Source organism: Mus caroli, unplaced genomic scaffold (genome assembly GCF_978045245.1).
Source record: "Mus caroli unplaced genomic scaffold, Mus_caroli_1 scaffold_20, whole genome shotgun sequence".
Lineage (NCBI taxonomy): Eukaryota > Metazoa > Chordata > Mammalia > Rodentia > Muridae > Mus > Mus caroli.
In genome coordinates, this window is record NW_028227275.1 from 37,793,802 (window position 1) to 37,911,301 (window position 117,500).

The 117,500-nt window shown below is 40.5% G+C and overlaps 1 protein-coding gene and 1 non-coding gene across 5 annotated transcripts; both read left to right on the top strand.

Moving 5' to 3' along the window:
• The first annotated feature begins 9,502 nt into the window (after positions 1-9,502).
• Positions 9,503-76,825, top strand: Smc5 (structural maintenance of chromosomes 5). Of its 4 annotated transcripts, none has more exons than XM_021151740.3 (25): positions 9,503-9,744; positions 14,728-14,869; positions 17,847-17,899; positions 19,477-19,639; positions 21,792-21,926; positions 23,498-23,638; positions 25,544-25,705; positions 28,480-28,551; positions 38,634-38,889; positions 39,861-40,015; positions 43,662-43,775; positions 46,678-46,772; positions 49,544-49,676; positions 51,234-51,407; positions 51,501-51,670; positions 54,347-54,470; positions 54,893-55,015; positions 65,077-65,202; positions 68,416-68,460; positions 68,878-68,976; positions 69,453-69,557; positions 69,753-69,872; positions 73,220-73,399; positions 73,476-73,571; positions 74,805-76,825. In XM_021151740.3, exons 1-25 carry the CDS (start codon positions 9,560-9,562, stop codon positions 74,943-74,945), a joined length of 3,309 nt encoding a protein of 1,102 aa, XP_021007399.1. In that variant the 5' UTR covers positions 9,503-9,559; the 3' UTR covers positions 74,946-76,825. The 4 variants fall into 4 exon arrangements, with proteins under 4 accessions (XP_021007399.1, XP_021007400.1, XP_021007402.1 ...); XM_021151741.2 differs by having other exon boundaries at positions 68,878-68,973; XM_021151743.2 differs by lacking the exon at positions 68,416-68,460.
• Positions 63,672-63,773, top strand: LOC115030021 (U6 spliceosomal RNA). The gene has a single exon (XR_003835614.1). It is a non-coding gene; the product is annotated as a U6 spliceosomal RNA (small nuclear RNA).
• Positions 76,826-117,500: the final 40,675 nt, after the last annotated feature.

Sequence of the window (117,500 nt, forward strand, 5' to 3'; positions counted from 1 at the left end):
TATAATATAAATAAAATATAAATAAATATAACAATAATGGTAATCCTATGTACTAGTTTAGTTAATTGTAAAAATAAGCTCTGTTTAGCCTCCTGTGTGTTGGGATAATCTTTTTGTACATTGTGTGAAGGTTGTCTTTATATTATTCAATTGTTGGTTGTTATACTGGCAGGGAGCTGAGTATTAGCTGGATTTTGGTACTGTTATTCTTATGGCTCATTGCCTGCCTCAGTATTTTATAAACATCTCTCTCTCTCTCTCTCTCTCTCTCTCTCATTGGCTTAATAGTGAGTTGACTACTGATATCTAGATAGGAAAAGGAAGGTTGGATTTCCAGGCTGAGAGCGGGTCTCTGGGAGAAGAAGCAGACACAAGAAGATTCACTAGCAGGACACAGAGGTGGTTAGATACACCTGGACAGAGAAGTGTAGAACTAGCTCAATGGTGTATCATGAACTACAATAGTTGGGTTAATTAAGTTAGACACGCCAGCTGGGAGGTAGTCTAAGCTAAGGTCTAAGCAATAATAAAAATAAGTCTCTGTGTCATTATTTGCACTGCTAGTGTGTCCAGAAAGTCGATGTTTTTTATGTCCAATAAGAAGGCACATAAATCCAAGCTTAGAACACTAGATTCAAGCATTAGGCCAAAAGACTTAGCTGAAAGGTAGAGGAAACATTTTCCTAGCAGCCACAAGCTGCTCTGTGGCTGTAGCATGCTACTCAGGCGGGAGGTGAGGCCCCCTTAAGACTGAACAGGGTAGCCGGTGCAGGAGCTTCAGTGCATGGCCACCACAATTTACTGTGGCTGTGGGTGAGTGGGGCTCCTGAGGCTTTGCAAGTCCCGGAGCAGTGGAATGAACCATCCTTCCCTGTGAGTCGAGCATCTGAGATCCAGTCAAGCTAGCATGTAGTTTGTGGCCTGGAGTGCCCAGGAGCAGTGCTCCAGGCAGAGGTTGGGGGTGGGGGCTGCCCTGCGGGCCCCAGGAACACGGGAGACAGGACAAACACTTCCTGGCATTTACCTGGCTCAAGTCTGGGCACTCACAGCGTGTGAAGTCTGCAGTTTCTTGGTCCAGCCACTGTGAAAAGCCTGTAGCGAATGCCTGGAGGTATGGCCAGGCTGCCCCTTCCTATCAGGTCGGTCTCTCCTGCTGACAGCTTGAATCTTTAGGACTTGACCCTTGTGGTAGAGAACAGCTAGCTGCAGGCACACAGGAAGCCTGAGTCAGACTGAGAAGACCTCTGAACTGGTACAATATGCCTGAAAATGTGGTTAGGTACTGAAGAAAGAAAAGAAACTGGGTATAGACAGTCATAGAACTTTTTAGTTTGAAACTAATAAAGTGTGTCAAAGACCAGATTGGACACCCAGGTAGACTGAGGGGGTACAGAGTTGGACCGAAAGCTCCTGGCAATTGGGCTCACTTTTGCTCTTCTGAGGCCAGAGCTGATGGCTTCTGGCAATTGACTCCTACTGACAGTAGCAGGGGATTAGGAAAAAAGAAAACTTAATGACTTGAGATCTTTACTCTTTAACTCAGGAGCCTGCTCACCAGTGGGTGAAAGGCTCAGAGCTCCTTGATTCTTCGTAAACTGCAGACAAAGAAAAAGAAAGAGAGAAAGTCAGGCACACACACACTGGGTGAAGCAGAAAGGGGATCCATCGAGCTAAATTTTTTATTTCAGCTTTATATAGATTCTCAGACAAACGTTCTCTGTATCAGAAAAATTACCTCATACAGGAATTTTAAATTAATAGTTCATGTCATAGGTTGGTAATGTTTACAACAGAATTATTTTCAGTCTTTCTATTAAACATTTCCTGACTAAACATTCCATATCTATTTTTTAGCTCATTATAAGTTTAAAGCAATAGTTCTTATGTCATAAAGTAGCAGTGTTTTTTCAAGAGACAGGTCAACTGTCTTGTGTCTTATTATTTTGAAGTCTTAAATTGACAAAGTAATCAATCATATTTTATGTTTTGACATCTATTAAAAATGCCCATTCCTAGTTTATGACCTAGTTACTGAGATTAGTGACTTCATTCCCAACCTAGAAGGAATATTTCCCTTGAACATAAATTTGCTCCATACCTATTTTTCTTCTTAGTGCAATTAGCTCATGACACATGTAAATTTGGAGAACATGCTTTTCAGCTTTTTTTTTATTTTGCAATGGACTTAAAATTACTTGGATCAACTCAGAAGTTCTATGAATTATTAGGAATTGTGAAATTATCCATTTGTTTAAACAATATTATTAAATGAAAGTACATCTTCATATTGAGTTTGAAGAAAATCTGCCCAACAGAATGGATAAATGCCCAGGAAAGTATAGGCAATGAGGCTTTTTTTTTTCCACACCATGACAGGTAAATGAGGAATATAACATGGAAAGGCATAGCAGCAGGCAAGAGGCAATTCTGGGACAAAGTCCTAGGGTCCTTGCCTCTTCATAGCATACCCATCACAGTCATGCAAAACGGTGGGCCATCTCCAGAAAGCTGACTTGCTTGCCACAGCCTTTCCTGAATGGCTCCTACCAAAAGTGAGATTTCCAAAGGAAGAATAGAGTTAGAGAGATTAAAAAGAAAACATTTTCTGTGTTAAAAGATTGAGAAGAAAGTATCTGCCGGGCAATAACGCCTTTAATCCCATCACCCAGGAGGCAGAGGCAGGCGGATTTCTGAGTTTGAAGCCAGCCTGGTCTACAGAGTGAGTTCCAGGACAGCCAGGGCTACACAGAGAAACCCTGTCTCGAAAAACCAATATATATATATATATATATATATCTTCTGTGTTTAAAAAATGGAGAACACAATGGTAGAGGGCACTTGGACCATGTGCAACTTCATTTCGATTATCAGCATAGAAATAATTATATTTTCAGTAATGATTGTAATTTTATATATCCTCTTTAAGGAAGACCAGAATAAAGCAGACTTAGATAAGGAGGGCAAATCCATGCTAAGTTATGAGCAATAGAACAAAAGTTAGACAATCCTTTGAATCAAAATACTCTTCAGATGAAGCCATTCTAGAGCCTGTAGTGTCACTGTGTTCAAGACTGCAAAATGGCACTTCAGGCCTATTAGAAAACTCACAGTGATTTTTCCAGCGATAGCATGAGAATTTGTTCCAGATGAGACGATCCACAGGGGTTTGTAGAATTTGGATGGCAGCCCATAAAGGTGCTAGCCTTGTAAAGAGATTTAAAGAAGCAGCAATGTCCTGCAGCTTGCATTCACCCTATGTAGACAAAAACTTAATAACTGAGAAACACAAAAACCATATAATTCCAAAAGATTGGAAAGACTTAATGTCCGCCATCTTAGAAGCTGGCTCTCAGCTACAATGGCTAACATGATGGAAAGATGAGGCTTCGGTTATGGAGCAACGAAATGGGACTGGAGGCATTAATGTTGTCAAGGATTAGTTGCTAGGCAAAGGTCAATATTCTGAATATAAGCCGGGCGTGGTGGCGCACGCCTTTAATCCCAGCACTCGGGAGGCAGAGGCAGGCGGATTTCCGAGTTCGAGGCCAGCCTGGTCTACAAAGTGAGTTCCAGGACAGCCAGGGCTACACAGAGAAACCCTGTCTCGAAAAAACAAACAAACAAAAAAAAACAAAAAAAAATATTCTGAATATATACCATGTTTGATGATGCCATCTCCTAACAACGTTGTACAATAGCTTTAAAGGCCAGTGACAAGGATGAACAACCAGGAAAACCATCTGAATCATTTATAAAGATAACCCAGGACCCTGATGAATCTTTCACTGCCTTTTTACAAAGATTAACTTCATAATTGAATAATCAAATCCTAGGACGAGGAGAAATGAAGTTGGTACTCACCTCGAAGCTTTCTCCCTACTGGCTTAGCTTGCACAGTGCCAGAAAGTGCTATGCGTGATGCCAGAGGCACAAGGTAATCAGCCCTCTTACAGAACTCTGAACCCTGGGAGCCACAGGAACAACTGGCCTAGCAAGGCACGCCCAATGGGGCAATGGTGCCGTAAATATCATAGGAGTAACAAGCTATCTTCTGATCGACTTTAAAGACTGCTCCACCATATAGAATCCAAATCTGGAACCGTTATCAGGCTCAACAACCTGTGGCTGGACAGGTGGAGGCCTCTTTGGGAGAGAATGTACTAATATTCTATACCTAATATTAAAATGAACATAATGTTAAACAAATCTCCAATGACTTATTATACCCAAAAATTAGTACATCAACCCTCATACAAAGAAGCTTCCTTCTCAGTAGACGGCAATCAACTCAGAGACTCACAACTGGCCAAGGTACAATAACTGAGAACCTATGGCATGATTTCTATATGGAGCATCTATCTATATCATAAACACTCCTTCCCAAGGATCAGGGCCTTTTTTTTCTCCCAACCTGAAAAAAAAAATCATGATCAAAATTTTGTATTTATAACTCTGTGTATCTTCTCTCTCTCTCTCTCTCTCTCTCTCTCTCTCTCTCTCTCTCTCTCTGTGTGTGTGTGTGTGTGTGTGTGTGTGTGTGTGTGTCTCTTTCTCTCTCTCTTTGGTTTTTCTAGACAGGGTTTCTCTGTGTAGTCCTGGCTGTCCTGGAACTCACTCTGTAGACCACACTGGCCTCGAACTCAGAAATCCACCTGCCTCTGTCTCCCAAGTGCCATGATTAAAGTCACGTGCCACCCCTGCCTCCTTTTTAAAAAACAAAACAAAACAAAAAACAAAAACAAAAACAAAAAACCCAAAACTTTTTTTATTAAATCTTTGTGAATTTCACTTCATGTATCCCAATCTCACTCATCTTCCTATTCCTTCATATCCACCTCCACCCTTGCAGCCTTCCACCCAAAAGTCCTGCAGTAGAAGCTATAGTGTGTCACAGTGTGTCACATAGTATATACCCTTTTGTCTATACATCTTTACTTGTAAATGTCCATTGCAACGAGTCACTGGTCTGGTTGGAAGCCTCAGGCTTCTGAGATACTATCAATACCGGAAACTCACCAGGACTCCTCTCAGGTATATAGTTGTTGCCCTGTGTTATGGAGAGCTCGAAGCTCTGGTTCTGCAGGACTGGGCCTTTCCTGCACTCCAGCAGTTCAGAGATGGAGTAGATGCTGGGTCAACTCAAAGCTCTGGATCTGGACCTGGAAAATAGCTCAGTTGGTAAAGCCTGCCAGTGCTTTCATGCCTGCCCTCCAGGACAAGCTCTACAGCACTGCCCTAGTTAGCTCACCTGTAAGGTGCAAGGCCAGCTCATCTGACCCATGCCACCAGGGCCTGCTCTACTGTGCTGCCTAGGGGAGGTACAGGGCCAGCTCTCCTGAGAGCTGAAGCTGTCAGGGGTAGGGTGTGTGGGGCCTGGCCTCCAATTCTCATGACCTTGGGGCCAAACCTCCAGCCTTCTCTGTCGGTAGGGAGGAGTGGGGTGAGAGCATCTCTCCTTTGTCCACACCACCTCAGAGAAGACCAAGGACAGGCCAGCTGAACCTCACTCATGCCCTTGGGTGGGCTCATCTGCTCCCATACTCCAGGGTCAGCTCTACTGTGATTCCCAGGAAAGGACATGGCCAGCTCAGCAAAGTGCCTTAGGTAGCAGTTCAGACCGCGGACATCTGTATGGCTTTTGATGGTAACACAGTCCCAGACATCCCCCCTCCCCCACCAGCAACATGAGCTTAATGTCTTGTGGCCTCAGGTAGTAGTACAGGCCACTCAGATCAGCATGTCCCCAATCGCCAGCATGACCCTCAGGCATCCATATGGTCTCTGGTGGCAGCCCAGACCACAAACATCCACTTAGCATTTGGTGCTAACTCAGGCGACAGACATTGACACAGACCCCAACCACGGCAGAACCATGGATACAGAATCCATCAGCAGTGTCTTCTTCTCTCCCATGGCGCCACTGTGTATTCCATCTTCTCCATCTCTTCATCACACATCCACCCATCATAGTGGTGCCCATGGTGGGCACTTGGGTGTCTTTCTTCTGGCTGCCCCAGGCCAGCAGGACAGGGGCAGGTGCTTCTCAAAGTAGTTCTTATCAATGGAATGAAAGAGTCTTGATACAGCAAGACAAACGTGTATACTTTCATGTGTGAGTGAAAAGTTTAAAGCACATTAAGAAGCACATGTTACTAAGTCTACCGGAGCATCTTTGGTTCACGATAATTTTCAATCACACAGAGTCTAACCAAAGATAACTATATAAATCAATAACAGTATTCAATGAAATTCTAATTACCTAACATGATTTTATGAAAATGGCATGAAAAGTAATATATCAAGTGATGATCAAATACAGTATAGACAATACAATGTCTGTGTATATTGTATTATTTTTATCTTTGAGAAACAGAAGGAACTCACCATACATGTACAAGAAGACAGATATTAAAACTAAGGCTAGAGAGATGGCTCAGCAGTTAAGTCCACTGACTGTTCTTCTAGAGGTCCTGTGTTCAATTCCCAGCAACCACATGGTGGCTCACAACCATCTGTAATGGGATCTGATGCCCTCTTCTGGTATGTCTGAAGACAGTGATAGTGTACTTACATACATAAAATAAATCTTTTTTTTTAACTACACTAAAATCTTAAGAATTAATTTAAATAAAGAAATTACAAGTTTTTCCCTTTACAATTGTTTTCCTGTGTGCTCCCCAAGTTCCTGTGCTTCATGGGAATTGTTTTTATGGTTGGATTTCTTTTTATTGTATGTATGGTGTTGTGTGAGTGAAAGCACACGTGTAAGGGTCAGAGGGCAACCTCTAGTAGTTGGTTCTCTCTTTCTACTGTGGGACCCCAGATTGCAGCAGACACATTTATGTGCTTCATCATCTTGCTGGTCTAACCTTATCCTTCTTTCAGGATGGTATCTGTTAGCTCTCAGGCAGTTCCTATATCTAGAAGAGCTCAACTTGGACTATAGAAGGCTTCCTGGCATTTAGATAAAAAGCCAGCATTCCTCTGTAACTCGTGAAATGCTTTTCTATCCCCCAAGGGAATCATTTCCCATGCCACTGGCAGAAGGAACCTACGGCTGCACTGACCTGCACATCACAGTCCATGCTGGCCTCCAGGCCCCACCATCCCCACTCACTGATGCTCATTATGCTTTCCCAACCCCCACACTAACATCTTGGCCCCTCTCACCTCCTACTCAGTCTCTTTAAAACCCTCATTTTCCCTGACCTGCTTTCCTGGAGAGATGGTCTTGGCAGCTTGGAGTAAGTGTTTCCCTTCCAAGCACTGAGCGGCCATTTCGGTAGTTTCTTTACTGTGCTTTCTGATACAGTGGCAACCATGACGAGCCAGTTAAAACCCACAGTATGACTGTCTTTCTGCAGTCATCCAAATTTGGGGATTTGTTCCCAACTTTTAAGTTTAGAAACATAACTTTAACAGCATTTTAAAAGTCTCATCCTGGCATGAAATGGTAATGCTGGTCCCCTTAACTCTTAACTTTAATGGTGAAGCTCTTAAGTCCCACCATTGCTGGTTATATTCTTATTTGTCCATAGAATAAATTCCCTCATAACTAATTACTTGTTCAGAATCTGACTCTCCTCTCCTCCCTCCTTCTCCTTGATAGGATTTGTGATCTTCCTGGTCAAGTATCCTGAGTGTTGAGACTGCAGCCATATACCACCATGCCTGGCAACCTTTAAGTTCTTGAAGCCAAGAATATACCAGCTATGTGTAGAAGTACTAGCAGCACAGTATCCTAAGCACTGGGTCTTTTTGTTTCTTCCTGTTACTTGAACATTTTACAAGGTATTCCTTAATTTTTACACACACACACACACGCACACACACACACACACACACACAGAGGCACACACACACAGAGGCACACACACACATCAAGTACCCATCACAAGTTTATATGCTTTCTACAATGATTAGGTTTTCTTTCATTTTAGCTTTTACTGAGCAGATTCCATTTGTATGAGAGAAAGAAGCAGGGGCCTGCAAAAAGGAGTGTTGGTCTAGTGGTCAAAAGAGGACTCTACTGCACAGGATTTCTACTGCAGGACTCTAACTGGCCTAAAGAGGACTCTAACTGGCCTCCCCAGGTCTCTATTTGACGCCTTTCAGTCAGTTTTCCACACAGCAAGCAGAATGACTGAAAAGCTTTAATTAGATCACAGGCCTCTCCTACTTAAAACTATCTAACGGTTTCTCTTTATTTCCCCATTACCCTAGTCTCTGGCCGGTTATTACTGGTTGGGTGAATGTTGTCTATGGGCTTCAGGGGCATCATCTTTGAAAGGGCTAATGAGATGAACATGGGCACAGGGAGGTAGAGCCATTCCTAAAGAAGCAGGGAATTGAAAAACCCTGAAAGGACCCCTATGGAAGATTTAAAGGAAGGATTGAAGAAAGTGAAGGGGATGGTAACCCCATAGGTAGACCAACAATATCAACTAACCTGAACCCCTAGGAGCTCCCAGAGAATAAGCCACCAACCAAAGAACATACATGGGCTGGTCCGAGGCCACCAGCACATATGTAGCAGAGAGCCGCCTTGTCTGGCCTCAGTGGGAGAGGATGTGCCTAATCCTGCAGAGACTGGATGCCCCAGGGAGGGGGGATACCAAGGGAGAGGCACCCTCTTAGAGTCAAAGAGGAGGAGGGATGGGGGCGGGGGGAGAACTCGGGGGGGGGCAACATTTGGGTTGTAAATAAGTGAAATGCTTAATTAATTAAAAGAAAGAAAGGAAAGAAAAGAAAAGAAAAAAGAAACCCTGAAGGGAGAGGCCATCTGGTGGCTGCACTGGAACTGGTGGCTGCACTAAGGAAGCAGAAGTAGTAAAAGTTTAAGACCAGCCTGGGCTCTCTAGTGAGTAGTAGTCCATCTAGAGCTATATAAAGAGTCTGTCTCAAATAAATAAATAAATGTGTGTGCTGGGAGCTAGCGTGATGGCCTAGTGGTTAAGAGAACGGACTGCTCTTTTAGAGGACCTGGGTTCCACTGTCTGTAACTCCAAGATCTGACACCCTCACACAGACATACATACATGCAGGCAAAACATCAATGCACATAAAATAAAAATAAATAAATTATACAATAAAAGGACTAGGAAGTGTGAGTGGGCAAGTAATTAATACACTCTTCACAATCATGAGAGCATCAGATGGGTGTTACTGCCATGCTTCCAACAACAGGCACAGAGTCAACAGGCATCTTTTATTTTCTTTGGAGTTTATTTGAGCACCAGGGTTTATTTTCTTTGGAGTTTATTTGAGCACCAGGGAAGGAAACTGCAATGTAGAACATTTGGGATTCTGGGAGGGACAGTTGCAAAAGAGCAACACACACAGACACACACACACACACACACACACATCGCACCTCTGAGGCCACCGGGGAGCGTTGGTCGGGGCGTGGCCTCGGGTTTGCTGGGCGGAACCGCGCAAGCGCATCGGGGCCGCGGGGCGGGGTCAGGCGGGGTCAGTTAGCGCGGGAGCCGGGCGCGGAGGCTCCTGGGCTGCGGCTCGCCGGGAACGGAAGCCGCTGCGGGACGCGGAGGAAGCCAGGATGGCGACTCCGAGCGGAAAGGCTGCTCCCCCCAACCCCCAGGTTTCCAAGCGGTCTCTCCCGAGAGATGCTTCCTCCGAGGTCCCGAGCAAGAGAAAGAACTCGAACCCGACGCCGACGCTGCCGCGGCCGTCCGGGACCTTCGTCGAGGGCTCAATCGTCCGCATCGCCATGGAGAACTTCTTGTGAGTGGCGGCAGGCCGCGCTGGGCGGGAGCTAGCGGCCCGCAGGCCCGGGGCGGTGGGCTGTGCCGGGCGGTGGGGAACCTGTGCCAGGCGAACCCTGAGGCATTCCCTGCCTAGGCCACGAAGACTGGCCGTGTTGGCTGTAGTAGGCGAGTGGCCTGATGTTTTTTTATACACCCAGTGGTTTTGGAAGGCGTCGGCTCTGGGCAGTAGATACGAAGGGGCCGGGTCTCTAGTTTATTAATCTGCGAATCTCGATCTACCAGGGACCTGTGCTCTTCGCAAAACTCCATAGGCAACAGTTACAGCGGAGTGGCAAATTTTAAAAAGTGTACACGATTTCCAGAGTGGGCAGATGACATGGTAATGGTTGTTGATTGGAGATTAGAGTGTACCAAAGAAATTAAAAATCGTGTTCCCAGTTTTTGTACCTCCTTGCAGATTCTTGACCCGTCCAATCCTCCTTTCTTCCTTGCCCCGACCCCAACTAGTTGAGTAGATTCTAAATGTTACCAGAAATATCATTACCTGTTTATCATCTTAGAGTTATCCTTTCGAGGTATTTTTCCTAAATGTAGGCTTGCATAATTTATAGACCCTTAATAACAATACCACTTTTTTTCAAGCAGTTGTGTATCAGGTGTTCGTTTGTTTTATTTACACATCGGCTGCGTTTCTACCTGTCTTTGTTGATGACATTAACTCATGGCTATTGTTTCTTGCCCCGGTCTGTATAGATTCTAATAGCAGAATTGCTAATTTGAATCCTGATCAGGAAAGGCTAGTATACTCAGCATGAGGTTATCTGCTGTAACTTATCTACCCAGGATTTCATGGGAGGCACAGACTGAAAAGGCTAAGTCCATCCACAACCATCAGAGCTTTGTGAAGAAGATACTAAAGTAGAAAAGGAGGGAAGATGATTACCCTGAAAGCAAGTTTGTAATGTTTAGTGACTGACCTTAGGTAGAATGTAAGAACATAGGTGAATAGAAGTTGGAAACGATTGTTCCAGCTTGTCTGTTACTATGCTAAAGAACTCCAGCATCATCCTGCAGGCAGGCAGTCGGGAACCTATGATTTTGAAAGGGTGCCAGATAGCAAGCAAGAATATTTAAAGTAAGAAAGCAAGAATGCAGAGCTGAAGGGTTATTTGATAAGATCTGCCTATAGATTGTGAGGCCTGAGAGTGGAGGAGTGTGCCCTAGTTCTTCCCAAGTCTGGCTCTGGCTAACCAATCTGGTGTTATTCAAGAAAGAGTAGTGGTGGGTGGAGTGGACAGAGAATAAATGATGAATGCAGTTGAGCGCCTCTGTCTTGAACTTTCATGTGGGATAGCTAAGAAAGATGTATGCATGGAGTTTCTAAAGGCCTGGACGAGCTCAGAAAGAAAAAAATAAGTCACAGGCTTGGGAGTCCTATGTATAGGTGGCCATTGATGTTACAGAAATCTTTGAAATTACAAGAAGGAAAATATAAATTGGAGGAATTAAAAAGTCTTTATTTTATTGAGGAGCTGAAGGGGTCTGCAACCCTATAGGTAGAACAACAATATGAACTAACCAGTAACCCCCGGAGCTCTTGTCTCTAGCTGCATATGTAGCAGAAGATAGCCTAGTCGGCCATCATTGGGAAAAGAGGCCCCTTGGTATTGCAAACTTTATATGCCTCAGTACAGGGGAACGCCAGGGCCAAGAAGTGGGAGTGAGTGGGTAGGAGATCAGGGCGGGGCGGGGAAGGGGAGGGTATAGGGGACTTTCAGGATAGCATTTGAAATGTTAATGAAGAAAATATCTAATAAAATATTGGGGAAAGAAAAGAGTTTATTGTAAGAATGAGAGAAGATGAGCTCAGAGATCTACCTGTACTGGAAGGTAAGATGAGACTCACGGGAGACTTGTCAGAGAAGCTTAGTTAAAATAATACTTAAAATACCTGCTCCACTGAACTCGTAATGAGACTGAAGCCTCCTACATTGAGCAATTGGAAAAATGTTTTCCTTTGATCAAGTAGTACAAAAGAAAACTTTTTAGACCAAGGAAGAAAAGCTTGGACCAAAACAGCAAAAAGAAAAAGTGGGTGGAGAGTGCAGAGTTGGGTATGGTTTGGTTTATTTTAATAATATAAGATTTTAGATTTGGGAGGTATATTCAGATTTTCTAGAGGAACAGAACTTAGAGAATACATCTATATCCATATACAGAAAGGCTTTTTATTAGAATGGCTTACAGGCTTTGGTTCAGCTTGTCCAACAAAGGCTGTCTACCATTGACAGTGGCTCTAAGAATCCAGTAGTTATTCTTACTTTGTCCATGACACTGGATGTCTCTGCTGGTCTTCAGAATCCCAGAGATAGGCTCTTGATGCCAATGAAGGAATGGACTTGTCACTGAGAGCAAGAGTGGAAGCCAGCAGGCAAAGAGAACAAGCTTCCCTCTGTGTCCTTTATAGAGGCTGCCAGCCGAAAGTGTGACCCAGAGTAAAGGTGGGTCTTCACACCTCAGAAGATCTGGATTAAAAGTGGGTCTTCCCACTTCAAGTGATTTTAGAAAAAATCCCTCACAGGTCTACCCAGCTGCTTGGGTTTTAATTAATTCTAGATGTATTTAGGTTGACAACCAAGTTGTCACAGAACGAGTCTGAGAGAAGTGAGTCCCAAGCAAGTAGGGGGACTAGCTAGGCTTAGCGAATTCAGATGGACTAGAGATAGGACAGGGGTTGCTGTGAGCAAATTAAGTCAGATAGGTTGAGAGTAGAGGGAGAGTTATAAGCGAAAGGAAGCACAGATTAGTCAGGAAACTAGAAGAAATATATAATAGAATTTAGAGTTCTGAGTAGACATAGAAAAAGGAGATAGGAAAAAGGTGAAACTAGGGCTGACTTACAAAGCCTTTTAAGGTGTGTGTGTGTGTACAGGTGTACGCACACATGCATGCACACACATACATAAAACCAGGAGTGGACATCATATGGCTTGGGGCTCCAGTTACAAGTGGTTGTTAGCTGTACTATGTTGGTGCTAGGAACCAAACTTGGAGCCTCTGGAAGAGGATAAAGCTCTCATCAGCGGACTCATCTCTCCAGCACCACTTCTCTTTTTAACAAGTGATACTAGATTTCCATGTGTATCCCTGTAGTTCTTTGTCACATGCATATTTTTGTTGCCACCTGGCTTTTTAAAGTTTTAAATGTTAAAGTTGGCATGCTTTGTTAAATTATTTATATATTTAGCATATTAGTAGCACTCTGGCATTTATACTTAGAGATTAGTTAGGTATACCTAAGCACTAGAAACCTAGAGAAGGGATATTTATGGATTCCAATTAAGGATTTTAAAAGGCAAGCTAGAGAAATGTCTAGGTTATAGCTTACTTCATATCTTGCCAAAGCTGCCTTGATAAGTAGTGAGAATTAAATACAGATTAAAAATAAGTAACAAAGACAGACATCTTGCTCCGTAAGTCCTTGTCCTTATGAGGCAGAGGTGGGTGGATCTCTGCATCTAAGGCCAGCGTGGTCTATAGAGTAAGTTTCCAGGATAGCCAGGGCTACACAGAAACCTTGTCTCAAAAAACATAAATACGTAAATAAAAAACTAAAATTAATCTTTAAAAATATGTAGAATTAAAAAATCACTTAAGAGCTCACAGAAGCAGCAGATTTAGAAGCAGATATATAAAACTTACAGGGCCTGAATATAAATTAAGTATTTAATTCATGTAACTATGGACTAACTGTGCAGGGAGGATGCCATTGTGTGTACAAGGATTACAGATCTCTCTGCTTATGTATCCTTGCCTTCTAGAGAAATGGGGATTATCAGAACATAGCCCTGTCGTGGATTCTTGTCAAAGCCCTTTTTGAAAAAAATTTTTAATTGATGATAAAATGAAGCTATTGATTTAATGATTATTTTGTCATTTGAATAATTGTTAGATTGCTTTAAATATTAAAATGTGAGAAGTAGCTACTGTTTTAATTCAAGAAAAATAGTAAATGTAAGACACTAGGAAAGAAGCCATGGCTTCTTGTACAAATTTGTTTTAAAATTGTTTTACAAAAGTAGAGGTACTAGCAAACACAGAAGTGGATGATCACAGTCAGCTATTGGATGGATCACACGGCCCCCAATGGAGGAGCTAGAGAAATTACCCAAGGAGCTAAAGGGAACTGCAACCCTATAGGTGGAACAACAATATGAACTAACCAGTACCCCGGAGCTCTTGTCTCTAGCTGCATATGTATCAAAAGATGGCCTAGTCGGCCATCACTGCAAAGAGAGGCCCATTGGACTTGCAAACTTTATATGCCCCAGTACAGGGGAACCCCAGGGCCAAAAAGGGGGAGTGGGTGGGTAGGGGATTGGGAGGTGGGCATGGGGGACTTTTGGGATAGCATTGAAAATGTAAACGAGGAAAATACCTAATAAAAAATAAATTAAAAAAAAAAAAGTAGAGGTAAAAATAAGTGCAATAGCTTTGACATAGTCTCCCAAAAGAGGCTAAATGGTTTCAAACTTGGGTTGTATGTTGCTTGACAGAATCTCTCACTATGTAGCCCTGACTGGCCCCAAACTCACAGGTTTATTTTAACCAGGTTTTTAAAGCCCTGCCTCCTGAATGCTAGAATTAAAGACGTGTGCCACCATGCTGAGCTCCTGTGCTCTTATTTTACATCTGCATTGTTACTTTTCTATTGATAAGAGTTTTCCCTCTAGAAGTTGATTGTTTCAAGTTTACAGGGTTAAGTATAGAGTTAGGTGATAAAGCACTTTCCTAGCATATAAAAGACCCTGGCGTGACTCTTCAGTCCCTCATGCCCCTAAATATATGAATAACGTTACATTCATAATGTTAGCTGGCTTTTAAATGAATTATAAAAGGGTTGTGGACACTGAGAATGCAAAGTAACAAAAAGATTCATTTTCAAAGAAAAGGGTTTTCTCTTACTTCTGTTTAATGATTTTGCTTCTTTACAATTCAGAACATATGATATCTGTGAAGTGTCTCCTGGGCCCCATCTGAATATGATTATTGGAGCCAATGGAACGGGGAAGTCAAGCATCGTGTGTGCCATTTGCCTTGGGCTCGCAGGCAAACCTGCTTTCATGGGACGTGCAGATAAGGTCAGTTAACACAGTTTCCTCTCTGGGTTTTGGAATTTCAAGACAGGGCTTCTCTTTGAAGCAGCTCTGACTGTGACTGTCCTGGAACTACATCTGTAGACCAGGCTGCTCTCAAGCTTAGAGATCTGCCTGCCTCTGCCTCCCGGATGCTGGGATTAAAGTTATGTACCACCATGCCTGGTTTATTTAAATTACATAATTTTTAAGAAAATTCAGAACCATTTGTTCCTAGAAACAAGTTAATTTCTATATTTTAGGTTCTTACGTATACCAAATGAGCTTTCTTTTGCCTAAAACTTCTAGACGGGCACTGATAGTCTCGGGAGAATGTTCTGGTTACCTCTAATATTGCTCTAAGACAAAGAGCTGATAGCAGCAATCACAGACAAAGAAAGCTTATTCGCTAAAAAAGAATTTTCAAATAATCCGATGCCTTAATACGGAAATCTGTCAGGATTGTTAGATACCTGGTTAGATAAAACTTTGTTGAATGGCTGTACATTAATAGTAAACAAAATGATGCAGTAAAAAGTACTGCCTTTTGTTGTGTGGGGGGTGGGTTGGTGTTTTTAAAGAGCCTGTGTGTCTGTGTGGGCTGGAAAAGGGTGTCCTATCCATAGCTGGAGCTAGAGTTAGAGTTGTGAGCCATGCACTCATTGTGGGTGCTGGGAACCAGATTTTGCTACTCTGCAGTAGTGCAAAGTATGAGGGCAAGTGAGATAGTTCACTGGGCAAAAGTGCTGGCTAGCAAGCAGGCAACTGAGTTCATCCCTGAAGCCCACTGGTGGGAGGAAACAGCTGATACACACACAGGACATGACATATGTTCTGTTGCAGATAAATATAATTTTAAAAGCTTAAATAAAAAGTATTTTGGTGAAGCTGAAAGTGAACTGCTGAGAGCACTGCAGAATTAGAGCTGTATATAAGCATTGTAATAGAATGCTACAGAATTGAGCCAGTACTCCCTAGAATTATAGATAAATATATTTAAGTCCATTTTTTAAAAGCAACCTATACCAGAGATATTTGTGGGCTAGAAAAGATACTTTGCTCTGTTGATAAGTTAGCCTTGTGACCTTTAACAGAAGTCTGGACCCTAAACTTTGATTTAGATGATTTAGTTGAAGTAGTTAATTTGCAAAGGCTAGCTTGGATTTTTCTCTATCCTTTGTCAAGTCACGAGTTCAGTTGGTCTCTTGGGTTGTAATCTCTAATTCTGTACAATTAGAATGGGTTGTGCTGTAGTAGTTTTTATCAGCCTTGCAGTTTTAATTTTAAAGAAACCACATTTCCTTTTGGACTGGTAGGAATCTTACGGGAGGCCCTGGAGTGCAGTGGTTCCTAAATACAGATTGGTGGCCTTCTGTAGCTACAGTTTAATATTTAAGTGAGATCTAAGGTCTCAACAAGAATACTTTATTTCTATTTAAATGTAAGTATAAATTTTTATTACAAGTACAATCTAAATCATCTGTATGGGTACTTTATAATAAATAACTGCTCCCCCCCCCATTTGTATAAAATATTTTAATTGTTGCAAGACAGTACACAGTCTGCTCCTTCAGAGATGTCATCTTTCTATAAGTAAACAATGTTAAGTGTCCTTGCCAGTCAAAGCCGAATAACCTATGCGTGTGTAACATGTCGTTGGAACCTAGAGTAGAGATTAAAGGTAGTATTCTCGGGTTATAAAAATACCCGTCCTCCCATTTTTTATCTGTAATTTTATCATTTATAAAATTGGTATATAGTTCAAGGTTGGCAACTGAATTTGGACAGTTGCTAGTTTATCTTAGCAGCATATAATAAATGGTAGTTTGTTTATAGTCATTCTCACAAATCATTAACATATTTAAAAGATTGTTGTGAGGTTGTTTTAGATTGTGTTTTTAAAGTGTGGGTGTGAGAGAGCGAGGAAGACCGTGCACCTATGGAGGCAACAGAGGCTGTCATTTTTCTTCACAGCTGACTTTAGATAATAGTGAGCCATCTAGCGTGGGCACTGGAGCCCGCGCACAGGTCCTCAAGAGCAGCAGCTGCTCTTTCCTCTCCAGCTCTTGGTCTTTGTTTATATATTATGTAATGTTTTGCTTGTCACTACATTCTGATTTAGCTTTTTTTCAATTTATCTCTCATAAACTATATAAACTTTATGATGCTGAACCTACCTTATTTTGTGTTGTTGCCACTTTTCCTTGTTTTTTAAAATGTTTTTATTTATTCTTTGATAATATCATATATTTGATCATATTCGTTTTTCCTTCTCCACTTTTGTTTTGTATTTTGAGACAGGATCTCATGTAGCACTGGCTGGCTAATACTAGTATGTTGTTGAGGGTAACCTTGAACTTCTAATGTTCCTGGCTCTTTCTACCAAGTGCTGAGGGGTTCTAGCATTTTAATATTTATTATTTATGAAGCTCAAACTTAAGATTCAATTTGATGTTTTTAATCCTTCACTCTGTTTTTTGTTCAAACTCATAGTTATCGATCTAGTTCAGATGTCTTATTTTACTATGTAAATTATTCTATTTTTGAAGGGTACTTGATGGCAAGTCTGTCTTAAAAACAGAATAGGCACTATTAGAGTGCTTGTTAATGTTTAGGCTATGCACCTCTGTCTGTAGCAGTAGTGGATTTGGTATAGAGCTTTGTAGTTGTAGTATGGAACTTGTTCTGAAAGAACATAGTATGAAGGCTTGGGAGCTGGATTACCCAAATCCAAATCCTTTCTCTTCCATTTTAGTGCCTTGTTAGCAGCTCTGTAAGAGTCTTAACTGCCTAGCACTGAAGTGACCCATAATCTAACTGCTGAGATTTCTGTAGTGCAAGAAGAGTTGAGGGACTTGGCCTGTACATTTATGTGGTTACTGAAAAAGTTTGATTTGGTGAACACTAATGACTCTTCCTAGTGCTCTGACTGTTTACCTGGAAATGCCGTTGACACAGCTCACTTACTCTTCTTACACTCTAGGTTGGGTTTTTCGTGAAGAGAGGATGTTCCAAAGGTTTGGTTGAAATTGAACTGTAAGTGTTAAACACTCCTTTTTATTATAATTTTTTCAGCTTGTATTTATGCTTTCTTGATGACTTTGGAAAAGAATATTAACGTAATACTGTGGCAAATAATACTTTTTAATGTGTCTCTTAAAAACAAATTTAAAAATTTATTTTGGGCCGGGCGTGTTGGCGCACACCTTTAATCCCAGCACTCGGGAGGCAGAGGCAGGTGGATTTCTGAGTTCGAGGCCAGCCTGGTCTACAAAGTGAGTTCCAGGACAGCCGGGGCTACACAGAGAAACCCTGTCTCGAAAAACCAAAAAAAAAAAAAATTATTTTGGAAAGTTCACAAGAAATTACAGTTTAATGAAGTAATAAAAGGATATGACTGATACACAAATATACACTAAGAAGCTGTAGTTATGGTACACTTCGTAATTCCAGCACTTAGGAGGTAGAGGCAGGAAAGTAAGGAGTTGGTGCTATTCGGAAGAATCAGGAATTCAAGATTTTCCACTGGATAACAAATTCAAGGTCATCCTGGACTACTTGTCTAAAACAAACATACACCAGAGAGAGGGAGAGAGAAATTGCATTCTGTAACATTTTTAAGTATCTGTTTCTTTTTGCCAATTTTGAAATACTTAGGCTAGAGTATAGCAAAGTAGTAGAGCTTATCTGATGGACTTAAGTCCTTGACCTTGATCACCTTGTGAAGAAGATGGGGGGACAAATGAGCAGTATGAAGCAGGTGCTTCTGAAAGCAAAAACTGAGTAAACACCCTCTTTCAGGTTCTGTATGTCTTAGGTAGGGTTTCCATTGCTGTGAAGAGACACCATGACCAAGGCAACTCGTATAAAGGACAACATTTAATTGGGCCTGGCTTACAGGTTCAGAGATTCATTGTCAAGGCAGGAAGCGTGGCAGCATCCAGGCAGACATGGTGCTGGAGGAGCTGTGCGATGTACATCTTGTTCCAAAGGCAAATAGGAGAAGATTGTTGTCTTGCAAGCAGCTAGAAGGAGGATCTTGAAGCCCACCTTCACAGTGACACGTTTCCTCCAACAATGACACACCTCAGAACAGTGTCACTTTCTATGGGCCAAGCATATTCAAACCATCACACTGTATTACTTACTGGTTCTGTAGAGGCATATATTAAAGTTCTCTCAGGATTCAGAATGACGTAGATGGTTAGCAATCCATGATTTATTCTTTTGGGCAGAGAGTTTTTGGTTGGGGAAATTTGTATTCCATGGAATTCAGTTTTCATTCAAACATTTTTCAAGTAGAGAAGTTTCAGTTGACTATTACATAAGCCTGTAATGTACTAATACATTTTGAATTACAAAGGATGTGATTGAAGAATAGTATAAAGATTAAAGGATAAATAAACTTGTGTTTTAGAATTGGCACAATGATTTAGGTAATGTTAACCAAATAGTAACTGACATGGCCAATTGTGGGATAACAAACAAAAAGCCAGTGTCTCCAAGGTGGGAAGGATTCAAAAATACCAGAAAGAATAAAAATTATAGTACTATTTCTTAGACTTTGGGTATAGAAAAAGTAACAGAAATGTTATTCTTTACTCTTTAATTAGGTTCAGGACTTCTGGAAATCTTATAATCACCCGTGAGATTGATGTGATAAAAAATCAGTCCTTTTGGTTCATCAACAAAAAACCTGTAACCCAGAAGATAGTAGAAGAACAGGTTGCAGCCTTAAACATCCAAGTGGGCAATCTGTGCCAGTTCTTGCCTCAGGTCTGAGAAAAAATATAAGTGAACATGGGGAATTTTTTTCATTTATTTATTTATTTATTTTACATCCCAATCCAAGGTTTCTCTCCCTCTCTTCCTAGTCCCACCCTGTCACCTTCGTTACCCTCTACCTTCCCTCCGTCTCTCTTAGAGAAGGGGAGACCTCCAAACATGGGAAAATTTTGTGTATAATGTTTTCGCTTTTTGCCGTAGAAAATATAAATACTACTCAAGAGATTTGTATCAAAACAGCACTCTTAATATTTGTAGCCCTTTGTAAAAGGAAGCATCCAGTCACTTAGGTTATTAATTTCAATTAATAGGTATGTAATTATTACTCTTTGCATTCAGCACAGCACTCAGATATTACTTATTATACATAAGTACACTGTAGCTGACTTCAGATGCACCAGAAGAGGGCATCAGATCTCATTATGGGTGGTTGTGAGCCACCATGTGGTTGTGGGATTTGAACTCAGGACCTTCGGAAGAGCAGTCAGTGCTCTTACCCACTGAGCCATCTCGCCAGCCCCCAGTACTCTATTTTTATGGGCACGGTGATACATATTTGTAATAGGAGTTCTTAGTAGGCCAGTCTGGGCTACATAGTTCCAGGCCCACTGGACCTCAGTCATCCATATATCGTGTTAGTGATTTTATTTAATAAGTTTAAGTTACAAGATGTTTTTTAAACGTATTTTTCATGTTTGTCTCTGTATGGTGTGCATTAGTAGTTGTGTACACGTGTGCACAGTCTTGGAGGCCAGAGGTTAGTTTGATGTCTTTCTCACTTCCTGTCAACCTTATTTACTGAACCGTTGCCTGGCTCTGGAGTTAGGTAGTTTGGCTCGAAGGTTCCCTGTCTCTGCCATACCTGGGACTGTAGGCAGGTTGCCATGCTGGCCTAGCTTTTGTATGGCTACTAGAGATCCAAACTTGTCCTCACACTTGGAAGCACACTTCTCCCCAGCCTGTAAGGAAGGAACTTTAAGTACAGAGGAATTTCAAACTCCCATTTGCATGAGTCAAAGTATTAAAAATATTTTTATTAATTCTTTGATAACATCATACAATGTATTTTGACCATATTTACTCTTTATTTCCTCCCCTTAACTCTTACAAGATATATCCACTTCTACCTCTCCTGTCTCTTTTTTTTTCCTTGTACTAACCTGTAGGCTCAGATATGTGTTGTCCATATACTCCTGGGTTTGGGCCATCCACTAGTTTATGTACCAGAAGCCATACCCTTAAAACTAATTCTCCTCTCTCAAAAGCTAGCAACTTATCTACTGTAGCTCCTCAATTAGGGGTCAGGGCTCATGAACCACTTCCAGTTAGAATGTTAAACTGACTTGATTGTTGTTCAAGTAGCTACAGCTGCCATGTATTCTTGACTGTGAGATCCTGAGAAGCCATAGTTAATGAACAACTTTTTGTAGTTGTTTTGTTTTTCAAGACAGGGTTTCTCTGTAGTTCTGACTGTCCTGGAACTCACTCTGTAGACCAGGCTGGCTTTAAACTCTCAAGAGATCTACCTACCTCTGCCTCCCAAGTTCTGGGATTAAAAGGGTCGCCCACCATGCATGCTTTAATTAATGAACAACTTTTAATCAGTGCATTTGTATGTTATATTGGTTAGAATAAACTTCTTTTAAATGTAGGTATACTTTCTAAAGTCTAGTGATATTTTTATTTGTTCATTAATAATAAAATAACCTGGTCTGAAGAGATGGCTCATTTGTTAAAAGCACTTCCAAAGGACCCAAATTTAATTCACAGCACCCACATATGGCAGTTTACAACTACCTGAACTCCGCTCCAGTGGATCTGATGATCTGATGCCTTCTTGACTCCTTAGGCATTGCACTCACATGCACAATCCAACACATAGGTACACACATACATAGGTAATATAAAACAAAAATGTTAAAGATTTTTTAAAAATATTCTAATAATCTACATTTAAAATTGCAGTTCAATATCTTTTATTTTAATGTTGCTTAGTGTCTACACTATAGCTTATTCTCCTTACAAATATAATGATTTGATTCATATCTCAAAAAAATCTTAAGTAAGACCATCTTGGCAAATTTAGTAAATTTTAATGGTACTTATGAATGATAGTTGCTAATACTTAATTTTGATGCTGTAGGACAAAGTTGGGGAATTTGCTAAACTCAGCAAAATTGAACTCCTTGAAGCTACTGAGAAGTCAGTTGGTCCTCCAGAGATGCACAGATACCACTGTGAACTCAAAAACTTCAGGGAGAAGGAGAAGCAGCTAGAGGTACTGAGAAACGGACAAGTCATTCCTGTTTTCATTTACTGAGTCTGTGTTTCAAAATGTGTAAGAATAACTGGGTGGTGGGACCCTTAGTCCCAGTGCTCGGGAGGCAGAGGTGGGTGGGTCTCTCTGGTCTTCAGAGTGAGTTCCAGCTCTGCCAGGGCTAAACATAGGAACCCTGTCTTGAGGGAAAAGAAAGAAAGACATACTACAAAATGGATAGTATGTCTGTGTTGAGTAAATTCATAATTGTGGTTGATTTTTTTTTTTTATCCAAGTTTGTATTTCTAACATCAACTGGTAACAGAAAGTGAGAATGCTTTTAATTATATGAAGTTTGAAAATTTGGACTATTTCAGTAAATACATATTACCAGTTGCGATTTTAAAGAATTCTCATACGAAGTTCTTTCCTTTGGTACCCATCAAATAATTTGTTATGTACCATGCACTGTGTAAGGTTTCGAGATTTATAGAAGATAAGGATGTGGTATTTGAAACACTCCTGTTAATGTCATTTGGTGTATTTTTTCTTAAGTCAAGTGAAGATAGACTTTATGCACAAACTATAGAATTTAGCTGAAGTGTTAATTTAAAAAAACAATTAAAACCTTTTAATAAATAGATACTTAGAAATGCTATATAGAAATGCTATATAACCTACCCAGCTTGGTACGTTTATATAATTAAAAAAAAACAAAACAGATAACCTTCTAAAGAGAAGTTAACTTATAGAAGTTTTAAGTATAACTATATTTGATAAGTATTCCATTATAATAAAACATTAATTTTGGTGTCTTAACTGAAAAGAATTGGTCTAGGAGTTTTGTGATAATTCAGTTCTGTGTCTGGCATTCCTTCAATTCTTTGGTCTTGATGAGAATCATCAATTTTGCATCAATGTAGTATTTACACCGGAAACACATTTCTAGATTCCCTTCTATCTGCTAAAGGAAACAAGCATGAATTTTTTTTTCTAGGCTGTTTAGTACACATTTGTGTTTGTTGATATGCAATAGATTGATTTTTAGCTTTCTGTCATCTTAGAATCCTTAAGTCCTGAGCACTTATGGCATATTAACCCTGATATTTCTTTGTATTTATGTGCCGTTTTTATAGATTTTATTAAGCTTTCATCTGGACAGATAGGGCAAAAATCTAAAATGCATCAAACTCCAAATCATGAGTCATATAGGTGTATACAAAGCTCTTCTGGAGTATTGCTTCACCTGGTTTTGTTGGTTTTGTGTTGTTATTAGACAGGGTCTTCTGTAACCCAGGGTGGCCTTTTACTATTGTGTGTAGCTAAGGATGCTCTTGCGTCTACCTCCTCAGCACTGAAGCTACAGATGTGATCACTAGTCTGATTATAAGCAGTGCTGAGAATCAAATCCAGAACTTCATGCCTAACTAGACAAGCATTCTCCCTAGCTTCACTTTTACATAGTTCTAAAGAACCCTGACAGAATTCTTTCTTGTGAAATTTTGCTTATCTTTTGTGTTTCATTGTTCAAAAATTTGACTTGCCGTGTTCTTATTTTCATTTAAACTAATTGTCAACAAATATTATTTTAGACGTCTTGCAAAGAGAAAACTGAATACCTAGAGAAGATGATTCAGAGAAATGAAAGGTACAAGCAAGATGTGGAAAGATTCTATGAACGAAAACGACATTTAGATTTAATTGAGATGCTTGAGGCCAAAAGACCATGGGTGGTAAGTGTTACTTATCTGAGGGAAAATAGGTGACGCTTCAGATGTCTTAGGAGGCTTTCTATTGCTGTGATACACACTGACCAAAAGGAACCTGGGGAGAAAGTGTTTTATTATCATTTTTTTTTCATTTGTAATCAGGGATGTCAGGGGAAGAACTCTAGACAGGAAGGAACCTGCAGGCAGGAGCTGAGTCAGAGGCCATGGAGGGATGCTGCTTGCTGCCTTGTTCCCATTTCCTCCTCAGCCTGCTTTCCTATATCCCCGGAACTTCCTGCCCCAAGGATGGCATCAACCACCGTGGGCTGGGCCCTACCATAGCAATCATAATTTTAAAATCTGTGGGCCAGTCTAAAGGAGGCATTTTCTCAATTGAGGGTCCTTTTCAGATGAAGCCAGCTTGTGTGAAGTTGACTGCTTCCCACCCACCCCCCAAAAACAAAAACAAGCAAAAAGAAATCATCAAAACAAAACTAATTATGACTGAGTACCTACAAAGTATGTCTAGGGACTCATTTTGTATTCAAATTAGATATTTCCTTTAAAATTTTATATTACATGTATGCATGTATTTTTCTTATTCTTTATTTGATATATGCTAATTATCACATAGCAAATAATTGATTGAGTTACCAACATCAGTTCTTCAGGCTTTAGTCCTTAGCAGTTCTTTACGTTTGCCCCTTAATGTTAATGATCTAAGGTATATGTTCACATTAAAAATTAAATTTGCAAAGCAAGGGTTGTCATTCAGTGCCACTGAAAATATTTGTGTGTGTGTCACTAGGAATTTAGTTGAGGTATGCCATATATAGCTGAAGTATCTTAGCTGTCTTCTCATACTTTATTTTCCTAGTTTTTGTCATTGTTGTTTAAAATATGATGCATATTTATTACCTCTGACCAGCTTGGGCTAAGTAGTGGAGTTGATTGAAAAATTACCCAATAGGTAGAAGCATTACTTTTTATGTTTATTTCATGGAAATACGTCTTAGTATGAAAATAATGTATGCCTCTATATTTATAGCATTCTTACTTCCTCCAACCAGGTTTTGCAATTTTATTAGTCTTAAACTTTGTCCTTTGTATACCTTTTTATTGTATTTTTCTATGTTTATTACTAGTTTTCATTCTATCTTTTGAAGTCTTTTGACCCCTTTTTGAAGAGATTGATTTCAGTCTTTTTAACTTTTTAAATTTAAAATTTGTAGGTCCCTTCCCCCCATGCATTATTCACTTTTTCAAGAGTTTCTGTTTTGAATTGGAGGGAAAGGCATGCCCGTAACTGTGGTTTTGAACTGCTCTGGGTGTGGGCTGAGTCTTCTGAGCAGAAAGCACTCTTTTTTTTTCTTCTTTTTATGTGCATGGTGTTTTGCCTGCATGTGTGTTTGTGTGAGCTGCCATATAGGTGCTGGGAATTGAATCCTGGCCCTGCTCATAACCACCGAGCCATCTCTCTAGCCCGAAGGGAATAGCCTTTCAACCCCCATTCACTCTTATTATTTCTATTTTAGAATTCCATTTTCTTGTTATTCAGCAAATACTCAGCTAATTCCTGTGGAGTGACATTTTTTTAAAATATGCATACTGCTCTGGGAGGCTGTTAACTCTTCTCCTCGTGTGCTTCCAGGGATGTAACTCATGTCAGAACATTGGGGGATAGCAGGCGCCTTTGCCTGCTAAGCCAGCTCTCTAGCCCGGAAATTGTTTGTATCAAGCTAGCAGCTACATATTTCTTTTCATTTTTCTTTGGCCCATTTTTTACCTTTCAAAATTGAAATTCTTCTGTTTGCCTATTCCTTAATGTTGTCTATTGGTAAATTAAAACCTCTGCTTACATTTTGACTTTAGGATACATTAACTTAAATACCTAATATATTAACTTCTGTTTCTTGAAATATTTGCAAGGAATATGAGAATGTACGTCAGGAATATGAAGGTGTGAAACAAATCCGTGACCGAGTGAAGGAAGAGGTCAGGAAACTTAAAGAAGGGCAGATTCCTATGACTCGGCGGATTGAGGAAATTGAACGGCAGCGCCGCACTTTGGAAGTTCGAATCAAAGAAAAGGTACTTTTGTTGTTCAGTTAGGGATTGTCTGCATTTTATTCAACGTAGAAAAATACTTCTTGTGTCTTTAAAAGTATTTTCTAGGTTTCATTTCTTTAAGAATTAATGAGGAGTTTCAAAAACTTGTTATGATTGGAGAACATTACCTTAAAGAAATTCCAGGGTGATTGTTGCTGGGCATACTGGTTCAGGTCTGTTTCTTAGCACTTGGGACATTGAGGCAAGAACATCACTGTGACTTTGAGGCCATCACAGGCTACAGAATGAGACATAGCTTCAAGAGAAAGTTTTAGCTACAAACTGATATATCATATTTCTTAGAAACACTGAGTTCTTTCTGTGAATGTAGTGTGTATCTCTTATAACTTTAAATTGCTTATGGAGGTGAATTTTAGTTTTCCAGGGATACTTAGGGATGAAAGGTGTCTTGCTGTGATTTAACAGCACGACCAAAAGCAACATGAGACAGAAAGGGCTTCACATGACAGACAGATGGCGTGCATTATTGAGGGAGGTCAGTGGAGATCAAGAGCTGAAGCAGAAACCCTGGAGGAGTTGTCTCAACAGCTCAGGACTGGAGGTGGCCCAGCGCCTGCCTCAGTGGGCTGGGTCTCCTCACATCAGTTATTAGTCAAGAGAATGCTCTATAGAATTTATAGAATTGTCTATAGGTAGTACAGGGAGAGGCAGTTCCTCAATTGAGATTCCTCTTCCCCAGTAACTTTATCTTGTGTCAAGTTGGACAAAGAAACTAGCCAGTACAAGAGGATATTTTGGAAATGATTAAATGTCTGCTTGTAGAATCTGGTAGTTTCTTCCTGGCTGGGGGTACTATATTTCAGTGGATACCTAAAACTGAAGATAATACCAAAACCTATGTAGTTTGAATATCCTTGTACAAAGTTATTTCATCCTTTAGTGTTTGAGAAATTTACACTGTTTGCATAGATTTTACCAGATGATCATTCATAGTGTGAAAATCCAAAATGTGAACCTTTTTGACCAAAAAGTTTTGAATTTTGAAATAGGGTAGATACCACATTGTCATATTTGGGTATTGTTCAACTTGTATTTATTTCCCTCCTGTGTGTACATACACATGTACTATATGGTCACATTTTCTTCTAAAGAAAGCACATTATATTTTTCTTTAGCATTTTTAAATTGCCAGCCTGACGGCTCTTTTTGCTTTGGGACCATTACTATCTAAATAAAGCTTATCTGAATAACAACTGCAGTCAGCCTGAGAACTGAAAACTGCTGAATGATAACCTTAGTTATGGACAGGCTACACCCAGTGTGATGTTAAGGACAGGACAGTTGGCAAGGACAGGACAGTGGGCAGTTTTTGAGACTTCATAAAGGTGCACAGCTTAAAAATGACACACAAAAACTACAAATAGGCTATTTCTGAAATTTAATTTCCTATTTAATATAAATAGGCTGTAATTGATTACAGTTAGACTTGATAATGCAAAACCATGCACAGGGGGATTACTGTAATGCGATATAAACAGATCCAGAATTTGAATGCTATTTTGGAGATTCAACTCAATGCAGTGAAGTCAAGTGTTGACATCTACTCAGGTACTTTTGATGTGCATTCAATAACTCATATAATTGATCATTCCAAATTTAAAAATGTTTGCATCTACAAGAGATTGTAGATTCTAGTTCTTTAACAGGTTTTCTCACTTTATGGCTAAGGATCATTAAGTCTCCAAGCTTCATATATATAATAGTTGGCAGTCATGTTAATGGTAATTGGTTATAATTAAGTTGTGGATTTATAGTTGCTTTGTGGCACCTGAAGTTACTGCTAAATTGCTTTAAAACTTGCTTTTCTATGGAGTAGAAAATAATGTCTACAATAAATTAAAGAATTATATATAAAATACTTGTTTTGCTTCTCTGTTCATAAAAGAAGCAGCTATTAAGGCAGTTTCAAGATAACCCTGAGCTCATGTTTCTATAGAAGTATGCATGGTCTAAGATATTTTAGAATTGTTTTCCTCAAGAGGTGCCTATGGCTTTTGAAGAGATACATTGTATTAGTCTTTGAGTGTATATCTTAAAATTATTAATCCTCTAAATCATGTAGCAAGAATAAATAATTATATTTACTATATTCTATTCCTCTTCCTTTCAGCAGAGACCTTTATAACCCTCTGGTTTTTCACCCCTAACATTCCAAAGAGGCCCTGTAATGTGTTATAGAGGCCATTGGCTCCAAATTAATATACATCTGTATTGCAAATGCATACCGTCACTTAATAGTTGCTTGGTCTTATTTTCTTCATATAATAAAACAGTATATCTAGTCTGTCTCATCAGATTGTCTTTTTAAATTTTTTATTAGTTATTTCTTTACATCTCAAATGCTATCCCCCTTCCTGGTTTCCTCTCCACAAACCCCCTATTCCATCGCCCCTACCTCCTGCTTCTATGAGGGTGCTCCCCCTCTCATTACCCCCCAAATTGTTTTCATTGTCAGACAACATATCAGGAAAACATACATGGAAACAAGTGTGTACACATGTATTACTCTACACTAAATACACTAAAAAGTGTGATTCTCTTAGTAATGATAGCAAGCAATACCTTTATAGATTTCCTATACCATGAGTAATTTTGGTGGTAATTGTGAACTTGATTTGAATTAAAATGTGGAAAAGTGTTGTTTTGGTTGATATAAACTATTTGGATGGATGGAACCATATAATTTGCTTACATGAGTTTTTAATTAACCTTTTCTTTCTGGTTCAATTTTGCAGTCAACTGATATTAAGGAAGCGTCTCAGAAATGCAAACAAAGGCAAGACTTGATTGAGCGGAAGGACAGACAGGTAAGACTCCTTCCCAAAAGTTGCTTACCTTAGTTTACCATGGCTTGTTTTCACAAGGGGACAGATGGTTATTGTAACTTTTTAGAAACTATCCCAAATCCTCCTCATTCTGTCACAAATTTTAGTTTCCCTCACAAAAACAAAAAACAAAAGAACTAAGTGTAGTAGCTGCACAAAAGAGAGATTTTTCTCAGTTACTCATGTGGCTACATTTCATAGATGGTATGGTTTTTATTTTAGTTTAAAATGCTGTGATTTTTATGTGTTTGTGTGTTTGTTTTTTAATCAGGACAGGATTTCTCTGAGTATCTCTGGCTGTCCTGGAACTTGCTCTGTAGACCAGCCTGGCCTCAAATGTACAGAGATCCACCTGCCTCTGCCTCTCACATGCTGGGATTAAGGGTGTGTGCCAACATGCCTGGCTTAAAATGTTGTAATTTTTAGTATTGTCCTTCAGTGAATACTTCTTAAAGGATCTTCCTTTGTTAGTCCCATAGATAGGAGGTTCTTTAGGGACAGGTGTGGTAGGGAGTGAAGCCAGGGTCCTTGCTGTGTTCCAGCTTCTCACGTGCAGAATTTGGGCAGTGGAACTAAGGTGGTGGCTGTTTCCCACGACATGCAGAATGCTAGTTATATTGCTGCAAGGTCACTAAGCATAGGCTTTATGACCAGAACTGCTCTTTAGTGTTAAAAGTTACATTTGCTTGTATGTTTATGTGCCACAGCACATGTGTGGAGGTCAGGAAAAACCTTAGGGAGTTGGCTGTTTCCTACCATATGGGTTGCTAAGCACGGTGTCTTTCACCACGGAGCCCTTGGCAGCTCTTGAATTCTGGCTTTCAGTCCAGTTTATTAGTCTCTTGTCTTAGGACTGAGGCACTGACATCATTAGACTCAGTTTTTATTGGAGGCCTGTCCCCCATTTTGTTCTGTGTGGCTGGTGTTTCCCTGGTACTCCTTTCCTTCCCACTGTTGTATTGGGGCACAGCATTGAGGGTGTGGCGTCTTTCTCTCTATAGTCTGAAGGAGGCCTTTAAATACTATCTCTGGAGCAGCTTAGTCGTAAATTCATTTAGCCTTATGTTGTTGTTTTGTTTGTTTTGCTGGACACTTGTCTCTTTCCTTAAAATATGACAGATAGATTGGGTTTGTGTAGTAGTGTGGGTTGACACGTGTCTTTCAGAATGAGAAATGCATTGTTCCAAGTCTCCATCTTTGTGGAAAATAAATAATGCTGTTTTTCTAGTTGACCTGCCCCAATGTATAGTTGGTGTTTCTTGCGACTGACAATATAATTTCTTTGATCTATATTTTTAGTGTTTTAATAATACGACCAGGAAAGGTTATTTGCTCTTACCTTGACCCGTCCAGCAGGTCCAGTTATTCGAGGGTCTCGAGGGGACCTCCTCCTAAGAACCAAATGGGGGGTAGAGAGAGACGAGGGCCTTGTGCGAATAATGACACGGAAACCGTTCTGGAATGCATCAAGGCCCCAAATGTATTAGTCAGGCCCGAGGTTTAAATGCACAAGCAAAAGGGGAAGTACAGATACTTATCAGTGGGAGGGGTAGGGCAATACAAGCAAAAGGAGAAGTACTTAGGGGGGAGAGGGCAATAGAAATTCTTTCTTTTGGCAGCTACACAGGGAAGCAGGAACTTGGTGGTATCAGGGTGTGGTCAGGACATTGGCAATGTCTTAGGGCTGGAATATCCCGTGGTTGTTCTTGGAATCCATGTGTCGGTGGCCCACTTTTGACCCCTTTTTCTTCTCGGGGGAAGAGGCCCAATTTAGAGATCAAGAGTTGTCTTAATCGCTCCCAACATTACCTGTTTTGTGTTTTAACTGACTTCTATATTTACATCAGTATCTGAATCTAGATTTGGGAAATTTTCTGTTATGGTTTTGTTGAAAAGTTTCTATGCTTTTTTTCCAAGACAGGGTTTCTTTGTGTAGCCCTCGCTGTCCTGGAACTCACTCTGTAGACCAGGCTGGCCTGGAACTCAGAAATCCACCTGCCTCTGCTTCCCAAGTGCTGGGATTAAAGGCGTGCACCACCACTACCCAGCGTTTCTGTGCTTTTGAGATTATTATTCTATGATCATGATTTGGTCTTTGGTCATAATACTCCATAGCTCTTGAATGCTCTGTTTCTACCTTCTGTTTTTAATTTCTGATTGTTCTGAGAATTGTAGTTGTCCGAATGTTCCAGTTTCTTCTACTCCATGTTTAGGTCATGATATTCTGTCCTTCCCTTGGGCAAGTATGTTGGTAAGGAGTTTTGTGGAGCTTTTTATTTGACTTAATAAATTTACTACTGCTATTGTTTCACATTTATTTATTTAGTGCATATGAATATGTACACGAGCGTGTGTGTGTGTGTGTGTGTGTGTGTGAGAGAGAGAGAGAGAGAGAGAGAGAGAGAGAGAGAGAGAGAGAGATGCCATGATGTATATAGAGGTCAGAGAACAACTTTGCAGGAATCAGTTCTGTCCTACCATGTGGAACTTGGGAATCAAATTCTATTCTTCATGATGTCTGGCATGCACTTTTACTTTCTGAGCTGTCTCACCTTTGAGGAAGATCTTAATGAGACTATTGGAAATGATTAGTGTTTTTCTTGAACTTAACTACGTACATAGTCCAAGATAACCGTGAACTTTGGATTCTCCTGTCTCTGGTGCTGGGATTATAGGTATTAGCTGCCACTCTGGATTTATGCAGTGTTTAGGATAGAACACAGGAATTCATGCATGGTAGGCAGTCATGCTGCTAGCAGAGCTACATCCCCAGCTTTCTTCATGTCTTCAGTTTTCACATTTGTCTTGTTCTATGTGAGACTCACCTTGAGTCCATCTTCCTTAGAATTCATGAGTTTCTTTGTTCTGTTTAATGATTTTCTTTAAAGTTGGAAAGTTTGGGACTATTCCTTTCTTCAGTAATATTTTTACTGCCTCACCTTCTGATAGATATGATTTTTTTATGTTTGCAAAATATAAATAGATACTTTAAATAAGTCTTAGTCTTTTCTATGTCCACTTATGGTCTTATTTGGATATTTTCCTGTTGACTATTTTTTCTTTTTTTCCTATGTCGCTGCCAAACTTTCTTACTACTTAGAGTATGAATTAACCAGTTTTGGTTTTTGGTCAAAAGTGCAGTTTAAATAAGAAAATGTGGCAAATCTAAAAATGACTTCTCTTCCTTTCATGAAAGCTTGATATTCTTACTCCTTGATGATTAGCGTCTGCTTGTTTCTAGTACTAAGACTTGAACCCAGGGCCTCTTCTTATTGCAGGCAAGTGTTCTACCCCTGAGCTATGTCTCCAGCCTCATTAACTGTATTTGTGATTGTTGACTAATAACTTTCCTTAGTTTGGGGGGGTTTTGTTTGTTTGTTTTTGTATTTATTTATTTATTTACTGTTTTTCTGAGACAGGGTTTCTCTGTAGCCCTGGCTGTCCTGGAACTCACTTTGTAGACCAGGCTGGCCTCGAACTCAGAAATCTGCCTGCCTCTGCCTCCCAAGTGCTGAGACTAAAGGCGTGCGCCACCACGCCTGGCTAGTTTTGGTTTTTTGAGGTTTTGTTGGTTTTTTTGCTTGTTGTTGAGACAGAATTTCTCTGTAGCCCTGGTTGTCCTGGAACTCACTCTGTAGGCCTGGCTCTCCTTAAACTCAGAGATCTGATTTCCTCTGCATCCTGAGTGCTGGGATTAAAGGTGGTGTCACCACTACCTAGCTTCCTTAGTCTTTAAGGAAGATTGGCTTGCAAGTCACTGTCAGGTTAGCTTTCTCACAACTGGGCATACTTGTTTAAACGCCTGGCACTGTTACTGTTACGCCTGCTAGGCTTTGGAGAGTGGGTATGTTTGGCTATCTCCCCAACACTGAGTCTGGCCAGGTTCTAACTCTTCACTGATTTCCAGACTTTTTCGTTTTTAATAAGTGTTGCCTGAATGTTAATAAACATCTGGACATTTCCACTGCAAATATACACATCTGTTCAGCTTTTGCTTCCTGTTTTTATAGACCTCAGGGTAAAGTAGATAAGAGCTCAGGTAGGTAGCCCAGGATATGTATAGCCCTGTTTATGTGAGCACTACCCTGGACTCCGAGAACTTCCAGAGAAGTAAATGAACAGCTCAGTTCTAGTTTCTCTTTTTAAGATTTTGCTTTGCTTATTGTTTGCTATAAATGTTGTTATAGTCCATCGTCAGGCAGCTGTGATATTCAATAATTTTGCTGATTGTTTTTGAGAAATATGTTCAGGAACAAAGTTGCTTTACACTGGTAACCTATGAGTTAGATTGGAGAAAGACAAGCCTTATGAATACTGTTTTCTAGGAAAGTGTCATACAGAACAGATGGATGACAATTCCCCAAAAATTGTTGGGCTGCTTGCTTTTACAGTCATTGTGGGTTATTATCACGAATATGGCCGAAGTGGGAAGACAAGCTGGATTTGGGAATTGGGCATGTTTAGAACTTTACAAAGATTATCACTTTTACCAAGATTTGGTCTGGATTTGGTTTGGCTAGTAAACATTTCTCTGTATGCTGCAAACATTAGATTAAAAAGTTACTTTTGGGCTTCTGTTCCTCCTCCTCCTCCTCCTCCTCTTTATCTATTTGTCTGTCTGTCTGTCTGTCTGTCTCTGTCTCTCTCCTCTCAACTCCCCTCCCCATGCCCTGAAAAACACTATTATATGCTATATGTGTGTGTGTGTGTGTGTATATATACATATGTGTGTGTGTGTGTGTGTGTGTGTGTGTGTGTGTGTGTATGTATATATATATATATATATATATATATATATATATATATATATATACACATTTAATTTTGACAGTTTCTATCGCCATTCATTGGTTTTATAGAGAAGGCTGTAGAGCTCCTGACTTCACTATTCCTGATGAAATCTAAATCTTTTCTACATCTACAGAAAAGTATTGCTGGGATTTTATTAAGAATTGTGTTAAACCTTGGGGGAGAATTGACCTTTTTACTGTTTTGAATTTTCCACTCTAGGAATACAGTATGTGTCCGTTTATTTAGATTTTTGGTTTCTTCTGTCAGCACTGCCTGTTTTCAACACACATCTCATATGTGTTTTGTTAGATTTAAACCTTTCTTTTTCTCCTCCTCATGCAGATTCTGTGTGTTTTTTAAAATGCTGTGTCACATGTAAATATAATTGGCCTTGAGTTCTCTTTTCTGATTTATTTGTGTTTAGTTTCCTTTTCTTGACTTATTCCACTGGTTAGTATTTCTAGCACTGTTGAGTAAAAGTAGTGAGTACAGACTGTCTCATTTATGACCTTAGGAAGCATTGGATTCCCACCATTAAGTATGTATGTTGTAGGCTTTTATAAGTAGAATGAATCTTATCAGATTTAAGAAGTTTCTCTACAGATAGCTTTGTTTCTGAAACTTTATATTTTGAATGAAGCTAAATTTTTGTATCTGTCTCTATTAGTATGTATGTATTATTCTCTTCTTTAGATTATTGATATTTATGTTACATTTATATTAGTTTTGAATAGCAAATCAACCTTACTTCCCTAACATGAACCCTACTTGATTGTGGTGTATAAATGTGCATTTATCTTTTTCACATGTGAACGAAATCTACTTGCTAATATTTTGTTAATGGGTTTTTCACTCTATGAGGGATTGTGTTCTTCTGTAGTTTTCTTTTTCATTTCGTCTGATTAGGGATTTGGATAATAACTAAAGTGAATTGGAAAGTGATTTTGAAAGGGATTATGTATGAGACTAGTCTTAATTCTTTAAACATTTTACATAATTCTGAAGTGAAACTATTTGGTCGTAAACTTTTATTTTTTACTCTTACTGTATACTTATGTGGGAGCAGGGGTGAACACTCCCATATCAAACATGTTTGTAGAAATCAAAGGATAATTTGTGGAAGTCAGTCCTTTCCTCCTACTACATAGATTCCAGGGATCAAATGAACTCAGGTTATCGCAGCTGGTGGTGGGTACCATTCCCAGCAGCACCATCTTGCAGGCTCCCTAGGAATTTATTTTAGAATTGTGAATTCGATTTCATAAACACAGCTTTCAGGTTGTTCAAATAGTCTATGTTTCATATTCTTTTAAGTTTTGGTAATTTGTGTTTAGAAAGCAAATCAGTTTGTTTTGTTCAAAATGTCAGTTTTTATGTAAGTATAATTCTTGTACCCTTCAGTACAGTATGTCTAGAGGCTGTAATAAAATCCATGTTATTTCATGGGAACGTTATATTGTATTTGTTCCAGTTTTTCCTCCAGTTCTTTCTTTAGTGTCCTTCCAGAAGTTTGTGAAGTTCACCCATTTCCCCCTCTCACTTAGTTTTATTGCTTTCCAGTTTCATTCTTCCTTTCTTTCTTTTTTCCTTCTGCTGCTTGATGTGGTTTCATTTTGCTCTTTTGCAAGGTTCTTGGGTTGGAGCCTACTGAGCTGGGTCAGTTTGTGAACACTGCTGTTCATTCTCCTTCATCACTGTTTGAGCTCTGCCTGCCCCACACATTTTCATATGTTGTCATTTTATTTTCATTCAGTTCAGTGTATACAGTTTATTTCGTTTTCCAGTTTCCTTAGGGTTAAAATTTATTTAATCTATTTGCCATTTAAGAAACTTACAATAGTTTCTTTGAGAATGTTAACTAATCTGTAACCACTCTTGTATATCTTTGTGTTTGTGCACTTGTGGGTGCTGACATACATGTGCCACAGTGTGTATGTAGAGGTGAGAAAACATTAGGAGTCAGCCCTCACCTTTTACCTTGTTCAAGACAAGGTGTCTTTTGTGGTTGGCCATTGTATATGCTAAACTGGCTAGCCCATGAACTTGAAGGTTCTCGTGTCTCTGCCTCAGTAGGAACACTGGGATTATAGAATGCAGGTTTTACATGGGTTCTGGGCTTCTGTCTTGGTTAGATTTCTGTTGTTGTGATAAAGACCATGACCAAAAACAAGTTGGGGAATAAAATGGTGGATTAGAGAAGAGAGTGATTCGGGTGCCAGAGTCATCAGTGTGTAAGTAGTGAGGGAGGACTTTTAGGGAACTAGTTAATTCACAACAGGATATGATGGGTAGCAAAGTCTGATCACATGGTATTAAAAGAATCTGAAACAGTGCATTAAAAGAGGAAGGACTCATTGCTATGAGGGGGCCTCTGCTGAAGGGCTCTAAACCTGAAATAAAGGTTTATGCCAGTCATTACTGGAGAGAGCTCAGTACAGAAATACCCACGTTTCGGCTAGAGTAACAAAGTACATTCAGAGAGATTAAGCAACACAAGAATGGGATCTAACAAAACCTGAAGAGGTGGGGTTATAAATGTACTGAAGTTCAGCATCAGCACCAGTCATGGTGGGGCTGATGTGGTTATTGATGCTATTGATAGTTTGCTGGATGACGAACGCAGACGTATTACAGTTGAGAAAACATAGCCAGGAACTGAGGCGTCATTGATGCATTTCCTTTTCTTATGGCCCAAGGTAAAGACCATCTTTTGGCAAACTTTTTTGCTAATCTACTGGATTTTCTTTGTTTTCTTCTCTTTTTCGTAATAGCACCATGCTGGAAGTACAAAATACATGTATGATCAGTTTATATGGACTTGGGCTTTTTCATGTGTTCAGTGGTAGCTTGTTCTTACACTCTGACATGCTCACTTATTCTCCTGATGGCTTAGATTTTGTTTGTTCATGGGAACATTGATTTCTTGTCTATTTTTTTTTTAATTCTCTCTCTCTCTCTCTCTCTCTCTCTCTCTCTCTCTCTCTTTATACGTAAAAACTCTTATTTTCTTTTATTTCTCTGTGTTTGATATAGAAGACAGGATTTGGCATATGTTTAATTTCTTGATAGTGCCAAATTTAAATTTTCAGAAAGAAATTTCTAACAATAAGGAATTAAAATGTGGTACTTCCATATGACAAAATATGATACCAGTGTAAAAGTTTTATTTTGAAGAATATATGGAAATGTCAGTGAAGCTTGAGTGGTCCCACTTAATACAAATGTTTTATAAATAAGATAGAAGTAGGCATTGAAGAAGTATAAAGCTTAAAGACATTCCTTTATAAATTATTTTTATTTGTTCTAAGTATGTATTTTCCATATTCCTTAACATTAATTTATTATAACTTTTATGATGGAGAAGAGGAGGAAATAAGTAAGACTCAGAAATAAAACCGGTTAGCAGCATATGCAATGTGCGTCCTTAATTTAACGCAGTGCAGCATTGTAGTTACAAAAGCAAGTTAGATGTACTATATATTTGTATGTAGTCTTTTTGTAGACTTATTTTTTAACGTGTATGGGTTTTGTTTTGTTTTGTTTTTTGCCTTTGTATGTCTGTACACCATGTATGTTCCTAATAGTCTCAGAAACTAGAAGCGTGCCCTGAATCCTCCTGAAACTGTTACAGATGCTTGTGAGCTGCCATGTGGGTGCTAGAAATCAAATCCAGGTCCTTCAGAAATGCTCTTAACCACTGAGTCATTCCTCCAGTACCCTATTTGTGTTGTCTTAAAGAAAATAGTGTTTTTGATAAATTATGATTTTGATTAAATTCTGTTGACAACAGGTGGCCAGCCAATATATTTTATTTTAAACATAATTTATTTGGATTAAAAGTCAAAAATTTAAATATAAAGATTCAGTGTTAACTTGAAGTGTTAGTAGAAAATCATTTTGTTGAAAGAAATTTGTTTGGGTTTAAATTTTGGTCCTATGTGTGGTATGTACTTACTGTAAATATTTTGCATCTGACTTTGCCTTACATGTTTTCATTCACCCAACATTTTAATAAGGACTAACCATATGTTAAGTGGCTGTTAAGTACTTTTGATATACTTGGGAACAAATAAAATTACTTGTGATTGACTGGGTTGTAATCTGCTAATGCAGCTCTTAAAGAGAGGAGTGAGTGCTCATGGAATGAGTGTGCATGTGTGTGCATGTGTGTGTGTGCGTGTGTGTGTGTGTGTGCGTGCGCGTGTGCATGTAAGGTTCTGATGTGTGTGAAGATTCTTAGACCCAGCCTCAGGTTTCTTTCTTCTTTTTTTTTTTTATTGACATTTTTATTTTATTTTATTTTTTATTAGATATTTTCTTTATTTACATTTCAAATGCTGTCCCAAAAGTCCCCTATTCCCTCCCCTTGCCCTGCTCCCCTACCCACCCACTCCCACTTCTTGACCCTGGTGTTCCCCTGTACTGGGGCATATAAAGTTTGCAATACCAAGGGGTCTCTCTTTCCAGTGATGGCCGACTAGGCCATCTTCTGCTATATATGCAGCTAGAGATACGAGCTCTGGGAGTACTGGTTAGTTCATATTGTTGTTCCACCTATAGGATTGCAGACCCCTTCAGCTCCTTGAGTACTTTCCCTAGCTCCTCCATTGGGGGCCCTGTGATCCATCCAATAGCTGACTGTGAGCGTCCACTTCTGTGTTTGCCAGGCACTGACATAGCCTCACAAGAGACAGCTACATCAGGGTCCTTTCTGTTGGGGGCCGGCCAGCAGTCCGCAACGTGAACAGTTCCACTGAGATGGTAGCTCTGAGCTGAAAAGAGAGGAAGCTAGACGGGGAGGAAGGAGAAACGAGGCCAAGACAATGTCATCCTGTTCAAAGCCCAATTTTACTAATTCTGACATCCAGTTATAAAGGGGGAGGGAACCCGATTTTCCGCCAAATAACTCGGGGTCTAGTAGCAGGGTGAACATGTGTGTGGCTCCAAGCAGCTAAGCAGCACGGTCCAGCAGTAGGCGTGGCAGGACGAATTAGCAAAAAGCTCCACCCCTGAGCAAACAGGTTCCAGGCTGGGGGTGGAGAGGCTACACTTTCATCAAAATCTTGCTGGCATATGCAATGGTGTCTGTGTTTGGTGGCTGATTATGGGATGGACCCCCAGGTGGCAGCCCCAGGTTTCTGTGTGCTAGATTAGTCAGCTCTTCCAGTGAGCGCCATGCCCTTGTCCTAGGCAATATAAACAATAGTTCTGCAAAACCCAAATAGACTGGAAGGAAACCGTCTCAGATGCTAACCTACTTTTTTGCTTTTCAGATTAAGGAACTTCAGCAGGCATTAACAGTCAAGCAGAATGAAGAGCTGGACCGGCAGAAGAGAATAAGTAACACTCGCAAGATGATAGAGGATCTGCAGAGTGAGCTCAAGACTGCGGAAAACTGTGAGAACCTTCAGCCTCAGATTGACACCATCACAAATGATCTGAGGCGTGTGCAGGAGGAGAAAGCCTTATGTGAAGGCGAGATCATTGATAAACAGAGAGAAAAGGAAATGCTGGAGAAGCAGAGACGGAGTAAGCTTCCTGGGGGCAAAGAATTGTTTATGAACTGGGGACTTGCTTATTTTCCCTGACTTTCACCCCCTCATACTGATTTGCCTTTGATCCATTTTAATCTGTTTATCTGAGTTCTGGTACAAACAGTTGAAAGGAGCTCAAGAAGAGACCCACTCTTAACTCCTAGCAGTATTAGTAATGCCGGCATCTGTTATTTTAATAGTTGTCAGTGTTGAGTAGACACACTAATACAGTATGGTGTCTCTGTTCTATTTTCAAATCTAAGGTTTTATTGAGGACCAGGATTGTATGTGCTTCCCTAGCAGTTAGACTTTTAAACTGGTTTACAGCCAGGTTCTTTAGAATTGAGTTACCACTTAAGAGGTTTAATTTGCCTTTCTTAGAAAATACCATTTGTTGTAGTGTATCTTTAAATTAAAAACAAGTTACTATTATCTATGTAGCTGGGCATACAATTAGTACTAGGCACACAGGGAGGTCAAACAATGCTTTGGAGTTGGTTTTGTCTTCTTAACCACTGAGGGATCTGAGGATGAGCCTGCGGTCAGGGCGCTGTGGAGTGAGCACTCTCATCCCACCTTCGCTTTATTTTTCTTAGATTTGTAGATAACTTGCTAAGAAGAGATATTGAAGATTAATTTCAGTGTTTTTGTGTTACTTAAGAACATTGTAAATTTAGTATCTCTCTTTATTGATTTTGTTATAGACTTAGTTTCATGTTAAAGGTAATTACTTTCTGAAGAAGAGGAAACCTGTCATGCCCCTCGCCACTGTCTTGTCTTATTTCCCGTGACCTGCTCTCAGTAGCTTCAGGCTACTTTTTATCTTAGGTGTTAAGTCATTTTAGAAAGACTTTGAAATAGTTGTCCTAAGTGGTATTTTTATAACCTTTTTATTTAAGATATTCTGTATTGTTTATAAGTTGATGTACTGTTTTCAGAGAAGTAATACTTTCTTTCTAATTATAGGTGTGAGTGATCATATTACACGGTTTGACAATCTTATGAATCAGAAGGAAGATAAGCTGAGACAGCGGTACCGGGATACGTATGATGCAGTCTTGTGGCTGAGAAGTAACAGAGACAGGTTTAAACAGAGAGTCTGTGAGCCCATAATGCTCACGGTGAGAAATGTTATTTATCTTTTGTAACATCTGTTAGTTTTATTATTAAAACTTACTGTAGATTTTTGTTCGTGTAAAAATTCTTCTTGCTAAGACCCTGGTTTTCTTTGTTGGGTTTGTAATCACTATGAGGCTGAATCCATACATAAGCTTTCTAAAGTGCCCTTGAGCCATAATGGTATATACACTGAATTTTTTCTAGAAAGCGGTTTAAAACTAGGGGACCAGAGAGATGGTTCAATCTATAAAATACTGCCATGAAAACACGAAAGCCTTAGTTTAGTTATCAAAACTTATATAAAAGGGAGGGGGAAAGCAGGTGGCATGGCATGCCTGCAGTCCTGATACTGAGGAGGCAGACAGGCTCTGTGGCCAGCCAGTAGAACTAAATTTACAGCTCCAGATTCAGTGAGAGAGCCTCTCTCAAAACCAGATATATTGGAGTGAGGTTAAAGGAAGCCCCTGACATCAACCTCTGATGTGTGTGTGTGTGTGTGTGTGTGTGTGTGTGTGTACTTGTTGTACACACACACACACACGGGTAGACATGCCCCATGAAAACATAGGAGGCTGGGGATTTTCTCACTAGAAGCATGTATAAAAACAGTCGTTTGGCTAGGTTTTAGGTTATAGTATTAGATTACAATTATCTATTTTAAAAGAGCACTCTGAGGATTTTGTGAATGAAGCAAGTAATTGATATCATAAAATAATTGATAGCTTTGATGACTGGGTCATCAGGAATAGTAAAGCTGTAGAAATATAATAAAGTTTGGTCATCGATTTAATGGGATAATTTCTATCAAATTCTATAAAGTTTGGCTTTATAAAGGGATGTAAGAATAAGAAAACACATTTTTTTAATAGTGATGTACTAGATTCATAAGATTAAAACTCCCCAAATAACCTAAGAATTGTTTTTACTACATATTTTTGTTTGATAATAGATTTTTGTAGAATTCATAATATAGTCTATTTTCTATATTCTTTACTTTATTAATAATAGCATAGATTTAACTATCTTAATATTAGTAAGATTAATATTTGTAATATGTTCTTTTCTTCCCAGTTACATGTGCCTATAATCTCAGTTGTTGAGAGGCTGAGACAGGAGGCTTGAGAGTTTGATGCTAGCCTCAGCTATATAACAAGTTACATTCTAGCCTGGGGACCATAGTAAAACTCTGCCCTCTAAAGCCAAACAGAAGCAACAGCAAAGAGAATATCTTTTCAAAATTGAGAAGAGATTTATAGTTAGTATATTCGCGTTGTTTTGATCTGATAAGGACTGAAAAAATCCTTGCTATAAGTTATAATGTAAATATAGTTATTTGCTCATTAAAAAAAAACAACCTCAGTAATAGTTCAGAACTGAATCAGGTTTGCCATCTGATTGTCTAACTAGCCCATCGCCAGGTCAGATCACTAGCTGGATTGTATTTCCATCTCGGTGTCTAAGACAAGATGTGCTCTACTTCTGTGGAGTGGCTTTTCCCCTAGCTTCCCTTTCTGTCCAGGTCTATATGTACACTTGCCTAACCCTTCAGTTCTACATGAAAATGAACCTCCTTGACAAGTTAAGAGCATGTACATTCAAAATGTCAGATAGCATCAGTATTCCCGTCCCATCATTTATTTCTAGCAACTCCAGTCGAGAACTGGAAATGTAGAAAAGAGTTACAGCTATTATTTTTATTACCATAGTAATATTTATAATCATAATTATACCTTATATTAACATAATTAATGTGTATAAAGAAGAAAATTTATAAAGATACTGGTAGGTAAGATAAATCAACTCTCATTCTCACAGTGGAATATAGTACAACCATTTAAATACTGTTGTGGAGTCTGGGGTGATAGTTTATTTGGTAAAGTGCTTGCAGAGAACTGAATTTAATCCCACAGAACCCATGTGAAAAAGCAGCCATGGTGTTGTGCTTATAGTCTTAGCATTAGGAAAATAGAGGCAATGGATCTGTGGGTTCTCTGCCATCCAGTCTAGTTTTCTTTGGGAGTACCAAGCCAACGGGAGATCTTGTTTCAAAAAATAAGATGGATGACATCTGAGGAGCAATAATTGTCCTCCGAGTTCCACTTACACACATATATGTGAACCTGCACATATACATACAAAAGCAATGCTATTAGGTTAGGGCTAATAATAAAGAATGAGTAAACTGGGCGTGGTGTCGCACGCCTTTAATCCCAGCACTCGGGAGGCAGAGGCAGGCGGATTACTGAGTTCGAGGCCAGCCTGGTCTACAAAGTGAGTTCCAGGACAGCCAGGGATACACAGAGAAACCCTGTCTCGAACTCCCTCGCCCTCCCCCAAAAAAGAATGAGTAATATATGACACTTAATAAACTATAAAACAGGTTGAATAGAGTATATAGAAATTTTTCACGTAAGAAGTTGTAAAACAGAAAGTGACATTAGCCAGATGATCTGAAGATCTGCGTGTCTACTGTACTTGCCAGTCCGTGTCTTACTACTTTGTGAAGGTGTAACTGTAAAATTCTCTGAAAAACGTGGACAAGTATTATTTCCACTAAACTCCAGAAAGAACAGAGCAGTAGTCTAAGAAACAGAACGCTAAAAGCCAGTATGTTACCTAAATTGTACTTGAGGACATGTATTCTACATGGAAAAAAGGTAAATTAGTCACTTAGAATGTAACAAATTGGGCAGTGACCAAAATAAATACCTTGTCGTTCATCCAACTCTCCTATAAAATCCAAGGGCAGTGTTCCTAGTGCCATTGTTAATGAGAACTGTATGATGGCTTGCTTTTCATTTTGCTTATTCATGATAATAAAAACAATATTCTTGAAACAGTTCTCCCCTTATCTATCTTCATCTCTCCCATATTACTATTGAGCCACTTGTGCAGTAATGTCTAATTAGTAAATATTTTTAAACATGTTATTAAAAATTGCATGTGGTGGTACTTGGCTATAACACCAGCACCTATGAGGTTGGTGTGGGAGCAGCACAAGCTACATAATGAATTGCAGGTACAGTTTCATAGCAGAAAACCCAAAACCCAAATACGCACATTATGTTGGAACAATGCAAGCCTTTGCCTTCCAAAGGCTCTGATAGCTGATTGCCATGGCAAGTTTTTTCTGAGTCTAAAGAAGGCTTTGTTAAGGTTTTGTACCTATCAGCCAAGTAATAGGAAGTTTATGTCAAAATCAAGAAGTCTGGGGAAGGATGAGAGCTGTTTGTATTTGTGGTAGCAGTCTCTTGTCTTTCAGTGACTTAACCAGGAGGGAGCAGAACTGTTTGTAAGGAAATAACAAAGCTCATTGCAGAGGGGACGGACGGGTCCGCATCCGAGTGGTGTTCTGAGTCCCAGTGAGATGCTTGGAAATTACTTAACAGTAACGTTATTCTAACTAAATAAATCCAAGCTATGTGTGTTTGCACTAATAACACATGCATTTCAGCCGGGCGTGGTGGCACACGTCTTTAATCCCAGAATTTGGGAGGCAGAGGCAGGCGGATTTCTGAGTTCCAGGCCAGCCTGGTCTACAGAGTGAGTTTCTGGACAGCCAGGGATACACAGAGAAACCCTGTCTCAAAAAAACAAAAAAAAGTGCATTTCAGGAAAACTAATTAACTAATTTCTTCTTTTTTGTAGATTAATATGAAAGATAATAAAAATGCAAAATATGTTGAAAATCATATTTCATCAAATGATTTAAGAGCCTTTGTGTTTGAAAGTCAAGAAGATATGGAGATTTTCCTCAGAGAGGCAAGTACTAACCAGTAATACACTCTGATTGACAAGGCGCCCTCTGCTTTTCTCCTTCATGGGGTTGCAGTTTCTCTTGTGATTTTTTGAAATAATATCACCTTCCGTATCATCAATACACTTACTCTTTTTTATATTTAAAAAAAACTGAGCTTTTAGAATATTAATCTGTCATTCACAAATGAAACTCTTCCATTTTACTGTCTCAGCATTGTTTTTTTTTTTTGCTCTGTGTGTGTGTGTGTGTGTGTGTGTGTGTGTAAAAGGCAGTGGTTTGGATTTGCTTTTGTTACTGGTTTTTGGTTGCTTTGGGTTTTTTTTTTTTTGAGACCAAGTTTCTTACCGGGAACTCACCAGTTAGCATAGACAGAGTCTAACAGGCCTGCGTGTCTCCACCTCCGCAGCGTTGGAATGACTAGTGTCCAGCCCTATCCTCCTCTCCTTTTATTCGTTCTTTAGGGATCAAACTCGGGTTCTTGTGCTTACTCAGCCCACCCTTTACCCCAGGCACTCTCTCCCCACAGTGTGTGCCTTACACATCCTTGGTTGAATGTTTGCTCTATGGCTCGTCTCTTTAGTTTCTGTTGCAAGAACAACATTTAATTGCGACTGGCATATACTTCAGAGGTTCAGTCCATTATTATTGCAGGAAGCACAGTAGCACCCAGGCAGATGAGGTAGCTGAGTGTTCCAAATCTCAACCAGCAGGTAGCACAGAGAGAGTGACATTGGAACTGGCTTGAGCATTTGAAAGCTCAAAGCCCACCTCCAGTGACACACTTCTCCAACAAGGCCATACCCTGTAATGCTAGCCCCTAAGCATTCAAATATATGGGCCTATAGGGGCCAGTTTTATTCAAACCACCGCATGGCCTTTAGCTACTCAAAATGGATTTCTAAAATTTACTTTGAATTGTTTATATATTAAGATTCAGTGAGAAGGTATTTTGATTTGATTTGTTTTGTTTTTGAAGTAGTTCTTGCTGTGAATTTAGGCAGGCCTTGAACTCCAAAGATCCTCTTACTTCAGCCTCTCCCTAAGTATTGGGACCACAGCACACACATCACTGAGCCCCTCCAGCTTTTGTTCTAGTCTATCTCAAAGCTAAGTTTGTGGGTAATTTTTTTCAAATTTTTGTTCTAAAAAAAATTATACAATATTTTAGTGATATTTTTATCATCCCCCAGTTCCTCCCAAATCCTCTCCATCCAACTTCCTGTTCTCTCAAACCAAACAAAGGGATGGGGCATACAGGGGTAAAGTAGAGAAGAAAAAAGTCACTAAGACCAAAGGAATAAGATAAAATAATGCCATAGACAAACAGAACACATAATGCTCACCACACACAACTGTGATTCCATTTTATGTTGGCCTGCTATTAAGCATGGGGCCTACTTTGGAGTGTGCTTTATACCATATCCAGTGATGCTCTATTGGAGAAAACGGATTTATCATTTCCTAGCAGTATCGATTTCAAATAGCTTCTTGGTTAGGGGTGGAAATTTATGTCCATTATCCCTATTGTACGCTGACATTTTGATTAGTTTGAGCCTGTACAAGGCCTCTGTGCTGACATAGTCTCTGAGTTCATATGTGCATCAGTCCTGTTGTGTCTGGAAGACACTGTTTCCTTGGAGTCATCCATCACTTCTGGCTCTTAAAAATCTTTCCATTCCTTTGCTGTGTACATCCTTGAGGCTGGGAGGGGTTTTTGATAAAGAAAAACTTTGGGGTAAGTGCTTCAACATCTGTCACTCTGCTCACATTGTCCTCTTGTGAGTTTCTTTGTTAATTACCATCTCCTGCAAGAAGCAGGATCTCTGATAAGGGCTGAGAGAACTCTGCTCTATTGGTGTCTTTCTCCATCCACATTAATTTTTGTAACAGAATCTCTTACTTAACATGTGGCTTACTGATTGGATAGGCTGGCTAGCTAGTAAGTTCTAGGGATTCTCCCGTGTCTATACTTAACCAGTGCTTTAGTTATAGATAGATATGTGCTGCTCTACGCAGCTTTTATGTGGATGTTAGGATTATAAACTCATGACGGCACTTTATATTGAGCCATCTCTCTAGCCTCTCCCATTCAGTGCCCCACCCCCAACCCCAAGGCTTCTATTGCTTTCTCATGGTTCACTGGAATTTTTCCATGCATTTATAGTTGAATGATCAGCAAAAAGTTGAAACAAGTATTCTAAAGCTTCTCCCTTGACAGCATCCTGCTGAGAGCTGCCCTTGCATTACATAGCCATTCTACTCTTCCCCCATGCCATCCTCTGATTGCTTTTCAAGCCACGGACTACATCTTTCTACCTACATTTTTCTTCTGTATCTCTCCTGCTAGTTAAGTCCCCTTAACTCTCAGGTCACAAGTCACATTAGCTCAGATCTTATTCAGTTCCTTTTATTGTCCAATTAATTTGAAAAGGATTGTTTAAAATTTTGCTTAGAGTTTTTAATCATTATTTGCAAATAGGTAAACCCCATACAAGATAATATAGTATTAATGAAAGCATAGCTCTGCCATCTATATATTTTTAAGCCAACTTCAGACATCCTATTTCAACTGAAAATGCAGTACATATTTTGAAAGAAAAGGATCTTGGTAGGTATAGGGTCACATGCCTGTAATTCCAACCCGTGACAGACTGAAGAGAAGATTGTATGTTTGAGGCTAACCTGGGGTACATAGCGAGTTCCTGTCTACAGACTGAATGGAATAGCAAAACCAAAGCAAAAAAACGCATAAAATAGAAAAGTTCATATTGACTTTAGGGTAGGTAAAAAATCTATTGTTTAAATTTCTGATCACCCTAGCAATTCCAGTAGCAATATGGTGATTTTTAAAAATTATTTCAGTTAAACACATAGTAATTAATCCTGTCTTTCTCCTGTGTTCAGGTTCGTGACAACAAGAAGTTAAGAGTAAATGCTGTTATTGCCCCCAAGATTTCATATGCAGACAAAGCCCCTTCAAGATCTCTGAATGACTTAAAGTAAGTTGAAAGTAGTATTGGAACTAATTTGAGTACTAAATAATCTTAAGTGACTTTTAATTCTCCTTCACATGTTTGTTATAAACGGTGTTGCCTGTCTTAAGAGTTCTGCTGAAGTATAAAACTGGAAAAGTTGAAGCTTAGGAATGTGTCAGGTAGCATGTTCATGTTTCATAAAGGTGATCTTTCAAATTGTGGAACAGTAATGGATTAGTTAAAGAGATCTTACTAAAGGTAAAAGGAAAAAGTTAGCCATTAGAAAAAGGAAGTAATGAATTGTTTTCTGCAGTCAAAATAATTTCTGTAAAGGGCTAAATGTAAAGAAATGCAGTTTTAGGCTGGAGAGATGGCTCAGTGGTTAAGACCACTGACTGCTCTTCAGAGATCTTGACCTGAGTTCGATTCCCAGCAACTACATAGTGGCTCACAACCATCTGTAATGAGATCTGATGCCCTCTTCGGGTGTGTCTGAACATAGCAACAGTGTACTCATATACATAAAATAAATAAATCTAAAAACAAAAAAGAAACACAGTTTTATACAATTATGTGTGTAAATATCTGGTCTTTGGATTTAACTAGTCATTCTTATATAAACATAATAAGAGGAACAACAAAAGATAGCTTGTACAAAAAAAAAAAAAAACCTTGTAATTATAAAAGACTTACGTTTAACAGCAAGGAAGAAAATAGTACCACTGATTTTTTTTTTTTTTTTAATGTAAAAATCCCTTTTCTTCTATCATTACTAAAATGTGTGTCTTTGTCACCTTTATTTCTTCCTTGTTTGTTTTGTTTTTTGAGGGGTGGTGCTGTTGTTTTGAGACGGGTTCCTACTGTATAGCTCTGTCTGTCCTGGAACTCAATATGTGAACTTCCACCTGCCTCTGCCTCCCCAGTGCTGAGATTAAAGGCGTGTTCTCCCACCGCCAGCTTTAGTTACTTTTCTATTGCTGTGAAGAGACACCATGACAAAGGCAACTTATAAAAGAAAGGGTTTAATTAAAGGCTTCCAGCCTTATTTATAATAGCCAGAAGCTGGAAAGAACCCAGATGCCCCTCAACAGAGTAATAGATACAACAAATGTGGTACATTTACACAATGGAGTACTACTCAGCTATTAAAAGGAATGAATTTATAAAATTCTAGGCAAATGGTTGGACCTGGAGGGCATCATCTTGAGTGAGGTAACACAATCACAAAAGAACTCAAATGATATGTACTCACTGATAAGTGGATATTAGCCCAGAAACTTAGTATACCCGAGATATAAGATACAATTTACAAAACACATGAAACTGAAGAAGAAGGAAGACCAAAGTGTGGACACTTTGCCCCTTCTTAGAATTGGGAACAATCACCCATGGAAGGAGTTACAAAGTTTGGAGTAGAGACGAAAGGATGGACCATCTAGAGACTGCCATATCCAGGGATCCATCCCATAATCAACCTCCAAACGACGACACCAATGCATACACTAGCAAGAGTTTGCTGAAAGGACCCTGATATAGCTGTCTCTTGTGAGACTAGGCCGGGGCCTAGCAAACACGGAAGTGGATGCTCACAGTCAGCTATTGGATGGATCACAGGGCCCCCAATGGAGGAGCTAGAGAAAGTATCCAAGGAGCTAAAGAGATCTGCAACCCTGTAGGTGCAACAACATTATGAACTAACCAGTACCTCGGAGCTCTTGACTCTACTAGCTACATATGTATCAAAAGATGGCCTAGTCGGCCATCACTGGAAAGAGAGGCCCATTGGACATGCAAACGTTATATGCCCCAGTACAGGGGAACGCCAGGGCCAAAAAGTGGGAATGGGTGGGTAGGGGAGTGTGGGGGAGGGTATGGGGGACTTTTGGGATAGCATTGGAAATGTAATTGAGGAAAATACGTAATAAAAAAAAAATAATAAGGGCTTCCTTTCACTTACAGAGGGTTATAGAGTCCATGGCTATCCTGGGGTGGGGCGGAGTATGACATCTAGCAGGGAGGCATGGACTAGAGCAGTACCTGAAAGCTTATATCTGATTCACTGAGCCTGGTGTGTGCTTTTTGTTTTGTTTTGTTTTGTTGTTTTGTTTTTCGAGACAGGGTTTCTCTGTGTAGCCCTGGCTGTCCCTGGAGCTCACTTTGTAGACCAGGTTGGCCTTGAACTCAGAAATCCGCCTGCCTCTGCCTTCTGAGTACTGGGATTAAAGGAGTGCGCCACCACGCCCAGCTGGTGTGGGCTTTTTGATGATAATTCTTCCATCAAGGCTATTCCTCCTATTCCTTCCCAAACAGTTCAACCAACTGGGGACCAAGTAGTCACACATGAGCCTATGGGAGCCATTCTTATTCAGATCACTGCACTATGTATTTTGCTTGTCAAGAATCAGGTTGTATGTCCATGAGTGCACATGTGTATACATGCAGAAAACAGCCTCAGGTGCCGTTTCTCAAACTTTCCATCCTCAGACTTTTGTATGTGTGTGTTGATGTTGTGGGGAAAAGGAAAAAGTCTCCTACTGGTCTGGAATTTCCCGAGTAAGGCAGAGTGTGTTGCTCGAGGGCCCAGTGATCTACGTCCATCTCCCCATTGGGATTATAAGCCAGTGCCACCTTACCTGCAGTGTGGGTTGTGGGGTTTGGACTCCACTCCACTGCACCTATGTTTTTGTTGTTCTTATAAGGCAAGCATTTCATCTGCTGAACCATCTCTTCAACCCAGTGTTCAGGTTTTTTAAATAATATTTTTAAAAGAAAAACCAAATCACTTTTCTTTTCAGACAGTATGGATTTTTTTCCTATCTTCGAGAGTTATTTGATGCACCTGATCCTGTGATGAGTTACCTTTGCTGCCAGTATCATATTCATGAAGTTCCTGTGGGAACTGAAAGGACCCGAGAAAAAATTGAACGGGTAAGAATGCAAACATATAGAAACTCTTTACATTTTGTCGTGATATGTCATAAAACTGTGACAAAAATATTTTATAACAGAAGTGAGACAAAGCTCTCTAGAACAAGTTAATAAATACTTTTGATTTTTAGAGGAATTGAGTAAAGCTAAAATCGTAATGCCTGGATGCTCTTAGGTGATTCTGCCTGGCATGATAAGTCTTGCATCCTAGATGACCTTTCAAGTGTACTTAGAAGACTAGACTGGGAGATAGGTCTGTTCTGGTAAGCTCCACCTTCTAAAGCTTTCAGTGAAGACTATCTCTATACCCAAATGACCACTTTTATTTTTAGCAGATACATCCTTAAGTTTTTTTGCAAGCAGGGACAGACCAAATCTCTCTTAGAACGAGCTATTTTGGGGGGAGGCGGGTGGCTTTGTTTTGTTTTTGTGAGACAGAGTGTCATATTCTTGAACTTACTAAGGAGATGAATCTGGTCTTGAATTCCTTTCTCTTCTTACTCAGCCTCGCAAATTCTGAGTATGGGTTACACTTGTGCAACACCCAGCTTGGGTTGGTTGGTTGGTTAGTTCTTGAAGCTCTTTCGGTTGGTTCTATTGTCTGTTGGCTTCCTTAACTTGAAATGTCCTTTGTGCTAGGAATGTCTTCCCTCACTATTTTGTGTCAGTTCAAATCCCAGTTAAAACTTGTTTTCATGAGAATTCTTTTTATTTCAAATTACTCAAGATTTAGGATGTCAGCTTATACCCTATTTATCCATTATGCTTAAAGAGTCTTATATCTTCATTTAGACTAGGAATTTCTCTGGTAAAACAAACCTTAACAGTGTTGATCATGAAGCTTCCGAGACCGGGGGTAGGGTGGGAATCACAACAACCTATTGATTGATAGTAGAAAAATCAGATGTAATGATATTATGGTGCTTAGAATGGTGGTGCACGCCTTTAATCCCAGCACTTGGGAGGCAGAGGCAGGTGGATTTCTGAGTTCGAGGCCAGCCTGGTCTACAAAGTGAGTTTCAGGACAGACAGCCAGAGCTACACAGAGAAATCCTGTCTCGAAAAACCAAAAAAAAAAAAAAAAAAAAAAAAAGAATGTGAAGAAAAATGATTAAAGAACAAAGGTCAAAATAAAAACTCTTTGAACTCTATGAAAAGTATTTTCATCTAGTATTGTAAACATGGAAAAGGAAGTCTGAGATTATGTTCCTTTAGCCAGTGCAGTGAAGGGGAGGAAAGCGGAAACCATTGGGCACTGGGCTCTTAGTGTCTCTTAGGAAAAACTACCAAGCTACAGCTCCTTGGGGGAGATGTCAGCAAAGGGAAAGCGCAGCCTTTTCACTGTTCAGTGAGCTTTCTCATCCCTCTGAAAGTTTGCCTTCCCAAACATTTACCTCCGGTGCATTAGCCACTCTTAGAGGTGTTGGATAGCTTGTATTAAGTCAGGGATATTGCTCTGCTAGAGTTCGCCTGGGTTTTGGTCTTAATTCTTTAGTCCTTTAAAGCATATATTATACTTTTTATTAGATGTTTATGAATTCCTGCTTTACGTTACAGGTAATACAAGAAACTCGATTAAAACAAATTTATACAGCAGAAGAAAAGTATGTGTTAAAGACTTCTGTATATTCAAATAAAGTTATTTCTAGTAATACATCCCTGAAAGTAGCCCAGTTCCTCACTGTTACTGTGGATCTAGAGCAAAGAAGACACTTGGAAGAACAGCTAAAGGTTGGTTCACTTGATTTAGTTATTAAAATATCAACTGGAGTTTTAAGACTTTAACTTTAAAAGGTTTGTTAACCATTTTTTAATACTTCTTAGGAAATGAATAGACAACTGGAAGCAGTGGACTCAGGATTGGCAGCCTTGCGTGATACGAACAGGCATCTTGAGCTCAAAGACAACGAGCTAAGGCTGAAGAAGAAGGAGCTTCTTGAAAGAAAAACCAGGAAAAGGCAGCTGGAACAGAAAATCAGCTCCAAGCTGGCAAGGTATCGTGTAGCTTGAGATGGGAGTTCAAAACACATGGCCCGAGTGTCTGCTAGCTCAGTCGTGGAATGGCAGCAGCAGGTTATAGTAATTTCTAAAGTTTTAATATCAGTTTTCAAATTGCAGTTGTGGTGCATAGGGCAAAAGTCAGACCAAAGTGTTCCCTCCAGTCCTTTGACCCACTCAATGCCAAAGTGTAAGTGTTTAGAATACAGTTAGAAATTATATTCGTGTAGGAAAATGACAGTTGTAGTTTCTTTCCTAAGGTCTGTGACCTCCAGACATGTGTAATTATCTAGGTTTGTAATACCAGGAGTGAAATACCTGCTATTGAGCAGGCCTTAAGTCCAGTTAAGACAACTATTGGTTGCCTCTAATATGAAAGTGCTACTATTCCACTCTTGAGGATTCTTTTTTGAGCTGGTAAACATGATGGCATAGACTGGGGACATTTCACAAGGCCCTATCCGTAAATAAAGAGCTCCAAGCAGTTGGTGGCTGTCTTAGTCAGGGTTTCTATTCCTGCACAAACATCATGACCAAGAAGCAAGTTGGGGAGGAAAGGGTTTATTCGGCTTACACTTCCATGCTGCTGTTCATCACCAAAGGAAATCAGGACTGGAACTCAGACAGGTCAGGGAGCAGGAGCTGATACAGAGGCCATGGAGGGATGTTCTTTACTGGCTTGCCTCCCCTGGCTTGCTCAGCCTACTCTTTTATAGAACCCAAGACTACCAGCCCAGGGATGGTCCCACCCACAAGGGACCTTTCCCCCTTGATCACTAATTGAGAAAATGCCTTACAGTTGGATCTCATGGAGGCATTTCCTCAACTGAAGCTCCTTTCTCTGTGATAACTCCAGCTGTGTCAAGTTGACACACAAAACCAGCCAGTACAGTGGCTGTTGAGAGAGGGTGAATCATTTTTCCCCGGGAAAGAGCTTCATCATAGGTTATCTAATCCCAAGTGGTAAGTCTTTGTTGTTGTTGTTGTTGTTTGTTTTTTTCAAGACAGGGTTTCTCTGTATAGCTTTGGCTGTCCTGGAACTCACTTTGTAGACCAGGCTGGCCTTGAACTCAGAAATCTGCCTGCCTCTGCCTCCCGAGTGCTGGGATTAAAGGTATGTGCCACCACGCCCGCCTCCAAGTGGTAAGCCTTAATACATACATGTACATATGAGAAACACTAAGCAGACTCACAGAGAGACAAAGGAATATAGAGATATCATGAATTTGAGGGTAGAGTAGGATAGAGTGGTTGGAGGCAGGAAAGGGAGGTATATGGAAATGATGTGAATACAGTATTACTACTGATTTTTCAAAAAATAAGATTAAAAAACTGGGAAAACCAGAAAAGATTTTTTTAAAAGACAATAAACTATATTACAGAAATTTTCTTTGTTTTTAATCTTTTTTAAAGCAAATAGCTTCTTTCCTGCATTTTCTTTTTCAATTTTTAATCTTGTTTATCACCTTCAGCCCTTTACTTTAATCCTATCTTCAATTATTGACAAACCATTTAAACTTTACTGTGTGACTTCTGTAATTCCCTTGTTGAAGCTTGTTTAAGACTTTCTTGTTAATGATTTTTGGGAGAAAATGAGTTTTTGTTTATTACCAGCCCATTACTTTATTTCTGCCTTTATTCACTTTGTAGTGATTCTGTGGTGATGCCCTGCAGCGATGGTTGGACCCTCCGTTCAGTTCATCCAGATGATGCTTGAAAAGTTAGGGTGGGAGGGTGGGTGGGTGGGTGGGTGGGCTAGCAGGTTCTTGCCAGGCTGCGCCTTGTGCTTCCTACGGCCGGCTTTCATAAGTATTCAGAATCTTGCTTTCCTCTCCAGCAACTCTTCCTCTCTGTCTCCTCGGAATCACCATGGATTAAACTTATCATACAACTTAATATCTATAGTTGTAGGTGATGACTTCACTTTTCAAACCTTTGTTTCTTAATCTTTAAATTTATCTTAATGATAATTGTCGGGGTGCAGGGTGTAGCTCATGTAGCAGGCTGGCCTCACACTTGCGTAGCTGAGTTACCTTAAACTTGGGATTTTCCTGCCTCTGCCTCCCAAGTGCTGGGTTGTGTACCTGCACTCCGGATCAGTGCTGCTGTGGGGATGGAATCCAAGTCTTTGTGCTTATCAAGCAAGCACTCCACCAGCTGAGCTCCATTCCTAGCCCTTGTGTTGATTTTTCTTCTGTTTCTTTTCCGTATGGGTCAGCTCTGCCTGCTTAAGGACTGTGTTTTATGAACAATGTCAGTATCAACCTATATTAATAAATAAATAATTTCTGGGCCAGGTATTATTCTATGTTGTGTGTTTTTTCTTCCAAGTTCAGACGGAGGAAATTTCTCATCTGCAGTGTACAGATGAGGAAGCTAAAGCTCCGGCTTTGCTTTTTGATGACTGACAATGGGGAATTCAGACTTCCTTTCTGACTCCATATTCTGCATCAGCACCATTGCTGACACTAAACTTTGCAGGTCATATAGCTCCACAGTATATTTTCATCCTGACTGATTGTATTAAAAGGTGCTTAATCTAGAAACTAGTATTTATACTTCTGATTACCATTATTATTATATAAACCAAAAACTTCGGGGGACCTAAGGCTTTGGACTCGGTCCTTTGTTTGGCTCTGATCTCTCCATCATTATATGTGTCTGTCATACAGTATAAAACTGATGGAACAGGATACTTGCAATCTGGAAGAGGAAGAACGAAAAGCAAGTACCAAAATAAAAGAAATAAATGTTCAGAAAGCAAAACTTGTTACTGAATTAACAGGCCTTGTAAAGGTAAGATGTTTTTCTTAATTTTTGACATTTTTTGAAAAACACTAAATACTAAAATTTAGTAATATTTGGAGGACTTTATGAGAAATCATCACTTTACAGTTTTTCTGGTTTGGTGATATAAGCAAGAGATTTTTATAATCAGCTTCAGCTTGTTTAGGTTTTAATGCTTACAGAGAATCTTAAAAGTTAACTTACTAGGCTAAATTACTTTCTTTCAAATGACCTAAATATTTAGGAAGTAACTTTTTAAAGTAGTTTTATATTAACTATTTGATGGAGATGTCAATCACAAGAAGATCTTATTTTTTCATGATTCATAATTTTGTTTTGAAAAAAAAGAACTGTGGCATTCTTCATGGTTGTAAAACTTAAGCAACTTAGAAAACATAAAAACCAAAATCTTATGGATTGTTTGTTTCTAGATATGCACTTCTTTCCATATTCAAAAAGTTGATTTGATTCTTCAAAATACTACAGTGATCTCTGAGAAGAACAAGTTAGAAGCAGATTACATGGCGTCATCTTCCCAGCTGCGCGTCACAGAAGTAAGACATTCTTCCCTTAGCTTTTTATTTTAGGGTCCAACCTTAAACTAGTTTAAAAGGATACATCGCATACTATTGTTTTCAGTGTCCAGTTGTTTTATACTATGTAATTTCAAACTTAGTGGCCATCAAGGTAGATCATTGAAGAAAAGCATTTGGCACAAAATGGCAATGACCAAAGTTTAATCTCTCAAACCTGGGAAAAGGTAGAAGGAGAAAGCTGACTTAGTGTGGCCACACCTATGCTCTTAGACACAGTAGTAATCGTTATTAATAAAATAAAACTTTGTATTTTGTAAATGAGGAAGCAATACTTGAAGGATATAAGAGTGGATAGATGAATAATCACTACAGTTTAACCTTAACTTTAGTATTTCATAGTAGATGATAAAATTGTGTGGAGAAAGAAGTATGAAATAATACACAAACTTAATTCTAAAGATGTAGTGTCAAGGTGATGGTGACAGTTATTTTTTATTTTTGTTTTTGTTGTTACTTAGTATTTTAATCTCTAAATTACTTTCTCAAGAATAGAAGAACACTTGGTATCCTAAACATCCATGGAAGACCTGTGCAGTAACAAAACTAAACTTGAGAAATCCCTATTGATGTCTTACAGTCCTGCTTTGATGGTAATCACATGCAGTTAGTATCAAACTGAACAGTTTATAAGAAATGTCCCAGTAGACGGCTCTTTCTTAACACACTGGCTTTTTTAAGTTCAAGGATTCTAGGCCATCTGTACTTCTTCTTTTTTTTTTTTTTTTTAAAGATTTATTTATTTATTATATGTAAGTACACTGTAGCTGTCTTCAGACACTCCAGAAGAGGGCGCCAGATCTCGTTACGGATGGTTATGAGCCATCATGTGGTTGCTGGGATTTGAACTCTGGACCTTTGGAAGAGCAGTCGAGTGCTCTTACCCACTGAGCCATCTCTCCAGCCCCCCATCTGTACTTGTGACCATCTTCTACAAAACCCTGGTTTCCCATGGACCCTTCATGGTTAGTAATTTAATAAAAAAGCACGGACCTCTGAACAACACCGACTTTTCATAAAGAGACACACAGAACACTCTCTGAGAGAATCCCAAACAGGCTCTGTGCTCTTTTCATGAGGAATTGTATATGTCACTCTCCTGATGTGCTTACCAGCCAAGGAGCTCCACCAAGCTGCAGGGCTTCTCCTGAGTGTCTAGTACATGAGCATGATTGCACCATTAGCTGTGAATTGCACTCAATAACCAGACCTCTTGTATAGCCCTGGCTGTCCTGGAACTCACTTTGTAGACCAGGGTAGCCTCAAACTCAGAAATCCGCCTGCCTCTGCCTCCCAAGTACTGGGATTAAAGGCGTGCGCCACCACCGCCCGGCAAAGATTTATTTATTTATTATATGTAAGTACACTGTAGCTGTCTTCAGACACACCAGAAGAGGGCGCCAGATCTAGCTACGGATGGTTGTGAGCCACCATGTGGTTGCTGGGAATTGAACTCAGGACCTTTGGAAGAGCAGTCAGTGCTCTTAACTGCTGAGACATCTCTCCAGCCCCCCAAGGAATTCTTGAATAATAAAAAAAAAATCTCTTGGTATTGATTTTCAAAGCTAATCTTCATTTCCACCTGAGAAGTCCAGAATACAATTTGGCAACATTAGTCTGTAGGAACTTCAAAACAAACTGCCAGCAGCGTTTCTTCTCTAAAGAGATGCTCAGCAGTCCAATATGAAAAGAGCTGAAACGGAGAGAGACTGTTAAAGAAATCCTACAAATAGTGGACTAGACAACGGTCTAGTAATGCTTTCATTGTCTAGACTTAAGAATCTCAAACTCCTTTGAAAAACAAAACTTACTGAAAAGAGTAAGAACTACATGATACATGTACTAACTGGCTATAAGTCTAATATATAGCTAAATTCTCTGAAAAGGAATGAAAGTTGCAAATAAAATGGCATATATTTGCTGATTGTCTTTTAGATATATTCAGTATTATTATATGAATTGATACTTTCAGACATGGAAATAAGGATTTTTTTTTAACTGTTACTTATTGTAAGGAGCCAATAGATAATCTTTCTCCCAAGAAGCTATAGGGAGGTATGAATATCATGTAAGGTACTTGTAAGAAGAGAGTGATGTACAAAGAAGAGGGGTGAAGAGCAGGGGCACTGCAACTCAGGAGTAGATGTTTGTTTACCAATACAAAACACAGAATGAAGACCAGGCAGATTTGTGACTTTAATCCCAGCACTTAGGAGGCTGAGGCTGGAGGATCATTTGAACTTAAGAGTTTGAGACCAGCATAGGCAGCATGGACCCCATCTCAAATAAATAGCAAAATAGCAATCAGATTATTAACTTAAATGTCTATAATTTCTTTACTACATTTTTTAAAGTAAATTCTAACATCTTTGAGTTAGAAGCATCGCTTTACAGAAAAAAAAATTATTCCAAAAAAAGATTGATTCTAAACAATTCTAAAGAATTTCAAAGAGAATCTTTGCCTGTTTTCAGTAATTAAGCTGTTAATATCTGTGATGTTCTTTTTGTAGACGTGAGGAAATAAATGATGTCATTAGGAGTTTTAGCCTAAAAGAAAACAGCTTCAGTATAAAATAAGGATGTGGATTAATACAAACCTTGAAGAGCTTGAGTTGGAAATGACCAAAATAACTTCATGATCTATTTTCTCTAACTGGGGCTGAGAGGGCAAGCCCAGCATGGTGGTTCATGGCTTTAATGCCCACCCTGGGGGGCTGGGGCAAGGGGTTAAGTTTGAGGACACCTATCCTTAAAGAGCAGCAAGTGCTCTTAACCAAAGAGACATTTCAAATCTAAGCATTTAGATCTGGGATTCCACAAATACTGGAAAGTGTGTAGCGTTCTTCTTCCACAAGAGGGCCTTCCAGGAAAAGGTTTTTCTTGTTCAATATTAGTCAAGCTATTTCTGTACCACTTTTAAGACAATTCAGCTTTCCAGAGAAAGAATTTTAGAGAAAAGGTGATAATTGTTTCTTTAAGATATATACTTAAGGAAATTTTTTTTCTGAACTACTAATTGAAGATGTTTTCTATATTTTGCCATTCTTTTGTGCCAAACAGATACATTATTCTCTATACTCAGTTAACTATTTAAGACCAGAAATCCTAACAAAGCCTTTTGATTAATCTTCTATAAATATATATTCCTTTTTTTCCCTGTGTTACACTAACAAGGATCAACAAGAATTGTGGCTTAAAGTGGTCAGGGGCTTCTTTCTTACTTAACTACCATGGCACTTACAGTGTCTGACTAGTTCCTCTCTCCCCGTATTTTTTGTTATTTTTGAATAAAAATTTAGAGAATTTCATGTATGAATGCACTGTATTTACATAGATTCTACTCCCTTTCCAACTTCTTTAGTATTCCCCAATTCCCTTTCAAGTTTATTGCTTCATTTTTTATAATTATATGTTATATACATAAATATATACACCCACACATACATATGCATATTTGTGTGTGGTCTGTGTGTACATAACACCTACTGAGTACATTTAGTGATGTACATATGTACATAAAATTAGGACTGACAGCTGGGCGTGGTGGTGCAGGCCTTTAATCCCACCACTCAGGAGGCAGAGGCAGGTGGATTTCTGAGTTCTAGGACAGCCAGGGCTATACAGAGAAACCCTGTCTCGAAAAACAAACAAAAAAAAAAAAATTAGGACTGACCACTTGAGATTGGAGAACTTATAAGATGGTTCTCACCCTTCAGCAGCCATTGCTTAGGTGCTTGCCTTCATCTGGGTGTGGAGCCTTGTTCATTTTTCCCATCCTCTTTGGCATGTAGAGTCAAATATATTTTTGAGATTTTGTGGCTATAGCATCCTTCTCACATCTCAGTACCTCAGAGTAGGCATCCCAGTCTTCTGGTTCCAAAAATATTTCCACTCCATCTTCTGAAGCTGAGGTCTAAGGGTTGTGTTATAGATGCGCTGGTTAGTCTGTGCAGCGTTCCTGATTCACTTACTCTACACTTTATCAAATCATAGGTCTGTGTAGAAGCCTCCAGCTTGCTGCATGAAGAACCTTTTTAATGGGGGATAACAGCTGCTCTAGAATACAGTTAGAAGTTACATTGGTTTAGAGAATGACAGTAGTACTTTCTCCTCTGGGGTCTGCAACATCTCCAGCTATAGGTAGTTGGCTAGGCTTACACTACCAATCAGATGGCTGTTGTTATCCCAACGATACAAAGTCTCATCACCACACCACTGGGGATACCTTGCCCAGCTGATCACTGTGTGCTTCACACAACTAGCAACTGGATAGATCTTTTGAGTACTTTTCTCCCTGGCAGCATGCACAGCTCTTTCCCATAATGTGAGAGCTGATCTTCAAAGAGGGTACTTTAAAAATTCCTCAAGTTCTGGGAGGCAAAGACAATGACAATCATCCATTGTTGTTTTGAGGGTCTCCTAGACACCCCTTTTCCAACAACTCAAGGGAGATTTCCTTGCCTGACACTGGATATTTATAGTAGTTAGATAGTCTGTTAAGGAACATTATCACTCAGTGTGACATAATTCCACATGAAGTACACACACAGGTTATATTTGCATTAAGTTTATAATACAATGTTTCCATATGGTTTGTTTTTTAAAAATGATTTTGTAAGACAGGCAGTGGTGGTGCACACCTTTAATTCCAGCAATCAGGAGGCAGAGGCAGGCGGATTTCTGAGTTTGATTTTGATTTCTGGTCCACAGAGCGAGTTTCAGGACAGCCAGAACTACACCGAGAGAAAAAAGTACTTTATGTATGTATTTGAATGCCTGGATATATGTATGTGTACTGTGTGTGCCTCTCAGCCATGCTGTGGGTGGTGGAAACAACCCAGGTTACTCTACAAGGGTAGCAAGTGCTCTTAACCAACGAGACATTTCCTGTCTAAGCGCTGAGCTCTGGGATGCCCCAGACGCCGCGCAGTGCACAGCCTTTGCCTTTCTAGGCTTGGTAGTTACTAGTAGAGTCTGTCCATTTACCTACAGGGTTATTTCTTTGGTTTGGGGGTTTTTTATGGCTGAATAGAATTTATTATCCGGAAGTTACAGAGACAGAGTTCAGAGTAGAGACTGAAGGCATGACCATTCAGAAGCTGCCCCACCTGGGGATCCATCCCATAAACAACCACTCCTGCAGATGCCAACAAGAGCCTGCTGACAGGAGCCTGATACAGCTGTCTCCTGAGAGGCTCTGCCAGTGCCTGACTAATACAGAAGTGGAAGCTCTCAGTCATCCATTGGACGGAGCACAGGGTCCCCAATGAAGGAGCTAGAGAAAGGACCCAAGGAGCTGAAGGGGTTTGTAGCCCCATAGGAGGAACAACAATATGAACTAACCAGTACCCCCAGAGCTCCCTGGGACTAAACTACTGTATTAGTTAAGGTTTTACTGCTGTGAACAGACACCATGACAAAGGAAATTCTTATAAAAACAACATTTAATTGGGGCTGGCTTACAGGTTCAGAGGTTCATTCCATTATCATCAAGGTGGGAGCATGGCAGTATCCAGCAGACATGACCAGGAGAAGCTGAGAGTTGTACATCTTCATCCAAAGGCTGCTAGTGGAAGACTGACTTCCAGGCAACTAGGGTGAGGATCTTAGGCCCACACTCACAGTGACACACCAGGTCATACCTATTCCAACAAGGCCACACCTCTAAATGTTGCCACTCCCTGGTCCAAGAATATACAAACCATCACAACCACAAGTCAAAGCATATGGTGGGGTGTTGCTCTAGCTGCATATGTAGCAGAGGATGGCCTAGTCCTTTATCAGTGAGAGGAGAGGCCTTTGGTCCTGGTGAAAGTTCTATGCCCCAGTATAGGGGAATGCCTGGGCCAGGAAGCAGGAGTGGGTGGGTTGGGGAGCAGGGGAAGCTGGGAGAGGATAGGGGATTTTCGGAGGAGAAACTAGGAAAAGGGATAACATTTGAAATGTAAATAAAATATCTAATTAAAAAAATTATGAGTATCTCAAAAATATTATGCATACACGGATGCTATCCTAGACTGCTTCCAATTCTTAGCTATTGTGAATGATCAGTCCTGAACATACTGAGCAATTATCTCTCTAATAGGATAGATAGCAAGTCCTTTGGATTTTTGCTCAGGAGTCGTATGGCTGGGTCATGTGTAGATGTGTTTGCAGAATTTTAGGTGTAGCTTCTCTATAACGAATTCCATAATGGCTACACCAGTTTGAGAATCGGTGGATGGGAGCTCCTGTTTCTCCACATTCTGATTGTCAGTTGTTTCCTTGATCTTAGCCTTCTAACTGGGCTAAAATAGAATCTCAAATAGTTTTCGTTTATCTAAATGCTAAGGATGTTGAACACATTTTAAATTTTTTGTTTTGAGAAATCTCTCTTCAGATCTATACCTAGTTTTTCAGTGGCTTGTTTTCTTTAATAGTTCTTTTTTAAATTTCTCTCAGGCTAGTAATTAGAAAAAGACTTATTTTTATTTCAGTTCAATACAGTATATAACCTTTTACTTTTTATACTTTTATCTCATTGATTGTTGTCAAACTAAATGACCCAAAGACCTTGTTAATAATAGAACTCTCCAAGTCCTTCAGAGATGTTAATCACATAGACTTGAGGTGTCACTAGGCCATCAACCCCTTACATATAAGTGTTTTTGGTTTGGGGTTTTTTGTCTTTATTTTGGTTTTTTAGGGAAATTAGTTTGTAGTTTTCTACAGCATGAGATAAACATAGTTTCATTATTAGAAACCTCATATAGCATTGAGCAAGTTTCTTGGCACCTCTCAGCCACATCTAAAAGATAACATAGCACATTTCCTAAACTTGCGTAAGTGTGGAGTAGAGTGGCTATGACGATACTTGGTCTAGAAGTGGCGTTACATAGATTAAATGCCCTCCTCATCATACATAAAACTTGAAAGACTGGCCTTTGTCCACCTTAGTAAGGCTAGATTTTTATAACCTTATAGACGCCTCTCCTCCAGTCATGTTATGTTACTTACTAACCAAGTGTGTCTTTGAGGCTTCAGTGCCTATATATTCATAGTCATCTATCTTTAAATTTTTCTTCATAACCGGTTCTTATTAGTTTTCTCCCATTAAAGCTGTGCAGCTGACGCAGCTTCTTCAGTCACTCTGACCTCTGTTCTATATTCTGTTTCCTGCTTACACACTCTGTCCACACTGCTCCCACTGAAAAGCATTTATTATAACAAATGTAACATGTGCTCTATAGGGCAAGCACAGTACCTTATGGTGGCAGCACTTGTGAGGTAGAAGCAGAAAGATGAGTCCAATACTAACTTTGGCTACATAGTAAGTTTGAAGGTGAGCCTGGACTATGGGAAACCCTTTCTCCAAGATGAGGGGTTCTCCCGCCACACCTTTGATATTTAAATTTAGTCTGTTTGTTTGAGTTTGAAAGTATGTTAGAGTTACAACATTGTTCCCTTTCCTCCCTCTAAATCCTCCCATTTGCTCCCTCCTTCAGATTCATGCATGGCCCCTTTTTTTCATCAGTTGTATGCATGTATCTATGTATTTTTACATACACACCCACATATATAAATCTGGGTGTGTGTGTGTGTTTCCAAATATAACCTCTTGAGTACATACATATGTTACTGTAAGGCCCCTGAAGCTGGGCCTCCGCTCAAGTTCCGGGATGAGCTGGCCAGCACCCCAGTGACCCGAGAGAAAACCACACCTGATGCAAACTGCAAGAGGTTTTATTATCAGCTAGCTGAGGACGAAGTCCCTCCACTGTGCAGGGCAGGGGAGTTCGACCCAGAGAGGTGACAGTAGGGGGCTTTTAACAGCTAGCTGAGGATTTGGGAGGAGTTGGGAAGAGTTGGGAGGAGTTGGAAGGAGAGTTCTTCTCTTCCGGGTGTCCTTGGTGAAATTTACAAGGCAGAAGTGGGGAGTGAGTTCTTTCTGAATTTTTAATCTCCATGTCCTCGGCACAGGAAGGCAGGCATCTCTCTCTGGTTGTAAAGTATAGAAACAAAAAGGCTTTTTGCTGGCTATAGAGAACAAAGAGCTTCTTTCTGGCTGTATTTTTAGAGGTCAGGGAAAACAAGCTTGGGGAACGTCCAGGGGCTTTACCTTCCAGGGAGAAATGCTCTAAGTCGGGGTCTCACATTACTTGTATGTATGGGGCTGACCATTTGATGCTGGAGAAGCAGTATTTGTTCTCTTCTCTGGGGAGGGCCACCTTTTCTGCTCCCAGCTTTACTCAGTTACCTGTGGGGTTTTTGTGGGACTGAGGCTCCATGGGCTTTAACTCACGTTTGGGCAATCAATGTTGGTGAGACTTTACAGGTGGAGCTTCTGGTATTACTAGGAGACACAATCTCACAGCAGAGTAGGTAGGGTTTCTTACAGGCAGGCATGAATATGCGAGTTATTATAATCTCTAAATGTGTAAACTTGAATGGTTTTTTAATTAGTTTTTTTAAAAATAATTTTATCTGGCCTAGTGGTGGTGACACACACCTGTAATTCCTAGCACTCAGGGCAGGGAAAGGGGAGCAGATCTTTGAGTTTGTGGATAGCCTGGTCTATAGAGCTAATTCTGGGACAGTTAAAGCTACACAAAGAAATCCTGTCTCAAAACATAAATAAGTGCTCGCTTGCACATATACTAAAATTGGAACGATACAGAGAAGATTAGCATGGCCCTTGCGCAAGGATGACACGCAAATTCGTGAAGCGTTCCATATTTTTTTGTATCAAAAGATGGCCTAGTAGGCCATCACTGGAAAGAGAGGCCCATTGGACTTGCCAACTTTATATGCCCCAGTACAGGGGAATGCCAGGGCCAAAGGGTGGGTGTGGGGGGGGGGGGACTGGGGGGGTGTATTGGGGACTTTTTGGATAGCATTGGAAATGTAATTGAGGAAATTACCTAATTAAAAAAAAAAACAGGGGCTGGTGAGATGGCTCAGTGGGTAAGAGCACCCAACTGCTCTTCCAAAGGTCCAGAGTTCAAGTCCCGGCAACCACATGGTGGCTCACAACCACCCGTAACGAGATCTGGCGCCCTCTTCTGGAGTGTCTGAAGACAGCTACAGTGTACTTACACATAATAAATAAATAAATCTTTAAAAAAAAAAAACATAAATAAGTGAGTGAGTGAGTGAGTGAATGAATGAATGACTTTGCCTTTTTAAAATATATGTATTTAGGGGCTTGGGTATATGCACATGGAACCCAAAGGATCCCCTAGATCTGGAGTTATAGGCAGTTGTGAGCCATCTCTCCATCCCTCTTTTCAGCCTGTTACTGTGTAGTGCTGTGGGAAATAAAAGATACAAGGACTAGGCATAGGGCTATGTGACTATAATCCCCTTACTTGGGAAGCAGGAGGATCGGGAGGTCAGGGTCACTCTTAGGGAGATAACAAGTTTGAAGCCAGCCTGGGCTACTACATAAGACCCTGCTTCTACAGTCCTACCTCCCCAAAATGGGGTAAGGTTGGGGATCAGGGAAAGGAGAGAAAACTTAGGTGGGGAACACTCATCCAAGGGTACTCAGTAGATAATGTCTGTTTCTGTTATGATGATGGTTGTGTGGGTCTTTCTCTATTCACCACTCAATACTTAATGCAGATTGGCATCTCATAGATCTTGCTAATTAACTGCTGGGGAAATAAATAAGTCCATGAATGAATGATAAATAGTTAAAACATATTTGAAAGTTATTAGGAGTACTTTTTAAATTTATATTCAGATATTTATTTTCTTATGTGAAGCCTGTGTATGATAATGTTTCATTAAAATTAAACATTTATAAAAGAGTAAACTTTAGAGTTCTTACATATTAGAGAAATACTGGCTCTGATATTTTAAAGTTTAGTTTAAATTTTTACCTTCATAATAAAAGGCTAATGTATTTTTATAGTAAGAAAGTCATAGTTCAGATGACATGATAATCATAATGAGTTCAGCAATTTATTGGATATGTGATTGTTTTATACAACAAGCCTCTGATTTAGTAGTAACATTTTAAAATATTACTTTTTTAATAGCAACAGTTCATTGAATTGGATGACAACAGACAGAGATTGTTACAGAAGTGCAAGGAACTTATGAAGAAAGCTAGGCAAGTATGCAACCTGAGTGCTGACCAGGCTGTTCCACAAGAATTCCAGACAGTAAGTATAAAAATAAGTAATGCTTCAGTTGACCTAAAACAGAATTTTAAGTTTAAGATGTCCTACTCTAGGCATAGACACAGGACATGAAAACACAAAGTAGCATTTAAAATACGCCGTTTCCCAATGATCAAATACTTAAAGTAACTTTGATTAACTTACTTTCTCTCAGATTTAGTCACCAATCTTTGCTTAGTTTTAAAGTATGAGCAATATCTTAAAATGACAATATAACATTCATTTTCACAATTAAAGTCTTTCCCTCTTAACCATCATAGAAAGGGATTGTTGGCGTGTAAAACATCCGTGAAAACTAGTAAGTAATTTGTGTCTGACAAACAGTAAGCAAGGATGATATTGAGAAAGACAAAGGCAAGAGGGTGGGGTTTTTTTGGGGGTAGAGGGTTGTTTTGTTTTGCTTTAGAAGTCTGTCTTTAGGGGTTTTCAGGTGCCGAATCTTCAGAGATGATACCTTCTGTCAGTTATATGCTGGTATGTCAGTGTCCAACTAAGCAATGCTCGTTCCTCTCTGTTCACACTCTGCCATTTATTCTGTCCCTTGTGTTCCTAGGCTTTATCTGACATTGAAACCTTTTCTGCATACCTACCCGAAGGAATATCAAATTAGCTACAAATGCATTTTTAAATAGTAGTATTGTGTACTTTTAAAAGTCTTAAATGTATCAACTTTCCTAGATGATGAAATGTCCACTAAGCATAGAAAAGGGATAGTATAGATTGTAGTTGTCATATCCTGGAAGGTTTTATTTTATACTACCACACACAGAATACTGCAGGGCTTGAGTTTGTTTGGGTACAGAGTAAGAATTTAACAGAAATTCATAAAACTAATTGAGAGTTTGTTTCTAAAGAAAATTGTAGAATGCATCTAAAATATGTTTTGCTTTAATAAGATATTGGCATGATATATATATATCTGCTATAAGTTATAGTTTGTTTGTGTGCTGGCCATAGTGGCAGTTGTCTCTAATACCAGCACGTGGGAGGTGGAGGTAGGATGATTCCCAGTTCAATGCCTACAGATAGAAGTGAACTGTTTCAACCCTGCCTCCCCAGAAAATACACTGTTTTTGAAAGAATGAAATCAGGAAATAGTATATTTATTAAAATACATTGATTGGCTGCTATGACCAATTATTAAGTAATACATATGTGCTTTCCTCACTGAAACTTGAACTCTGGCTTAGAGGACAGACCAAGCAACATGAAACAGATAATCAGGTCAGGCAGCAAGAGAGAATAAAGGAAGAATAAAGGTGATGGCTAACGTTGCAAGGATGGGCAGCTGCTTAGGGAATGTTTGTTTGAAATGTTACTCTTATAGATAAGTCCTGGGTGAAGAGAAGGATTCAGTCATGTGAGGTGGACCCAGGCAGAGAGGTAGCTCATACAGAGTTGCTGAGGTGCATATGTCTGTGCCATGTGTTAAAAGGAATCTTGGAAGGATTAAAATTATCTCCCAGCTTGGTGGTGGCAGCACATCCTTTAGTCTCAGAACTCGGGATGCAGGGGGAGATAGATTTCCAAGTTTGAGGCCAGTCTGGTCTACATAGTTTGTTCTAGGACAGCCAAGGTCATAACAGAGAAACAGTGTTTTAAAAAAAAAAAAAATTAAAGCCGGGAGTGGTGGCGCACGCCTTTAATCCCAGCACTCGGGAGGCAGGGGCAGGCGGATTTCTGAGTTCAAGGCCATCCTGGTCTACTAAGTGAGCTCCAGGACAGCCAGGGCTACACAGAGAAACCCTGTCTCGGAAAACCAAAAAAAAAAAAAAAAAGAAAGAAAGAAAAAAATTAAATGCCAAGCAAGGACGAAGGCATAGTTTGGATTAATATGACCTTATAGAATTGCATATGCCAACAAGATTTTGATGAAGGGACCCTGGTATAGCTGTCTCGTATGAGGCTATGCCAGTACCTGGCAAATACAGAAGTAGATGCTCACAGTCATCTATAAGATGGAACACGGGGCCCCCAGTGGAGAAGCTAGAGAAAGCACCCAAGGAGCTGAAGGGGTCTGCAACCCTATAGGTGGAACAACAATATGAACTAACCAGTACCCCCAGAGCTTGTGTCTCTAGCTGCATATGTAGCAGAGGATGGCCTAGTCGGCCATCATTGGGAAGAGAGGCCTCTTGGTCTTGCAAACTTTATATGCCCCAGTACAGGGGAATGCCAGGGCCAAGAAACGGGAGTGGGTGAATAGGGGAGCAGGACGGGGGGGAGGGGGGGTATAGGGAACTTTCGGGATAGCATTTGAAATTTGAAATGTATATACAGAAAATATCTAATTAAAAAAAAAGAATATAGGAAGAGTTTGGATCCCCACAGCCGCCTTTAATGTTCAGAGATTAGGTAGGCCTTCCACCACTACTCAGTAGTCCTTACCCTGGGCTCTCCTATCTTTAAAATAGAATCCATTGGAGGATCTTAAACACAAGACTATTGCTATTAAAATCACTTTGTAGACGAATACTCTCAGCTGCTCTATGGAGAATAACTAAGGGTCATTAGTTTTGACCAGGGAAGAGATTAATATAGTAGCACAAAGGGATGAGGGAGGAAGAAATTTTACTTCAGTGATAGACATGACAGGGGTAAGAGAAAACTCCTAAATTTTTGCCGGAACAAACTGTCAAGCTAATCATTAATGAGAAATTGGTTTGCTTACAGAGGTAGGGAAGGTGAATGAGGTAGAAATTATGTTTCAATATAATAAACTTAGTATGCCTGTTAGAATCCGGTGAAGATGCCAAGTAAGTGTTGAAACATAAGCTCACACCTCAGCATACACGTCAGGGATGTAGCACATGTACATTTAAATACCTAGAGGCTTTGGCAGAGATTCGACTGAGTTCCAAAGGGTTAAAAAAGATACAAATCAAGGTTATCCAGTAGATACATATAACTCATCAGAACCTTTTCCAGGCTCCCAATTCATTGCATACCTTTTACTATAAGGGCTCTACAGGTTATGCTAGGCACAAACGTGTACTGCATGCCTCTCCTTGTAGGAAAGTGTCTACCCTAGTGAGTCTCTGTGGCATAAGTTCAGAAGATAGTCTTGATGGAATTCTGTCTCAGTGGTTGAGTTGTAAGGATGCTTTTGTAGGTCTTCATAAGTACAGTATAAAGCTCTAACTTCTTGCTCTCTTTCAATGCCCCACATATTCTGGACCCATTCTACCAATTCAGCAAGTACCCACCATTCCAAATGGACACAGCTCCTCACCCCCCATGGTATGCAGTACTCATTCTTCTTTCCAAATTGTTATCTCCTTTTTGCGTTGCTTTTCCCTAGCCATTGCTTTCAGACCCAGAGATAAATCGTGGGCCTTTGAACTCTTTTAATTCTCATGTAGCATAAACTGACACTTCATTATTTTGTATTCCAAAGCCGATGTGATATGTACTGCTTATTTTAGATTCAACATCAATACATTGCCTTAAGGTACTATCCAACATGTATACATCTTTTCTTTTAAAGTGTAAGCTTTTTAAAGAGAAAATGCCCTCTTTATGATTCTTTCGTATTGCTATATGCTAGCATGCTATTGATCAGATAGTAGTAGATATGTAGCAGATTACTTTCTTTTAACTGTTCTAATAAAACTTCACTATTCCATTTTTAATGATGTATTTTTTCTTCTTCTTTAGGCTTTTCAAGATCTCCCAAACACATTGGATGAAATCGATGCATTATTAACTGAAGAAAGATCAAGAGCTTCATGCTTCACAGGACTGAACCCTTCGGTAGTACGCCTCTTCTCAGTTTCCATCCTACAGTTCTTATCCTGCTGTCTTCCTCAGTGCATACGTGCACACGCACATGCCTGTGTGCACCCCTGTGTGCCTGCACACACACACAAAGTTCTTTCCAGTACTTGCCTCCCACGCTGTACTGGAGCTCTGGGTAATAATAAGCTAGGCAGCAGGAACAATGCCTTAAATGCCAGATTCTGAATCTATTAGAATTCTAAATTGAGTCTTCCTAAGGAACACAGTGTTCCTTGCCTTTTCTTTAGAAAAAGAGTAGCTGAGTTAACTTGAAATGCAGCAGTGTGTGTTTTTTTCAAGGATTAAAAAGTAACATTTTCAGTATTCAGTAGTATAAATTAATTGTGTACAAATAAGCAACGCAGTGGCATTTTTAGCTAGTAGTTTAGTTGATGCAAATTTTTATATAATTTTATCCTTTGATAAATTTTTCTTAAAGAATTTTTTTCAACCAGGTGGTTGAGGAGTACTCAAAAAGAGAAGTAGAAATACAGCAGTTGACCGAAGAACTACAGGGGAAGAAAGTTGAACTAGATGAATACAGGGAAAACATTTCGCAGGTAATTTTTATCCTTATTTGTTTGCCATGAATGGGATGAGCGTACAAATTATACAAAATAAATTTTATTCTCCTGAGACAAAAAGTGGTTTTCTAACCAAATTAACTCTGCTATAGAATGTGGTGTGTGTGCCATCTTGTATCAGAGTGGGTAGTGCTGCTTTCAGTGTTGCTTTGTTTTGCCTCTTACTTGTAGGTGAAAGAAAGGTGGCTGAATCCCTTAAAGGAGCTTGTAGAAAAAATTAACGAGAAGTTCAGCAGCTTCTTCAGTTCCATGCAGTGTGCGGGTGAAGTCGATCTTCATACAGAAAATGAGGTAATTGCGTTTGGGATGTAGTTTATGACCAGCAATTTTAATTATGTGCAAGGAGTACATGTAAATTTGTTTCCTTTGGAATTATACATGAAATTTTTGTTTACTGAAAAATTATGAAAAGGAGGAAAGAGATCACCTATGGGTTTCTAACATTAGCTTTGCTTGGTTTGGGGTTGGGGGTGGTGTTTATAGAAGTGGCTAATGCCTTGCTATTTTTCAGCCAGTGTGAGGGAAGGTTATTCAGCTCTGTTGAATGAATACAGTGCTTTATAAATCTACCATTCTCAACTTAAGAGCCATAAACAAATTAGCAGATGGTTGAGTTTGTTTTTTGTGTTGGGTGGTGTTTTCTAATTTTTTGAACTTGCAGTATAGGCGAAGATGACATTGACCTCCCCTGACGATCTTGCTCCTACCTACCTCACTTCCACTGCCATGCTCAGTTTTCTTAGTTTCTTCTTTATCACAAATTTAGAAGAAAGTGGGTAATATGCTAATTCCTTGAACTACAGCTTTATGCATTGCTATTCTGAATAAAACAAATTTTTCATTAAGAAAAATTATATAAAGAAGGGCTGGAGGTACAATGAGTGATCGTGTATGCTTAGCTACATGGATCCCTGGCTTCAGTTCCCAGCACTATAGGCGAGGCGGGTGGATGAAGAAAGAAGTGACTGGATTTCCTGAATATAATTGGGAAAGTGGAATCAGGAGGGTAGGACTGTAAGTGACAAAAGGCTAGCCATCTTTTGATCTTAATTAAAAGTTTTTGTTGGTATACTGAGGTAATTTATTCTCATTTCCATGTGTCAAAATGTTTCCAAGGTGAAATATCTTTAAAATTTTAGATTTTAGCAAATGTTTGAGTTTTCATTCTTTTACATATAAAACAGAGTAGCACCACTTTGTCCTTCGAGGAGTTTTGCCTCACAAGGGCCTTCTGCTTCATGTGAAGTATACCTGTGAAATACCATTTTATTATAAGTCCTAGGTTTGAGGTTTTAGACCCTTCCGTAGCAGTTTACCACACAATCCATGCCTGATGTATGGATAAGACTTAAGTTCCGAGATGCTTCCTTTCCTAAATGTATCTTGTTTAATCTCTTCAGATCATCTTTTTGGTTTGGGGTTTGGGTTTGGTTTTTTGAAACAGGGTTTCTCTGTGTAACCCTGACCGTTGTAGAACTCACTTCGTAGACCAAGCTGGCTTCAAACTCATGAAAATCCACCTGCCTCTGCCTCCCAAGTGCTTCCCAAGGATTAAAGGTGTTCCTCACCACCACCTCACCTCCTGCTGTTTAATCTCTTACAAGTGTGCTATAAAGCAGGTATTTAAATATACCCTACTTTAAAAAAAAAAAACAAACTGAGACTTATGGTAATGTTACTGAATGTCACATTGCTGTCAAGAGGCAAAAAAAAAAAAAAAATCAGGCTCCTTATCTAATTCCAGACAGAGCCAAAACTCTTAGATAAGTTTGATTACTGGGAACATCATTCCTGCTCAAACAGGATGTTTATCAGTAGCTTGAGTCAGTGTGGGGCATAAATGTGGCCAAATAGACTAGGTGAGGCCTGTGTCACAGAAATCCCATCCATTATAATTATATCCTTTGCGTGGGGCTCTTCCTTCATCTTGTACTGTTGTTAATAGTCTGTTTTCAGTGCACTGCTATAGAAAAGCCTCTCTTCCCTTTCAGTGTGTTCTTCCAGACCTCTCTTTTCAACCTTGTCCAGTGTCTCCTCTCTGTTCTGGCCTCCCTGTGTCTCCTCAGTAGTGGGTCCAGAACTGGCTTCTTTAAGCAGAGCCTTCAGTGAGATGGGAGAACCAAGAGCAGCACAGTAGAGAGGACCAACCGTCAATGGCAATGAAGAGTCAGGGTTGAAAGTAGCTTAGAAATTAAAGCCATTATAAACTATTACAGTAGTGTAATTTGTTTACTTGACGGGTTTGAAAAGGAAGGTGAACAGATTAAAAGTATTTCTAAATTTTTAAGGCATTACCTGCGTCCTTTTGTATTTATGTGTGAAGTAATTTGTGGTTCCAAAAAGGAAGCTCTTGCTTTCTTATGTGTCCAGAACTGGACCACGGGGTCTCATTAGAATAGCAGAGACAGAGCAGAGTCCAAACTTGGCAGGACAAGCTTTGGGAAACTGTCCTGTGCTGTTTGAGAAAGTATTGTTGAAAATAAGACAGCTGGGGCTGGTGAGATGGCTCAGTGGGTAAGAGCACCCGACTGCTCTTCCAAAGGTCCAGAGTTCAAATCCCAGCAACCACATGGTGGCTCACAACCATCCGTAACGAGATCTGGCGCCCTCTTCTGGAGTGTCTGAAGACAGCTACAGTGTACTTACATATAATAAATAAATAAATCTTTAAAAAAAAAAAAAAATAAGACAGCTAAAACTGTAACCAAAGGTGGCAGCATACTTCCAGAAACAACTCAAGGAAGAGTATTGCCAGCAACAATAGTAGCTATGGGATATAATAAATCTAAAGGAAAGGGTGGAAAGACTCAGCGACTTAGTGTGAGAGGTGATACACAGTTCTTCCTTCAGTATATGGAGACACCACATCAGTTATAAATGGCATCACTTGGGGTGGTACCATTCTTATACAGAATGGAGACTGGAATAACTGTTGGAGGGGCATCCCATGAGCCAGCCCCTGCCCATCCCACTGACATTCTGTTTCATCCATAAGTATTTGCCACACCTTCTTTATAACTACTTGATGATACTCAAAATAATGAATAAATAAAATAGTTTTTGCAGCTCTTAGGCCTCTGCTATGAATATATGCTACATACATACAATTTCAAAGATTTAATGTGAAAAAAGAATTTAAGTATTCATAGATAACATTTTATATTGTGATGTTAAAATGACATTTTAAATGAATAAAATATACAATTGAAGCTAATTTTACCTGTTTTCTTTTTGTGTTTTAGAACTTTAACTGTTGAATTACCTGTTTCTTGTACTGTGTCTCCTTGATTAGCTACTTACCTTAGACCATTTAACTAGTTAACTTTAAACTAGCGTTCGATACTTCACTCTTAAGGTCAGTCTGCATCTGAGTGACCTGGAGTGGCTAAGAGAAGTAAATACATCTTAGAGCGATCTCAGAGTTGACAAAAGTTATATCACACCTAATACAATCTTTTTTTTTATTAAAGTTTACATTTGTGTGTGTGCACACCCATGTAGGCACTTGGGGACTATTAAATTTTTTAGGTAGTAATTGTTTACATTTGCTTTTATGATTGATATATTTGATATGTTTTCAAATATTGAGTGGAATTGCCAGAGACAGCACTCATTTTTCAACTTTTTATATTTTACAGGAAGATTATGATAAATATGGAATCCGGATTAGAGTGAAATTTCGCAGTAGTACGCAGCTGCATGAATTAACGCCTCATCATCAGAGCGGAGGTGAAAGGAGTGTTTCTACCATGCTGTACTTGATGGCACTTCAGGAGCTTAACAGATGTCCCTTCAGGGTAGTTGATGAAATTAATCAGGTACAGTGACTCCGTTGGGGCGAGGGGGCCACATCCCTAATAGGTACAAATGTAACAGTTGTTTTTATGGCTTTAGGGTATGGACCCAATTAATGAGCGGAGAGTATTTGAAATGGTTGTGAACACTGCCTGTAAAGAGAACACATCCCAGTACTTCTTCATCACACCGAAGGTGAGTGATGATACACTCACCGGAGTGTTTAGATGCCCCCTGGGTCGTAGTTTTGGAGAAGATCGGGGCTGAGATGTAAATGTGAGCAGGAAAACTCCTAAAAGTGAAGCTAAGGGATTATGGTAATGTTTACATTCATAGAGGGACAAGTTGAGTGACATACATAATTGGAAACGTCATCTGTCATCTAAGGAAGCGATGGAGGAAGCACATCAGACTCTTCCAGAGCTTAGACTTCGTGCTCACGTCTGACACTCACTGCCCTTCCACAATAATTCTCTTTTGCTAAGAGACTACTGGGAATGCAAGCCCCAGAACTCTCTAGCCTTCTCTGTCACGCCACAAACTGCTCCTGTCCTGAATGCCCACTGCTGCTACCCTGGCCCTAAGTACTGACAGATGAGCTTTTACAACAGCATAGGAATCTTCATAGAGAATTTTCCATAATCTAGAACTGTTGGAAAGGAAATGTCCCTTTTGTTAAATATAGTGCTGTGGTATGTTGTCGAGTAAATAGATTTAAATCTGCTTTTATTAGTAGTCACACTTTTTTCCCTTTTTCAACTAAATATTCATAACTAACTCATTGGAGAGTCCACCCTAAATGAAATGTACATCTTTTTCAACTTAATCATCTTTTATCAGATCTGTGGGCTAATCAGATCTGCCCCTATTCTATTTCTTTCTTTTTGGCTTTTTTTGGTTTTTTGGTTTTTGGGTTTAGGTTTGGGTTTTGGTTTTGGTTTTTCGAAACAGGGTTTCTCTGTGTAGCCCTGGCTGTCCTGGAACTCACTCTGTAGACCAGGTTGGCCTCGAACTCAGAAATCCGCCTGCCTCTGCCTCCCAAATGCTGGGATTACAGGTGTGCACCACCACTGCCCAGCCTTATTCTATTTCTTACCAAACTCCTTGGTTTAGAAACCAAACCTCCCTCACACGTTTCAAACTAGCAGTCTGTCACAGCACAGGTCTTAGCCATAGGAGTTTGAGAAGTGTTTTCAGTGCACACTTCCACAGTGTACCTAGGAAGTATATTGTCCTAGCTGACTTGTAAATAGAGAGGATTTCCAGGCAACTGGATATTTCAGGTCAGTAATTAGGCCAGGCTTCAGATATGCTTATTGGAGAGCTGTCAATCTGGCAAGTTGATGAATTGGAACATATGTAAGGCTGAAAACCTGTGTTTCTCGGTATATACTTGAATTATATGGCAATTTGTTTCAATCCATACAGCTTCTACAAAATCTTCCTTATTCTGAAAAGATGACAGTGTTGTTTGTCTACAATGGTCCTCATATGCTGGAGCCAAACCGATGGAATTTAAAGGCTTTTCAAAGGCGTCGGCGAAGGATAACCTTTACTCAACCTCAGTGAAGGAAAGAAAAGGAGGGGCCTTCAGAGGTTTTTTTCTTTAACTGTTTATACGTGTCTCTCAAGTGAATAAAAGTTAGCAGATTTATTGAAAGAGAAAGATTGGTTATTTTTGGAAACCTGCTTTTAAAAACAAATAGGTTGATGAAGTAGAGACCACAGAGACTGTGGAACATTTTCTAGTGAAAACGAAGTCTTCGCTTTTGGTGGACCTTGTCTCATTAGTCCTCTGTGAGCACGGGATTGTTGTGTGAAGCCTTGAGCTGCCCCTCAGGTGTGCTGGCACACATCTAGCCCAGCAGTTAGGAGTAGGAGGCAGGAAGGTTATGAGTTTTTGGGTGGTTTCATGTGTCATAACAGAAAAGGCTATTTCCTGTTGCAAATCGAAGGTATGGCAGAGTGGGATTTCAGTCCGAGTGTTTACTAACTACAACAGTGCTGGGTGCAGAACATTCTGACTGAGAGAATAAAGGCAGCTCACGATTAGAAATCCCACTTCTCTTCCAGTATTATATTTAGTTCTTACAAACTAGTATGGGAATGGCTGCTTAATAGATAGTGATTGACAGCAGATCTCTTCATTTCTTTGTGTTAAAAAAAAAATAAAGGTTCCCTTATTTTCATAGAAAATATGTTATAGGTAACATGTTATAGGTTATTTCAAAGAATTGGGAAAACATATGCATGAGGCTTCAAAATGACAGGAGGACTTTGAGAGGTCACAAGGTAAAGATGATACAGAATGTGTGGCTCAGACACTGGCAGGGTGAGATCAGATGACAGGAGTTAGCGTATACGTGTTATGGTAGGGCTTTGTGTTTGTTTGTTTGTTTGTTTGTTTGTTTAATTTAAACTTGAATGTATTTTACATCTTACATTTCTAAAAAGCATTTTTATAATTTTAGTAAAATTTTTCTTAAGATTTCATATGCGAGTTTTTACAATTTGTATTTGAAATTTCTCAGTGCTATATAAAGAGTGAAGGCAAAGAATTGATTGAAAAAAGAATCAAATCGTGTTTTTAGAATTTGTAGGTCCTTCCTTATACCCAGTATTTTAGAAAAATCTCATATGAATTGTTTTCTTCCACCTTGAAAATATTAATTGAAAACCACTTATTTTTCTCTGAGAATGCTAATTAACAATGCCAAACAAATTCTGTTCTTTGAAAAAACTAAATCTTGAAAGAAAATAGAAATGTCATTGAATAGTGGAATGAACCATATCTTTGATGATACTGACAAAATTATTTTTTTGCTAGCCTGAACAAAGTTTGGGCTTTGTATATTATTGTAATAGCCAATGAAATTTACATTCTTATTTGGTTAAAAAATAATGGAACATGAGTTTATGACCTCTCACTTAGACATTTTCTCTTTTAGAAGTTGTATTTCTTTTTAAAACTTGTAAAAGAACCCTCCCCTCTTAAACTAAGTATCATACAGGTGGTATAAAGATATTTTGATAACATTTTTATCAGCATGAACAAGTCAAAAAATTAAAAACTTGGTAGCATATTAGTGAAGGGTGTTACTAAATATTTGTGCTGTTGCTTGGGTTTCTGATATAATATCTTCACTGATGTGTGCTTGATGTAGGTACGAAAGAAAGATATACTTAAAACTCCCATCATCAGCAATTCCATTTCCGTTTACATATACCAAAAATAATTACATATCATGCTAACAAGCTTTCAGAGAGCAAAATTAATGTTCTGTTTTATATTGAACTTTGGGCTGGGAAGGATAAATTATGTATCATCATATTAAAAATAGTCAAACATAATATAATGTCATTTTCTGCAACTGTTGATTTTTTAAATTACATTCAAATTGTAAAAATTCCAGGTAAAAGCCTGATTTGATAAATAAAATATTTAAAACCTGACAGTTAAAAATATTTTTAATGACTAAATTTTTTACATTGATTTGCCTAAGGTCAGTCTCTGTTAGGAAGTTTTTCATGTTCAAAAAAAAGAAAAAAAAGGGGGGGTTGTTTTGGTTTTCTGTAAGATTTATTTATTTTATGTGAATAATTGTTTTGCCTATATGTATGTCTGTATACGTGGTACTTGCTAAGGCTGGAAGAGAGCATCAGATCTCCTAGGAGTGGAGTTAAAGTTAGTTTGAACTGGTATATGGGTGCTGGGTATAGAAATTGGGTCCTGTGGAAGAGCATCCAGTAGACTTAACCACTGAGCCATCTCTCCAGTTCCAAACAGAGATTTCTTGCTGCTTTCCAATAGCCTTGGACATAAGCCTATAGCACGTCAGGGGCATCACTTCATTCTGGTTTGTGTAAATGTAATTGACTAAAACTATGTTGTAAATGCTACTTTGTTCGTAATAAATACGTATTTTTCCATTGGTATAGGTTATTTAAGATGAGAGTATTTTAATACTTTAAATTTTCTTAAAACACATTTTTATTTTCAGGATTACAAAAAAAATCAATGTCTGTTCGAGTTTTTACTATTTATGATGCAGAGTTTAACAGCCTATTTCTGTTCCAAGGATAAAAACTTAGTCTTTTGTCCATTTGCAGCGGAATTAGAATCTAATAGCAGTAAACATGGGGAAAGCTTGAAAGCATCCACAGAAGCCGTGCTAGAAGGCAAGTGTAGCTGTTCTTGGTGACACTGACTCTTCTGAAACCATGCACAATCACCAAGTTATCTTACCATTTCTTACATTGACTTAGTACTCAAAACAACCTTTTAAACTATATCTTGAGTCAGAATGCTGTACCACTTGCATACAGATACGTTATTCAGCTGCTTGCACACTAGCAAGATGAGGACATAGCTAGTTCCCGGATTTTACACGAGAATCAGGCTGGTGAGGGGACCTAGCATCCGAGTTGGTACTTCATGAGTCGTTACTTTTTTCTTAGTTTGCATCTTTTGAGCTGTGAAGTACTATGTCTGAATTCAAAGCAAAATTAGCATAAAGGTTTTCCTGTTACTAGTGTTATTTGTTCACAGGATGCAGATAGTGATGGACTTTACATGATAGATCCAAGTATTTCATAGACCATATAAGTTTCATAAAATCTGAAGATGAGGTCTAAGGGCTTGCCTCTCTCTTACCCCCTTGCATCTCCCCATTACCTCCCCACCACCACCTCCCCATGGTCATGGCCAGTCTCTGCTTCTCCATTCTCTCCTTCTCTTTGTCTCTGCTACCCTCTTAATTCCCCTCCCCATGCCCTGAATAAACTCTTGTTCTATACTAAAAAAAAAAATCTGAAGATGAGTCTGACGAACCTAACTTGTTATACTAGTTTGCCTCATTACTTCATAGTCAGCCATATATTTAGGAAGGCACATTAGTATGCATATGTATACTTAGGAGGGTTGACTGTTGACAATTTGAGCTTCTTTTTATTCCCAGTGAAACAATTGAAGGTATGAATTCTTTTCATTTCTCCCCTCCTTCCTTTATTGTGGCAAATGACCATAATGTAAATTTTATCACTTTAAAGTACACAGTTCAGTGGCATGAAATGTATCTACAGTATTGTGCAATCATTTATGTACCAGCCATTCACTGTAATCCCAACATGACATATTGTATCTATTCAGACTGACTTTCCGTTTCCCTCTTTACCACAGCCAGCGGTAACCTCTTCCCTTTAATTTTCAGTGTAGCATGCAGAGTAGCTGATTTCATTTTGGTATTGTCATACATGTATATATGTCACTCTATTCTGTTCCTGTCCATTCTCTATTTGCTGTTCTTCTTCATCCCCCACTGCCCTTCCTTCTTTCCCAGTGCCATTTTCTGCTTTCAAGTCATGTATTCTTCATTCCCATTTTCCCCTGCCTCCTTTAAGGACTCATACACCCCTTCCTAATTTCAGGACACACACACACTCACACGTCCTCACATAAACATTTAAATCTGTGTTCAGCATGTGAGAGGAAACATGAAGTATTTGACTTTATTTTGCTTCATGGGTGGGCTTTAGGTTTCAAAAGCCCAGGCCATGCCCAGTGTCTCAGTTCTGGTCTGTCTTGTCTGTCTGTCTCTTTCCTCCTCCCACACCAACCCCCTGCCTTGCTGCCTGTGGACTAGGATGTAAAAATCTCAGCCACTATTCCAGCAGCAGTAAAAATTGCTTTGATTGGCTAAGCATCTCTCAATAGCCCCTGTTATATCTTTTTTATACTCACGAATAAGCTTGCCTCTCCCAAGTGCAGGAACTAGAGGTGTCATAAAATCCAGTACCCTTGGTCTCTTCTAATCTGGGTTTTATCAGACTGCCTATGCACATTTGTATCCTGCTTCCATTTTGCTTGATAAGTTGACTTTGATCATTTGTTTCTCAGTCTTTGGGTGTCTTTGCTGTGAGTTGTAAACAGTAGATAATTTTGTCTTGATAGTTTTGTTTTATTTTGTCTTTAATGCTTATTTCTATTTATGATCATGTGCTTATGTCAGGATGCACAAGCCCACAGAGGCCAGAAGGTATTGGATCCCCTGGACTGGGACTTGTGAGCTACCATGTGTGGGTCTGGCAACCAAACCTGTGTCCTCCACCAGAGCAAGCACTATGTGCTCTTAACCTCTAAGACATTTTTTTTTTAAGATTCATTTATTTATTATATGTAAGTACACTGTAGCTGTCTCCAGACACTCCAGAAGAGGGCATCAGGTTTCGTTACGGATGGTTGTGAGCCACCATGTGGTTGCTGGGATTTGAACTCGGGACCTTTGGAAGAGAGGTCGGCGCTCTTAACCACTGAGCCATCTCACCAACCCCCAAAATAGGAATACATCTTTTTGGTTTTTTGAGACAGGGTTTCTCTGTATAGTCCTGGCTGTCCTGGAACTCACTTTGTAGACCAGGCTGGCCTCGAACTCAGAAATCTGCCTGCCTCTGCCTCCCGGGTGCTGGGATTAAAGGTGTGCGCCACCACGCCTGGCCTAAGACATCTTTTTACCCCTAGGTCTTTTAATTCATTATGCTAATCTGTCTTTTTATTTATGAGTTGAGGTCGTTTTCATTGAATGTTACTTCTGAAAGGGATTTGATAATTTTTGTGGTCTTGTTGATTGTTTTCTGTTCTTTTCTTCCTGTCTTTGAAAGGAGTCTATTAAACATGATGATTTCTTCTCATTTCTTCTTTGGTTGTCTTTTTCCTCTCATGAAATGTATACATGATTATGGTTTTAAGATTGAAACTTTCTTCTTGCTCTGTGTTTGTTTTAACTTTAAGTATTTGTTTAAGTCGTGAATTATCTTAGTTTGTGTCAGTCTTGGAATATTACCTTTTTGCTGGGTATAGCAGCCTTGGTCTGAGTTTTATATGTTTGTGATACTTATTACCTATTTTTGTGTGTAGCTGTGTGCATGTTTGTATGTCAGGAGTTCCTGTGTGCAGGAGTTCACTTGTGTGTTTAGACAGCATGCATAGTGTATGCATCCAAGGCCAGAATTCAGCCTCAGATATTGTGCCTCAGGAATCATCCATCTTGTTTTTTGAGATAAGGTTTTGGTTTTGGTTTTAGTTTTTCAAGACAGGGTTTTTCTTTGTATCCCTTGCTATCCTGGAGTTTACTCTGTAGACCAGGCTGACGTTGAACTCACAGAGATCTGCCTTCAATGTTCTGGGATTAAAGACCCTGCAAGATGAGATTTCTTACTGGTACCTAGAGCTCACTGATTAGACTAGGCCTATTGTAGGCCTATTAAAGCCTGTTGGCCAGAGATAGACTTAGGAATCTGCTTATCTCTACCTCTCCTGAGATTATGAGCATGCTTTTCCATACCTGGCTTTTTACATAGGTGGTAAGAATTGAACTGGGGTCTTTATGACTGTTTGCCAAGCACTTTACCTACAGAGCTATCTTCCTAAGCTCTGCTTTGCAGTTTTGACATCTTGACCTCTACGTCATGAAGACTTTCATCTCTGATCACCTGTTCAGGGTTTGTCTTTGCTATTTTTCTACTATTCTGACAAAACACTGTGACCAAGGCAACTTATAAATAGAAACGTGTAATTGGGCTTCTAGCTTCCAGGCTTAGAGTGCGGGGCGACAGGAACATCTGAAAGACCACATCTATCTGCATACAGGAGGTAGAGAACATACCAGGAACCTCAAAACTCACCCAGGTGGCACGCCTTCCCCTGAAAGACCACACCTCCCAACCCTCCCCAAACGATTCTCAGCAAGGGACCAAGTAGCTAAATATATGAGCCTGTAGGATCCCGTGTCTTTGGCCATTTCCTGACCCTCCATAGGCTTGTGGCCATATCATAATGTAAAACGCATCCAGCCCAACCTCAAAATTCCTCCTAATTTTTTTTACAGACTCTACAGTGTTTAAAAATCAAAAATCTCTTGAAACTCAAGGCAGTCTCTCTTATCTGTAACCCCCCCTGTAAAAATCAAAAAGCAAGCCATATGCTCCCAACATACAGTGACACAGAATATATTACCATTCCAAAAGGGAAGAATCAAGATGTGGCGAAGAGACAAGATGGGAAGCACATCAGGGTGAGCTCCGTATCTTATGACTCCATGTCTGATGTCAAGGTTACATGCCTTCAGCCTTCCAGCTTTGCTGGCTGCAGCACACTCTTCTCTCCTGGGCTGCTTCCACTCCCTGTGTGTCTCTCCTGGGCAGATATCCCACACCTCTGACACTTGTAATATCCTGGAGTCTCCAAAGCAATCTAAGCTTCTCTCTGAGGGCCTATATATAGGGACCTCCACTGCCCTCCCCCAACCCACCCACGCACACACACATTTCTGGCCTCAGCCATTCTGCTTAACCTCAGAGTCCTTTGTGTCTCTTCTGTGACTCAGAAGTCAGAACCGTGTGGACAGTGCTGCCACATTCAGCTGCTTGCCTGAGATGGAGGCTGCTCCCTTTTAGGAGCAGGAAATTTCTTAGATTTTTTTCACAAGTTTAAAGTTTAGCTGACTGTGGTCTTGCCTCCATCTATTCCACTGCAGATCAAGCCTCTCCTCTCCTAGAGCACAAGCTTTGGTGCCAACATTAAATTTCCTGGTGTTGTTCTTCTCTTCAAACTATATTTTAATCCAGCGACACAGCTACTCTGCCAAGGGATCCGGCTGGAATGTGGACATGCCCCCAATATAAACCTTTAATCCCAAACAATGATGTCTTGAAGGGCAGACAAAGTGATGAATCAGGGAAAGATTTGATAGAATAAGTCAGAGATAGGATCTGCCCGACTCTCATGAGCACAGAGGAAAGAGAGGCTACTTAAGAACAGTGCCCGCAGGGAGAGGTGGGATTGAGTTCAGTTGAGTTTGGTGCGGTTCTGTTCAGTTTGTGAAGTTCAGAGGCAGTTTTTCCAGCAGAGCAGTTCTGTCAGAAGCTGAGAGAAGTCAATTTGAATCAATCAGCTTGGAGGAAAATTTGGACCAGAGCACGTCAGTTGAACTAGCTAGCCAGTGTTCAAAGAGAGCTAGAAAGAGTACGTTTATTAATAGTAATTCTTGCAAGCTGAAATGTTGTAAGCCTAAGTTAGCAGAGGGAGGCTAGAGGCTGAAGCCTTCAAGGTCATAGGGAGGCTAGAGGCTTCTAGGCCTAGGGATAGTTAAGATAGAAACGCTCTGGGTTCAGCCCAAGCCTTAGATTTGTACAACTTAGGTATGACTCTGATCTCATCCCATCATCTGAGGAGATAAAAACAACATTTACAATTTTATTTTTCTTTTTGCTACATATGCACTTTCTCACTGTAGATTTGCATAAGAATAATTACTAATGACCATGCCACAGAGTCAATATTAGACGGTCTTGAAATCTCTTCTGTCAAAGAAAGTAGGCTATTACTTTCCAGTTTAGCCTCGGACAAGTTATTAGTACAAGGGCAGAAGGCAGCCATATATGTGTGGCCAAAATATCACAATAACTCTAAGACCATCTGGAGCTACATAATGAGTTCTATCGCAGCCATAGTTATATTGCAAGAGCATGTATCAAAAGAAAATGTTCTCTCAAGACTGTTGACTTTACCATGGGTCACTTAATTCTTCTATGTACAGTGAGTGGTGTTTGAGGAATAAAAAGTTTTGTATGCCCAAGATTCCTTTGTTACCATCTAGCAGGTGCTATAAAGCCTATTGTGTGATCTCTCTTAAATCAACACTGTTGGAGCAGTGAGGACTAGCCCGAGGGGCCACTGGGGGTCTGCAAGCCTTCCTAGAGTACAGAATGTAGGTATTCACAGGGAACCTTGGGAAAAGAAGACATAGAACAGGGAGAGAGGCAGCTACATTGTGCTATAGGAAGTTGAAAGTGTTGATATGGTCAATAGTGGACATCAAACTAACCAAAGACTTCTTGATTTGGAGTATAGTACAATACTGGTCATGACTTCATTACATTCTGCATGACCAAGTGAAATAATTCAGAGGGAAGGTTCAGTCTGTCTTGTCTGTCTGTGTCTGTCTTATAATTCTGTGAATTAAACTTTGGGTCTAGCATGGTTCTGCTATTGAGCTACTCATCACAGCTTGCTTATTTATTTATTTAGTTAGTTAGTTAGTTAGTTAGTTTGATTTCACAGGTTTGACCAGACTGGCCTTGAGCTCACTCTATAGCCAAAACAGGCCTTTAATCTTCAATCTTCCTGCCGTATCCTTATAAATAACTAAGATTATAGGCCTTCAGGTACCACCAAGTGTGATAAAATGGTATGTAAGCGGGTATGAAGCAGGAGAAATCCTTAGACCTCTGTGTCTGACCACAGAACTCTTGAGCTTCAAGCTGTGAGAGCCACCCCCAATAATAGAGCATGGCGCTTGCAATTCTTAAACTTTGTTCGTGAAGAACGGGAGTAGACAGCCAATCTTTTAATACATATTTTGAATATCTCATTTCTTCATGAAAACCCATTGCTCAAATTCATCGTTTCTTATGAATCATTAGTTTAATTTAAGAAACAAAACAACAACAACAAAAAAAAAACAGTTCAACACTCTGACCCTTATGCTAACCGTGAAGATGTTAATCAGTAGATGGTAGCACTTGTGACAGTGCTATTGTAGTCTTAGTTTTGGGTTTTGAGCAGGTAAGTCTGAACCATCAATAGCGCCAACTGACTATCATAATTTACCCCAGCATGTCCTTTCCACTTACTCTAGAGAACAGCAAGTATAAGAGGCTGAAGGCACTAGTAAGAATGATTTAGGAAGGTAAAGTAGGGTATTGGGGCTCAGTGGTGTCGGATATAGTGCTGGAGAGATTTCTCCAGGGTTAAGAGTGGTTGCTCTTCTTGCAGACCTGGGTTCAGTTCTCAGAACATACACGGAGGCATACACCCTTCTGCAGTACCAGATCTAGGGGATCCATTGCTTCTGACCTCTTGCATGCATGTGGTGATCGCATCTCCATCCTCTCAGACACACACATATGCACATAAGGTAAATATTTTTAAATGTAGGATAAGGTTCAGAATTTCATTTTGTTTTGAATGTGTGGCTGTTTAGCTCATACCACCCAGGCTGACCTCGGACTTTAGTATGTAGCCAAGGTGGCCTTGAACTCCTAATTTTCCAAGTACAGGGAAATTGATTTCACAGAAGATTCAGGACCAGGATCTGTTGGGTGATGAGCAGAGTATGTGAGAAAGGCAGTGAAACAGGAGACTCAGTAGTAACACCAGGATGCTTACTGTATCAAGAATGGAAGTTGGGGGAAAGTATAAAGCCTATTTGTATATGAAGTAATCAATTTTGCTTTCTTTTGTGCCTAATGATAGGTCTTTTAACATCTCATTTAATTTTCATCGAGGCTTTACAGTGGGTTTTCTTTTTTCCAACCAAGAAGTCGACTTAGAAAGATTATATTGACTTACATGAAGTTGAAACTGGTAGTGAGACACTGAGGCAAGTGATGTCCTGGAAAGAGTACAGGGAATGAGGACTCAGGAAGGTGGCATGCTCACGGTGAAAGATATAGGTATTGTTAATGAGTGTAGTATCGATGCCTGTCTGTTGTGAGCAGCATGCATATCCCTGTCAACTGAGCAAAACCTCTTACAGGAATTTGTATTTACTGTGTATTTTCTCTCACATGTATTTCTAGATACGTGTGAAAATGCCAAATTTCATATTATATCAAACAGTATACATTGAGGACTAATTCAATGTGATGCATACATCCACTTAAGAGAACATAGTTACTAAGAAAAAAAAAGGATGCTCTTTATAACCTTATTTGATCAGGTGTTCACATGGCTAACGAAAGAAGGAAAGTGTAGATTTGTGTTTGTGTGTGTGTGTGTGCATGTTTTGTTTTATTTCTCTCTCTCTCTCTCTCTCTCTCTCTCTCTCTCACACACACACACACACACACACAAGGTTTTCTGTCTCCATAGAAACTTAGCAGTGGCTGTCTCTAGGAGAAGTTATCGGGTTTATTAAAAACTGGAGGAAAATTCAGATTATTTTATTTTTAATGTGTGTGAATGTATTGCCTGCATGTGTGTATGCACCATGTGCATGCCTGGTGCCTGCAGAGGTCAGAAGAGGGTATTTGATCCCCTGGAACTGGTAATGCAGGCAGTTGTTGACTGCCATGTGGGTGCTGAGAAGCAAACCAGGTCCTCTACAAAAGCCACACATTGCTCTTACCACTGAGTCACTTCCCCAGCCGTACTTTTTTTGTAGGCAAGGACATACTATGTTGCCTAGTCTGGGCTCTCCAAGTTCAAATATTTTTTTAGAGAAAGGCTTGAGTTTTAGAGTTGATTCTGTTGTTTAACTATGTATGTGACCCTGGGCTAGGACCTTTGTTCATGTAATGAGCCCTCTGTCACTAAGCTGCATATACCACTGCTGGAGTTTGAATCTAGAAAATACCTCAGAGGCCCATGAATAAAAGGTGTTGGTAGAGAATGGAACTCCTAGGAAGTAAGGCTGGTGGGAGGAAGTTAGGTCACTTGGGGCATACCATTTATGAGTGTATTAAGACTTTTAAAAAAGATTTTATTTATTTTATATATAGGATGAATACACTGTAGCTGTCTTCAGACACACCAGAGAGGGCAATGGATCCCATTACAGATGGTTATGAGCCACCATGTGGTGGCTGGGAATTGAACTCAGGACCTCTGAAAGAGCAGTCAGTGCTCTTAAGCACTTAGCCATCTCTCCAGCCCAACCCTTGACTCTATTTCTTTATGCTTAACAACATCCTTAAAGTAAACACTCTTGGGCTGGAGAGATGGGTGGAGGAGCTGTGGTGGAGAAAGAAGCATGGAACCCTCCAACCCGATTTTGATTTTAATTTCATGTGACCACATTACAAATAGAACGTGTAGAGTAGTGCATGCCTGCAAACCCAGCACTGTGGATGGAGGCTGAAGTAAGAGGATTGCAATTTGGAAGTCAGGCCAGACCGAATTACAGAGCAATACCTGGTCTCCAAAACAGGTGGAGGGGGAAAACATCCTGATAAAACCAACACTGTAGGACACAGTTTAATTCTGCCTGGCCTTTTAAAACGGCTTTTTGGCTATAAAGCATTTTAAATTTATTATAAAATTAATAGTCCATTGTAAGGTACATGTAGTTTAGTGACTTACTCATGAAGAGTAGACAGGAGCCGGGCGTGGTGGCGCACGCCTTTAATCCCAGCACTTGGGAGGCAGAGGCAGGCGGATTTCTGAGTTCGAGGCCAGCCTGGTCTACAAAGTGAGTTCCAGGACAGCCAAGGCTACACAGAGAAACCCTGTCTCGAAAAACCAAAAAAAAAAAAAGAGTAGACAGGAAGTACCTATATGTGTACATATTGTTCAGTAAGTATACTGTAATTTCCTGTTCAGCTATGGTTATCTCTATTACAAATACATTCTTCCTGGATAATATATCCCACTCTGAAGGGAAACAGGGAACAACACTTACTAATTTAAATGCCACAGCACTGACTTTGTGCTAAAACAAAACCAGTTACCTTGCATGTACAGTTCCCTAGTACCATTTATTTATTGCTAGTTACAGTATCATATCATCCATTGATTTCCAGTTACTGTCAGAAATGCTTACTATGGCTCATTGATTATGAGGACAAAGTTTTACCCAGAATGTACAGAAAGATATGAGCTACAGTTCATTTTCTGGCCATGTTAAGTTTATAATTGAAAATTTTATGGCATAAATGTAAAACAAAGTATTTTCTAACAGTGCCTTCACATAAGCTTTACGCCATGATCGCTTTTGTCCACAGCCCTGCCTTTTACATCCTTCCAAGAAGAGAAAAATAGGACAGAACATCTCTGTCTGTCTTTTCTTGATAATAACTGAAGACCAGCCTGAACGGTCATGATGTAGCCACCTCAGGTGGAGGCAAAACTGAGCACTGAGAGAACCCATGGTGACATAAAAGTCTCAAAGGCAGTGAAGGAAGAAAGAGGCCACCCTGAAGGACTCTTGGATGCAGAACTTGTGAGGAGGGGCAGGAGCTGAATCATGGGTCCTAGAGCAAGGTCCCTGGGGGGGAAGGGGGGGAAGCTATCCAGATTGACCTAGAACATTCATACCTGTAGTGTTCAACAGGAGGGGAAAGGAAAAATATTTGTATTCTGTTTGCTAACGTAGGGAATGTAAAGGAGACTTAAAGTATATGGGTGGAAGTGCAGTGGTTCCAGGCAAATGATACACTATTCTACACAAGAGACTTTTTAGCCCACAATTTTGGTATCTATGGGAAGACCTTTATAGAGATAACTGAGGGACAAAAGTATTTTACTTTAGGCTTTTTTTTTTTTTTAATCTTCGATAGATATGGTTAACATGGCTTGTCAGTATCTAGACTCATCTAGAAGGCAAACTTCTCACGAGGCCCACCTGTGAGAGATTATCTGGACTGAGTCAATTGAGATGGGAAGAGTTGTGTTTGGTTTTTGAGGCAGATGTCCTCTGTGTAGCCCTGGCTATACTGTCCTGGAACTCACTCTGCAGACCAGGCTGGCCTCAAACTCAGAGATCCTCCTGCCTCTGCCTCCTGAGTACTGGCATTAAAGGCATGCACTACCAAGCATTGCTCTTCCCAACTGAAAATATAGTGTGGCCAGCTGCCTCCTGCCCCTGCTACCATTCCTTCACTGTAATAGAGCACATGCCTATAAACTCTAAGCCACATAAACCCCTACGTTGCTCTTGTCAGGAAATATCACAGCCATGAGAAAAGGATTGAGTACATGATGGCAGGCTTATATTTGGCTCTTGGTTTAACAGGAACATAGTCCCATCATGATGGGAAAGGCATGGTACACCATCTATGGTAGGAGAATATTACACTGCAACATGTTACAGCTCAATCATGAAGCAGAGGCCTGGGTTGTAAGCAAGGCTGACTATAACTCAAGACTCGATAACATCAGGCAGTCACTTTGCACACATTTTGACAGCCTCCCAAAATAGCTCTACCAGTGGGCTACCAAAGTGTTCAAACATAGGAGCTTGTGTAGGACAAATCACATCCAAACTATAAAGCTCCACTCCTGCCCTTGAAGGCAAATGACACTCATAATAGTGCCCATAGTCTACCCTAAGACTCAAGATCTCTTAACTGTGAGCCCTTATAAAATAAAAAAGCAAACTTACTACCAATAAATAGATAATAGCACAATTTAATTCTTTGCCCTGTGGCCTGCATAATGCAGTCCACACCACTGAGAAGAATTTGTATTCCCTATCTGTTGGGTGGAAGGCTCAGTAGATAACCTGTTAAAAGCCCAGTTGGTCTATGGAATAATTTAGCTCTGAGGTTTCTTTGCTGTGTTTTAATATAGACTATCTATTTAGGTGGGAGAGTGGAGTGTTGGAAATCTCCTATTATTACCACATTTGGACCTATGTGGGCTTTAATGCCTTTTAGCATTTGTTTTATGAAATTAGAGGCTCCAGGATTCAGCACATACATATTTACACTGTTGTTCCCTCTTGGGGAATTTTTACTGTTATCAGTGTGTGGTGGCTTTTTAAAAACTCTCTTCTGACTTATTTAATTTGAAACTTACTCCTGCTTGGTAGTTGGTTTTCACCTTTGCCTCTCAGCTTTCCTTTCATAGGTGGAGATAGCAGACAGCAGGTTGTGTTATTCTAATCCAGTCAGTTGGTCTGCGTCTTTTAACTAGTGAGTTTACAGCCATTTGCATTCAAGGTAAAAATTGAGAAAGTTGTGCTAGTTATGCTTTTGCTGCTTACTTCTCTTGGTTGGTGGGTGGGTGGGTGGGTTGGTTGGTAGGTTGATTGATTGGTTGGTTGGTTGGTTGGTTGGTAGGTTGATAGGTTGGTTGGTTGATTGGTAGGTTGGTTAGTAGGTTAGTTGGTTGGTTGGTAGGTTGGTTGGTTGGTTGGTAGGTTGGTTGATTGGTAGGTTGGTTGGTTGGTTGGTTGGTAGGTTGGTTGGTTGGTAGGTTGGTTGGTTGGTAGGTTGGTTGGTTGGTAGGTTGGTTGGTTGGTTGGTTGGTATAGGTATGTAGTTCTTTTCTCCCTCTCCTGGCAGTATTGGGTATTTGCTGATTTGCTGCATTAGGTAGAGTTGCTTCCTTTCCTGATCTCTGTTGACATCTGCTACTTGATGGACTGCCTTCTGTCCTGCATTCTTGAGTGTGAAACTATCTTCTTATATGTATCGTAGTCCTCTAAGAATTGCTGTGGGGGTGGCGTGATGGCCTAGTGATAAAGAACCTTTGCTGCTCTTGCAGAAGACCCCATATTGTGCAGTTCCCAGAAGCCACAGAGGAGTTCATAACTACCTGTAACTCCAGTTGCAGGACATCAAAGTCTCCTGACCTTCCCCAGTTTGTGTGTGCACGTGGTGCATACATACATACATACATACATATATATATATATACATATATATATGTATGTATATATATATATACACATACACACCCAGGCACACACATACACAGACAATAAAATTAACTAGAACAGCATTTTCTACAGCTCTTGCTTAGTTGTTAAAGATTGATTTAATTTGTGTTTAGCTTGGAATATTTTTATTTTTTCCCATTTTAACAGATAATGTTACTGGGTAAGGCAGTTGTACTGCACACTTCAAAGCTTGAGCTGTATCATTTCTTTTTGTTTGTTTGTTTGGTTGGTTTGGTTTGGTTTTTGTTTTTCTGTTGGATTTTGAGACAGGGTTTCTCTGTGTAGCCCTGGCTGTCCTGGAACTCACTCTGTAGACCAGGCTGGCCTCGAACTCAGAAATCCACCTCCCTCTACCTCCCGAGTGCTGGGATTAAAGGTGTGCGCCACCACTAGGCGAGCTGTATCGTTTCTTATTTTTCTGGCTTTTAGACTTGGTGACAAAAGCTCTGATGTAATTCTGCTGTTTCTGTCTCTGTATGTTAGTTGGGATTTCCTTTACAATGTTTATTATTGTTATTGTTGTTGTTGTTTTGTATTTTTGATATATTGACCGTACATCACAGAGAGCTTCTTTATGGTCATGTCTCTTTGAAGATGGAAATGTTCCCTTTGTTTGAATGTTTGTTCTTTTCTTTAGGTCAGTAAATTCCTAGTTATAATTTCACTGAAAAACATGTTCAAGCCATTGGCTTTTATCTCAGGTTTCCTTCTACTGGAGTCTAAGGTTTGGTTATTTCAGTGTATCCTAAACTTTCTGGAAATTTGGTCATGCTCATTGATAGATATATTTCCTTGCAGATTTTTTCTCCAAAGAGTACTGACTTAAGTTCTTTTTCCATGTCTTGAATTAAATTCCTTACCTGTATGAGTCCTCTACATGACCTTGGAACCTTTTTAAAATAGGACTCTACACTTTGCAGTGATTGAGCTAGCTCGTCATCTTTGTTTCCGTTGTTGAGAGGCTGTTAGTATGTGGGTTTGTTGGGGTGATGGCTCCTGTTTCTTGTGAGGTTTTGTTGTTGTGTTCTGTTCACCTGTTGGGATGTGTTCTGATTTGCTCTCTATTGCTGTGAAATAATCACATAATCAAAAACATGTGCATAATCAAAAACAATTTGGAGAGGAAAGGGTTTATTTGGCTTACAAGCTCAGACCACAGTCAGTCATTGAGGGAAGTCAGAGAGGAACTGGTGGGCTGAGCCCTTCCGCATCAATCACTGACCAGGAGAATGCCACACAGACTTGCCTACGGCCAGTCTGATGGAAATAGAGTCTCAGCTGAGGTTTCCTCTTCCCAGATGACTAGCTTGTGTCAAGTTAACAAAAGAAAAACCAATTCGGAGTATGTGTCCTCTGGCTTGTAAGTTTGTATCTCCTTTTATACTGTTTTTGTTTATGTGACCATTCCAGGTGGGCTATCTTCACTTGAATTTATATGTTTAGTGGTAGGATTGACTGTGGTAATAATTATGATGGTTTGATAGACATCTCAGTGTCAGACGCAAGGAAAGATTACTCTGCTCCTGTCTCCTGTAAGGTTTTGAAAGAGGAGTGGTCAAGTACTGGTCGGGGAAAATGCACGTTTTAAATAATGGGGTAAAAGTGGGTCAGGTAGGAGTACAGGGAGCATATGGATCAGGGGTATGAAAAACAGGAGAGAGGAGGACGGGACAGCAGCTAGCAAATGATAACTTATAACTTAGCTTTTTGTATCTTAAAATACAAAAATGTACATTCTAAGGGAAAAATTAAAAATAACAAAATTAAATGATGTGTGTATCTTTAAAGATAAACATCTAAATGAGCAGTAAGCTGAAATTGATATATTCCATGGATGTGTTTTTAGTCAGAATTTCTTCCTGGTTTGCAGGAGAACTGACTCCCTAAGCTTGCTTCAGCTGTCTCTCTGGGCACTGCAACAAGCTTGGTGATACTCCTCTGGGTTGGGTTTTCCCTGTCCTGCTGCGTGGCGAGGCAGAACTCCTTGTCCTCCTCCCACAGTCTCCGCACTCTAAACATCTTGGAACCTAGAGTTTGCGTATGGATGTAATTCCCCAGTCTGCTCACAAAGCTCTTTCTCCTGCTTCGTGTGTGTGCAAGCCTCCCAACTTCGGTGTCCCTCACCCATGACAACCTCTTCACTGAGGGCCACCACTTTAGGTCAGCTTCTGCAGTGTTGCTGGCATAGTCAGACCTCATCTCAGGAGATCCTCGCTTTTAGTTGTAGAGTTGTGGTGATGTTTCTCTGCTCGGCTGGTAGCTGGAGTACCGCCTGAACCCCAGTATGCTTTACCAACCTTGCCTGCATACTGTTGTCCATGATCAAAGACTACAGGGGAGCTGGGATGCTCTTCTGCCTGGGTTTTCATTTCCCCCACACCACACTCATTCTCATCAGAGAACCCTAGTTAACACCTTTGTTGATTCTGTTTTCTACACATAATATTTAAGAAGGAATTCCGTGTACTGCTGGACATGACCTGAGGAAGAGGGAGCTTCACCTGGCTGTGGGCCAGGTGTCTTCTTCAAAGACAAAGGTGGCAGTGCAGGGCTGTGTGCACCAGGCCATGCAACCAATCCTGCTCCTGCTGATCTCAGGAGTACATCTCCCTGGGATTTGGACATGGCTTGGCCCCACACTTGGTTTTTCAAGTCCTGGTTTCCCTGTGTAGCCCTGGCCCTGGAACCACTCTGTAGACCAAGCTGGCCTCGAACTCAGATCCAACTGCCTCTGCCTCCAGAGTTGCTAGGACTGGGGGCGGGCACCACCACCATCATCATCTTGTTATTTCTAATATGGTCTTCTTTTCTGTAACGTCTTTTCTCTGACTGAATCTTAGTTGCTGTTGGTTGGTCAGGCTCTTCCATTGCTAGCACCTCCCTTGTTTCCATCCTATATTGTAAGGAGCCGCCTTCACATTTGCCATTACAAGATGGCGCTGATGGCACTGACACCCGTGTTCTAAGTAGTAAACAAGCAAGCTGCGCATGTGCCGGGGTAGCTTTCCACGCCATGTGCTCTGCCTTTCCCGTGACGACAACTCCGGCTGATGGGCTGCAGCCAATCAGGGAGTGACACGTCCGAGGCGGAGGACAGTCCTCCATAAAAGGGAGGGGGCTCCGCCATCTCTCTCTCTCTCTGGCTCCCTTCTCCACTGGCTCCTGATGGGGTAAGCAATAAAGCTTGTGCTGCAGAAGATTCCGGTTGCCCTGAGTGTGTTCTTACCAGGGGGACACACAAAAGCGGCGGGCAATACTATATTTTACTTCAGTTAAGTATTTTGTGACTGAAATGCTTCAGTAATTTTTCTTTCAAAATAACCTCTTTCTGCTCATACTTGATGGTTTCTTTCCTGATAAGTTTTGGTTGGTTGGTTGGTTGGCAGAGAGTTTGTTTTTGTTTGGGGTGGGGTTTTTCTTTTTTTAATATTCACTGGCTTAAAATTTTTCCATACTATATATTTTGATCATATTATTTCCTTTCCTCCAGTTACGCACGTATTCTTCCTACCCACCTAATTTTATGTTCTTCCTTTCAAAATACAAAAACAAAAATAAAAACAAGTACAAACAAAATGATAAAAATACCAAAACAAAAGGCATGGACTCCATTTCGTGTTGGCCAGCTCCAGAGCCTGGTGCCTGCCTTAGAGTATGAATATAGCCAGTTCTACTCCATTAAGGGAAACCCGATTAACCCGTATTAATTCTTGATTGAGGGTGGGAATTTATGTCTGTTTACTCTCCCTGCTTAGATTTTGTGTGGCTTGAATTTGTGCAGGTCTTGTGTATGACATCACAGCCATTGTACATCTGTCGAGTTATGTCAAGACGGTACTGTTTCCTTGGAGTTTTCTACCATGTCTGGCTCGTACAGTGCTTCCAATTCTTCTTCCTTATAGGACCTTGAAGGGAAAGGTTTGATAGAGACTCAGTACTCAGGGCTGGTGAGATGGCTCAACGGTCAAGAGCACTGAATGCTCTTAGGTCCTGAGTTCAAATCCCAGCAACCACATGGTGGCTCACAACCATCTGTATAGCTACAGTGTACTCATGTACATAAAATAAATATTAAAAAATAAAAATAAAAAGACTCAGTACTCCAGAGTTTCTCACTCTCTACACATTCTCTAGACGTAGATCTCTGTGTTAATTCCTGTCTGCTGCAAGACGCTTCTCTGATGAGGGTTGAGGTGTGCTCTGGTCTATGGGCATAGCAGTGTGTCATGTCAGCAGGAGTCATTATGTTTTGTTTCTGTAGCAGAGTAACAGTAGGAGTTTGTCCCCATGCCCATGACCTCTCAGGTCTCATATTCTTGACTGCTTAGCAGTGTTTGGCCTCATATCCCAAAGTGGACAAGGAGTGGGCCTGAACTCCAATTAGACAGTGGTGGACTATTCCTGTAATACTCCTGCCTCTGTTGTACCAGTGTGTTTTGCAAGCAAGTCGCTGTGTAGGTCACAGAGTTGTAGCTGGGGTTGATCACCTTTCCCCTCCAGTAGTGTGCAGGGCTCCTTCTGGCACCATGAACTCTAGTCTGGAAGAATGAGTCTTACAGCGGGGAACCGGCTTGATTCCTCCACACTGGATGACATATGTAAGTGCAGGATGTGGTCTAGTCTCTCCTTTCTCCCTTTATAATGCTATATTCTCTTTTCCCTCCCCAGTCTCTCATTCTGTTTTTTTACTTTATGGTTGAGTAGTTAGGGATTTTTGTATCTGAAATGCTTTGGGAGTTTTCTCTGAAAACACCCTTTTCTTCTTGGTAGTTTTCTTTCTAGTTCGCTTTTTTGGGAGAGATTGTTGTTTGTTTCTGTTGCAGTTGTTTGTCGTATGTTTTGTTTTGTTCTCTTTCACCCATTGTTTTGCTCCCATATATTTCCTCCTAATTGACCCTTGTTTGAGCAGAGTGCGATGGGGTCTGTCTAATTCTTGCCCTCTCTACCATGTTCACCCAAGAATGCTGTCAGCAATGCCTAGGCCTTGGGTGGGATGCTGCTTATGAAGAGGTTTGTCTGGTTCACTGACAGTTACTTAGGGAGGCAGGGTGGTCAGAAAGCAGGGCCAACTAGTAGTTTCAGTCTTATGAGACAGGGTGTCTTCTAACCCAAGTTGGCTTTATACTGCTATGTAGCTGGAGATGACCTTAAACTTCTGATCCTCTTGTGTCTGCCTCCCACATTGTGGGACGACAGGTGTGTACTGCCGTGCCTGGTTTATTCAGTGTGAGGAGCTGAACCCAGAACTTCATGCATGCTAGGCTAGCACTCTGCCAACTGAGCTGCATCCCCAGTGTCTGAGCTCCCTTCCTTAAAAGGTTTTATCTCAAAACCATGTCTTACTTATGTTGCCCAAAATGGCCTTGAACTGCTTGATATCCTAGATAGGCCTTGAGCTCTTATTTTCCCTGCCTTGACCTCCTTTGTCATAATTCCAGGTCTGTGCCACCTGTGCTGACGATATATTTTAAACACATGTGTAATCATCTCACACAGTTCATAACGTTTCCTTTCAGTATTATATGTATAACATAGTATTCTTTCTGACCTTTGTCATTCAGATATGGATAATTACATCTACCTCACAGAACTGTTCAGGACTATGTAAGGTTGTACCTCTAAACTGCAACTGCCACATGGTGATTATTTGTTTGCTAATATCTCTTTACTTCTAACTCAGAACAGTACAGTGGCCTTTACTGGCCAACAGCAGTGGCCAAAGAGCAAGTTGGTCAAATCTGACCGTTGGTACCACCTAAACACTTTTGCAGGGTCCAGTGACCTAGGTTCAGTCCTGAGGACCCAGGTGGTGTCATCTTCTGGCCACCACATGGCCTCTTGCTCATACCCACAAATAAATGTAATTGTTAAAGCATTTGCAGTTTCAAGATAGTAACATTAGAACAACAAGCCCAGCACCGGCCTATTGCTCATTCATGGCTTCTGTGTGGTGCCATGCCTGCACACCCTAAGAACAGTAATCTGCACTGACTTGCAAGGGAAGAAGGAATGTTTGTTGTTTATTTGTTGTTTGTTTGTTTGTTTGTTTTTTGAGACAGGGTTTCTCTGTGTAGCCCCTACTATCCTGAAACTCAATCTGTAGTCCAAGCTGGCCTTGAACTCACAGAGATCTGCCTACCCCTGCCTCCCAAGTGTTGAGATTAAAGACATGCACCACCATCACCCAGCCAGAATGTCTTTTTTGATGCTACTTCTGAGAATTGGCACAATTATTTCATTATAGAGTAAGGGAAAAAAAGAACCTCTTAACAATATCTTTACAATTGTGAGTGGCTGACTTATCGCCCCCATGGAGGGAGCAGGATGATGTCAGTGCTGACAGTTCTTCCCTGTAGGAGGGTGAAGGTTTGTCCCTCAAGTCATTACCCTGTGTCTAGAAGCTATATGGTGAAGAATCTCAAGAAAGTGCACACTAGCAAAGTAGAGACACAGAATAACAAGTTCTTACTTTCCACTGGGTTTGTATTGGCTGCTAGAAGCATCATAAGTGTGTGTATAGCCAATGAATAACGCATGAAAATGACAGATGGTCAGTCGAAAATTGTAAAAGAGGAACGGAGTGATTCACAAGTGGTGCTATTTGTGTAGATACTCCCTGTCTCTTTATTGTGCGCTTCCCCTTAAAAAGTACCATAGCTAGAAAACTGCCTCTTAGAGCACTGTCCACATGCATGGAGAGCTCCTGTTTCCATGGCTGTCTTGTTGGGAAGTTATTTTGTCACATCTCTTCTTCCCAGGTTTTAGATACAAGAGCAATATTCATATTTATGTACACTTTTCCCAAGAACTTTTCCACAAACTGCGTAAGTTTCTAATACAGTGTACATAGGGTCATTATTTTCCCCCCTCTGGTTTTGTTTACTTTATGTCTTTACAATGGGTCATTGGTTCCATTCCGTCTTCTACCTGTTTCTTTGGTTTTTTATGCTTCTTTGTTTCTAAGATTCATTATTCTTCTTCTCTTCTTCCATATTTTATCCATCAGTGAGTAACAAAAGCAAATAGGCCATAACATAGCATAGTTGGATATGAAGCCACAAAGACCTTTATCTGCATGCTATCCTAGACCAGTAAGTAATACTGAATCTGTGTTTCTACCCTGTAAAATGAGTGTATTAGTGACGTGTTAGAGAATTGTTGGAGAGATTAAGAAAATAATGTAAATTCCAAAAAGAGAGCAGCTCTCTTCGTACCATTTTTACCAAGTATCTTCCTTTCATCTGTTAATCCCAGCATGAGTTGAGTCGCCCGGCCTCATCCTCTGCTAGGCACGTGTGTGTGATTGAACCATCACAACGCTGTTACTCTTGGCATTCGCACTGCTTTCCAATGGTAAAGAAGGCTCACAGAAACATTCTCACTCAGCATCACTGAATGGGGCGGTAACCTCTGAAGCCAGCTGCTGTGTGTTTGGAGCCTTAGCCTGAGGACCCACTGCCTCCTTGGCTTTCTGTGTGACCTCCATATCCTTCTCTTGGTTGCATCACAACCTCTCCTATTTTTTATAAGATATATTGATCTTAGCACACCAAATGCTTTTCTAACCAAAGTATGTATGAATAAAAGTTAGATAATGATATTAAAAGCCTGTTGGAAACAAATCATTTCCTGTGATTCATTCTCTCTCTCCCTCCTTCTCTCTCTCTCCCTCCCCCTCTCTCTCTCTCTCTCTCTCTCTCTCTCTCTCTCTCTCTCTCTCGCTGTTGTTGTTGTTGTTGTTGTATTACTTTTGAGCCTATAAGCACATTGTAGCACTCTAGAGTTCTTACCTGTAATTACACTGACGTCTTAGCATCTTTGAAGTTTCTGGCATTTTACTTATTTATATCTTTTTCTTTCTTTCTTTCTTTCTTTCTTTCTCTCTCTCTCTCTCTCTCTCTCTCTCTCTCTCTCTCTCTTTCTTTCTTTCTTTCTTTTTAAGCCATATTCACTCCCATTAGTCTCTCTTCACCCCGTCATCCCCTTACCTCCTCGGCTGTTCTGTTTTCGTGTCTGTTTGTTTTGGATTTTGGTTTTGTTTTTTCCTTTTCATTACCCATTGATTGGGGTTCCTCTCTGTAACGAGGGTAAAGGGTCATCTACAGGAGCATGGGCAGATTATCACCTAACGAATGGCTTTCCATCCCCCAGCAACCATAGCTGCCTGTAGATGCTCAGGGAAAGGTGGAGCCTTATGAGTCCCTCTGCCCTCCAGAAACGTTGATGCAGATAATCAAGGCTGCTAACACCTCTGAGTGCAGTGCCAAGTTAGGCCTAGAACATGGTGCTTTATAAGCACCACACCGCTTCCCCCTGACTCCTCCCTTCTTTGAGCTCCTACCTCTGGAACTTTCCTTGAGCTGTGGAGAGGTCATTTATTCTCAGCAGTTTGACTAGTTGTGACCCTGCGAGAGTTCTTGTCATTTCAAATCTATTCTCTCCTGTGTGCCTTTTTCACACTTGTTGTGACCTTGTTTGTGATTTGTCATCCAGCAGTACATGGACTGGAAGCTTAATGCCCAGTATCAAAAGGTGATAGGCATAGGGGCTGGAGAAATGGCTCAGTAGTTAAGAGCACTGACTGTTCTTCCAGAGTTCAATTCCCAGCAACTACGTGGTGACTCACAACCATCTGTAAATGGACCTGATGCCCCCTCTTCTGTTGTGTCTGAAGACATTATATGAAGTCATATACATTAAGTAAATGACAACTTAAAAAGCGGTGGATATAAGCATTGGGAGTCTGAGCCTCAGAAGGGATGAATGCCCGGCTCTGGGGTGTTCTAGTTCTTCTTGAACTAGGTTCATGCTTATGAGAGCTGCTTGTTGTAAGCAGACTGTTCTGTCTGCTTAGATTTCCAGTAGTGAGCTTAATCACACACACACACACATACACACACACACACACACAATCTTGCTTTTCCTCCCCTGCCTTCATTTCCTTTTGTTTGTTTGTTGGTTGGTTGGTTGGTTTTTCAAGACAGGGTTTCTCTGTGTAGCCCTGGCTGTCCTGGAACTCACTTTGTAGACCAGGCTGGCCTCGAACTCAGAAACCCGCCTGCCTCTGCCTCCCGAGTGCTGGGATTAAAGGCATGCGCCACCACGCCCGGCCTTCATTTCCTTTCTTTTGAATGTTGTAAAACATGTTTCACACTATAATCTAGGCTTGCCACAACTTTGTGGCAGTCCTCCTGCTTCAGCCACCCAAGTGTTCTATTCGTAGGAGTAAGCCACCAGCATTCGTTGTGAAGTCCTCGGCTCAGGTGTTTTGTCACAGCACTGTAAGATGGTCTAAGACATTGCCTGTTTCTGTGAGGTCTCTCTTCTCTTTGGTGCTGTAATCTCTTACGGGTCCGAAAGGGGATGCGTCTGCACTGATGGAGCTGTGGTGGGGCTGTCTGAGTTGTCTTCTTGCTGGGATAAAGCACTGGCAAAAGCACCTTAGAGAGAAACTCATCCTGGCTCTCAGTCCAGCAGTGAGGGCCGCAGGAAGCCGAAGGAGCTGGTCACAGTGGGACCACAGTCGGGAAACCGCAATGAAGGCCTGCATGTTCAACTCACTTCTCCACTTCATACAACCGTGGGTTCCCCTGTCCACAGGGTCGTCTTGTTCCCGATTAAGATGGCCTCCCACATCAACTAATGTAATCCAGACAGTCCTCTTCAAGCTGCACAAAGGCCCATCCTCCGTGATTCCAGATCACATTGACAGTGAACACCACACTAGATGATCTCCTTTGAGTGGACCAGCATTCACAGCCACACTGTATTTGAGGAAGGGAGGGTGTTTGGTTCCTGGTGATTTCTATCTTTACTCCCTCTTCCATTTCAGTTTGCTCCAGTAGAAGATTGAAACTGCAAGCATCTGACCACCTAAAGCAATCTCACCCTACTCCTCTACGGCCAGTAAAATCCCTGTGTTGGTCTTTTGAGCTGTTTGGAGAAACTTAGAAGGCCCAGCTCACTTCTTATCTGTTCATATCTTCTCTCTGTGTGTGTGTGTGTGTGTGTGTGTGTGTGTGTGTGTGTGTGCGTGTGTGTGTGTGTGAGAGAGAGAGAGACTTGCCGTGCCTTACTGTCTAATGCCACCTCTAAATTTCTCATAAGCTTGGTACACTGCAAATCTTGTTGCTTTAATATAGGCACTAACAGTTCTCACTATCCCATCTTCTATTTGTATTTCTCTAATACTATAAGTATTTTAGATTTTTTTTAAACATTATTTGTATTTCTGTGTGTGTGTGTGTGCACGTACATGCAGGTACATACACAGGCCAGAGGCATTAGATCGCCTAGAGCTGGAGTTAAGGCAGTTGTGAGCCAGCCAGCTGGAAAGTAACTTGGGTCCTCTGAAGACCGTTAATTACTCTTGACTGCTGAGCCTCTCTCCAGCCCCTTAATATTTTAATAGTCTCCTTTTTTATGATTTATGCTTTTCTGGTCTCACTTGCCTCTTGCTCCAGTTTGTCTAATACACTTTTTATTCATTTCAAAAAGCTTCTAGAACACTACGGAGGAGCAGACAGATTGAGTGATAAATAGGTAATTCTGGTCATGGGTTTGCAGCTTTGCTTCTTTGGCCTTAACAAATGATGCTAACCTACTTAAAGGGGATATTATAATTACTGCATGTAATTTTACATTTTAACAGTAATGTGTTTGCTTTATGCCAGGCATAGTAGGACATCTACCCTTAGAATCTCATCCCTCAGGGGGATTGCCATGAGCTTAAAGCCAGCCTGGCTACTGAGTACCAGGCCAGCTAGGGCTAAAAACCAAGAACCCATCTCAAGAACAAGACTTGGGCTATAACTCAGTTGGTAGTGTTTGCCTACCATGCTCAAAGTCCCGGACCCATCCCTAGCACTCCATGAACTGTGTACAATAACCCACACCTGTAATCCCCGGGCTGCAGAGGTAGAGATGGGTGACTCAGGAGACCGAAGGCCGTCCTCAGCATCCAAGTTCTCGGGCAGAGTAACAATGCAGCACTTTCCTCCCAGGCATGGTGCTGCTCATCCTGTCTCCTTCCCGGGCGCCTGAGGCAGGACTGTTGGGAAGGCCACCTTGGGCTACACCAAACCCATCTCAACCAGAGAGTAAAATAATAGTAAGTGGTGTCAAATGAAAACGTGGATAAAGTATCCAATCACTACACTAAAGCTACATGGGAAGTTCCTCTCTGACTTCAACCCCTCCCCTCCCCCCCATACACACTTCACAGAGAAAATCACATCAACCCTTTATTAGGTAGCCTTCCGAAAGTTTGCAAAGCAAACGAATAGATAGATAGAATAACTTAAGGCCCACAGACAGGGCTTTCTAGATAGAAGCACTTGCTACCAACCTGAATTAAATCCAAAGAACACACCCACAGGGTAGAAGAAAGACCAATGCCCAAAATTGTCTTCTGACCATCACACACACACACACACACACACACACGCATGCTGTAGACATTCCCCAGCCACATAAATGAATCCATTAATGAGTGAATGAATAAGTGGGGCAAAAATAAAGCCCATGTCATCTTTTAAACTATGCTGTTATACATGAGATACTGGTCATGGTGGCACATACCTTTTTTTTTAAGATTTTATTTATTATTATATGTAAGTACACTGTAGCTGTCTTCAGTCACACCGGAAGAGGGCGTCAGATCTCATTACGGATGGTTGTGAGCCACCATGTGGTTGCTGGGATTTGAACTCAGGACCTCTGGAAGGGCAGTCAGTGCTCTCAACCACTGAGCCATCTCTCCAGCCCTGGTGGCACATACCTTTAAAGTTTTTTATTTATTTTATATATGTTGTGAGTACACTGTCCTCAGCCACACCAGAAGAGGGCATCAGATCACATTGCTGTGGTTGTGAGGCACTATGTGGTTGAGGGAATTGAACTCAGGACGTCTGGAAGAGCAGTCAGTGCTCTTAACCACTGAGCCATCTCTCCAGCCTGGTACATAACTTTAATCCCAGCACTTGGGAGGCAGAGACAGGTGGATCTCTTGAGTTCAGGCCAGCTTTGTCTACATAGTGAGTTCAGGACAGCCAAAGATACATCAAGACTCAGCCTCAAAAAGAAAAGCCTTGAAGGTTATATTCTGCTGTATAGCAAGGTATATTGCTTACAAAATGCACTTTGAGCCGGGCGTGGTGGCACACGCCTTTAATCCCAGCACTTGAGTGGCAGAGGCAGGCGGATTTCTGAGTTTGAGGCCAGCCTGATCTACAAAGTGAGTTCCAGGACAGCCAGGGCTACACAGAGAAACCCTGTCTTGAAAAACCAAACAAACAAACAAACAAAATGCACCTTGGCAGTTTGCTCCCTGTCGTGCATAATTGTCTCATTCTTTTCAGGTGGTAATTCTATTGTGTTTTCCAGATCTGTCATAACAGCCACACATGTGACCTCTCTTGGATCCATGAGACCCTGTTTAAAAAAAAAGCGAAAATTGTGTATATACTTTTATATGTGTGTGTGTCTGTGAATATGTGTGTATACTAGTAAAATGGTATCTATATACTATAAATAATAACCAAAATGATGTATATACTGTCATACATACATGTTATTAGTATAGTATATACAGACTATATACAATAACCAAAAACTATGTCATATATAAGTGCACTATATGTAATAGTATATAACATGCTTTCTTAAAAGCTTCACAGATAGAAATATAATAATGCACTCCTGAGATTCAGAGACCTTACCTGCCCTGATTTCTGGCATTTGTTCCCTATCATACATACTGTCTCATTCTTTTCTGCCTTTTTTTTTTTTTTTTTTTTTTTTTTTTGGCTTTTTCCAGATCTGTCATAACAACTTCTCTGGTAAATAGTTAGGTTGTGTCTTCTCCACAGACAGTAAGTGAGAAGTCTGACAATGCCTCACATTCTAGTGCTCAATCAAAAGATTTTGGAGTTTTCAGGAATGTGAAATAAAAATGATCATCTTACTTGTAATTTGAGATTTTTCTTTTTGAATAAAACATCAAAGCTATTTGAACGTAAATATATGTGTGTGTGTGTGTGTGTGTGTGTGTATATATATATATATTTACGTTCAAATAGCAAGAGTATAGTTCTTTCATCAACTTAGTAGGGGTTAAGGTGGCTACTTTTATGGGTCTTAATCGAGGCCTGGCTGTGCCTGCCTATAGCCCAGCACTAGGGAGAGGCAGGCAGGAGGAACAGAAGTTCTGGGTTATCATCTACTATGTAGTGAGTTCAAAACCAGCCTTGGGCTACACGAGACCCTGTCTCAAAAAAAACCAACAAAGTTTTTCTACTTTATAAATTTCTCTGGAATGAACAGATATCAATATGTGAAGCAGTTGCAGAAAATAATGATTTTTTTAAAGCAATTTGCTTTTAGGCGATTTACTTAAAGAGAACATTTTCAAATGATGAAACTATTGCTTAAGCAGCAGAATAAGTCTAAATAATTTAAAACTCAGATATATCCAGAGGAACTTAAAAGCCTGGTGGGGGTTGAAATCTGTGCTTCATTCAAATTACAACCTGTCTTTACCCCACATCCACTACTGAAAAAATGGTTAAAAACTGACTATTGGTCAATAAAACATCATGAAGCTGTTTGGTGTCTAATAAATTAACTAGACACCAACCCATATGAGATCTGAAGGAATCATCTCGGGCCTTTGGTACTTGAACATTTTTCTCACCAACTTGTAGAAACTTAGCAGATTCGTGGGGGAATCTTTGCTTGAGAGGTAAGACAGAACAAACAGGAGTGTGGTCTGCCACACGAGAGTGAGGCGCCGAGTCTATCCCTCAGAGCCCACAGAAAAAGGCAGGCGTGATGGTGCATGCCTTTAATCTCATTTCTGGAAAGTAAACACAGATGCATCACGGGGCTCACTGTCCAGCTTAGGTTAGACTAATCCAGGAGCCCCAAAGCCCAGTGAGGAACCCTGTGAGAATGACTTGCAGGGGTTGTTTGTGGTCCCACATGCACGCTTCTCACCCGCTCACAAACCAGGAAGCAAGCCCAGAACTGAATTGGCACACCACATGCCCAGGCCCATCCCCGGCCCTCGGGACAGTGCCCTTTGTTTTCTCCTGCCGGGGGAGCTGCTTCTCTCAGCCAGGAAAGATAATGTTGCATTCTCCTATCACTTAGCAAATGTAGACGACAAAAGCAGCTCTTTCCCATTGAGGACCGGCCATCTGAGTGGCTGCAGGAAGACTGCTGAGACCCCAAGGAAGGGCCGGGGTGTGGGCATGCAACCCTAAGGTCAGTCTAGAAGCTAAGAACCTAGTGGGCATGAAGAAGGAACAGACCGAGAGAATTGTGACCAAATACTTGTTTTAATTTCCTTAGTCTTACATTTTAAATTAATGTTCATGAGTGTTGCCTATGTATACGATCTACCATATTGGTGCTGAGAACCAAACCTGGGTCCTCTGCAAAAGCATGAAATACGTTTAACCCCACAGCCTTCTCTCCAGCACCCCGAGATGCTTATTTTAAAATGGAACGCTTTAGGGCTGGAAAAATGGCTCAGTGGTTAGGAGCACTGCCCCATTCACCCACGTGGCAGCTCACAACTGTCTGTGACTTCAGTTTCAGAGGCTCTGACAGCTTGCCCAGACCTACTTGGAGGCAAATAATGCACATAAAATAAAAATAAATAAATCATTTAAAAAAAAAAAACATGAATTGCGGGGCTGGAGAGGTGGCTCAGCGGTTAAGAGCAGCGGACTGTTCTTCCAAAGGTTGTGAGTTCAAATCCCAGCAACCACATGATGGCTCACAACCATCCATAATGATATCTGATGCCCTCTTATGGTGTCTGAAGACAGCTACAGTGTACTTACATATAATAAATAAATCTTAAAAAAAAAAAAAACATGAACTGCTTTAATGTATCGTTAATAATAGTGCTGTTTGATTTGGTAGCATGTGAGCATAAGTAATCACAGCATCTAGTAGTCAAAGGGAGAAAGATTATGAGTTTCAGGCCAGCCAAAACCACATAGAACACAGGCTCTCAATCTCTGGGCCTCGACTCCTATAGATAAAACAGCCCTTTTAGCCAGGCGTGGTGGCACAAGCCTTTAATCCCAGCACTTGGGAGGCAGAGGCAGGTGGATTTCTGAGTAGCCAGCCTGGTCTACAAAGTGAGTTCCAGGACAGCTAGGGCTACACAGAGAAACCCTGTCTCGAAAAACAAAAACAAAAACAAAAAAAAAGTGCACAAGGGGCTGAAGAGATGGCTAAGTGGTTAAGAGCACCAACTGCTCTGCTGAAGGTCCTGAGTTCAAATCCCAGCAACCACATGGTGGCTCACAACCATCCGTAATGAGATCTGAAGCCCTCTTCTGGTGCATCTGAAGACAGTTATAGTGTATTTAGATATAATAATAAATAAATCCAAAAGAAAAGAAATTTATGGTGGGAGTCACCGCAACATGAGAAACTGTTTTTATTAAAGATTACAGCATTAGGTTGTAAACCAGTGACAGAGCTCTAGGCCAGACTGAGCTACATAGAGAAACCCTGACCTTAGCTTTACCCACTAAGCTTCTAGCCTAGTCTTGTTATTTTGAGTCTGTTGTTTTTAGATTTGGGGTCTCACTACTTACTTAGCCCTGGCTAGGCTGGAATTTGGTAGACTGACCTCAAACAGAAACCTGCTTGTCTCTGTACCCATATACTAGGACTAAAGCTGAGCACCACACACTCAGGGGTGAGTCAGTAGACATGTTCTCATTATAGAGTTAGGAAGAAGGTGGCTGAGCTCTAGGAAAATGGAAATTTAAATTGCAGGCAGTCTCTTTGGGAGTGCATCAACAGGGGACATTTCCTCCACAGAACACTTTAAAGTGTTTGAAGGTAGAGGTGTTCCCTCAGACGATTCTGAAGACAAACACATGCCAATGATAAGTTTCCATAAAAAAAAAACATAGGTAAAATAATATGTGAAAGTTCATTCATCATTTGGAGAAGTTTCACAGAGATCTATTGGCATTTCAGTGGGTGGTAATAACAGAAAATGATTTTTTTTAGGATATCTAAACCTGATTACTTAGGACTAACAGAGAAACAGAACGGGTGTCTGTTTAGGCTTTAAACATGCTGGCCACAGAGGAGGTTTGAAACCTGAGTTCAGGTCCTTTCACATGTACTGCCCCCGACTTCTGTGAAGATGGGGAGGGCAGCTGGAGTCGTGGATAGCGGAAACATGACATGATGAAAGCTAAATGCATCCAGGGGCACGAGGACTGCTGAACAAACTAAACAACCTAGGGTCCCCTCTCTAGAGAGATCCTTGTCGGTTTTAGACCTGGTCTGGTTTGTCAAATGTGCATTTAATCATGCAAAATATTAGAGAATATGCCTGGCCTAAGCAAAAATATAAGGCCTGCGGACACATTGAAGAAAGAATCCTGCTAAAATGAGACTCCACAACCAAAGAAACTGAGATGGGTTGGACTGGATGGGAATGTGATTTGGCGGCAGGGTGCTTTCCTTGTATGTGTAAGGTCCTGACTTTGATCTCCAGAGCTGTAAATAAAGCCCAGTCAGCAGCCCTAGTATCCCATTGCTTTGATGGTACATCTTTGCCTTAGCAAATAGAGCTTACAGGCAACGTATATCCAGAAAGAAAGGGTTGTGTGTGAGAGATGCTTTGTGGTGAAGCAAGCATACTGCTCTTGAAAAGGGACCTGGTGGGGGAGGGGTATGGAGGGCTGGAGAGATGACTCAGCAGTTAAGAGCACTGACTGCTTTTCGGGAGGTCCTAAGTTCAAATCTCAGTTGCTACATGGTGGCTCACAACCATCTGCAATGGAATCTGATGCCCTTCTCTGGTGTGTCTAAAGATAGCTATAGTGTACTCACATAAATAAATAAATCTTTAAGAAAAGAAAAGGAACCCAAGCTAGGTCCCCAACAGCCACATCATCAGGCAGTTCACAATTTGCCTGTAACAAGTTCAACTCCAGAGGTTTCCAAGGGCACCTGCACTCTCATATACACACAATAAAATAAAATACTAAGACTGAGGGAGTGGAGAAGAAGGGAAGGAAAGAAAGGAAGTGGGGCTGGGAACTTGTTGCTTTGGGAAAACAGAAATTGAACACTGGGTGATTCTCCTATGGTAAACATGCAGCCTGAAGACCTAAGGCTTTCCCTAGAATTAACAGAAAGCAAGCTTGCTTGCTCTTATGCTAGGTAAATGGGGTTAAGAGGTAGCTTCGGAAGAAAACCTGCATGCTAAAAGCTTAACCCTAAATGCAAACCTTGACCTGACAGCTCCTAACCAGCAGACAAGCAGAGAAACTAGAAAGAAGACTGCAGCATTTGCAGTGTCATACTTGGGAACACAAACTTGTGGATCCAGTAGGGTTAGGTGGCAGAAATGGGGAATACAAAGGTCAGCCTTCAGAAAACATTCACTTTGTTTACATTTTTAGAAATGCTATTCAGGCTGGGTGTGGTAGCATGTGCTTTTAATCAGAAGACAGAGGCAGGTGGATCCCTGTGAGTTTGAGGCCAGCCTGGTTTACATATACCGTTTCAGGCCAATTCAGGCTAGATAGTGAGTCCCTGTCTCTAAAAAATAAAAAAATAAAGGATTTCAGTGAACTGCACCTTTCTCATTTTTTAAACTAGCTGTTAAAAACATAGATGGGACTGGAGATGCTGAGATGTCTCTGCAGGTAAAAGTACTAGAGCTGTTGATAGTTTGTTTAGCCTGCAGAAATCCTGGGTTTGACTCTCCAACTCCTATTAAACTGGGTGTGGTGCAAGCCTGTAATTCCAGCGGAGGTGAGACAGAAGGATCATAAACCCAAGATCATCCTAGAATGTGTGTGTGTGTGTGTGTGTGTGTGTGTGTGTGTAAAACAATACAGCTCAATGATAGAGCTCATGCCTAGTATGCATGAGGTTTTAGGTTTGATCCCCAATACTTTCTCTACAAAAGAAGATATAATAGCCAAGAGCTGGAATTGAGGCTATAAACTCCCTGTACAGTCACTGTGGACTCTTTATAGTCTCTGCCATAACCGCTCACCTACCTTATAGTCATAGACAGTATATAAATGCATATGAATAGCTGCATTGCAATAACATTTTATTAGGAACACTTCTATTTGAATTGCATCTATTCTTCGTGTGTTTGGAATAGAGCTCTCTTTTATGTTTTCAACCATTTAAAGAGATAAAGACCATCCTCAGCTTCCTGGCTGCACAAAACCTAACCAAGGGCCGTAATTTTGCAAGCACCAAATGCCCTCTTCCAGGTCATTTTCGTGAACAAAGCTAATGTGAGAAGAGTGGACGTGGGGATTATAACTCTTACTTAATCAAGGACCACATGCACTCTGAGAGAAGAGAAGTGCAGACGTTGAAACCATAGTGCCTGCTTTGTGCAACCCTAGACACACACAAAGCCTACTTTCCGCCGTGAAGTTATAGGATGTTACATTTGAAAGTGGCTTTTCTTAAGAGGACCCAGAGCCTAAGAGAAACTCATCAGACCCAGCTAAGAACGGGAGAGGGCTAATTTTCTCAGCAAACTTTAAATGTGACATCTTGACCTGGGAAGAACTGAATTTATGGTTGTAGGCAGGAACAGAAAAGACTGAACTCAGCTCCTGCACTTGAAACATAAGAAGCAAAGTGCTTCACTGCCAAGGTCAACAGAGGCTCCTTGAACTGGAGAACTGATGAGAGAGCTTAAGAATTCACAGCTCGCCTGTGACCGTCCTAGCAGCCAGACACCACCCTATGTCAACCCAAGAGGGCTTCCAGGTGAGAGCCCACAGATGAGCTGTCTCTTAGTGTGGGGCGCAGGCAGTCCAAAAGTAAACCACAAGCCTCACTCAGGTAAGGACACAGCAGGTTTCCTGCAGAGCAAGGGGCTTGGGCTGCTGTCCTAGGATGATGGCATTAGATTGATTTCTGGGCATAGCTTTTCTTCCTCTTTTATAAACAAACATCTACTTTCACTCTGGAAATTTGAGCACAAGGCTAGGGAGAGTAGACCCTTACCTATCATGCTGGAGGCCCTGGGCTTTTCCTTGCACTGGAGGAAAATGTTGGTTACAGTGGTGCATGCCTGTAATCCCAAATACTTGTGAGGTGGAGGCAAGAGGATCAGAAGTTCAAGGTCACCCACCAAGCTAAAGGCCAGCCAGGATTACACAGCAAGACCTTGTCTGTAAAGAAATGAATCCATACTGCTGCCCTACCAAGCCTTCTAAGCCTTTTTCTTTCTTTTCTTATTTTTGTTTGTTTGTTTAGAGATGGTTTCTCTGAAGCCCTGACTGTCCTGGAACTTACTCTGGAAACCAGGCTGGCCTCAAACTCAAGAGATCTGTCTGTGTCTGCCTCCTAAGTGCTGGGATTAAAGGCGTGCACTACCACCACCTGTCTAAGCCTTATTTTTCTAAACACATCCCTTACATATTTTAAATTGGGCCTGTGCTATACATATTTTTACAGTAAATATATCATGAACCCGTGCAATGGTTAATAATGTCAACTTGGGTTACAGTCACTTAAACAACTTCTACGTGTGTTTATGAGGGCATTTCTGGAGAGGTTTAACTCAAGTGTGAATGTTTACCTTCAATATGGGTAGCACAATTCAGAGGGCTGGGCTCCCAGACTGAATAAAAAGAAGGGGGCACAGCAGCATTCTCCTTCTGCTTCCTGTGGACTGTGAGTAGCCTCCTCATACCGATACCCCCGCAGCCAGAGCTGTGTTCCCCACTACACTTCCCCTGCCATGACTCACTGTGTCCCTAAACTATGAGCCAAAAGTAAACCTTTTACTGTCTATGTCTGTGTTATTGCCCAAGCAAATTATGCTTGGTTATTGTACATTACCTTGTTTTGAAAACACGGAGACTTGTTTATAAAGCCTCACTTTATATCACTTGTCAGATTTTACTAAGTATGTATCCATCTGCTCATGCGCACTTGTGAATTATGCACTGAGCATATTAATCCTAATGTAACAGAGCCTGTGACATTACGAGCTAACTAGAAATAATTGATTTTAAAATGATGTTTCGAAGCCGGGCGTGGTGGCGCACGCCTTTAATCCCAGCACTCGGGAGGTAGAGGCAGGCGGATTTCTGAGTTCGAGGCCAGCCTGGTCTACAAAGTGAGTTCCAGGACAGCCAGGGCTATACAGAGAAACCCTGTCTCGAAAAACAAAACAAAAAAAAATGATGTTTCTGCTTACTATTAAAATTGATACACAGGCCGATGAGTAGACACATGGTTTGTTGGGTAGACACAATGTCATGTCTGGTGGCACATCCTCCACCCCAGTCCCCACTAACAGCATTAAAAGAACACATGCCTTTTTAAAATAAAAATAATTTTTTAATTTTTAAGGATTTTAGTATATTCATAAGTTTCTCCTTCACTCACCAGAATTCTTTTCCTAGAAAAATCAATGGTTTTTTATTAAAGTGTCCAAAAGTACTAGCATATTATATCTATAGCTATGAAGTGTATTCTTCATTCACATTAGGTCGCTTTTTGTTCTTGTTCCTTGTTTGGTTTACTGCAGTATAACTTTGAAGGCCTCTTCAAAGCTCTGTTTCTTGGATTTGTGTTTAAATCCCATTTTACCCATATCTTTCTTAGTTATTAATTTTATGGCTCATTGAATTTGCTGCCTATTTATACTTTTTCACATTCATGAAGTATATATAGCAAAGAGTGAGTGTATGAGCGAGTGTCTCGGTTACTTTTCTATTGCCGTGACAGAACATCATGACCGAGACAATTTATAAGAGGAAGTGTTTAATTAGGTGCTCATAGTTTCTAAACTATGAAAGAGTTCATGACCATCATGTCAGGGAGTCTGGCAGCAGACAGACAGGTGTGATGCTGGAGCAGGAGAAGATAACATCTTGATCCACAAGCATAAGGCAGAAAGAGAACTAACTGGGAATGGTGTGGGATTGGAAACCTTGAAACCACTCAGTTTCAAGGCCACACCTCTTAATCCTTCCCAAGCAGTCCCACCAACTGGGGACCAAATACAGAAGCCTATTGGTCCATTCGCATTCAAACCACCTGATAAGACTTTGAACTTTTCTCTAGTCAGGGTAGACTTTGAGTAATTTTTTTCCTATTTTTTTATAGCCTTAAACACTATACATTTCTTTTACCTAATTTTTTTCTTTTTTTGTTTTTGTTTTGGGTTGGTTTTTGTATTGTTTTTGTTTGTGAGACAGGATTTCTCTATATAGTTCTGAATTTTCTAGAACTTACTCTGAAGACCAGGATGCCTCGAACTCACAAAGATCTGCTTGCCTCTACCTCTGAAGTGCTGGGATTAAAGGCAGTGAATCCCACCACAACCAGGTGACCTAAACAATTTTAAAAGATCTTAATTATTTTTTAACTTTTGTTTTGTTTTGTTTTGGTTTGATTTGGTTTGGTTTGTTTGTTTTTTTTTGTTTTTTGGGTTTTTTTTCCAAGACAGGGTTTCTCTGTGTAGCCCTGGCTGTCCTGGAACTCACTTTGTAGAAGAGGCTGGCCTTGAACTCATAAAGTCGACTGCCTATGCCTCCCAAGTGCTGGGACTAAAGGCGTGCGCCATATATGTGCCTGGGTTGAGATATATGCACTTGCGTGCCAGTTCCCCTGGAAGCTACCCTGAGCTGTTGGATCCTCTGGCTTCAGCTGGAATTACAGATGGTTATGAGCTGCTAGCTGTGGGTGCTGGGAACTGAACTTTAAAAGTAGTATATGCTCTTATCTACTAAGAGCATTCTCTCAAGCCCCTTAATTTTTTTTAAAAAAATGGATCTCACTATGTATACCTGGCTGGCCTGGGTTAGTTGCATAGACCAGGCTGGCCCTGAATTTAGAGACCCATCTGCCTCTGCCCCCTCACCTGGCTTGACCTAAGAATTTTTAAGGAAGTCAATCATGTCTTCAGCACACCTCTCTCCCTCTCCCCCAGTCCCATCTTTCATCCCCTACACCCTCCACTGGCCTCGAGCTCCTGATCTTCCTGCATCTGCCTTCAAGCACTTTTAGCTTTCAAATCTTTGTTAATTCTGTTAATTATTCCCTTGATTGCCTGGCCATTAGAGAATGTAGTCTGGTGGTTTGGTGGGAGGAGGTGTGTCACTTGGAGGTTTCAAAAGCCCCCACTCTAGTCCCAATCAGCAGTTCTCTGTGCTTCCAGCTTGTGTGTGAGTTGAGATGTGAGCCCTCAGTTACTGCTCCAACACCACGCCTGCATGCCTGCTGCCATGCTCTCTGCCATGATGGCCTTGGATTCACCCTCTGAAACTGTAAGCTCCCAAATAAGTTTTTTTCCACAGATCTCCTTGGTCATGGTGTGTTATCACAGTAATAGAAAGTGTCTAACACGGGGTCTATGTGTTGTTTGTAGTCTTTGTTCTATAGTTCCATGGCGATTTAAAAGTAATTGTAGCTGGGTGTGGTGGCGCCCGCCTTTAATCCCAGGACTTGGGAGGCAGAGGCAGGCAGATTTCTGAGTTCGAGGCCAGCCTGGTCTACAGAGTGAGTTAGTTCCAGGACAGACAAGATCTACACAGAGAAACCCTGTCTCGAAAAACAAAAAGTAATATGTAAATGAGGACTGACGTCTTTCACCTCCCATGAGGCTGCAGTGAAGAGCTACTTGACTGTGAGCTAATGAGCTACTGTGATGTCCTGGGCAGTACCAGCTATTTTGTGGAACCCACATTATTCATGTACTTTTCTTTAGGGGTACATTTTCATCATTCCTGCTTTGTTTTGCATTCTATATTTTGATAGAAAGTCATTAGATACTCATGCCTTCACATACTAGATACTGACATAAAATCACCTCTGTGACCCTGATTATATCTACCTTAAATTCTGTTAGTTGTGTCTGGAGCTATCTTGGTGACTTAACTATTTTTTTTGGCCATTGTTCTTTGGGTTTCTTGTTTATTTTATTTTATTTTATTTCTAGACAGGGTTTCTCTGTGTAGCCCTGGCTGTCCTGGAACTAACTCACTCTGTAGACCAGGCTGACCTCGAACTCAGAAATCCACCTGCCTCTCCCTCCCACTGGGATTAAAGGCATGCGCCACCACTGCCTGGCCGGTGTTCTTTGTTTTAACAGCTTTGTTTTTAGCCTTTGCATTTCATTTTTAGTGAGTTTCTAAGAAAATAAAACACATAAGCACACCCACTCTCAGAGAAGCTTGCACATACAAATATTCATACGTATGAACAGGCACACACAAGCATGCACATGAGTATACACTCATACACAAGCATGCACATGCACAAAGAATATATATGCATGAAACATACAATCACACACTTTTGATTTTACTTGATGAGAACCTACTTTGTAATAAGGAGATTTAAAAGACATGAGGATTCTATTTTCTCCCTTCGTCCCTTCTGTGCACCACCCTTTCTTTGTCTTTTGCTGTGTATTGATCATATCTGTATTGATCCAGTCCTTTTTGTTTGGTTGGTTTTGTTTTCTACAAAATATGCAAGAGTCGGCTCGATTTCTTTGTCCGGGGGCTCCCCCCCCCCCCCCCCCCCCCCCCGCCTATTTGCTCCTTTGCCCTGCCAGATTCAGATTCCTGGCATTTGAGGGAAATGGCTCTGCCAGGTCACCAGTGAACTCAGTCAGGTCCCTCAGCATGGTGGGGGCTTTCCGTGCTGGCCTCACTTCAATCTCTCAGCACTCTCTCACACAGAGAATTCTCTCCACTGCACCCTGACTCTGCCACTTTGAAGTTTTCTGGCTCTCATTTGCCTTTTTCCCTGAGTCCTGTGTAGTTCACGTTGATTATGCTGGCCTGAATTTACAGACCCATGCTGGGATCAAAGGTGTACGCCAAGATGCCTGGCCTGCCAGCTCTAGGCTCCAAGAACTGTTTAGTTTCATCCCCTGGGACTCTCTTCTACTTCTTTGGTTTTAGTTACTGTCACCTATGACTATGACAACTGACTCTGTAGTCCAGACTTTTGTTTGAAATAAGTATCTCTGATTGTGCAGTAGGTACCCCCAGATGAGACTGAAACATGTTTGAGGAGGGACCCATGGCCCTCCTCCTGACACCATCCACTGTGTCTCTTCCCTCTCTCTAGTGACATCCTGATGTCAAGTCCAAATGGTATCTGGACATATTTCCTGGAACTAGCCATGTCTTAGGGATTTACTGCTGTGAACAGGCACCATGACCAAGGCAACTCTTTTAAGGACAACATTTAATTGGGGCTGGCTTACAGGTTCAGAGGTTCAGTCCATCATCATCAAGGAGCATGGCAGCATCCAGGCAGGCATAGTTTCAGGAGGAGCTGAGAGTTCTACAGCTTTGAAGGCCACTAGAAGGCTGGCTTTCAGGCAGCTAGGATGAGGGTCTTAAAACCCACACCCACAGTGACATACTTTCTCCAACAAGGCCACACCTCCAAATAGTGCCACTCCCCGAGCCAAGCACATTCAAACCAATTCTACTACAAATTATCTTGTGCTGTGACCAACCTGACACAGATGACAGCCTCCTTGCTGTCATCCACTCTGGTATCCATTATCCTCTAGTATCCATTATCCATACAGCACCCAAAAAGCTTGTGGAAATCCCTATCAGACTTGAACACATGCTGCCTCTGAACCTCCCTCAGAGCCTCCCTTCTCTTCTGTCCATATGCAGCCAGCCCTCCTCCAAGTCCTCCCTAATGCTGATCACACCCTAAGTTGCCTCTGCCACATCTGTGCATGCTGGCTCCTGTATGGCCCAGCTGAAATGCTTAGCAACCTCGGAGAGACCATCTTTGAACCTTCTCTATAGTGGAGTCTTCCCCACCTCACGCCAAGGCACTGTCGCGATCAGGCTTATCTGAGGTCATGGAATGATGTTTCCTTTGTTCACGATTGGTTTCTTCCGATCTCATGCAAGTTTGACTGTAGGGACCTGGTCTATTGTTTTACTTGGCATCCACACAGACAGTAATTCATGGTGCTCAATCAAGTGAGCCTGGTGAATTACTACCCTCTCTGACAGAGGCACAGAAAGAAAGGCAGAAGTGACTCAGCAGTTCTCTACAATAGTTGAGCCTCCCCAAACTTTAAATCCAAAGCGCTCCATGATCTGAAACCTTGAATGCCAGCAGGGTTCCTCGAGTTGAAAATTCCGCATCTGACTTCATTATGGTTTGCAGTCAAAGCACACATACACACACTTTCAGGGCAGTTTTTAAAGTTGTTTATAAAACAAAGGATATTTTGAGTTGAGTGTGGTAGCACAGCCTATTCCCAGCATTAGGCCAAGGCAGGAGGATTGAGAATTCAAGGCCAGGCTGGGCCACATGGCCCATTCCCTAACCAGCCTCTGCTACATAGTGAAGCTTTGTTGAATGAAAAGGGATGGGGTGGGGATGGTGCCGTAAAGGGAGGGAGAGGCTCCTTTTCAGGGACAGAAAGAAGAAAAGCAGAAAGCCAGTTATTAAGCCAGGCCCAGGAGTGCAGGTCTGTAATCACCGCAACACAAAAAACAGAGGCAGGAAGGCCAAGTTCAAGGCCAGCCTGGGCAAGTTAGTGACTTGTCTCAAAACAATAAATAAAACATTTAAAGAGAGGGCTAAAAACACGGTTCTATCATGACAAAGCCCGGAGATCACTTTCCAACAGGGCAAAATAGAAAGAGACTTGAATTAGGTTTTGATGGGTGTGTCTCCGTAAGACATTTATGCATATGCCAATAATCTAGAATCCAAAATACACCTGAAATCCAAAAGCCCCCTGGCCACAAGCATTTCAGATAGGGGAGACTCAGCCTGGACAGTCTATGCTACTCGTATTTCTCTTGCCAAGTTATTTGGTCCTCAGTTTCCTCACAGAAAACATAGGGATAACTGAACCACACAGAGCTGCTGCAAGGATTAAAAGGGGAGACCTAAACACTTAATATCATGGTTACCACACAGTTAAGTGCTTAACAAACAGCAGCTAGAACTGCACAAATCACACATGTGAACGAACACGCGCACGCTTTTCTTTGCTTGCCATGCTTTCTCTCCTGCCTGGCTTTGGACGTCTGTATCTGTCTGTGTTCTTAGCCAATCACACAAGCTGAGCCCAAGCCTTTAACATTCTCTGGTCCATCCCTACCACGTTGAGTTAACTCAAAATGTAAATATTCCCCTCTTACCTAATACAGTGGGTTTAAGTGGCCTCTATTCTGCGTACCCCACAGAGGTCTGTGAAGAGTAAATACACATTTGTCCAAACATGGCACAAGCTGAAAGACAGACACGGGGCTAAACCACCTCTGCACTTGCCGTGAGATCTGTGCATACAGGTTAACAGGCCAACTTCCCTCAGAGTGAAATGTGCCCCTGTGGAAGAACGTAATGGCTGGAGCAATTTAATCTTTATCATTTATTATTTTTATTTGGACAACATATATACATATGTACAAAATACCTACGGTCGGAATCCTCTTTTATAATTTCATTTGATTTACAAAAAACGGGACAGCAAAATAACTTAGGTCACTAATACTGTACAAAAATAAAACTGATTAAACAGTTGTAAAGATCAGTATCTTACAGTGTTCCAGACCATTCATCCGCTGTGAAAGAACATCTTATCTACCCAGAGTGATGAGCACTGTGCTAAATCTATCTGCGAACTGACAAACTAATTAGTTTCTGTAACTGTAACTACCAAATATAATTCTCAAAAGAAGCGTGATGTGGAGCGTAAAGCCAGGGTGTCATTCCACAATGGCGAAGGGCTTTCTTCTTCCCTAACCAAGGAGAGGAGAGATCTTAACTCTAAAGCTAGTAGATTTTCCATGAGTGACATCTACTTACACTATTAGATAAAACGGCTTCTTTCCTTTTGAACACCTGCGATAGTCTTTCAAAAAATTCAGTTTGGTTAAAAAAGTAAACAAAAATTACTATCCTGCATTTGGATTCTTGTAAGTTAAATCCATGGTCTTTTTAATATAAAAAGTAATTGTTTCATAGTTTTAGTGTTCAATGAACTCTAGTAGTCCTATTTGAACCATATCTCCATGTAGTAAATCTAATTAGAATGCTGGTTCCTGTTTTCTGACGTAGTAAAACAGGACTTATCACAAAGAATAAAAAGCCTTGAGTTTATACGTTACGTTACTATAACATCTAAGAGAATATCAAATGTGTGTCTGTTGACAACTTGAAAAGGCAAGTAGTAACTCTTCCGGGAAGTTAATTGTGCATCTTTTCAAACAAGTTGCTACGTTTATATCCATTTAAGTGTTTGACAAAAGCCACATACAGATTTACTCCTGAAACAATAAAGATTGTCTTTCACTGACTTGGTTTTCCTTCATTTCTTTCTGTGAGGGAAAGCTGAGTTTATACAAGTTAGCAAGTTGCTAGGCAACCCCAAACTCCTCACTCACTAAAAGGCAGCGCTCAGAGTACCCTATGCACAGCCTTCCCATGAGCTCGGGAGAAATAGGCAGCCTAACCTATTTCATATGGAAGAACAGATGTCCTTAAAACTTATTTTGGACACAGAAATTAAAATTTGGTTTAAAATAAGCGTTTCAAAATCTGAAACAGAGGTAGAAAGTGTTCTTTATTTTTCCTGACATGTTTTCTCGTGAGAAAACACTTTCCTTTTTAGCTCGTGGACTGCTCCCAGTCCCTAATG

What these genes read in the sequence shown, in the direction of transcription:
- Smc5 (XM_021151740.3), top strand. Translation starts at nt 9,560, where the DNA reads ATGGCGACTCCGAGCGGAAAGGCTGCTCCCCCCAACCCCCAGGTTTCC. An exon ending in TCATGGGACGTGCAGATAAG is followed by an intron (nt 14,870 to 17,846) that starts GTCAGTTAACAC and finishes CTTACACTCTAG; the next exon opens with GTTGGGTTTTTCGTGAAGAG. An exon ending in ATCAGCTCCAAGCTGGCAAG is followed by an intron (nt 51,671 to 54,346) that starts GTATCGTGTAGC and finishes TCTGTCATACAG; the next exon opens with TATAAAACTGATGGAACAGG.